This window comes from Arachis hypogaea, chromosome 7, assembly GCF_003086295.3.
Source record: "Arachis hypogaea cultivar Tifrunner chromosome 7, arahy.Tifrunner.gnm2.J5K5, whole genome shotgun sequence".
NCBI lineage: Eukaryota > Viridiplantae > Streptophyta > Magnoliopsida > Fabales > Fabaceae > Arachis > Arachis hypogaea.
Window position 1 is genome coordinate 35,912,452 of NC_092042.1, and position 144,179 is coordinate 36,056,630.

A 144,179-nucleotide genomic window follows, 5' to 3' on the forward strand; every position below is an offset into this window, starting at 1 on the left:
CGCAGTACCCAAGTACATAATTCCTGACTATAAGAATGATTGGGAGATCGCAGGTGGTGTCACCCCGTTACAGGTGCTTAAGATTTGATACAATATCATATTGAACATAGATTTGCTACTGATATGAGCAGAATTGCCATCATAATTAGATTGTTTTAAACTCTTAAGTGGAGATGGGCTCTTATTCTGGATTTTGTACTTTCTTAGCTTGCCGATATTTATAAGCTCTTCCTTTTATCTCATCGAATTTTGTTCTTTTCTTCCTTTTTTCCCATGTAGATAGATGGCTGATCCTGATTGGCTAGATGTTGCTGCAGGTATTGAAAGTAATCCAGGAACTAGAAAGGGAAGGTAAAAAACCAGCAGCAGTTTTCATCACTTCACCTACTTATCATGGTATCTGCTGCAGCTTGAGTGAGATTTCTGAGTTGTGTCATTCTCATAAAATTCCTTTGATAGTTGATGAAGCTCACGGTGCACACCTGGGTTTTCATTCTGAGCTGCCGAACTCAGCCCTCCAGCAAGGCGCTGATCTAACTGTACAGTCCACTCACAAAGTTCTGTGCTCTCTTACTCAGTCATCTATGTTACATATGTCTGGTAGCATTGTAGATAAGGAGAAAATTTCTAGATGTCTCCAAACTCTTCAGACCACAAGCCCTAGTTATTTGCTTTTGGCATCTCTAGACGCTGCTAGAGCTCAACTTAGTGAAAGCCTGGCCAGTGTTTTCAACCAAGCAATCAAACTAGCCAATGAAACTAAGTGCCTCCTAAAACACATCCCGGGTATCTCAGTTCTTGAAAATTCAAGCTTTCCAACCTTTCCTGGTATTGATCCGTTACGGCTTACCGTTGGTTTTTGGGAGCTTGGTTTGTCAGGTTATGAGGCAGACGAGATCTTGTACAGGGATTTCAGAATTGTCTGTGAACTCGTTGGGAGTAAATCCATTACTTATGCGGTTAATCTCGGAACCTGTAGAGATCATGTCCAAAGGCTTATATTGGGCATAAAACATCTAGCTGCTACATATGCACACATTCATCAACCTGAAGAGACGGTGGTTACTGGTCATGCACCATTTGATGATATAGTCATGAGGTTGATACCAAGAGATGCCTTTTTTGCAAGCAAAAGGAAAGTATCAATAAAGGATTGTGTTGGTGAGATTTCTGGGGATCTTGTATGTCCGTACCCACCAGGCATACCGGTTTTGATCCCTGGCGAGGTCATTACTGAAAGCGCCGTTGACTATCTGATTCGAGTTAGGAGTAATGGTGGTGTTATTAGTGGAGCCTCTGATCCCTCACTTTCTTCTATAACTGTCTGCAATGTGTAACACATCCATTTTTGTCTGTTGGTGAATTTAGCATAGTCTGATGTTTGATGATTTATATACGCAAACGCTATTGGAGCTATCATGGCAGGAAAGTCACTCAAAATCTGCGAAGTTAACGCCAGGGAATCATTCCAATGTTTACACAAGAAACATTACAAATGATACTCGGATAATGCCATAATGAAACATTACAAACGATACTCGGATCATGCTACATAAATGTTGAAGATAAAAAATAATTCAGATTTTCTTGCAACATGAGATTATTAGTCGCAAAGGGATAAGAGGCCTGTTTGGTGAGTTTCTAAAAAAAGAAATTTTAGTTATTTTTTTAAAAGATTTTATAGAAAAATAAAAGTAATTTTAGGTTTGGATATCTAAATATCTAATGTAAAAAGTATAGTTATCAGAATTAGTAATTGATTTGGTGTGTTGGTTCAACTGGTGGGTCATTGATTTATTCGATTAATTTGGTTATAATTAAATAAAAATATAAAAATTATAAAAATAAAATTAAAATAAAAAGTTAAAACTTAAAGTATTTTTAGACATAACTAATGATGCAAAAAGAAAAAATATTTTAATAATTTATTTAAATTTTTTGGTGGCTCAATAAATACAATATTATTATTAAAGAAAAAAATAATATTTTACGTTATATATATATATATATATATATATATATATATATATATATATATATATATATATATATATATATATTAGCTTTATAAAAGTGTGTTTGTTAAAAGAGAAAAATTTATGGCTTATGAAATTTATACTATCTATATTATTATTGGCGCATCATACGTTAAAAGCGTATTGTAGTTCAAGTGTTAACTGGTGATATGGTGGTTCTTTTTTTTCTTTACCAAAGGTCCCACGTTCCAGATGGCACGCGAGTCATGCCGGTTCCATGCAGATCTCCCAGTTTTCAATGAGTTTGATATCTGTTAATCGGATTTGATCGATTTTATTATAAGTGCGGTCTGATTTTTTTCTTTACCAAAGGTCCCACGTTCGAGATGGCACGCGAGTCATGCCTTCAGACCGCAGTACCGCACCGGTTCCATGCAAATCTCCCAGTTTTCAATGAGTTTGATATCTGTTAATCGGTTAGATTATCTGTTTATTATTTTTTCAGTCGAACTGGTCGATCCGGTTTGATTCTTATAACTACAGTAAAAAAATTTTTATCTATTAATTATGCTTGTATATAATTAAAGTTCTGAAAATTTGACAAATTATTAAACTGTTTTTTTTTTATTGATTCACTAATTTAGTGATTTTTTGGTTCAATTATAGTTCGACCATAAACACCATTTTATAATAAAATAATATATAAAATTATAAATAAACATAAAAAATACAGATACTAATATTTAAGTTATGTTTTTATTATATTAATTAGTGTTTTAAATTATGTTATCGATGTATTATAACGATAATTATTTGATTGAAATTTTTTGACAGTTTATAAGTTTTTAATTCATAATAAATTTATTAAAAATTTAAAAATTTTAATCATTTTTTGAAGTTTTTTTTCAATTAAATACAATATAATTTGTAGCATATATTTATTTTAAGTTATAATATCATAATTTATCTATATTAATATTTTAAATTCATGTGTTTCCTTTCTTGTGAGAAAAATAGAAAATAAATTAAATTAAAATATTAAATAAATGATTTGGTACATATTTTGGATGGAGATATAAACTAGGGTTTTTTTTTTTATCGTTCTTCACTTCCTGAGGTTTTGGGTTTTGACTTTCTTTTCTTAGTTTACTTAAAAAAAATTAGAAAAAAAAAGTCCAATGACTAGCCCATCTCCAAGTGACACTAATCCTACAACCCTAGTATCTCCCCTTCCTTCTTTGTTACAGTGCACGGATTTAAAGTTTTTTTAACATTTTAAAAGATAAAATTATTCAATATATTCAAAATATCTTTTGGACAAAAAAATGATATCTAATATTAATATTATAATTTTTAAAACAAATACTATATTAATTTGATTGTCAATACCAGAAAAAAAAATAACTAAATATTTTACATTTGTTTATAGCAACTATTCATATCATATAGCAAAAATTACATAAATTAACTGATAAGTTCAAACACTGTATATATTTTAAATTTTAGAGCATGAAAAATTAAGATTTCAAAATGTAATACATATTCAAAAGTAACATCAGAAAGTTTCAAACCACCTAACAGAAAGATAGAAGATAGCAAAAAAGGTTCAAGGTCAATGTTGCTGCGTGCGTCGTTGTGTTCAAAGTCACTGTCACTGCATTGTCGCCGTCCAAATCCGTCATCCCAGCATCCTTCCAGAATCTAGATTTGCTATTCTTGGGCGTCATTTCGGATTTGCTTCTCCCTTGTTTTGATGACTCTTCTCCTTTTTTCTCATGCTTGATGATTTCTTCATCTTCTGGTCATTACTATTTTTTAAAATATCAAAGAACTGTAGAGAAGGAGAAGCTGCATAAGGGATTGTATGTTTAATTTTTGTTTTTTTATGAAAACCCAAAACAATGTCGTTTAGTGAAAATTTGCCGGGTTTTGGTTCGGTCTGATATACCGATTTTCGACTGGTTTAGCAATTTTTAAACGATTTTTCATCAGTAGTTTCTTCTATAAAACCCAACCAATAATGTCATTGGTTTTCAGTTTGATCAGTTTGACCGGTCAGTTCGGTCTGATTTTTAGAACTATGCGTATAATAATATAAAAGTATTTTTTGTTTATCTATTATATAAAAAATATATTTTTTTAAGGAAAAATATTTAAAAAAGATATAAATTGTAGTTTTTCAAAAAAGATATTTTTTCTTTTTCTAGTATTTTTACTTTACTATTAGAAATTTACCAAACACACTAAAAAATATATATTTTTTCATTAAGAAAAGAATTTTTTTATCAACTTAACAGCACCCAAACCAAGGTTGTGAGAACTGAATCGGTCATTGAACTGGTCAAGTGATTGGTTCAATAGTCTAACTGAAGTCGAACTATGGTTAAACCGATTTAATTAAATATATAATAAAATTATAAAAAATATCAATAAATAATTTCAAATATTTAAATTCAATGATTTCTAAGCTAATAAAATTCAAAATTTCACAATTTCACACAATAAATTATCCATAATTTATCATTAAAAAGTTGTGAACAACGTCAAACATCAAAGTTTATAACTAAAGAAAATCAAAATGCACATAAATGACAAACACAAAATGTTTTACCACCAAAAGAAACAACATTGAACAAACAAGTTTTCAACTAAATAAAGACACTACTTATCAAAAATCATAATCATCATTAAGTGTTTCAATGTCTCCATCATAAATAGGTCATCCAAAGACACCATCTTCGAAAGTACCACCAAAAGTAGCCGTATTTGAGGATTCAATTACAAGATCGGGCATATCCACTTCAACTTTTATATCTCCTCCATCTAATAAAACAGAATAAAAAGTCAATAAGAACTCAAAGTTAACAACATATATCTTTATGGAATGAAACAAATTTTGCTATTTCACTCACCATTGGGATATGAAGGCATATCATTATCCGTGTATATTAAACTTTCAATGCCTTTAATGTTTCAATTAGTAAACTCAGGATCATCATCATCTGCCATTACCCAAAAATCTACCGTGTTAATGTATAAAGTTTATAAGATGTGATTATGTCAAGAAAAAAAAATATATATATAGCGCAAGTGGGAGATTGTTAGAAAATTATTTAATTTTCTAATTTGTTTGTGGGTAATACATATATTAATTATAATTACAAATTATGCTATTTTAAATTAAATTACTTATATAATGGTGATCTCATTTATTGTTATAAATGCTAAATTGAATAAGTCATAATTACTTTTGATTTGAAATTAAATGAGAATAAAACTAGATATTATCTTTTGTTACCTAGATTATCTTTTAGATTTTAGATATATTATCTTTTGGCCTTTAGATACTATTTTATTTGGATTTTAGGGTTTAATGGGTGCCATGCTCAAATATAAATAGTGCCTTCAAGATTTCAGTCCCCAAAGATACCAAAGCCGCCTTTGTCGCTCTTTCCCCATTAGAAGAGTTACAATTCAGCCCTAGGAATACAGAAGGCTTTGGTTGAGGAAGATCGAAAGAACCACAAGACTGAGACAATCCTTCCATCAATTTCTGATTTCATGAGTAAAGGTACGCTTCCGCATTATGATATATTTTGGTGATTCAATATGGATGATTTGGGTTAATAAAATTAATTTATTCTAACATAGGTTTCAACAAGCAACTGACACTCTTTATTAAAATTAGCTAGTGAATGAACTCTTATTTTATCATATGACGGTTCCTTGAAACCAGGTCCAATTGTAGCATTACCATCCAAGGTAGGTTAAAAGTAAGGTGATTGAATTGCATTAAAAGGAATACATGCATTAACGATCCATTTTGCAAGCCCAACTTAGCCTTGTGCACAATTTTTTTATTGGCCAAAATACTTTTTAAAGTCGATTGAAACCTTGGAGTAGTCCATTCCTTAAAATAACTTCCAATTTATGTAGCAACAATAGCTCTTCTCTTTTCTTTGTCTCCTGTTGTTGTAGGAACAGCAGGTTGTACAGGGTTATGTGATTCAGACTCTTGTGCTTGTGTTTCCACACCATAAGAATCCTCTTCAAATTTTTTTCATCTTATTTTTCTTTTATTTTCCACCAAAAGCCTTTTGAATTGAAGTTCAACCTCTTCAGTGACTTTGTTACATACTTTAATTTCTCTCCATTATAAGTATTCAAACAAAAGATACATGTATATTGCACTTTGTGATTTTTGTTATACTTCAAAGTGAAATATTCTCAAGTTGGATAAGATTTTCCTCAAGAGGAACCCGTTTGGGATTCTTAAATAGCATTGTCTTGTGGCTATCGATCATATTGTGGTTGTTCCATCTAAAATATATATAATATACAAATTACATATTACATATAACAAAATAAAACCTCAGCCATCAAAATCCAGAATCCAAAATTGAACTTATCACTATTTTGGCAATTATATCAAAATTTTATTAAACATTATAACAATTCAGAATGATTAATCCATATAATTAACAAAATAAAAAATAAATTGAATAACTTAAGAACTCACGATTTCAGAGAGAGGCAAAGAGTCCACGGTGGTAGAGATAGATGCTCGATGAAGAGGATAGAGACGACAACAAAGACAGAGGTGGCCACCGCCGACTACAACAGAAGCTTTGAAACAACCTTCCAACAACGACAGAGACTTTAAGTGGTGAGGATGACAACTACTGGTGGTTACTGTTGAGTTAAGAAATTAACTAATATAATTGATGATGACAAACATTATATTTTTAAGCAAAGTAAATAATTAGTGTTGATTGTTTATGATTATATAAAGCTAATTATTTATTGTTGCAGGCCAAAACTCAGCTTTGAAGTAGCCCAAGAGGAAGGAAAACAACAAACAAGACCAGTGGGCTAAAATACAAATGAAGCCCAAAAGAATCAAGAAAAGAAGGCAACGGGCTGAACGAAAAAGATCCGATCCAAGCCTAGTTACCTCTCTCAGTTCAAACTTTTTCTATGTGCTTCAACCAAAAGCAACGTACACTTTACTGTCTCCATCAGAATGCACAGAAGTGAGAGAGAGAGAGCTTAGTTCCCTAAGCTAATCACCAAAGAAGCAAGAAAGAGAAAGACTAAGCTTGAAAGGCAAAAGTCTAATCAACCATTTTAAACCAAATCAAGCTTAGAAAAAGGTTAAAGGTAACCCATTTTCATATACATGCATCAGATCTTCTTCTCTTCATCTTCAACATTCTGCCTATCCATTATGAGATATATGGGAAAGATGTTGTCTGTTCTTCACTGCTGTAATCCATGGTCTTAAACATATCTTGGGGACCAAGTTGGTTTTCAAGGGATGAGATAAAGTTTTACCATTGGAAACTTTTGTTCATGATGACTTGTGGCTTTCGGTCAATGACAAATCCCATTTTGAGGGTTTATCTTGTGCTTAATTTAGGGGATTTTATAACCTTTTACCCACATTTATTCAATGAAATAGCATGGTTTTATAACTTCTCCCTTAATTGTGCTTAAGAGTGAAAACATGCTTTTTAGGACTTAAAATAGCTAAATCTAATTCTCCTTGATTCCATTAGATGCCTTGATATGTTTGTTAAGTGATTTAAGGTTTAGGAGGCAAAGATTGGATCAAGGGAATGAAGAAAGAAGCATGAAGAGTTGGAGAACTCATGAAGAAATGAAAGAACCGGAAAGCTGTCAAGCCGACCTCTTCGCACTTAAACGACCATAACTTGAGCTACAGAGGTCCAAATGATGCGGTTCCAGTTGGGTTGGAAAGCTAACATCCGGGGCTTCGAAATGATATAAATTTTGCCATATGTTGCTTCGCGTTCAGGGGCGCGCACGCGCACTTTGCGCGCGCGCGCTGATTCTGTCCGTGGCCCACTTTAATGAAATCGTCCCCAGCGGTTTTAGGAGCCTTGTGGGCCCAATCCAACTCATTTCTGATGCTATTTAAGTCAAGGATTGAAGAGGGATGGGATATCTAGTTACCATTAGCTTAGTTTAGTTTAGAAGTAGTTTCTAGAGAGAGAAGCTCTCACTTCTCTCTAGGATTAGGATTAGGATTAGGTTTAGTTCTTAGATCTAGATTTTAATTCATCTTCTTCTACTTCTATCTTCTCAATTCCTTGTTGTTACATTCATTCTTCTTCCATTCCCTTATTGTAATTTCCTTTATGTTGTTCTTATATTTTGTTGTAGATCTACTATTGTTCCTTCCATTTTCTTTCAATTCAATAAGAGGTAATTCACAATAATTGTTCTTCTTTACTTTTCTATTGTTGATCTCTTGTTTTTGTAGTTGTAGATTCCTTTAATTCTTGCATTTAATAATGTTCACTTCTATTGCACTTTATGTGTTTGTTGAAATGTCTCTTTTAGTTTTAGCGTAGAATTTGTTCCTCTTGGTCTAGGTAGAGTAATTAGTGACACTTGAGTTATCTAACTCCTTTGTTGATTGATAATTGGAGAGATTGCTAATTGGTTTGGAGTGCACTAAAGCTAGTCTTTCCTTGGGAGTTGGCTAGGACTTGTGGCTCAAGTCAATTCATCTACTTGACTTTCCTTTCTTTAGTAAGGGTTAACTAAGTGGTAGCAATGAACAATACTCATCACAATTAAGAAGGATAACTAGGATAGAACTTCTAGTTCTCATATCTTGCCAAGAGCTTTGTTAGTTGTTAGTTTATTTTCATTGCCATTTACTTTTCATGCTTCTTATCCAAAACCCCAAAACACATCACAACCAATAACAAGACACTTTATTGTAATTCTTAGGGAGAACGACCCGAGGTTTGAATACTTCGGTTTATAAAATTAGGGGTTTGTTACTTGTGACAAACAATCTTTTGTATGAAAGGATTTTTGATTGGTTTAGAAACTATACTTGCAACGAGACTTCAATAGTGAAATTCTATACCGTCAAAAATCCAATCATCAGTCAACCAAAGAGGTCAGAAGCAAAGTCCCAAATTTAAGTAAAAATGGGAGAAAGTGAACGGCTGGGGTTGGTGAAGCACAGTGCTCAAGAATTTGACCTAGGGAGAACAGCTCAGCAACATGCAAGGAGATAAAAGAGGTTTGTTGTTCATTCAGAAGCCAAGGAGAGATAACCCAGTGTATTGAGATCTTGTTCTGTGAAGAAGTTCTCTAAAGAAGGTCTTCTACTTGGACAGTTCTCTCTTTCAAAGAAGCATTCTGCCAAAAATGAAGAATTGAATCAAAGACACAATTAACTGGTTTATCACATAACAAAGAGGCTGTTGATGAAGTTAATCTTCTTCATGTTATTACAGATTATAATTTATTTTTCAATATTTATCTTTCTGTAATTTCTTGAGTAAAAAGGCATAATGAGAAATCTCAAGTAAAAAGTCATGAGTGGAAAAAGACTGAGTGATACACTTGGGAGAAAAGCCTAGAGTTATTTTAGATTTCTTTAGGTATGTCTGTGTCTTATATCTTGTACCTGTGAGGTATCCATTTCTTAGTTGGGTTAGCACTAAGAGTGAAGAGTTAGGTATTAGCATAGCCAATGTCAAGTTAGGTTAGAACTTGAGTGTGAAAGGATTGGGTCAATCCTGCGGAATTGGTGTGTATAATACTTTTAACTATATTGGAAATTCTTCCATTGTTGTGGAGGAGATTGGACGTAGGTTACATAGTACAAGGCAACCGAACCAGGATACATACCGGTGTTAGCTTTTCTCTTCTCTGTTGTGTTCTGTTTTCTGATATTCATGAGACAAAAATAAATTATCTCATAAATTTCCGCTGCTGAGTACAAACAGAATCAGAATTGAAAGTTTGTATTAAAGGGTCTTTTCAGTAACTTAAAAGGAAGGCATAGATTCAACCCCCTTCTCTAAGCCTACCACAACCTTCAATTGGTATCTAGAGCTAAGGTCTCAAGAATCAAGCGTAACCGCTTGGAGCAAAGATCCAATGGCAAATAACTTGGGCACAACCACAGTTGCCTACACCCTCACTGAAGGCCAATCAAACAACTGGCCACCTTTCTTCAACGGGAAGAACTATGTCTAATGGAAAGAAAGGATGAGGATCTTCATTCAATCCATCGACTACAACATATGGAAGATTGTTGTGAGCAGTTCCAAGATCCCAACAAAAATAAGTGCTAATGGAGTGGTGACTCCAAAAGAAGAAGCTGAATGGAATGAAGATGATAAGAAGAAGATGGAGCTAAATGCTAAAGCAATCAACCTTCTTCACTGTGCTATCAGCTTTGAAGAGTACCAAAAGGTGTCTAGATGCAAGACAGCCAAAGAAATCTGGGAAAAACTCCAAGTTACACACGAAGGCACTTAACAAGTCAAGGAAACGAGGATTGATATGCTGCGAAAAGAGTACGAGATGTTTAACATGAAGGATGGAGAAAGCATTGATGAAGTATTTGAGAGATTCTCAATCATAATCAACAACCTTGATGCTATGGGTACAAATTACTCAGAACAAACCCTAGTGAGAAAACTCCTTAGAAGCCTCACAAAAGAATCAGAAACCACTACCACTGTCCTAACCGAGAGCAATAACCTAAGTCCCATAACCTATGATGAGCTGAGAGGAAAAATCCTTGCCTATGAAACCACACACACAAACCCAAACTCAAAGAAAAAGGGAATAGCCCTCAAGTCAAAAATAAAACCAAAAGAAAGTGAGTCTAGTGATGGTATTTCAGATGATGAGCTTATGTTTTTTGCTATGAGATTTAGAAGGATGATGAAGAACAATGGCAAATACAAGGGTTCAAGCTCAAAGGAACACAAGATGGACTTGAGCAAGGTGACATGTCATCATTGCAAGGAGGTTGGACACTTCAAGCTAAACTGTCCAAAGCTCAAGAAAGAAGACAAAGGAAAGAAGGAAAAGAAGAGAGTGCTCATGGCAGCTTGGGAGGATCTCGAGAACGACTCCAATGAGGAAGAAGACTCTGAAGGTGAAGACAAAGACTGTTTCATGGCTGGAAACAATAATTTTGATGAGGTAAATTACTTTGATTTGTCTATGAATGATTTACATGCTATTATTGATGATCTCACTTTAAACACCTCAAAACTGCTTGACAAGTACAATGAGTGCAGATCTGAAAGAGATGTGTTAAGAGTTGAAAATGAATTTTTAAAAGAAAAAGTGAAGGAAACTGAATGTGCTTTGGACATTATTAAAGAAAACAAATTTCTAAAATCTGAACTTAAAAAATTAAAAGAAAAGCACATTGTGGATCCTTCTCATGAGTTAATTGCTGAAAATGAAAGATTAAATGATATGATTAAAAGACTGAATGGTGATTTAGCAAAATTTTCTCAAAGTTCTAGTAACTTGGACAGATTACTTGCAAGCCAAAGACCATTATTTGAAAAATCTGGTTTAGGTTATATAGCCAAGGAAAGTGTAGTTTTCAATGTTTTCCCTATGAAATTTGTGGCGTCTTCATCAAATACTAAATCCACACCAAACAAATCTGGTATTGGATATGTTCCAACATTTGAAGAAAAATTTGATGAAGTATATACAAGTGAAACTGAGCCTTCACCAAGAACCAAACCTAGTTCAAATAGGCCAGGTTTGGGGTACATTTCGAAAAATGAGGTTTCTTTCAAGAAACCACCATTTTACAACAAAACCTCATATTCGAAAAATCCAAAAGTTCAAAAAAATTCTGGTGAAAATGCTTTTGCAAAGAGGAAGAATTTTAATAAAAATCAATTTGTCAAAAAAAATGCACCTCCTCCAAAAACTAGAAAATTTCAACCCTTTAATTATTTCCAGCAAAATAACTCACCTCAATTTTAGCGATACACATCAGAAAATCATTGTGTAAATTGCAAGAAATTTGGTCACTCAAATGAACAATGTTTCATTGAAAAGAGAGTTGTGGGAAACAAAATTTACAATGTTGTTTGTGACTTCAATGTACTTGGGCAACCAAGATGGATTAACTTCAAAGGATCCAAATTAATTTGGATACCTAAAGTCACTTGAAGTTTTTCATGTAGATTTGCCTAGCATCCAAGAACAAGAAGGATATATGGTACTTGGATAGTGGATGCTCAAAGCACATGACTGGAAGGTCAACTTACTTCATCAAACTAAACAAGTATGATGGAGGTTTTGTGACCTTTGGAGATGATGGAAAAGGTAAAATAATTGCTGTTGGAAAAGTAGGTAATGAACAATCTACTTTCATTGTTGATGTATTGTTGGTATGTGGTTTAAAGCACAATCTTTTGAGTATAAGTCAGCTGTGTGACTTAGGATATTTAGTGACTTTCAAAAGGTTTGAATGTTGTGTTATAAATGAAAAGACAAATGAAGTGCTTTGTGTTGCCAAGTGTTGTAATAATGTGTATGGACTTACCCTTGATGAACTAAAGGATCAAAATGTAGCTTGTTTTTATTCTAAAGAATCTGAAAAGTGGCTATGGTACAAGAGATTGGGCCATGCAAAACAAACTTGTAAAGAAAGAGTTAGTAAGAGGTCTTCCTTTGATAAAGTTTGACAAAGACATCACTTGTGATGCTTGCCAAATGGGAAAACAAACAAAAAATTATTTTAAACCAAAGGAAGATATCTCTACTAAAAGGCCACTTGAGTTGCTATACATTGATTTATTTGGTCCAACAAGAACTCAAAGCCTAGGTGGTAAACATTATGGTTTAGTGATTGTGGATGACTACACTAGATTTGGTTGGATTTTATTTCTTGCTCACAAAAATGAAGCCTTTTTGGCCTTTGAATCTTTTTGCAAGAAAATTCAAAATGAAAAGGATTTAAAAAATCTCTTCTATAAGAAGTGATCATAGAACTGAATTTGAAAATAATTTATTTGAATCCTTTTGTGAGGAATTTGGAATATTTTACAACTTCTCTTGTCCAAGGACACCACAACAAAATGGTGTGGTGGAAAGAAGAAATAGAAGCATACAAGAAATGACAAGAGCTATGCTTTGTGAGAGCAATGTTCCAAAATTCCTTTGGGCTGAAGCCGTTAACACAGCTTGCCACATTTTGAATAGAACAATCATAAGGAAATTTTTGAAGAAAACCCCTTATGAACTTTGGAAAGGTTACCCCCAAACTTGGACTACTTGCACATCTTTGGATGCAAATATTTTGTTTTAAATAACAAGGATAATTTGAGAAAATTTGATCCAAAGGCGTATGAGTGTTTATTTATAGGATATTCCACAACTAGTAAAGCATATAGAGTTTATCATCAAGATGCTAGGATTATTGAGGAGTCCATACATGTTACATTTTGTGAAACCAACTTGGTTCAAAGTATTGTGGAAGACTATGATGCAGGGAATCAAGCTCAAAAAGACAATGAGACTGCACAAAATCATGAAAATGAAAATTCTGGACAAGCTGAACCAGAAACCGCAACTGCTGAAAATTCGAGAGACAATTCCATTTTGTCTCATGAATCTGAAGGAGATCTTGAAACCAACAGTACCCAAAATCCCTTGGTGACTGATTCTGCCTCCAGGTCAACCAGACCTTTTGAATGGATATTCTTGAAGAATTATCCTGAGGAATTTGTTATTGGAGACGTCTCTCATGGGGTTAGAACTCAGTCCTAAACTAAAAAGGCCAATGAAGAGTCAAACATTGTCCTTCTCTCTCAAATGGAACATCAGAATGTTAAAGAAGCCCTTAGTGACCCCTCTTGGGTTAAAGCAATGGAGGATGAGCTTCTTGAGTTTGAGAAGAACCAAGTGTATGTGGACTTTAGTTCCAAGGCCAAGTGGAAAGAAAGTGACCGGTACCAAGTGGATTTTTCGAAACAAGCTAGGAGAGGATGGTAGCATTGCAAGAAACAAGGCAAGGCTCGGGGCACAAGAATATGACCAAGAAGAAGGAATAGACTTTGATGAATCCTTTGCCCCTGTTGCCCGAATGGAAGCCATAAGACTTCTCTTAGCTTATGCTGCATTTTGTGGTTTTAAATTATATCAAATGGATGTGAAATGTGCATTTTTGAATGGTGTGATAGATAGAGAAGTGTATGTGGAGCAGCCACCCGATTTTGAAAATAAAGAGCATTCTAACTATGTTTTCAAATTATCAAAAGCTCTTTATGGTTTAAGACAAGCTCCTAGAGCTTGGTATGAGAAGCTTAGCTCTTTTCTTTTGAAAAATGGTTTTCAAAGAGGCACCACAGACACAACCCTATTTATCAAGAATTCTAATGATTCTTTCATTTTAGTCCAAATATATGTTGATGACATCATTTTTGGATCAGAAAATGAATCTCTTTGTTCTGAATTTGGAAAACTCATGACAAGTGAATTTGACATGAGTATGATGGGTGAACTTAATTTTTTCCTTGGGCTGCAAATTAAACAAACTGAAAATGGTATTTTCATTCATCAAGAGAAGTATGCCAAGGAATTAGTTAAGAAATTTGGTATGAAAAATGCCAAACCTATGGGAACTCCCATGCACCCTAATTCAAAATTAGATAAGAGAGAAACTGAGAAAGATGTACATAAGACTAGGTATAGAGGAATGATTGGTTTTCTTATGTACTTAACTTCTTCTAGACCTGATATTGTGCAAAGTGTTGGAATGTGTTCAAGATTCCAATCTAAACCTAAAGAGTATCATCTTTCTACAGTTAAGAGGATCATTAGATATGTTCATGGCACATCCAATTTTGGTCTTTGGTATTCTAAGATTGATGATTTTTCTGCAGTTGGTTATTGTGATATAGATTTTGCCGGTGATAGAGTTGATAGAAGGAGCACTTCAGGCTTATGTTGCTTCCTTGGAAAGTCTTTAAATGTTTGGTCAAGTAAGAAGCAACCAACAGTGGCTTTATCCATTACAAAGGCTGAGTATATAACTGCTTCTTCTTGTTGTTCTTAGCTTATGTGGTTAAAAATACAGCTTGTTGATTACAAGTTAAATGCTAAAAATATTCCTTTGCTGTGTGATAATATGAGTGCCATTAATATTTCTAAAAATACAGTTTTGCACTTTCAGCTAAACATATTGAAGTGAAATTTCACTCAATAAGAGAACATGTTCAAAAGGGGGATATCAGCATTCAATTTGTTAAATCAGAAGAGCAATTAGCAGATATCTTCACAAAACCACTAGCTGAGGACAGATTCTGTATGCTTCAGACTAGTCTAGAGATTTTAAGCTCTGATTCTTTGTTTAATAGTTGCTGATGTGTTTGTTGGAGTTTTTGTCTCATAAACAGGTATGAGACAATTCTGGGCATGTGAAGAACGTTCCCTTCAATCAGTGTGTTTTGGGCTTGTTGCAAGTGAAAGTTAATCATATCTAGAGTGGTCCAATGTGTTTCCTTAAATCCAACCATCTCTGAGCCCAATATGAATGTTACATGTTTATTTTTGTTAGCTTTTGTGTTTCAGTTTGTGTCCAAAAATTCTTTTTTAATTTAAGTCCAATAAAGATTTTTTTTATTCTGAACTGATTTCCTTTTATTTTGAAATAAAATCAAATCTTTCTCTTTTGTGATGTCAAGTCTTTTCAAGTCATAGCAAAAGGTGATGCAGTTGCATGGTTTGAGAAACTTTCTTTTGGGTATGGTTACCAACACTCCTTCTCTTCCCTCCATAACTCCTCCTCAAACCTTTCGGTTTCTTCCCACTCTCTTTACTGCTTCTCTTCCCTAAAAAATCTGAAACCAACCAAATAAGGAAGAAAACTGTAGCACACAAGCCTCCTTGTGAAAAAGTCTACAAGCTACCTACTAAACCCTCAACTCACTCCCAAGATAGAACATTCACTCCATCTCCATCTCCTCCTACCTCACCTCCTCGGTGTAACCCTATGGCTCGCACAAAGAATCCCTCCAGGGTTCCATCTTCAGCCAAGCCAACGCCTATTCCGAAGGAACCACCATCCAAACCTGGGTCATTGAAGCCTAGCACGTTGAAAGGGAAGTGACTAGCATCGCTTGAACCTTCCTCTGAGCACACACAACCAAAGTTTAGGTCTGTTCCATTACGTTCTCAGTGAGGTAAAACTTGAATTCTTCTTAAAACTATTAAAGAACTAGGCATTGGCCCTTTTGATCACAAATCTCACTTCATGACCTCTCATTCAAACTATAACCCTTATAGATTCAAATCTTCCATGAATAACAACTTTTATGATGGAGTTGTTAAGTACCGTACCCTGTGTCTCTCTTTTCTTGCTGATTTGTCAACTTTGAAAAGAAAAGGTTTTCCTTTTGTTGAAAATCTGGAATTTTTTTATTGGAATCATCTCTTTAAAATAAAAAAGCCTGTTTATCCTCTGTTGGTTCAAGAGTTTTATGCAAATCTGACATATCATGAAGGGACTATTCATTCTTATGTTAAAGGTCGAGACATTGTCTTGAACAATGAAACAATCAGTGATGCATTGAAGTATAATGATGTTGGGCCTTGTGCTTACACTTCAGTTAAGTGGGATGAAGGTGTTGGTATTTCTTACAATGATGCATTGGCTCACATTTGTGAACATGTTTCTTTAATTGATGGCATCACACCCACTCACAAAGCCCTAGGATATGAACGTGCTCAGTTGCACCGAATTGTCAACCACATCATTCTTCTTCAAAGTGGTTCATATGAAAGGGTTTCTTATATAGACACACTTGTTTTATATGCCATTCTCACCAAAACAAAAATTTCATTTGCATATCTGATGGTTAGATACATGTTTGACACTGTTCGGAGTGAAAAAGACAAAGCACTTCCTTACGGCATGTTTCTAACTTGCATATTTGAATATTTTGGTGTTGACTTGACCAATGAAGATTATCAAAATAAACATTCATATCTAAAGGGAGGTGGTGCAGTGAAACAGCAAAAAGGACCTATTCGATCTGAAAGAGTGGTTCTAGATGATGATGCTGATGATGAAGAGTTTATTCCCGATGAATCTCCTCTTCCTTCCACCGAGGGTACTTCCATCTTTACAGGCCAAAAATATACTCTGCTGAATGTTGTGAAGGATGTTGTTCAGGAGTTTGTCTTCCAATCTAATCACATGATTGCAATGAGCAAGGAGCAAAGAAAGCTAGCTAGCAAACATGAGAATTTCCTCCAGAAATCAAGGGATAGAGTGGCTGTGTTTATGACATTTATTGACAACCTACAGAAAGATGAAGACCCTGCCACTGACACTGATGAAGAAGTTGACTCCGAGAGGAACAGTTCTGATGCTTAGGATTGTCTCATCCAGATGTTGCTATCTATCTTTTTGTCTCATGAATTTTGTTCTTTTCGCTACTTTTGAACTTTTTTTTGGTCTTGGATGACTGTAATAACTTTAACAACTGTTACACTTGTGATAATTTCTCTAGTACTTTGAACTGTGATCTAACATCTTTTTGTAGGTTTTAAGGTGCTAATTCATTGATCTTGCTTATTTTCCGCCCTTGATGACAAAAGGGAGAGTATATATAGCATGAGCAATGCATGCAGTGAATTTAGTGAATGTTTTGATTTCTTTTAATTTCAAAGAATTGCTGCTTTCTTTTGATTGATGATGCCATAATAGTTTTTCACTGCTATTAATTTTTCTCACATGATATTTTTTTTGAAACTTGCTTTTATGATATGTTGTTGTTTTGTCCCTGTTCCTAATGTCTCAATGCTCTGTTTGCTAAGATTGTAAAAATACTTAAACCTATCACTGTTTGCTGCATCTTTGGCAAAGTATTTAGCATTTATTTGGTTCCAAATAAGTATATGCAAACAGGAAAGAAAAGAAGAGCATAAATCCAGGGGGAGCCACTCTTGAAAAGAAAATGGGGAGCAACATAAAAGCAAATGACAAAAATCAAAGGGAGTTCCTAAACCTTACTCAAAATTCATTTCCTTTTGATTATTGTTTAAATTATGTTTGTCATCAAGGGGGAGATTTTTGAGTTAAGAAATTAACTAATATAATTGATGACAAACTGGTACACAAAATTGTGATCTCTAACAATGGCATTCAACTTGGTATGCGCATCTACTAACTCAGCACTTTCTTCACAACTCCGCACAACTAACCAGCAAGTGCACTGGGTCGTCCAAGTAATAAACCTTACGTGAGTAAGGGTCGATCCCATGGAGATTGTTGGTATGAAGCAAGCTATGGTCATCTTGTATATCTCAGTTAGGCTGATTCAAATGGTTATGGAGTTTTCGAATATAAAGATAAATAAAACATAAAATAAAGATAGAAATACTTATGTAAATCATTGGTGGGAATTTCAGATAAGTGTATGGAGATGCTTTATCCCTGTTGAATCTCTGCAACATACTGCTTTCTTACTTTCAATCCTTCATACTCCTTTCCATGCAAGCTGTATGTAGGGCATCACCGTTGTCAATGGCTACTTCCCATCCTCTCAGTGAAAAAGGTCCAAATGCTCTTGTCACAGCACGGCTAATCATCTGTCGGTTCTCGATCATGTCGGAATAGAATCCATTGATTCTTTTGCGTTTGTCATCACGCCCAACAATCGCGAGTTTGAAGCTCGTCATAGTCATTCAATACCTGAATCCTACTCGGAATACCACAGACAAGGTTTAGACTTTCCGGATTCTCAAGAATGACCGCCAAAGGGTTCTAGCTTATACCACGAAGATTCTAATTAAGGAATCCAAGAGACACATGCTCGGTCTAAGGTAGAACGGAAGTGGTTGTCAGTCACACGTTCATAAGGATAGATGATGATGAGTGTCACAGATCATCACATCCATCAGGTTGAAGTGCAACGAATATCTTAGAACAAGAATAAGCTGAATTGAAGAGAAAATAGTATTAATTGCATTAAAACTCGAGGTACAGTAGAGCTCCACACCCTTAGTCTATAGTGTGTAGAAACTCCACCATTGAAAATACATAAGTGATCAAGGTTCAGGCATGGCCGAATGGTTAGCCCCCATAAACGTGATCAAAGGATCATAGGGTAATCCAAAAATAATCCAAAGATGTCTAATACAATAGAAAAATGTCCTATTTATACTAGACTAGTTACTAGGGTTTACAAAAATAGGTCTAAATGCAAAAATCCACTTCCGGGGCCCACTTTGGTGTGTGCTTGGGATGAGCTTGAGCTTTATACATGCAGAGGCTTTATTTGGAGTTAAACGCAAATTTGTAACGTGTTTTTGGCGTTTAACTCTGGTTCGTGACATGTTTCTGGCATTTGACTCCAGAATACAGCATGGAACTAGCATTGAACGACATTTTACATCGTCTAATATCGAATAAAGTATAGACTATTATATATTGATGGAAAGCTATGGATGTCTACTTTCCAACGCCGTTGAGATCGTGCCATTTGGAGTTCTGTAGCTCCAGAAAATCCATTTTGAGTGCAGGGAGGTCAGAATCCAACAACATCAGTAGTCCTTTGTCAGCCTTCTATCAGACTTTTGCTCAGGTCTCTCAATTTCAGCCAGAAAATACCTGAAATCACAGAAAAACACACAAACTCATAGTAAAGTCCAGAAATATGAATTTTACATAAAAACTAATAAAAACATCCCTAAAAGTAGCTAGATCCTACTAAAAACTACCTAAAAACAATGCCAAAAAGCGTATAAACTATCCGCTCATCACAAACATTATATTATTAAGCAAAGTAAATAATTAGTGTTGATTTTTTATGATTATATAAAGCTAATTATTTATTGTTGCAGGCCAAAACTCAGCTTTGAAGTAGCCCAAGAGGAAGGAAAACAACAAACAAGACTGGTGGGCTAAAATACAAATGAAACCCAAAAGAAACAAGAAAAGAAGGCAATGGGCTGAACGAAAAAGATCGGATCCAAGCCTAGTTACCTCTCTCAGTTCAAACTCTTTCCATGTGCTTCAACCAAAAGCAACGTACACTTTACTGTCTCCATCAGAATGCACAGAAGTGAGAGAAAGTGCTTAGTTCCTTAAGCTGATCACCAAAGAAGCAAGAAAGAGAAAGACTAAGCTTGAAAGGCAGAAGTCTAATCAACCATTTCAAACCAAATCAAGCTTAGAAAAAGGTTAAAGGTAACCTATTTCCATATACATGCATCAGATCTTCTTCTCTTCATCTTCAACATTCTTCCTATCCATTATGAGATATATGGGAAAGATGTTGTCTGTTCTTCACTGCTGTAAATCCATGGTCTTAAACATATCTTGGGGACCAAGTTAGTTTTCAAGGGCTGAGATAAGGTTTTACCATTGAAAACTTTTGTTCATGATGACTTGTGGCTTTCGGTCAACCAAAGAGGTCAGAAGCAAAGTCCCAAATTTAAGTAAAAATGGGAGAAAGTGAACGGCTGGGGTTGGTGAAGCACAGTGCTCAAGAAGTTGACCTAGGGAGAGCAGCCCAGCAACATGCAAGGAGATAAAAGAGGTTTGCTGTTCATTCAGAAGCCAAGGAGAAATAACCCAGTGTATTGAGATTTTGTTCTGTGAAGAAGTTCTCTGAAAAAGGTTTTCTACTTGGAAAGTTCTCTCTTTCAAAGAAGCATTCCGCCAAAAATGAAGAACTGAATCAGAGACACAATTAACTGGTTTATCACATAACAAAGAGGCTGTTGATGAAGTTAATCTTCTTCATGTTATTACAGATTGTAATTTACTTTTCAATATTTATCTTTCTGTAATTTCTTGAGTAAAAAGGCATAATGAGAGATCTCAAGTAAAAAGCCATGAGTGGAAAAAGACTGAGTGATACACTTGGGAGAAAAGTCTAGAGTTATTTTATATTTCTTTAGGTATGTCTGTGTCTTGTATCTTGTACCTGTGAGGTATCCATTTCTTAGTTGGGTTAGCACTAAGAGTGAAGAGTTAGGTATTAGCATAGCCAATGTCAAGTTAGGTTAGAACTTGAGTGTGAAAGGATTGGGTCAATCCTGTGGAATTGGTGTGTGTAATACTTTTAATTATATTGGAAATTCTTCTATTGTTGTGGAGGAGATTGGACATAGGTTACATAGTACAAGGCAACCGAACCAGGATACATGCCGGTGTTAGCCTTTTTCTTCTCTGTTGTGTTCTGTTTTCTGATATTCATGAGACAAAAATAAATTTTCTCATAAATTTTTGCTGCTGAGTACAAACAGAATCAGAATTGAAAGTTTGTATTAAAAGATCTTTTCAGTAACTTAAAATGAAGGCATAGATTCAACACTCTCCCCCTTCTCTAAGCCTACCACAACCTTCAGTTACTGACGGCACCAATAGTGATAGGGATGGTGGAGGCGTTCCATCTGCTCGTTGGAGAAAATTAGGGTTGGAAGGGAGACAGAGGCATTGTTTTGCTCGTTTGGGAATTAAGACACTAGATTTTCTCTCTTTTTTTTTAGCATCAAAACAACAACGTTTCTGAGGTTGATTATAGAACCAAGCCTTCAAAAAATCCAGCCAATTTATTAGTTAGCTATCGGTTCAACCGATTTTTTAATTAATTTTTTACAGTATAATTTTAGGAGTCAATTGAATTGACCAAATAACCGATTTTTAGTTTCCATTTAATCCAGTCAAACTAATCAGTTTAATCAAATTTTTCAAACTTTGATCCAAACAAGCACACAACATTTTTTCAATTTCACGTTGGTGTAAGATTGTGTTGTTTACATCTAGGAGTATTGATAGATATTGGTATATTACACCATTCAATGTAAAATTAAAACCAAATCTTAGTGGTAAATTTGAAATAAAATATAAATGTTAAAAACAAAAATAATATTTATTGTTCAATAACTAAATAAAATTATATTAATAATATTTTTAAAATATATTATTTTTATTAATACTTTAATGCAATACCATTTTTTAATGAAAAACATATATTATAATAAGTTTTACATTTTTTTGGTAAATTATATAACTTTTTTTTAAATGTATTACTTTTTATTATATAAAAATAACTCTGTTACTTTTAAAAATATTTCATATAATTTACCAATAAGAATATATTTCACTTAGTTACTTACCATAATCACATATTTTCTAAATAAAAATATTACTATACTAAATAATTTTTAATAAAGATAATGAGTTTAAAATATATTTGTAATACGATTTATTTAAAAAAAATATCCGCTATTATAAATATACATTTTTCTTAAAGTTTATTTTTTAGTTTTAATTTTATTCTTAATGTTTGGTTTTAGTTATACGATCAATATGTTTCAATTATGAATAATGCTATGATGTATGGTATATTTTAATAAGAGTGAAAATTATTCTTTTTTATTATAATAAAAAAACACACGAAAAATCACGTGAAATGTCCATATTCTCTAGAGAAACTTTTGTGAAAATATCACTCTTTACTCAATTTTATTTTTCACCTGATTTTTTTTTTAAATTATGCTTTTAGATGTGAACAACATAAAACAGACCAAACATGTATTATAATTATTAAGTCTAACCTTGACTTATTACCTGTTAAAGTCTTTATTTTTGACATAGTTTATCTTATTTGAAATGGTTGACTTAGCCTGATGGCTATTTAAAAACCCATTAAAAACAAAAATAATGATTTAGGTATTTTAGTTTTCTTTCTTATTTAGCAAGTGTTACCATTGTTTAAAAATAGCAATACTTATGTTATAACCTTTATAAATATATTTATATTTATATTTATTATATAAGTATTTGGCATAGTGAATAAACAATAGTTTAATATGTTTAAAGCATTACGTCTGGATGGATTTTAGGCTTTCTTTTTAAGAATTATGGGAGTATACTGCAAAAGATGTTCACCATATTGTGAACATAGCGTTATTTAGAGGACAATTGGATATGTCCGTTTTTAAAATTCTCATTGTGTTTATTCCCAAAGTTGAGAGTGCTACGACTTTTAAAGATCTCCATTCCATCAGCTTATGTAATATAATGTCTAAGATTGTTACTAAAGTGCTGATGAATTGTCTGAGGTCTTATCTTTTTGACATTATTGACCTCTTTAGAGATGATATATTCTAGGCGGATGCAACTGAAAATATTGTTATAGCTCAAAGAGATTCTCTATTTTATAAGAAAGATAAAATCTAAAAAAGACACTTTAACTTTTAAAATTGACTTAGAAAAGTCATATGACACGATGAATTGGAGATTTTTAGAGAATTTCCTTTGCAATTTTGATTTTTCTAACAATATAACTAGGTTAATTATGAATTGTGTGACTTCTTTCTTTCTTTCGATTCTTTGAAATGGTAAAAAATTTGAGAGTTTTAATCCAGAGAGAGGTCTCAAACAAGAAGATTCAATGTCACCTTATCTATTTTTTGTATGGAGCAATTGGCTTATTATATTTCTCATAAGGTGTTTGAATGAGTGTAGGAGCTAATAGCTGTGTTTAGAAAGGGGCCCAAAATATCACATTTAATATTTGCAGATGATCGTTTACTATTATGCAAAGCTAAGAAGTTATAGGTCACTATAGTCATAGAAGTCCTAAACATGTTCTGCAAAGTTTATAGGTTAAAAGTTAACTTCAAGAAATCCAAAGCTATTTGTTCAAAACACGTTTTTAATGCCAAAAAAGAGATGTTTACTAGGGTCTCATCTATTCGCTTTACTCAAATGTTGAAAATAAAACTTAATTGTCAATTTGGGACACTCAAGAGTGACTCGGGTCTATGCTACAGAGATTACTGAAAAGATTTAGAAGCGTTTGGCGCCCTAAAAAGGGAGACTTCTAAACAGTGCTGAGAGACTGTGTCTAGTTGAATTTGTCATCTTATTTATCCCTATTTATTAGATGAATTGCTTTCTTCTTTTAGATTATGCTTGTGATAAGATTAATTTTCTCCTCTACCAATTCTTTTGGAAGGGTAACGATGATGGAAGGTATCTTTCTCTTTTTTATTGGAAGTTATTAATTACTCTAAAAAGTTTTGGTAGTTTGGGTATTCGTAATTTTTCTTTAGTTAATATTGCTATGATTGAAAGGTTAGAGCGATAAATGTTAAATTGCCAAGACAAGATATGGGTTCAAATTATACTTAATAAATATATCAAACAATATTTTAACCTTAATTTATCTCTTCCAAAAATGCATCATGTTGTTGAAGGAGCATTGTGACATCAATTCAGTATCTTCAAGAAGGATTGACTTGGAACCTTGGTAATATAGATCAATCGATATGGTATGATCCTTGGTACTCAAATGAAAAAGTTTGTGATTACCTCCCCTTTGTGCACATCTCTCATAGTAATTTGAAAATTAGATATGTTTGGAATAATAATGCCTGGTTGTTGGAACGAGGTGCTAAATATATCAAACAATATTTCAACCTTAATTTATCTCTTCCAAAAATACATCATGTTGTTGGAGGAGCATTGTGACATCAATTCAGTATCTTCAAGAAGGATTGACTTGGAACCTTGGTAATATAGATCAATTGATATGGTATGATCCTTGATACTCAAATGAAAAAGTTTGTGATTACCTCCCCTTTGTGCACATCTCCGATAGTAATTTAAAAATTAGAGATGTTTGGAATAATAATGTCTGGTTGTTGGAACGAGGTGCAATGCCTTTGCCAGAACCAGGCTTCATATGTTTTAAAGTATCGTCTTCTCTGGCCAACTCATAGCGGAACTCGAATGGGTCTAGAAGAAAAGCTCCAGCAAAGCTTATTCAACCAGAGATGGGTATTTGTGGCTGCTGAGAAGAAGGGTTCACTAGGATGAGGTGCGGAACTAGAAGTGGTTGTGGTGAGTGAATAGTTTAGAGAAATCTAAGTTGCTGACTTGGTCAGTCATTCATGATGCTTTATCGACAGAGATTTTTTGTCACTGTCGTGGTCTATTAGAATCACACATGTATCCTCGGTGTGGTGAAGAGGTAGAAATCGTGGTGCACTATTTACTGCAGTGCTGAAAGGTGCAAGAGATTTGAGAGAAATTCGAAGAGAATATATTTTCACGGGTAAGGGCTGCTATTCTGGAAAAAAAATCATCTCTTACCTGAATTTTGGTGGATTTGAAGGCATAGTAATCAGGAAGTATTCAACCCAAATGATGAGTGGACGCAAAACAAGGTGGTGGTTTTGACTCAGAGATGGAAGAACGAGTCTGAACAAGGCCTCTCTTGTCCTCGACAGCTTTCTTGAGTCTATAATGTGATATGAAAACCTTCTCAGGTAAATTGTGATTCTAATATATTCGAGGAAGCTTAGGTAGTAGGATTTGGTTGTGTGCTAAGAAATCATGGCAGTGATTGGAAGAAGAGTTGCTCTAGGAACATTCCAATGTAGAGTGTAATGACCAAACTTCTAGCACCTCATATCTCATGAGCGTACTAAAAGCAATGTGTTACTACCTATGTCCTTATAACTCTAACTCTTTATTATATAATATATGAGTCTGATTCGTCATTAGAAATCAAAAGCATAATTTCAGAGTAAAATTTTTTTGAAAACATTTATTAATTAACAAGCCATACACGAATTAATCAACAACAAAGATATAAATAAGACTAATAGAATATCCACTACATATAGCATATTACATAATAAAACATACTTTAATATATTATATTACATAATAAAATATACTCTTGTAATCAAGCGACTACTTGAGTCCTGGCCCATCCAAAAAGTCCCTAGTTTGGAACCCAGGCTAACTAAGACTTAGCCCCGATAAAAATACCAACAGAGAGGAAAAAATTGACAACACTCTAATCTCCATAACTCTGCATCACATTAGGCATCTCGAACTATACATATATGCTTCAAATCTAGGATGTAGCAAAAGGTTAGCGCCATCACTTCTTCAATGAGCATTAGCGTTCACTCCGCCTTTAAGAACAATGAAGAAAGGGGGTGAGACCCTATGGTTCCCAGCAGGGTATTAATGGAGGAAACGTTTAACTCATCGTATGCGGAATCTTTTCAATCCTAGATTATAGAATCTTAATATTTTTCCTTCGCAAGCAATTTAGTCTTGTTCCTTTTTTACATTATTACTTACAATTTTACTTCCATTGTTAACTTTAGGTCAATCTCGCAATAGTCAAACAGTAACAGTAGACAACTACAGATAAGTCACACAATCACAATGCAAACAAGCCACATAGCACACAGTAGAAAATTCAAGCACAACACAAGATGACAGGAAATATGTTACAAACAAGTATAATGTATATCTGTTTTATACAGGCCATGAGTTCATGTGTCATTTACACCCTGTAACCTAACATTGCCTAAGAACCATTCTCAGATATGGTTTTTCATTGTGTTTGTTCGTGCATACGTATTGGTGTTTTAAAAATACCACCAGTTCGTGACCACTGGCAATTGTCACAGAGGTTGACGCTATAATATACGCACAAGGAAAAATAGTCATCCTCATGTTTGTGCGCATCCCTGATATCAATACACAACAGTTTGTGGCATTTAATGATTAAACAGTTTGTGGATTTTTTCTGCCTTTTTAACATTTTATATTCCGTGCACTGAGCAAGTGGAATGGAACCCTAGTCCTTACCAAGCCAACATTTAATCTTCTAATTCTCTTTTACTATTTTCCATGTTTTTCACTGTATCTAATCATCAGTTTTCTGTCTTCAATTCTCCATTCTTTTTCTCATGCAATCTTTTATTTTCTTGTTTTCTGTTTTTTATTTTCTGTTTTTATAAGACAATTATTCTTTCTTTGATCTTTTTTAATATCTTAATCAATCATAGTATTCTCCTCATACCTTTTCTTAGGTGTTTTATGAAAAGAATTATGAGATTCTAGACTTTAAAATTGTCTTTCTAAGACTTTTAAAAAATTATTATTTTATCCCTGGTGCTTATGTGAAATTACTATTTTGCCTCTCTATTATTATATTATTAAAATTCATTTAATACTATTTTATCCCTAAACTTTTAGAAATTACAATGTGACCCCCAAACTTTTATCTATTTATAGGTTAACCTCCAAACTTTTTCATATTTATATTTTTGTCCCAATATTTTTATATAATTACCAAAATACTCCTACCATCTTTCATAATAATCAAAATATTCCTATATTTTTTCATAAAATTCCTATTTTGCCCTTGATCTTTTTACTTAATACCCAAAATCTCTAAATTTTGAAATTACTCTTTTATACTTAATCTTTTAATTATTTACCATTGTATCCTTAATGATTCATCACCATGCCATCTTTGCATGCATGGAACCAAAGTCATGAACAATGTTTTATCATCATTTTAATATTGATTTCAACAAATTTTTCAAATTTTTTGGTAATCGATTTTTATCATTTTTTTAACACAACATCCAGCCATCAAACTTTCATCAAAATCACACTAAAGAAGCTTGGAATCAGCCCCATGAAATCACGGTTTTCCAATATCCATGAAACTTTGAGTCCATTGATTTCTAAGCTTGTTTCCAACAAGAAAATATGATTAAATCATCATACAAATACTCAATTTCAAATACCAAACAATAATTTAACAATCAAATATCAATAACACAATTAATTCATAATTAATTTATCAAATTCTTACCTCTTGAATCAACTCCAAAAACCGGTTTATTTAAGTGGTTTCTAGCTCACTTTTTTACTTAGTTTTCAATCAAAAATAACTTTTAACTCAAGGAACACATGAAGGCCGAACCTTCATCATAGGTTTTGAAAGGATTTCCTCACATTCCTTGAACTGAAAATGGAGGTTTATTGGTCCACAAGACAAGAGATCCTATGAAAAAATATAAAAAATATCAAGTTTAACCATGGTTAGCCATGGCCGAACCATTCAAGGAGGAAGATCAACCATCATACCTCACCTTGTCTTGTGAAATTTGGTATGGATATACAAAGGAGGAAGAGGAGAACACTTTAATCGGTTTAAATTATTGATTGGAGTTTTAGGGAAGAAGAAACTAAACTTGGAAGCTCTAGTGTTCATGGAAGTTTTCTCTAACTTTTTCTTTAAGAAACAAGGCTGAAGGAAGAAGAAAGAGGGTACTGGATGCTTCCTTAGTGAAGCCGTGGCAATTAGGTGCTTAGTCACCTAGTTGCTTAATGAAAATATTTAACTTGTTAAAATAAATATATGAGCTATTATTATAAATGATACTAATAATTTAATTATCTTAAAATTAAAAGATTTATGATAAAGCATTAACATAACTAAATTTATTGGAGAGTGCTGGCATTAGGTTATATCAATAGATTTTGAATTCGATTAAAATAATATTATCATAAAATATCATCATAATAAAATATTAGTATAACAAAATAATAATATAATGTTAATATAATAAAATATAATTATAATAAAATATTATTTTTTATATTTCTGCATATCGAAATCAGCTCGTTAAACGAAGTCTAACTATGTACTCGAATGTTTGAAATTTTTAGCCAAAATAGCTAAAAAATGTAGTTTTTCACTGGCTTAGTAACCGATGACGTGAAGAGGTGCTTGATGGTGCAGTAGATTCCTGCTTCGCTGAACTTTCAGAAAAATTCTTGTTTAGCTGAAAACAAAGTCATTTCATAGAGTATCACATGAGCAAAACTTTTTACAGTATGGAGAGGCATGGTCTTTGTTAATGTGGCATAGCCACTGCCACGCTGTCAATTATAATAGCTAGTTGACATCGCTAGTAGTGCATAATTCTCAAATTTAGTTCATGTCACCATTTATAAATCCTAAAGCTTCTTCTTTTTTGTCTTCTACTTCTTAGTATCCATAACTAATTATTACCCATTTTTGTTGCTCATTGGTGGTGGTGACCATTCAAGTTGCGTAAGGGGAAAAAGAAGAGCTAAAAATGCAAAGCAACTCACTTGGATTCTTCTACTCCTTAAACCAAACAAAGCAGGCAGTTGTTTAGCCTATGTAGCCTTCACATTGTACGGTCTGGCCTTTGTTGTAAAGCGGCATGTGGCCTCTAGAAGAATAGACGAGGACGCAGACACCGGTGACAGGGATAACGAGAACCCAATGGTGAAGAGCAGATTCTACTCTTGCATCAAGGTTTTTCTATGGCTTTCGGTGGCACTGTTGCGTTTTGAAATTGCTGCATATTTGAAAGGGTAGTATTTGGGCTCTCCAAGTCTTCAGTTGAAATGTTATTTGCTTTGGGCAACTTCTTTTGGGTTGAAGGATTTCTTCGGTTGAGTTTATTCCCAGTGGGTTTTAGTTCATGTGGAGACCTTGCTCCATTTCTTCAGTTTTTCGCCAATGCATATATTATTCTTTGAGGAATGCTGGGGACAGCAATTTTGGTATTTTGTAACCATCAATTGGCCATCAATAGTGTTTTTAATGGTGTGAGACGATAGGAGATCACTCACTTTTGTTTTTATCGTTCAGAGTTTGGATCAACTTCTCTTCTGCTTGAATTGTTTCTGAGTCTGATTTAAGAGAATCAAATCCATCCCTATAAATGTACCCCTGGATCTTGAATCTGGAGAGAGATTACTTCTTCATGGTGTTCGTTTAGATCCCCATGTGCAATGAAAAAGAGGTAATACTCTTAACACACGCACCATATGTTTGACCATTTGTCTCGTAAAGAAGTACTTAGTGTTAAACGTGTGCTTTCTCTTTTACTAGTGCATGACCCGTGCTAAGCATGGGAAATGATGAACTAAATCACTGCTTTAATTTATTACATTATAGAACAAATTTTAATCACAAAAACGCATAGGATTTTGCTGAATTTTTTTTCAATATGTGCTATATATAATTGCACACTCAACACATAGACGACAAATTAAACAAACCATAATCTCCACTTGAAATTGGCAATAAACATTAAATTAACTCTAATAAAAATTATTAAAAAAATAACATAATGCAAGCGAACACTCAAAAATAAAATATCTATGTAGTTACTGACTATAAAAAAAATTCCTACAACCTAAAAAAAGAAAGAAAAGTCGCAAAAAAATATGCAATAACATCCGAATTGTACAAAAGCATAAAAACTTTAAAGCACATCGTTAGAGATTCTGAAAATTTTTCTTATACACAACATTTAAGGTAGAATCATCACTTAGTGATCCATTATTCTTTATCAAAACTCTCAAACCCTCTCTAGACTTCACCCTAGACAACGCAACATATAATTGTCCGTGTGTAAAAACAGGTCTAGGTAAGTATAAACCAACTTTGCTCAAAGTTTGACCTTGAGATTTATTTATGGTCATTGCAAAAGAGACTACCAAAGGAAATTGTCTACGTTGAAACCTGAAAGGTAGAGTTTCATTATTCGGAGCCATATTCATGCATGGAATGAGAACTACTTCACCACACTTGTCTCCCGTCAAGATGTTGCATTCAATTACATGATTTCCAAGTCTACGAACCTGTAATCAAGTACCATTGCAAAGTCCATTGCTTTGGTCTATATTCCTTAGAAGCATCACAGGTACACCAATTTTGAGTTTCAACTGATGGTTGGGCAAACCTGAGCAATTTATCGAATTTAGAACATCAGTTGTAATAGCATCCAACTCGTATTCCATGTTGCCCTTTTCAGCACATAATGAGTCTGAACTAAGATAAACTTTTTCATCACTATTAATAAATTCCATAATTGTGTTATTGACCTCATGGACAACTTCAAGAGTGGGTGCCAGAATCGTGCGCTCCTTGAAATAATTAATGTTATCCAAGTTCATCAATAACCCTGTGTAGACAAATGTAACCAAATTCTGAAACCCATCATCAGTATCATCAATAAGTATGTCTTTAGGGATGACTACTTCTAACTCACCATCTGTTGAATCACCTGCCAATCCATTCCCAATTTGAATTAACCAATCTGCAAAAGCTTTGATATCATTATCAACTTCAACCATACCACCAACAGTAAGCCTCATATTCTTTGAAAGCTTTAAGACTGTGCAAAAATCCCATAGATAAGATGAACTAATGCATGCTTGCACAATATCTTGCCGTGAACCCATAGGTATTACTGGAAGAATTTGCCTGAAGTCTCCGCCAAGTACAACAACTTTGCCACCAAATGGAAGGTTTGGATTAAACGATGGCTGAAAGCAAAGAATGTCTTTTAGAGACTTGTCAAGAGCTTCGTAACAATACTTACTTAACATTGGTGCCTCATCCCATATAATAAGCTTTGCTTTACAAATAAGTTTACAAAGAGGTGTTCCCGGCTTTATGTTGCATATAGAGTCCTCATTGATGCTTAACGGTATTTTAAATCTTGAGTGAGCAGTACGACCATTAGGAAGTAGTAAAGAAGCAATGCCACTTGAAGCAACATTAAGAACAATGTTCCCACCACATCTAAGATAAGCAGAAAGAGTATTCCAGATGAACGTCTTGCCAGTACCACCATAACCATATAAAAAGAAAAATCCGCCGCGATCATTGTTTACGGAATCAACAATGGTGTCAAATGCAGATCGTTGCTCATCTGTCATGGTCTTTAGAGATTGCATATATTGCTGCTTAAGCAAAAAACGATCAAAATTAACCTCGTCCAACAATAAGCGATCTTCTAAACCATGAAAAAGATCTAATGATGGGTAGGGCATCGCTGGAAACTCTTTAAGAGACCTTCCATTAGCTTGCATTTTGTCTTCAATTTTTGCAAGGGTCAAGTTCATGATATGCTCGTCAGACAAATGAAGATCTATACAAAAATATAATTTTTATATTAATACATGTAGCAACTTCAAGATAATAACATATCAATAAATAATTTAAAACCATAAATTGTACAATTTTTAACTAAATACCTTTAACATGATGAATTCTTCTTTGCTCAAATAAAATATCCTCAGATAATTCTTTGTAGCATCTTTCTAAGACAAAATCTGGACATGCTATGTTGTTTGATATCAGAAGCATGACAAAAAGGTCACGAACATAGTTGGCTGAAGCCCAAGTACTTGCTTCAAGAATAGCATCAATAAATTCTTTGTTGTCTTGCAAGAGACCTAGTGCATAGCATGCTTCTTTGAAAGTGTTGTGTGTAACACCATCAACAGTGCGTATTTCCTCAAAACTGGTGCAACCTTTCTGAATGTTGAGAAGAAGTCTAAGATAATAATCCTCGCCATTACCTCTAGGAACATGTGTCAACCTACCAATAGAATAACCTTGTTTCCTTGGAATCCACATTGAAATATCGTCCTTCCATACAAATTTCTGTGAAAACTCACAATAGGTCAATGACCTAGCCAATGGAAAATATTTATTCACAACAAACCATGCTTGTAATTTAGTGAACTTTGCATCAACACGACTAAGGACATCCTGAATACCCTCGTATTCCTTGAAACTAACAGGATTCTCATCTGGTAGGTGAAATGGAAGTCTGATAATAGCAGGCTCCTTAACTTGAATATCATAACCATATAATCTCCAAGCAGCTTCACATGCAGAAATGTATCTACAATCATAATAGTTGTTAATCTCATCCACAATAGGAGGAGCATTACCATTAACTGATGTCTGGTAGAATGAAGCAGTAACACGATCATTTCCTTTGTGAACATACTTGAATAAATATTTGATGGCAGAAGTTTGGCAAGTATGCTCAACATTAATGTGACAACCATACCTTAATAACAAAGTTGGGTTGTACGGGACAATAAAAGAGTTATCAAGAGTTGCACCCTTTTTTATTATGGTGCGACCATTTTTTGGCCTACAATACTTTGGGAACCCAGCTTCATCAACAACAGTACGTTGTCTAAATTGTTTGGGAAAATATTTGGAGCACAAACCATTTACCATGCAAGGACTATTCTTGTTATACTTGCCACATGGACCATGAACCATGAATTTCTCAACAGCAGCATATAACTTAGGCCTTCGACGTTTATCGGGTATTTGTGCCGATATTAAGTTATATATATCATCAGGAGACCTAGGTTTTGAAAGAGGATGCATGAACAACAAAATATGAGCATGAGGAAGTCCCCTCTTCTGAAATTCAATAGTGCATACATCTGAAAATAAAACCAAAACAGCAAAAGTTACTATAATGAAATGTAAATTAAAAAATTTGCAGTAAAACTTCACATTTTTTTAAAAAAAGAAGACTTACATCCAGAAATCTTTCCAAAAATATCACCATACTTAAAATCTCTGATTAAGTTGTTTAGCTTAATCTTAAAGACTCTTGATGTAATATCAGGACGATCTTCTGCTTTAAGTCCAGTACCAATTAATAAGCGCTTTATCTCATCCCATTCAGGATTGCATGTGATGGTGACAAAAAATCTTGGATAACCAAAATGCTTGCAAAGAGAAAATGCATCCTTGCAATTATTAAACATGTATCTAGGTCCACCCGTAAAAGTGCTTGGGAGAATTATCCTTTGACCACTTGAAACAACATCTGCTTCACCTCTAACTAAAGACTCATGCAATAACTTGTACTTTTCAACCCTCAACTTTGGTTGGTTGAAACGAAGAAAACTAAAATGCTCAGACTCTACCATAGTATATGCATCAACCAAGAACTGTTGGAACAACCTACGGGAGTTAAGCAGAATTGGTGACTCAGATGACCTCATTTACAGTTGAAATGCAAAGAATTCTCTCATGCTTATTGTATTCCTCTTCTTTGAACTGTCAACATTGTATCGAGAAGCTGCTAAGATGCCTGTTCTATATCCATCCTCACCATATGGAAAAATAAGAGGATACTGCAAAGCCAAATACAATGGATGGATAACATCAATCTTCTTTAGTTGTTTTGATTTGGTTTCCAATATGATATCTCTGTCCAATAAAGAATCATCAATGTCACCAACTACCAATGCTGCAACTTCTGATGCAGTAGGCAAGTTGTATCGCCGACCATCTTTTTCCCTACGCCTAATCAGTTTTAACTTCATATCAAGAGAATGTGACTCGGTGAATCTATCCCGAGCATAACGGAACGACTGTGGCAAAGGATTATGGTCATCTAGCATATTTTTCAGCATACAAACTATATCATGTTCAAGATTACCCACCGAACTTACTGGGCTGAAAAAAAAAAGAGAAAAGAAAATATGACAAACACAACATATTGATGGACCTTAAATGAGTAAGTGAATAAAGTTGATATTATAAAGAGTATGCTTTGTGTATACAAAAAAAAACTTACAGAACTGCACTAATTCTATTATGAATCTCGTTGTCCGTATCATAAATGTAGAGCTGTGCAAATCTTGGTTTTTCATTTGCTTGTGGAATAAGACTTCCGATTGAGTGATAGTTCTGGCCACTCAAAATAAATGACGGCGGACCGGAACCATTGTTAATTTTATGGTTAATCTTGCCAGCCATTGATGTGAATGAAAACATTGCATTAAATGCCCTTATATTTTTTCGAAAGTATCGGCCCATTTCATCGTCCAAAAAATACAATGCTTTTAGATTATCTGGGGCCTGTTTCATTAGGGGCAACTCAACTTTGCCATCCATACAGCACAAACCAAAATGAGGAGTGACACTATTGATACTCTTTGAAAGTCTCTCATGATCCCACATCAAAGCTTTGCAATATATACATATATGAGAAGGATCACCCGCATCCCAAAAAGCTTTAAAATAAAATTTTAATTTCATTAGCTAATACAATGTAAATTATATTTTGAATCATTTAATATATCTATATTGTGTAACGAATTTTCAATCTAATGAAAACATACCTTCTTCATCAATAACTAAGCTGTCAATCTCATATGCAGTCGCACTTTCATCTAAATAAAATATTAAAAAAATAATATATCTTGTTATGCTCTAGTCATAAATATTACTCCATTAAAATATAACTTAATAATGTTATAAATATTGATGAATTTAAATTTTACCAATGACATTGTCGTCTTGAAAATCAATAGAGTAATCACTTTCTAAATTAATGTCATCGAATACATCAACAACTGTAAAAAAATTGAAATAGAATAGTCATTTGTAATGCTGTTGCTAAATAAATTGTTGGGTTTGGATGGGCTTTTGGAATTATAAAAAATATTTTTTTTGTTAAAAATGAATTACTTTCATATAATTTTAAATCTATTTAGATAAATCTTTTTAAAAAATTACTATTATCTAAAAAAACAAATTATTTACTTTTCCTAAAATTAACAATATATTGCTTTAAAAAAAACTTAAGCAAAAGACATTTCTAATACTTATAATTCTTTTTAAAAATTATTCAAATGTGCAATAACTTCTATCTATTTAACAATTTTTTTTAAAAAGGTAAAAAAAAAGTACTTTTTTCAAAAATCAATCCAAACCTTCCTAAAGTGAAATTTGAACAATTACTAAATTAGTCAAGTAAAAGTTGGAATACCTTCATGATGATATAAATCTGATACATTGGAATCATAAATTACATTATTTGCATTTTTAGAAGACTGTCCATGGTCATGAACAGAAGATGTAAATAGCTCGTTGTTACTTCTGCATACTTCTCTGATAATTGCATCTGTTTGCTTGGTGAATCTCTTGTGATTATGTATAATACAACTGAAAAAAGACATAAAAAACTCAAACAAATAACTACAATGAATTTTCATTAAGCTAATTATTGGTTAGAGTGATAACAACATAAAAAAAATTAACATATAAAAAAATTATAAATTCACACCTCTCCAAATTATTATTCATGCTTGAAGAGGTTATTATTTTATTGTTGCAAAACAGATAATCAGCACCATCAACGTAGGTGGGTTTATGACTTTTATCCTTTTGTAAATTTGCATTAGTGTTACTAAGGGTACATGATTTATATCTGCTGCTATTATTCCAACCTACTGTAACAAAATTAAAAAAAAAATCCTTATTAACCAAAAGAATGATAAAAAAAACCTCAAAGAAAAACAGAATGGTTAATCAAAAAATTATTAATTACTCTTTTATATTATGAGAAGTACAAACCATTTGTAACATCTAACAAAGGAGTTCTGATGCTGGTAGGATCAACGAATGTTGCTTTAGCAGACAGCATATTATCAGAGGGATTAACGATAGCTTTTGTTGAGGAACATGTTCCCTTTAATGTAACTTTTTTCTTATCTCGGCTGTTGGAGATATTAGAACTCAAATTCACAGGATCATGAAAATTCACTTTAAACATTTGGTGACCTATATACACATAGTAAAAGGAATTAACAATACATTTGTAAAAGTAAATTAATATAATTAAAAGATATTTTACAACTGATTAACATGATCATTTTAAGCAACATGCTTTTCTTCTAAAGAGACACATGTATTATAAAATGTAACCAAATTTTATTATTATCTGTACAACTTGAATGACCTTTCTCAGTTGATATGAAGCGACTAATACTGTCATTTGAAACAGCTGAAGAAGTTCTCTTGAGAGGAAGCACGACTTGAGGTGAATGATCTTTTGGAGATGTATCAAGAAAATCAGAAACTACTTAAATAATGTGAATATGGGCATGAACATGTATAGTTGATGAAAAAATAACTTCAAACTTACAACTATATCTAAGAACATCATTGACATTCAAAGTATGGTTCAACCTCTTGCTTCTTAAAATGCTCATTCGCCTGGCTCTTGCAAGTTTGGGAGTCAATCGATAGTCTTCTAGTACCATGACTAATGAAACTAATGATAACAAATAAAATATGCAGATTATGATGATATTTTCCCAAGCAGTGCATAATACAATATACTAAGTAACTCTACAGGGGATGACTATTTATAATAATGTGAAAGAAAACATGAAAGATAAATTCACAGAAAGAAACTGAGGAAGAAATTTGCAGCTTTTACAAAAAATGTGTATCAATTGGTTGTAGTTGGAAATGAACTCAAATAAAAGAAACATGAAGGCATGGTATAGTCTTTCCAAACCAAAACATTAAATGATTTAGAGTAAATAAGTATTATTGCCTGAATGTAATAAATGTAACTGATTCACATCTGACAATAATTAATACAGAATATAATACAACAATTTATATAACATGTGATCTGATGATATATATGTGTAAATTACCAGTAAGTACGCCAAAGAGAGTTGATGGTACTCTCAGCAGTCTTTGTAGACTATAGAGATATCTCTTCATCCTTTTCGTTAAAAGAGTCTTGAATAAAGGGAACCTTAGAGAAAACCTGCATCATAGTGACAGTGGCTATATATATATATGTGTGTGTGTGTGTGTGTGTGTGTGTGTGTGTGTGTGTGTGTGTGTGTGTGTGTGTGAATTAGAATAAAGCTGTGACAAATTAAAATAAATTGAGCTAAAAAAAAATATTATTATTATATATATGTGTGTGTGTGTGTGTGTGTGTGTGTGTGTGTGTGTGTGTGTGTGTGTGTGTGTGAATTAGAATAAAGTTGTGACAAATTAAAATAAATTGAGTTAAATAAAAAAGAATCATTATTCTTAAAATTTACTGCAAAAAATTGGATAAACTAAATTAATGATTGTATTAGGAAGTTTTTATGAGAAAAGATGAAAAAAAGGAAACAACAGCAATATAACAATATTAACAGGTCATGGATAAGATGAAATATAGTATTAAATAAGTCATAGATCAAAAGTAAAACTTTGCATATTGATACATAAATGTTTAATATGATTACTAATAACATAGAAATAAAAGCTACACGAAAACAGAAAGCAAAACTAAATATTATATAGATTTATATCTCATTTAGTGATTACATCAGCATACATGGTTCTCTCATCTAATGAAGAGACATTAAAAATAACTAAACTTCCTTGCCTAAGAGTATTGTCACTAATAAAAGCCTTCCAGCATCTAGTAAGATGAGCTTTGAATGATTGTTTATCCCTGTACCAACAGAGTCCTATTGTGTATCTACAACCACGCCTTTGTACAACGCAAACCTGGTGATGATGTGAAGGAAAAGCCTTTGTAACAAACTCTGTAGGAAGGCCCTGAATAATACAACAAAAATAGATCTATTTAGTTTTAAAAAAAAGGTTTAACTTTTCAATGGATATAACTATATATAGTTGTAGAAAAAAAAATCATACCAAATATGATGAATGCAAATCTTCATTTGTAATCACGCACGAATATGTAACCATATAAGGTAGATTGGATTGCTTAGAATGAATTAAATCTGAAAATTCGAAAGAGCTTTGTCGAAAAACATTAACAGGAGTACTTGGGATGTAAACCACTTGATAAGATTTATTTGGTGAAAAGAAGTCATAGAACTTTGTTGGGATACCACTTTCATTTGACACTACTGCATGAAAGTGTATATTATTATCTTCGATTGGGGAAAATTTTGATTGATCCGAACGAAAAACAATAGCAGATCCTTCTTCTACTTCAGGAGCTAAATTCAGGTCAACCGGGATATATTTTGACGAAGAGCCAAAATGCTTATAGTTATATCGTTTATCATGACTAGTTTCATCAGAAAAAACTATTTTTGATGAAGTACGGGTATTAGAATTTAGCAGAACCTTCCTAGTATAATAAGCTGATGACTTGACTTTCTTTTGAATTTCAGAGTTTCTTTCGAACAAATACACAAATGCTCCTCCTCAGTCAATGGTAGCTTACATTTATGATAAAAGTTATCAGAAAGAAGGAGCTTTATACCAGTGTAAATAGAACTCTTCTTAACCATATTATGATCCCTGATCTTGATTATACGAAAGTATTCTTTATAGGCATAACTGAGTTTTATATAACCACCTCGATAGAGACCATAAAAATTCATCAGCTTATGCAAACCCCTAATAATGTAGGCTGTGTGATTAAGTTTTTCAATCCTCAACTCAATGAGATTGTGATTTGCATCAAATGTAACAATTGTATTGCCCAATAAATCCTTGAACTTTCTATAAAATAGTGAAGGTAACGGGTGCAGACTCTACAAAGAAAATCATGGAAATATAATAAGGATGACAAATTCAGAAACACATTATAAAGTAATAACTACTAACTACTAAGAAAAAGTAAAGATTAATACCGATATAGGATCCACATCCAAGTAAAAAATTCGAAAATCTTTGTGCCTCATAGTGTGCTAATGGTAACTTGCAAACACAGAAAATATGAGGAGCAACACATGCAAGAGATGAAGAAGAAAAGGATTCAATGAAGCATATATAATAGTAGATGTTAAATAACTAAGAATATATAAACTATGCTAATGAAAAATTTGACAAATATAAAATAAGAAAACAGATGTAACGGAGGATGAAAACTTATATCATAGTTTAAGAAAAAGTGATGAGTGAACAATATATCAACTGCAAAGGTGTATATATAAAGGGGGAGAGAGAGATTAATAGAATAGTATAATTAGTGTTCTGCAGTTTATGTTAACATTACTTGTAACTTTAGATGTTTTAAATGAATGAATTAATTGTCTATGAAGTAGGATGCCTAATGCATTTAATTGAATGTGATATTCTATATGAAGTAATGATTACAATCCATAAATATGACTATCAATAGAAGTAAAGTAGTAAAACAATAAATGATACACGAAGCATGCAACTTAAAAAAGTTGGATTGAGGAAGCAAAAAAAATCCCCTTATAAAATTGAAGCAGTAACATGATGAGCTACTGTATAAATACGTCCAAAGTCTGACAAACACAATGTACATTTGTTGATAGGAAAAATAATGTAAGGAAACCATGAGATTTCTAGTATTTATGATGGATTATTAAAAGTAGTTCACTATAGGTGTAAAAGAAGCATGGTTTTCAACATTTGTTAGTTTCTGCATAAAAACCACGAAAACCAGTCTCATTAGAAATATTATATTAATTTTTTTCCTTCTAAGATAAGCATGATTATTGTCATACTTAATATTCTATAAGACTTGAAAATTGAAGGTTTAATTTGGTTGAACCTAAATGAAATAAGTATCGTGAATTAGCCATCATAACTTATTTAAAAGTCAATAATTTTATTTAAAAGTAAATAATTTGAATGTAACTAAAAGATCTATTATTAAGAATATGGCAGGGTTGATTAAAATAAAGATTTAGTTGAGATCTATGTATAAACTCCTGAACCACAAAGACACGTAACATACAAAGTTTGAATATATGGAGTACAAAAAACAGGTCACTTTTTTAAAACATATAGAAAAGATAGATACTTATACTTACATTTAATGCATATTTGCTATATTATATTATAGTTAGGTATGAATAATAATAATAATAATAATAATAATAATAATAATAATAATAATAATAATAATAATAATAATAATAATAAAATTGAAATCAATCCAATAAATTAACATGTAAAAGTTAAATATAGTATGGCATCATTGAAACTAAAGTGTTGAACTAAGATAATAAGTTGCAGATTTATAACTAAAATGAATCTGAAAAATATAAAAACAATGCTAATTGAATTTTTGAAATAATTAATAAAGATAAATTTAATGCTTAATTTGGTTTTACATTGATTGATGCATAATAACATACCAGGCATAGTGCATCAAAGCACAATTACATAACATTGACAGTCATAAATTAAAATATAATTAAAACACACTAAAATGAACATTCCATTAAACATGAACTAAAAAGGGTCTTTCAAACACACTAAGGCACTAAACAGGCACTTAACAGTATCTACAACTAAAGCTACTTAAAGCTTAATCACTTTAACATACATCACACTCTCATCTCCAATTGCAACAGAAAACTTTAGCAATGTTACTTCCTTGAACCTATGCATCTTTGCAAATTGCTTCCAACCCTTAGTCAAAAATAGTTGCAGTTTTCTGGAATCATTCCATCGCAGCCCCATCCTCAGTGGACTGAATTTGCCAAATCTAACCTCTATGATTTTAGGCCTGCTTGGAAAGGCATTCATAGCAAATATATTGGGAAGTATCTGAGTTGACAAATGAAAAAATAGAACTAATTAAAAATAGAACATATATAAAGAAAGTATAACAACAAAAAGGAAAATAATTAAAGATAAATTAGTGAGAAAAAGGTTTGATAAATAGAACTTACTATGTAGCAGTTAGTAACCTGGCTATCAGACAAAAGCTTTTGGCATGAAATAAACTCTGGGGTAAACTGAACGCCACTTCTTGAACCAAGTTGCATAGGGGTGGATAAGGGGATAGGATAGTAAGAATTATTAGCAGTAACAGGAATATATTCATTAGTGCTTGAAATATCACCATGTCCACCAATTTTTCTTGCAATCGGATTAGTGCATTCAAATGAGACAGTTAATGGAGAGTTAACATTAATATTGGATACTGAATAAGGAAGACAATTATGGTGGATAGGGGCATTACTACTAAGGATAATCTGATCAGTACCAATGTTTGGGATTGTATGTGGCAAAATAGTGCTAGAGTCAGTGAACAAAACATCATTATTTTGTGAATGGAAACCAAGATGAGCAAAGTTAGAAGTAAGTGAATCAAATGACACAGGATTGACAACCGAATTATAATTTTCTCTCAACACTGAATCAGGAAGTTTTGGTAGCACATCTGATTGAGAATGAATATCAACGTATTTAGCAACAGAATTAATCTGGTTTGTGGAGAGAGAAAAACCATTGACATTAAGAGTTGAAAGCTTAACATCAAGAAGAAACTTAACAAGAGGAGAAGGAAGGGTCTTAGAAATCATTGCTGAATCTTTCACCTTGGTAATTAAGAAAAGATCCTCCCCAATAAACATAACCTTCATCCATCCTCCTTCTTTCAGTTCATAGAACTTAACCAGTGTATCAAAACCAGCCAAAATGTAGGCACATGAGTGACCTTTTCCAATCATTACCTCTACTTGGTTTTGATTAAGGTCAATGAAAAACATCCTTTGGTTCAATTGATCCTTATACTTTCTATAGAAAATTGATGGTATTTCAGGCAATATCTATCATATAAATAAAGTGAAACTACCTTTAGAATAATGAATCATTTTTTTAAATAGATAAAAATGAAAACTATAACCTAATAAAAATATTTGATATTGAGATGAACTAACCGAAACAAGATCAATCTGCAGGTAAAAAGTTCGGTCTTCATCAAAATCTTCGGGAATGTAGGAGATCTTACTTAAATCTGTGCAAGAGAATTTAACTACTTGATATGATAGATTAAAAAGAACACAACAAATTTACATATCATGATAAGGAAGCTATAACAATTAAACTAAAACTAAACTAAAAACTCACTTTGTTCGCACCCTATTTCTGACATCCTGGTTTGCTTATACTACTTCTGGTAAAACTATAAAGGCCACTATAATGATCTATTTATAAATGAAAAGAAGTTTAATATCAAGCACACCTAACATGAGGAATGAGGCAAATAATAAATAAGCTAACACATACAAATAGGTAGTGTGATAATAAGTTCAACTCACATAAAAGGCAATCAGAATACATGCAAAAAGAACCTCAGACAGTTAATGAAAAATGGAAGCATAATAACTCCTATAATTAATGCAGGTATTTGAAGAAAAGGTAACTTGCCGTTACACAGTATTGAATAAAACAATAATAAATGAAGGTTGTTACTGATAAATGCTGAGATAAATGATCAAGGCTATCTAGTCTGATAACTATATAAAGTACACCTTAATGAAAATAAGGGTGAGCTATAATTAGAAACAATAAAAAGGATACAACTTCTGTTCTTGTATAAATAAGAGGGAATGACAGCTAAATTTTTGGTATAAGTAATATCACATATTATAGATAAACTACTATTGATATAAATAGATATTAAAACTAAAAGCCACCAATCTTCTAATAAAAAAATTCATGATATAGATAAAAAGAGGTATAAAACCATACTATCAGGTGAATTAGATAAGTGCAATATAAGAACCAATTACTTGTGTGACTACAGTATAAAATCAAAGCAAGATTAACCAAATAGTAATGCTTGATTGATAATATTGTAAATGAATAAACTATTGCCCACATCATCAACTTTTTTCATTGGAGGCGGAAGAGTGTTCACATTTGATATACTAATATAACAAAATCCACCTATAGAACAAAATCTAAATATGAATTTAAACAGCTTCATTGCAAATTCTAACTGGATATTTGTATAGCACAATGCCAAATTAGTCTTTCCAAGTTTCTCAAAACATTACATTTCTCTAGATTGAAGAGCAATGTTCTTGTGAATAATAGTGAAAAAAACTACAAAACTAAGTCTTTAGCCAAATGATAAAACAAAATTGATTCATCTAGGTGATAGGTGAGATGATTAAGCAAATGACGAAAGTACTTAGCTTGCAAAGAGTTAGAACTGTAAAACAAAAAAAAAACTAAACTAACTAATGCACCCCAAAAGATATGCCACAAGAAAGTATATCAATGGAAGTCTAAACTAACTATAAAATCAAAATCAACTAATGTGAGAATGACTATGGTAGTATTAACAGAACATGTGCTACCTACAAAAAAAAACATAGAATAAACTACAATAAAAGCATGTAAAACACTATAAAGAATATAACTATCTAAAAATTTGATTATATGTTATAATTTATAATTTTATTTATTATCTAGAATATTTATTTTATAATTAATTTTACATGAGATTTGTAATTAAAAAATAATGAGAGAACTAAATAAACATGAAGATAAAATAATTTTTATAAAAAAATGAAATACATTATATCATTGTTTGGATATGAAAGTTAGTTAATGGTAAAATATAAAAGATTAAAAAATAAATATTATAAAATGAAAAAATAGATAATTAATGAAAATTCTAATGTGAAAATAAAAACATGATGTGTTGTAGGAATTAAAGTGGAGACTAAGAATATATTATGTTATATGTTAGCAACTTAATGTTTTGGAATTTAGAAATGTATAAATTGATTTATTCTTATAAATGAGTAAACTATAATTATATTAAGATTTGAATCAGTGACTTGATTTAAAACTTATTTTGATGTATTGTAATATTGAATTCGCAGGCAATTGATTTTAAGCTTTAAACATTTATACTTACATATAGTTATGGTTTTAACTCGAAGCCAATCTAAAATTATATCATGGAAAAGTACTCAAAATGCATCACTAATTCTTAGTTTAGACAACAATAATTCAAAATTCAGTAATAATATTTGGCTTCCAATATAACATGAAAAGTATAAAAATTCAATAAAACCTTTTTCCTATGACTCACCTAAATCAAGCCAGAAAACTATAATTTAAGTGCATTAGTTAAAAAGGTGTTCAGCTGCCCATCTATTATCTAATTCATTCATAAGAACATAAATCTGCTTATGTATGCTTAACTTAATCATGTTTGCTGCTAATTGGATTCAAATAATCTTAAAAACAGTCTAGCATCTCCAGGAAATAAGGATGACGAATCAAAAGTCTGCAGTAACTTTATCAAAGGAGAAAAGGAAAAAATTGTTAGAACTATCAATGATAAACAAAGCTAAACAATAAACAAAATAGAAACTTCATCACGATATATATTTTAAAAAAATAATAATTATAAATAATAAAAAATAAATATAGAGATGGTTACAGAACATATTTTAAAACTAAAAAAAAAGTGCAGCATAAAGTTGAAAGAAAGTACCATAAAATAATCAATCAGAAAATTTGATTTGTTCTCACTATAGAAACATTTAAATTGCAATAAAACCGGAAAAGATAAGAAAGAAGAAAACAAAACAGATCAAATCTAGAGAGTAAGTAGATGAAGGTTTGAATTATATATATATATATATATATATATATAAAAATAACAAAGCAAATTTAAGAATAACAAAATGTACATTTCTAACTGGACAATAAACTTAGAAACATTGTTACAAAAAAAACACATTGTAACAAAAATAAATATTTAATTATTTTATTTTGAGTGAGATTTTTTTCACAATATAAACACTAATTAACACCAAAATGCTAATAAAAAAATAAAAAATAACTGCAACTATCACACTTTCAATGCTAAAGGTAAATTGATAGAGAGTTTGAGTACATAGCGGAAAAGATGAACAACTAATATATTATAGAAAAATTTAAAGCTATGAAAATAAGATTATACTCATGTGCCACATAATATTCATTGTTAACATATCTTGAAATGAGTACTTTGATGATCAGGATATCTTTGAGAAGTTGTTTTTCTTTATCCAACAAATAGAAATTATGATACTGAAAATAATAATAAAAATAAAAATTTAGTTCACAGGTTATCCATTTTCTTTTTTAATGCAGTGATTGCTAAATTATTATCTCCAGTTAAAATTGTCAATGTAAATGCATGAATAGTCATAACCTCAGTTTTTAGCAAATGAAGGATCTGAAGAACAGAAATTCTGCTAAACACTAAATGTGGTATCATAACACTAATATTGGATGACTGAATAAGCAAATTCTGCTAAACACTAAAATCTTCATTTGATGGTTCAAATTTATTCTATTTATCTGTATTACATAGTTGTTTAAGCTAAAAACTAAAAGATTATTTAATGAGAACAATGATCAAAATTATCTAATTTAATAAGGGTGAGTTTTAAAGAAAAAATCAAAGTATAAAACTACTATCCATATATAAATGAGAGGGAATTACTGTGAAATTTCTGGTATAAGTAAGATTAAAATTTATAGATAAACTACTACTAATATAAATAACTATTCAAAATAAAAGCCGCCAATCTTTTAACAAAACAAAATTTAATCATAGAGATCATGCAAGGTATAAAAAATCATACCATTGAGTAAATGTGGTATCATTCAACTCACTTTAAAAGTAGGATACATAATGAAGGCATAGCCTAATTACAATCCATTTTATTGGACATAAAGACAAAGCATGACACCTACACATAAACTTTAACAAAAAAACAGAAACAACTACTGACATACATGGCACACAAACTCAGTTTATTATTAGTTCCAATTAGACTAATTCGAAACATGAGCTATCCATGGCCTTTAATTTAAATAAAAACACACAATAAAATCAATAGATTAACCCAAAATACATAGCAACAACAATAATATAGTTGGAACCCTCGTGATTAATCAACATGCTCTTTAACAAAGCTACAATCAGACTCCTTGGAGAGCTTCCGGCATTTGGATGATGAAGTAGTGGCATTATCCGGGAAAATGTCCAGCAAATTTTTTGCCGTTACACCACTATCATACCTCTCTTAGGAGTTACAAAGTCATCATTGCCATCAAGAGAAATAATTTCGCAAGACTGTGAACTAATCTCCTGAAATTATAATTGTACTAAAATATGAAACTGGTTTAGATATTGCTATTATAAAGAGGAGACCATTACTATTAGATAATACCTTAGAATTATCAGTAGAATCAGTTTGCAAACTCTGCAACTCAGTATTTTCGATTGGGGTGTTCTGTATTTTAAGTAGTAATTTAAAATAAAGATTATAAAATGAAAAATAATTACTGATTGCATAAATAAGTTATATTACTTTGCATACATCAAATGTCTTGTACTTGGAAGAAAAAGAAGTGAGCAGATTTGGATCTTCAGTCAACTTCAAAACAGTAATCTTGCATGGCTGGAAAGCATTGATATCATCAAGCTTCACAGAAATCTTGAATAGAAACTTCTTACCCCTAAATGAATTAATCTCAACGGGAAATTCATCCTTGCTGCAACCCTATAATTTAGAATGGAATACATAGTGATAACAAACTAAATATATAAAGAGAATAACAATACTATAAGAATTTATTATACCTTTGATATCTGTCTCAAACGAAGCTCAGAAGTAGATATCTCAAGAAATTTGGAGGCTTCCTTGTCATAAACAATAAATGAAGCAGAGTCTGTCTCATCTGATACTCTCATTTGAATGCAGAAACTAATATTTGTAAAAATGGTAACATGTTAGCATGGTATCTTGTTGATAAAATTAGTCTAAAACAATGGAATTGAATTAAAACAAAAATATTACCGAGGAACATGAGTATTAGGATAAATATCACATTCATGGCAATAATATGAATTCTCATCTTCTTTAAGTGAATGAAAACACATCTTGCACCCTTTGTACCACTAACTTAGTCTAGTGTCAATAGAAATCACAGTTCCAATGGTAACAAATATTCCACCCTGATAATAAAAAATGGACCACAACAAATTATTAAAGAATATTAAAGATTTAGAGTTCATAAAGATGAATGATAGAATACTTATTACAACCTCAGTGCTCTCCTTAAGTTCGCTTATAGACTTGTAAGGAGTATGGTTAATAAGATCTTGCTCAAGGGAAATCAATGAATCAGATGCAATTTGAGAAAGCTGGTTAGATGGCTTGTCATTACCCATGATAAACCTAATGAAAAAAAAAGGTATGTGAAATTGGGAAAATGAGCATATCCATTACCATTTGCAACGAAAGTAACAAAAAGGTAAAAAGTAAAATCGACACCTTTGTCTAAATTCCTTAACTTCTTTAAGATCAGCGTTAATGTATAAAGTAGAGTTGTAGTTTGTATTAGATATGCCCATGGTTCCTGAAGCACAGCATGACACGATTAGAAATTAAATGAAACAGAATAGGAAAGAAGTAATAAAAACACGTTAATAAATAAAGATAACACTTAATAAAAAAGACAATGATGTAACATGTATACCCTTGAACAGGTTAAATTTGGCAAACTGCACAATAATAATGAACTCAGTATTAGGGTACTGCTCCATGTGCTTCACCAGTTGAGTAGCAAACTCCTCCCACAACGTACACCTTATCTTACCCTTAGATCTATAAATCCAATCATGTAATGACAAAAAAAATATATATGAAAATTTTCAAATCAAAAACAAAAGCAGGAAAATTGATGTAGAAAGAAAAAAAAAAGAAAATATAAAATACATACTGCATGTCATCAAGCTCAATAACCATGTATATGGACTTCTTTCCATTCTTACAGAACTCTATTATATCACCCTTTCCAGTCAACAACCCAATAACATCTACATTAAACAAAAATAAATGAAAAACTCATATTCCTACTGATTGATTTTATACGAACATTAGTAAAAAATACAAACAATTATCACATTTTGTATGTACCTATCAAGTGAGACTGAGGATTATCATGATTAAGTATCATTTCATTAGGCACAAAGTGAAAAATATTGTTTGGGAAATTAATATCGACTAACACACGAATTTGAGATTCCCTTTTAAAGAACACACGCAGAGTATGATTGGTTGGCTTGTACTTTTGATCATTAAGTTCAATAGAGAAGTTAGCAACAGAGTACACATTGCCCTCAACTAACTCCTGCTCAAATAATCTCCTCAAAGGATTCCTTACAGAACATTGTATCCGATCACCCTGAGAAATAAACAAAATAAATAGCAACAAATCAGCATGTAGCATAATTGGTCTATTATATACATATTTGAATGTAATAAAATCTGACAAATAAAACTTACTAATTCATCCATAACAACCATCTCTAAGTTAGGTCTCCTGAACTTCTCTTCGCCTAAATTAATAAACCATATTTTGATGACACGCACTTTGATACGCCAAACTTGATTAGCAACAGCAATATCAAGATCCTTAATCATGTTGAATGAAGTAGCCATTTGTGTATGATGAGAACAAAAGCTACTAACTATAAAATTATATATTGAGTTTGGATATTACGCAAGGTAATAGAAAGACTAATATATATAAGGATTGAGAGGTGATAAAGACTTTATATAGTGTGAGGAGGTATATGAAGACATTAATAAGAAGGTATTTCTGGTAAGATAGAAATGGTAGATGGTGAACAATACTTTAATGCACTTAATAATGAATAACACAAACTTTGTATCAGAATATTAATTACAACATTAATTCTAGCTTTCTGAAATGGTAACATAAAGTTCAATTTGACCAATGCATGTTGGCCATGAAGCTTATGAGGAGCACATCACCTAGGAACTCATCAAACACATTAAATTTTTAAACCAAAATGAGAACCATATCAATTATTATTTAAAATCTTTAAGCTGAAATGGTGAGCAATAAGAGAAACCATGTAATAAATTTCAGGTAAAAATTACCAGAAGTAAGAACAACTTGTCTGATCAGGCATCTTAAATGAGATTTTTCCATACTTGCTACATATATGATATAATTTGAGTCTTAAATTCATTAGACATTGAAAAAGTTACTTCTAATCCAGTTTTAAGAGGGTATTACATGTTACCTTCGGCATACTTATTGCATTTATATCAATTAATATGTTTCATGCATAATATTAGTGGGTCTTTGAAGACAAAATCTAATTATGTTAATTATATTACAATTATAAATCAATACTACTTGTTAATTTAGTCATATATATTGAATGCATTTATGACACCCTGAATATCCTTGAACACTTATTCTTAATAAATATATTCTGATATTCTGAATGTCTTCTAAATATGATAGTTTTTTTTTTGAAAAATAAAAACCAATATTACAGATCTAACATGATATAAACAAAAAGATTTTGCAAATTATAGTAAGATTAAATTTATAATTGGATATTACTTATTCAATTAGTAATATTAGGTGAATAGAATTATGACTTGATGCAAACAGATTACATTTGGTCCTTTGGAAAAGTTCAAAATTAGATATTGCTTGGAAAAGTTCAAAATTAGATATTGCTATCAAACTTATGATGGTCATATTAGATTAAATGTCCCTGCAAATACTTTTATTGCAAATGGAAGTCATTCATCCAACACTTATTCTTAAAATAAACTGAATGTGTTCTAAACATGAAAGCTTTTTAGACACTAATAACATATCTTAGTCTATTCTAAAGGTTCCAAATTTAATGAATTAAATTCCAACCAAAATTGAATGTCTGCACCAAACTAATTACAAAGATTAACAATGAAAAAACTTAGTAACTTTGTTTATATTTGGAAAGATAAACTGGGACAAAAGGCATGCACAAAAATAACATAAATAATTTAATAATTAACAAATATTATTAGACAAAGGCACCTAGAAAGCATTGCAAAATAAAATAGGAGTTATGATCTCCTATCTTTGTGGATTAATTTCATGGTGAAATGATAATATTCTCATATAAAATTTGATTTTGAGAGAATAACTATATGGTTTTGCAATAGAGAGGTAGAAAAAGGTATAACATTTGTGACAAAAAGCAATATATGATAATATAAACATGATATTCAGATTATACTGGAATGTAACATTTAACTTGATGAGCTGAGGTAAAAGCCAAAATTTACATAAGACTACATATTGCAAATTCATAATAGCCCAGATAGAAAGATATTTAAACTAACGACGGAGTATAGCAATACTCATTACAGTCTCATCCTTAGAAGACATACTAAACTTAAGAACACTACCACCCTTCAATTTACTTTTCTTGCAATATCTGGACCAACCCTTAGTAATAAATACCCCATTATGCCTCTCAGAATGCCATCTAAGTTTCATCACGCAAAATAAACCGCAATGCTGTTTAAGCTTGACCTTATCAAGCTTAGACGGAAAAGCCTTCATTGCAAATTTTGCTGGCAGCAGCTGAGAAATTAGAAATAAAAGAAAAGGTAAGACTTAAGGCGTTCAAAAAGAACAAAAAAAATTGTATTGGACCAAATTTTAAGCTGGTTACTTTGGTCAGAATACATACCATTGCATAGTGATTAGCCTGGTAGCGTGTTACAACCTTAACAATAAAATAAACCAAAGCATTTGGATTTGAAGGAGTCGAAGGAAATAGGTTACCTGAGTGAAGATTCGAATTATTGTCTGCAAATGTTACTTCCAACTGATCCAATGTAGCAGGCATGCCTTCTAAAGATATAGCATTATTCTCGTCTACTACTTCTACAGATGGAGTAAATTGATAAATGTTTACATTATCTTGAGTTTTGGCTACATCCTGCTTGTGGAAATCGCCTAATAAACAATTCATATCTCCTATGGAAAATCCTAAAGACTGCATGACTGACATATCACTCTGAACAGTGATAGGAAGTTCCTTGCACACTGTTGATGACATGAATAATCCATTTCCATTATTAGGATATAGAAACGATTTCATAAAGATGTCAGGAGACGGGTTTGGAAAAAAGAAGGGTTGATTATATGAAGGAACATATGGGCCAACATCACATAATGGAGAAATATGTTCACTTGCAGGAAGATTGATATCATTAAAGTTATAGTTATTTTTGTCCAATAAAGACTTCAAAGGAACTATATAATTGGAAACTACATGCATGTTGTGGTCGAATGCTTGATCAATAAGAAATTTGTCACGACCAACATATTTCACTTTCAGCCAACCACCATGATTAAGACGATATCTCTCCAAAAGTTGTTTATATCCTCGAACAATCATGGCGGTACGATTTCCTTTTTGAATAGTTATGTCTATACCATCACCATTAGCATCAATAAAAATCAAAGAGTTGGAGATAACATTTTGGAAGCTCCTACAAAAAAGTGTAAGGATTTCTCCAATTTCCTGAATGTACATGATAAAAGTTAAATATAACTTCAAGATGATGATAGAAATATCTTTAAAAAAAAAACTAAAAATGCTATTCAATAGTAAGAAGTAATTGATAGATTTATAGATTTAAAGATATGGACTAAGGAATAGTATATTACCGTATCAGGATTGATCTCAAGAAAGAAAGAAGGAGCCTCAAAGTAGTTACCATACATCGTAAGAAAGACAGAGAGAGTGAATGAACTTTTGGATAAAGAAAATGAATGATAAAATGTAATACTTTTCTGCTAGATAGTGGACATTTTAAAGGATGAAACCATGATAACAATAACTTGTTGTATTAATGACATCTGATTGCATTTAATAAAAATGTGTAGTAGTGGCCTTTGTATGAGATAATGGCCAATACCTGAAAATGGATAAGGCACGGGAGAAAAAAGAATTGATATAATCCAAGAGAAAAAAGGTGTACATTATGAATATATGCAAAATCCCTATAAAGCATACATGTGTATATTAATTGATATCAAATATGTTGTAGAGTACATGATTGGTTTGGAATGAAAAATGGAGGTTGTAAGTAACAAAAGCTGGTAGAGTCTATAGGCAATGATTATGATATACTTATTAATAGAGATTAGCAGAGTAGGTAGGCAATGATTATGAAGTGTATCATAAATGATAGTTACCAAGCGTATTTAAATGCAATTTGAAAAAGTTAGACTTCTTTTTGCTGTGAAGATAGAAATATAATTATATAAACAAAGCAATGAAGGATAGAAAATGGAATGAAACATAAAATAAGTTATTGAAAAAATTATTGTTCTAATAATAAAACAAATTAATTAGCTACCATAAAAAATTATTGCTTCGTTGAAATATTGATAATATGCATTGTAAAACACATAATGCATCATGATTTATAAAATCAATTATTTTTATAAAGGTTAAAAGAATTAGATGATAAATATGTATTATTTTTTAAAATATTAAAAAGATAAATTACAAAATATAAACAATTTTTTAAATATTACAACCATAATTATTAGAGTACTAAAATATGTATTCAATTTGTTTTATTTATTGCAATTTGATAAAAAAAAAAACTGGTAAAAAAAATTGCAATGTGAGAAGAATTAAATATGAGATTGAATTATTAGAGAACGTTTAAAAATTTACTGAAAACCGAAAAAGATTATTAGAATGATGAATTAAACCTTTTAATTTTTTAAAATAAATTAAAATATTTAAATATTCAATGTTGTCAATCAAAAAGAGATTAAATAATACAAAAACTAAAGCATTTGGAAATTAAATTGAAATTAAATATAATTCTTTGAATATAATTATCTATAACACATATGCCGTACAGTGCGCACACACATATGGACGGAGGTAGGGGTGGCAAGCGGGGAAGCCCGCCCCCGCCCAGCCCCGCCTCGCCAGAAGCCCGCCCTTTGGCGGGCTGGCCCGCCCCACCCCGCCTAGTTAGGCGGTCCTAGAATCCTAGCCCGCCCCGCCTAACTGCGGGCTGGCGGGCTAAGCCCGCCAAAGCTCCTCTTTTTTTTTTTTACTATTGACTACTAAGTAATATATATAATTTCACAACCATATTAATAAATTTATAATTTCTAATGGCATAAAAAATTATATTTTTTATATTCACAAACATTAAAGTCTTTGTAATTATAAATATCTAATAAATATAATTATAAACCAAATTTTCATTCAAAATATAAGTATAAATATTCTCTCCAAAGCAAAATAAATATAATCCAAAACATAATTATAAATATTGTCTCCAAAATAACATAAACATAATTCAAAACACTCAATTTTTATCTTCATACTCTTGTAAGTTAGGTTGGGGGAAGTTAGGTATTGGCAAAAAAATTGCAAAAATACCCCCTCACTAATAAAAACCTTAGCCCGGCGGGGAAGCCCGCCCCATCCCGCCAAAGCCCGCCCCGTCCCGCCAAAGCCCGCCAAAACCCGCGGTTTAAACGGTGCGAGTTAGGCGGGCTTTTACTATTTGGCGGTCCCAATTTTCCAGCCCAGCCCGCCTTTTTTGGCGGGTTATGCGGACCGGCCCGGCGGGTTTAGGCCCGTTTGCCACCTTTAGACGGAGGAGTAGAATTTATTGGGTAGATACATAGTACATGCATGAAATAATTTGTTTGGTTTAAAAAATAATGATTAGAGCTTATATAAATCATAGGTAGATTTAAATAAAATGAAATTGATCAAAATGTCACTGATTATATTAAAAATAAACACAAAAGTATAGTATTCCATTTTATTAATAAGTAGATTCAAACTAAAATATTAATTTTCGTGTAACAATTACTTAATATGACAACAATTTACTTATATATTGTATAAACTTTAGAAATAACATTAGTCTCTCATTAGATTTACAACAAAAAATGGATGATACAACAAATTTAATCTGTATACACAGACTAATTCCTAATGGATTGAAGTTGAGAAGCCTCTCAAAGTTCTTTTTTGAGATTTCATTTGTATCACTTGTATAGCAAATCGTTCAAAAGGATTGAAAATTACAACTTTCCTGCATCCAAGTCTGAAAAAGGTAAGTGCTACCAAACTAAACCTTCCAAAAAAAAAATTAGAATAAGCTTGCTACCAAACCAAACCTGTAATCCAAATAAGCAGATAGTGGATAAATTTGATTTCTATAGATTGTTATAAAGAAAATGTCTCTTGGCAAAATGTAAAATGATATGTATGGTTCAACTAAATTATCCAAAAAAAATATATATTTAAATAGTAAACACACCAAAAATAACATGAAGATAAATTATAAATTCTAAAGCAAACATAAAATCTAAGAGAGGTATGGAAAAAGGTGAAACTAAGATGATAAACAACCTGGATTAAGGTGCTAAAGATACATGTGCTAAATTCATTTTCAGTTTATCAAATCAACAAACACCATATATGCATTCCAACATCAAAATTTAAGTTTTATAGCTACTGAAAATATAGTATACACAATAATAACACAAATTGACATTCATCATATCACAGAAGACTTAAGAAGCAAACCCTGCTTCATCCACTTTACCATAAAGGATAACCATTTGTAACTTCCATTTTAATTTGAGGAGTGTCGATTACAAAATCTGCTGCATATTTTATATTTCCATGTCAATGAGCATGATTATAAAAAAAGAGTGTATAGATCCATCATTAGTTGTGAGAAATTAACAATTATCATTTAAAGTATAAAATAAATCAATTAGTGAGAAAGTAAAGAAATGATATGTGAGAGATAGTTTATGCATTTTTTTTAATCCAGAATCATGAAAAATTATGGTGTAAATGTTTCTGTAATAAGCATTGAAGCTAATTAAATAATATGATAATCAAAATGCTATAAAGCCAAAATTAGATACCTTAAATGGAAAAAAAAATCAAAACACAATGTATAGACAAACCAGAATTAGCACACAACTCTTCAAAAACATATAAGAAACAAAAGGCAGATATATAGAATCTTCTTACCCACTTAATTGCTCAAAGATTCTATCATATCAGATTTATCAATCACATGAACAAATCTTTTAAGAACTTCTTAATCTTATTTCATTTTAGAAACATAAATGGTTACTTTTTTAGAAAGCTGCATGCACAATGGCAGCCTAAATTCTTTACCTAAGATCACTATAACATATAAAATACAGAAAAATCAGAGTTATATCTTATAAATAATAATCCAACACAATATTTTTCTATCAACCGATCCACTAAATCTCCAAAATTCACAACATTCCCTAATTATCCAGTTTATGAATATAGATATAGTCAAGCGCACACAGAAGCACCAAAAAAGGGGGAAAAAATAAAAAAGCACAACTAATTACCAATTACATGTTCACAAACATGTAATGTGAAAAATCTATCTTCAAATTGCACCATCTTTAAAAAAAATTTGCTCCAATAATTTTTTTTGTACTAATTCCTGAACTTCTTATTCACATCTCTAAAGTATATTTATTAGGGAAAAATAATGTTCCAAAATTTAGAAAAAAAATGCTATTTCAGCAACTGAAAGAAGGAATAGTAGAATAATCATGAAAGAGATAAAATTAAAAGTCAGAAAGAAAATGAGAGAATTTTGTTAAACCATTAAAATTCATATAGCAAACAAAATATCTCAACCAAAAATTTCTAAATCTATAAAAAAAGAAAAAGAAAAACAAAAACATTGAATCAATAAGTCAATCAAATTGCAAAACAAAAAGATTCTAAATGATTAATTTTTCAAATCCCAAATCTAACAAAACGAATGGCAGATTTGTCAACAGTAATACTTATCTCACAGACCTTGGGGTCAGTCGGTTACAAAATGTCCAGAAACTCCTATAGTTTTAGCATGCACGACAAACATTGCATCCTCCACTTTGTTCATCACCAACATTGCATCCTTCTACTGTGACGACTTTTCTGAAGGTTAAAGCCATTAGGTACTAATATGAACCACCTTATTGCTAAAAAATATACCCTATAATCTCCACTTTCAAGTCAGAATATGAAGGTAAAAAAATTAGAAAAAATAGAATCAGAGAATTGAGAGGGTAATTAAAGAAGATGAGAAAAATATACCTTTTTTGCTGTGATTCAAATTTTACATTTTAAATTTTATCTTTTTAGTATTTGTTAGGTGACAAAAATAAATGTTGATGTAAAGAATCAAAATAAAAATAAATGAGAGAATGAGGAAACAGGCACAGAAGAAGAAAATTAATTAAAAGAATGAAAGATAATAAATCTTTAATAACTGAGAGAATGAAAGAATAGTGATGCAGAATAAATGAAAAAATAAGAGATTATAGATGAACCTCTGTAAAGAGAACACTATAATTAATCCAACTTTAAAGGTCTCTCTTTTAAAACACGTTGGATTTTCACTACCTAACAACCTTGTATTAATGGTTTAGTATTAGATTTATTTATGTTTACCAGTAATCTATTGCCACCATGTACAATAATTTGGATTGGTCAAAGTCTAACTTATTAATTCAGATGCTTGATGATGATTCTGATGATCCAACAACATAATTGCTAATCAAGGAGGAGGTGCAAAAATAGCAATATGAGGAAGCCAATACTTTATACTACTATCGCATTATTAAGAACGATTGCATATAGAAGACGAAGAAAAAGAGTAGAAAGAAAGGAAGAAGCAGCTTTAGGACTTATAAATAGGGATAAAGACTAAATTAAAAAATTATACACTACTAGCTACGTCAGCCTGCTATTATAATTGACAATGTGACAGTAGTTGTGGTACATCAATAATATGTTCACTTACTTACGCTGAAATGGACTAAAGGATTTGTATGTAATTAGAATCCCTAAAAAAAAATACAAAAGTCCTATTCAAAGAATCATTTTAAAAATTTAGTCTCTAAAATATGTTTAAAATATTAAAAAATAAATAAAAAAATTTTAAAATTTAGCGTACTTAAGAAAAGAGAAGGGAAGAAAAGAAAAAAAAAAACACCGAGTGTTGCCTGTGTTAGCAAGACCGCAATGTATAATAAAAGTGATAAGGTATCTGACATCATCGTTCTTCAACCATTTCCCCTCAGTCATAGGAACAGGTACGAGGGTTTCAACACCAAGTCACCAACATGAACATGATGATGATATCATCTAAGTACTACACAAATTCCATTATAGTTGGAGTTGGAAGAACTTGGTGCTGTCCAAATGCAAAACCCGAAGGCAGCTTTTCATTCAGTCTCAGATTCTCCAATAGGAGGAGGAAGAGAAGGAGGTAACTACCATGTCAACTGTATCTGTATTCTCTATGTTGTTGCAAAAACCAGTTTATTTTGCTTTCACAAATCTCTATGTTGTTGCAGAAACTAATTTATTTTGCTTTCACATTTCCCCTTTGCAGCTTCAGCATACACTCTGAATCAATTTTCAGAGGTCACAATAATACAGTTTCAGCTCTTAATTCAGGTGATTCATTCTTTACACCCTTGTTGCATTTGTTACTGTGGAATTGAATTATGTCATGGAGTCAGCTATATCTTTGCCTTGCATACCCATTTGGTTTAATTAATCTATTAGTCTTATGATTTTACCAATTTTTTAATTAGGTTCTTACTGTTTAAAAATTTGTAATTAGATTCTTATTAGATAAGACTTTATAATTAGATCCTAAATGGTTGTTATTTTTCAAAAGTACACACTAATCCTAAAACCTTTTGCTTTTAGAATATTTCACAATTCATCTTACATCTAACACAAAATCAAATATTTCAAAAAGATTTATATTTTTAACAAAAATAGTTAGAAAAGACTTAATTGAAAGTTTTTATCTAATATAAGGACCAAATTAAAACTTTTAAATTATAAGAACTAATTGAAAATTTGATAAAAACTATGAGGACGAACATACTAATTAAACCTACCCACTTTGAAGTGTGTATTAGTTATATTATGGGTGCCAAACTGATATTATATTCTGTCTGTGTTCTTACTTTCTAGGTTTAGAAGCTTCAATTACAGATGCCACTGAAAGTTCAAATACCTTAAAAAAAGCCAGTATTGTTCTAGAGTCTGGAGATGAAAATAAGATACAGGTGGGAGCGCAATGCAAAATCTGATTCCAACTTAGAATTGTTGTTCTGTATCATTCGGAAAATTATGCGAATATGTGATAGATGCTTTTGCTTGTTCTCATCCCCTTTGAAATGATCTTTGGTCAAGAGGCTGTGAATTAATATATATAAAAAGGGTCATATGTTGAATATTAAGCTAAAGTTATGAACAGCACATGTTAATTGTTATTTGCACCAAGCAAGGAAGCATTCACTATAAATAGTCTTTTTCTTTCCCTTCAAATCACTCCCTTTTCATGATATATTGTTCTTACTGCGGCATGCTTCGATAAGTTACTGAATAATGTTAATTTATGATTTTTGTTGTTTGTGCTCTCATGAGTTTGGGCTTAGTATTGTGATACTATCATTTATGTGGCATAAATGGCAGCTAAGAGTGGACTTAACTGGTGATCAAACAGAAAGGGTATTTGGTAAGACCCTTCGAGATTTGGGTCGAACTGCTCCGCCTGTTCCCGGATTCCGCATGCAAAAAGGAGGTAAGGAAGATTCAGTATATAGATTAAGATTGACTCCGTGCACTTTCTTATATTGAGGATACGTGATATGTCTTAGTTATTACATTTTTCAATTTCATGCTCAATTTTTGATTCATGTGTTTGTAACAGAGTTGGAAAGGAAAATATATTTGGCTTTTATAGATTGAGGTTTGCTGGATATTTAATTGTATACCTGTTTCTTCATACTGATGTGATTTTGCATGTTTTCTGTTTTTGAGTTCATGAATGTTCAGTATTTTAGCAATAACTTGCGTTCAGAAATTTTAACCATATCATATTCCATTGTGCATGTGATGCGCGGACTGCTCTAGGAAAATCATCACAGGTGCATGATTTCTAATAACTATTTGTATCTTCCTTTGGTCTATATAATATAAATATTCACTCATTGAGGATGACTTGATTTGAAAATGCATGCAGATCCCCAACGACTTCCTTTTACAGATGCTTGGGGAAGAACGCGTCATCAAGTTTGTAATACAAGAAATACTCAATTCTACCATGGCTGACTATGTAGAAAAGGCAAGTGATATTTTACCACTTTATAATGTGGCTACTGTTATAGCAACTTATTTCTATGTTCGATGAACTGATACAGGAAAATTTGGACGTGAAGGACAGGAAGATAAGCACAATTCAAACCGCAGAAGAACTCAAACAATCGTTCAAACCCGGAAAAGAATTTGGCTTTAATGTTATAATTGAGCCCAAAAGTTCAGAAGATACTGGTTAACTTTAACCAAGTCGAAGTTTAAAGGAGCATCAAGATTGATCCCACTCAATGGTATTTAGCTCAAGAAACAGTTATTTAGAGAGCCAATTTGGTTTTTAGTTTTTACTCATAACAATGGACTGAATCTTCTGAATTTTGATGAGACTTCTAGGAAAAATTGTAAGTGTGATTACATGTTTTGTTACAAGAAAATCCTCAACCAACTTCAAACTATGTAAAAGGACAGTTCGGTATACAAACATTCTGCGGCAACGCAGGATCCGGGAAGGGGCTGCATCCAAAGGCTGTAATATATGCAATCTAACTTGATAATTACATCAGTGACTGTTTTCATGATTTGAATTCATGACCTTGAGATCACACGAAGACAACTCAACGGTTGTTTCAAGACTCCCCTTCAACTTTAAACTATATAGAAACGACAAATTGTTTGTAATTTTCTGCTTTTGTAGAAGAATAACAGCTAAACGAGTACAATCTCCATTTTTGTATAAAAATTTAGAAAAGCTTCTCAAGGCGCAATGATAGTATCGCGAAGATTGGAATATAGACTGCAAAAAGAGTATTGTAGCTTCTTAAATTCATATCAAGATTCTTATTTGACTGTGCATATGTTGCAGCCAGTACCACCATTGTGTTGACACTGGCGTTGCACAATCTGTATTGTTCAGGCAAAAGTTTCCTCTGGAGCACGAATTGCAGCTGCAACTCTTCCAGGACAAGTTTTGAAGGGTTGACCAACAATTTCAAGAACTTCTGAATCAATCAACATGCAAATTTAGAATTGCATTCCTAGAAATGATCCAAGAGATTGTTACTATGTTTGGTTCATAATAACTGTCGTTTTTTCGATATAATGGTATCCATTTACATTCCAATAGAAGCACAACGAGTTGGGCATGTCAAATGTATTTACCAAGGTGAAGCTAGTAATTGTGCGAGTATTGTCAGCAAATATGATTGGCAGTGACCTTGCTACATATTTTTGGAAGTCTCATGAGTCCGCAGGTTTGAAGTCTTAACAAAGCAGAACAGCAAGATGCACACAAAAACCTTTAGTTACTAAGATTCAATTTTACTTAACAAAGGTAACAATGAAGAGAGAAGTATACAGCCTAAGACATATGTCAAAAACCAAAACAAATACCAAACGCATAATTCCATATGCACAAGCATCGATTAGATGGTTCTAACGAGTTTGAAACTTTCGTTAGTGTTGCAACCTCCCTGCCCGGGACAGTGCAACTCGAAAGTGACCGAGAGATGAAAAGGATAATCGTTATTTTTGTGAGTTGTAGTCATCAATTAACCATCAATAATGTATTTAATGGTATGGGATTTTATCTAATGGTTGATAATCACTTATTTTGTTTTACTGGCTAAGTATTGGCCAGATTTTAACAAATCTGCTGGTCCTTAGACTTTTTCTATCTATTATTATTTGTGAATTTAATTTTATTGGTCTTCTTATAAGAAATATATATATATATATATATATATATATATATATATATATATATATATATATATATTATTTTGACAACTAAATCTCCTCAATACAATTGGCGAGAAGAACTATGTTATATTCTAATAATTTTTCAAAAAAATATTTATTTTATATTATTTTATATTATTGTCATCTTTTCAATAAAAATCAAATTTAATCAATGCTAATGATTAAACCTAGAATTTAACCTTAAGAATATTATTAAAAAGAAGTAATTTTAATTGGTAGCCCAATCTTCTTCTAATTTCTATTATAGATTAATTTAAAGATTTATAAAATATATTAAATTATAGTAATATATGTTTATAATTATGATAATATTATATTATTTATAAAAATATTAGTTAAGTAGTATGAAAACATAAATATTAATTAAGTATATTCTTTCTAATATGACATCAAATTATAAGTAGCGGAGTGGTTGAATGTATTATATATTATGAGAAGAGTTGAGTTTGATTCTCATCTCCTCCATTTTTAACATAAATCTTTAAATTATTAAAATAATAAATAAATAAATAAATTCAAAAACCCTTTCGGAGAGAATCTTAGCTTTTAATTATAATAATAATAAACAAATAAATTAAAAAAAGAAAATAAAGTAAAAAGAAAAGGAAGAAGAGTAGAAGACACGTTAAATAACAAAAATAAAGTAATGCAGAAAAAAAAGAGAAAAAGACAGTATTAGATAATAATAATAATAATAATAATAATAATAATAATAATAATAATAATAATAATAATAATAATAATAATAAATGAAATAAAGAACGGGAATTTTTTTAAAATAAATAATTTAATTATTTTAATTACCAAAATATATATTTTGTAGCATATTTATTAATTTACATCGTATTAAGATATGTGTATTTATAAATATAAAAATATAATTTTTAAAAATAATAAAAAATATTAATAATTTAAATTAGACTAAACTTTTAGAAATGAAATATTTTAAAATAACAGGAAAAATAAACTATTTCAAATAATAAAAAAGATGAACGATTTTAACTTTTAACTTACTGATTAATTGACAATTAAATGTATCACGTAATTTAAAATTATCTATTTAAAATTAACACATTATTTTTTTAGAAAGCAACCCATTTAAATTAGTATTCAAAAAGAATAATTATGCTTAAGAAAATTAAAAAATATGAGATATCAAAGTTACTGACGAGTATATAATTTGATATTCATTGTATAATTCGATGGATTAATCTTTACATACAAATGATTTTGTTATATAAGTCTTACAAGTTTTCTAATTGATATTATGCTCAAACGCGCTTGTTATGCACATATGTTTCACGTGCCTCTAACATATTTTTAATTTTTGAAAGGATTTCGTTTTCTTTTTCGAATTTCTTGCCTTCTCTTTCTCCTTCTTCATTTATGTTCTTTTCTCTCTCTGTTCTCTTTCTTCGTTATTCTCAATTTCTATTATTTTTTGACATCAAGTTCTGAAATCGTTTTTGAAGATAATGGATAATTCAACTTCAGATTGTCAGATGAACCAGTGCGTGAACCTTGCCTGTAAAATTTGCTGTTAATTCTTCCTTGTTTAAATTGAATCTAACGTACTAGTTCTTATTAGAACTAATATAATCTTATCCATTTTATATCAGACGTTTGGATGTAGATCATGAATATTTGGATGTATTTTTATAAAAGTTTGAGTGTATTTACAGTTTATAACTTTTTATCTGACGGAAGGTGAATTGTCTTATTCTTTTAGTTGAATTGTTTTAGTTTCTGGTTAGTTATGATTCATGAATCTGGTTTTTGTTTTTTTTTATAATGGTTTTATAGTTGTATTTGTATTCTATAGTTTATGTTTGTTTTAATATGATGTATTTTTTGTATATTTTGCAGGCCTTCTGTGGTGTATTTTGGGTGTGTTTTGCAGCTCTTGTTGACTTTGGTGGCTGATTTTAGTGTACACGTAACATAACTCATTTCTGTATCTGCAGCAAATTTGGGTGTAAAAACGAAGATATTTGAGTGTATTTTTATTCTGATGAGTTCTGCATAATTCAGAACTCTTCCTCTTCCTCTTCATCTTCTGCTGCTTCTTCTTCTTCATCTTCTTATTTCATATTCTCATAATTCTTTTTGGGAGGAAAAAAACAAACAAAGAAGAAAAAAATACATAATGTTGCAAAATCAAAAGAAGAACGAGGAGAAACACGATGATAAAGATAAAACACGTGAAGAAAAAGAAGGAAAAACACAAATAAGGAGGAGAAGAAGAAGGAAGAAGAGGAGGAAGAGGAGAAACGCAACAGTTGTGATTTTCATCAAGGAAGAAGAAGAAGAGTCGTTCATAATGGTAAATAACGCGCTTTGCAAATAGGAAATGGTTGTGTAACGTGCATATATTTACTCTTGAATGTAGGAGTCTAATGCGCGTGTGTTTTATTAAACTTGTGCCAACTTGTAAGACTTGTAAAGCAAAAAAATTTGTATGTTTAGTATACCTGTTTTAAGGGCAATTTTAAATTACAAGTTGCTCATTAATCAATGAATTAAAACTGTTATAAATTACATATTTCGTCATTAAAATAATTAAATTATTTATTTTAAGAAAATTTCCGTGTTTCCATATATATGGATATTTTTTAGTTGTTTACCGATTTAACTGTACAAACACGAAGAAAAAATATGTTTACCTTTCGTAATTGAATAACTTGACTTGAAAAGTAGATGATCTAAATTTTCTAAAAAGAATATTTCGATAGCAAACAAGTCTATATATATAGATATTATAAACAAAATTACGCAAGCAACTGTACATGAACTTTCTAAAAGAATAAGGCTTGTTTGATTTGGAAAAAAAAAAATTATTTTCATTCTCAATATTTTTATTTTCAAGATTTAATGAAAAAGATAAAAATTTAATTTCTATTTTTATTTTCTGTATTCAATTTTTTTCATAAAGTCTTAAAAATAAAAATATTAAAATAAAAATGGAAAACGTTTTCTGTATCGCTTGTTTCTTTTCCAATAATGAATGCCAGAAATTAATTTCCCTATCCCAGTTATACAGATCTTAAACAAAATACAAAAATCTCAAACGTATTCCCGGAAGCATAATTGATCTAACAATTACATGCACCTTACATAATGGAGCAGCTATCATTATTCCTACAAAGAAAAACTCATATGATCATAAGATTATCCGAAGTTCAAATTTCAAAAATAAGATAACTTTTTCATAAAAAAGAAAAAAAAAGAAAAGCTATTCTAAATATAAAACAAAACATTTGCCACAATTTTTTTTTGGTGACTCAACATTTGCCACAATCAGGGACGGATGCAGAAAGTTTAGTATGGAGGGGCCGAATTTTAGATATTTTTTTTTTTCATTCCATAAAAATAATTACAAATAGTTATTATTAGAGTTAGTTTTTCAAAAAATTTATCATATATATATATATATATAATTTTTTTTCACAATTTTATTTTTAATATGATAGTTACATAAAAAAAATATAACAATATCAATAGTATATTATAAAATTCTAAAGTACCAATAATTTATAGCGTGTTTAGTTAAAAATAATCACATATCTTATTAATTAAAATTAATTCTTTCAAAATTTTATAAAAATTTAAAAATAAATGATAAATTACACTAAAATAATATAGATTATTTTTTAGGGTTATAATGTGTAAAAGAAAATTAAAATTTGTCAAAAAAAAAACAAATTTTGACACTATTTTAACTATGAAAATATGTTAATAAAAGTTTTGTCAAAAATAGTATTTTTAACGTATAAGCGATTGTGAAAAAAATTTAAATCTTATTTTGATAAATATTGGCTGCCAAAAATAATTTGTTAGAAAATTTTGAGAACATATTTTCTGTGATACTTATTAATTGTCAAAAATACTATTTATTTTGACACTTATTGACTATAAAATATTCTCAACAAAAAATTTTAACAAAGAATGAGATGTGATCTTGAAACTAAAGAATAAATTGAGATTTTGAAGATAAAGAATGAGTAATATAATCTTAAACTGAGAGCAATGTGATATCAAAATTAACAGAGTCCAAAGAAGAAAAAAATAGTAGAGTAAATTGAAAACAAATGAGTGTCAAAATTGAGGAGTAATTTTCTACGGTCAAATTTTTCGTCAAGAAAATATAGAAAATTTGACATTTGTGATATTTGTCAAAAATATATATTAATTTTGACATTTAATTACGGTGTTAAAAAATAAAGTGTCAAAATAACTCTATTTTCTTGTAGTGTTATTAATTATTTAAAAAACACAATACCTTTATAGAATATAAGATATAAGATATTTTTATAAAAGTTTTTCTTTCAACAACGTAAATTTAGAAGAAAAATAAGTATTTTTTATAAGAAAAGAATATCTAAAGTATATAATGTGATTACCAAAATATAATTACGTAAGTTATTATTAATATAATAATATAAATTTTAATATGTTAATATAAAATAAACAATTGATTTTTTTAAAATAAATATAGAGATTATTATATAAAAATTAATTTAAAAGTTACAAAGACTTGAGAATATGATATTAAATTAGTTAAGTGAAAAATATTAGTGAATTAAACAATCAAGACATAAATCTATCATATAATAAAAAATAATACATATAAAAATACTAAATTATATAATATTTTTTATTTTTTTTTAAATATATATTTCATATATAAATATAGTTTTTAAAAATTTTGGGAGGCGGGGCCCTCTAAATCCGTCCCTGGCCACAATTGAAATAGCTTATCATATCTTTATTTGGTTTTATTTATTCAGATAAATTTAACATTTTATAATAAGCAAAAAGATTTGTAATTTTTTTTTACAATTTTACTAAACTAATCTTAAGGCACAAAACACGACATTTTCGCACCTTTTAATTTGCAAAAGAATAACAATAAATAAAAAAGTGAAAAAAAAGGCCCTACTTTTTAATATAATCCAAATAACGCGCTACTTCCACGTCATTTGATAAGTTACCTTTGGTTAAGTAAAAGTAGGCGATTTTAGACAATATTTTTTAAAAAAAATATAAAAACCAATTTTTATTAGTCAATTTTAGTCTATTTTTTATTTTAAAAGTTCTTATTTTTTTGCAAGTTTTGAGATTTAGAAAATTTAAGATTCAAGATTAAAATTTTATAATTTAAAATCTAAAATTTAAAGTAAGTAAAAATTGATTTCATAGAATTACTCTATTTTTTGTCCATCCATCTAAATTCGTACCCTTTCCTGTCTTGGTAACTGCTCAGAGCTTCCTCAAATTTGAGCCAAAGGGTATTTGTATCCTGAGGATTCACATTTTGAGGCCCTACACAATATGCTTGAACTACGAACTCTGGAGTTCTTTCCCTAAATTTAAAATAGTAGAGTTGAATTGACTTGGTTATACAAATGAAAATAAAACAAACAATTAAAATAGTGATTATCAACATTCAATCATTTTTCTTTTTCCTTTAAAAAAAATACTTTTAAGCATGCATTTTTGTTTAGGGAAGTTATTACTATTGTCAGCTTAATATTTTTATAATACTTACATAATACACCGAAGTTATCTGTTACCGTGAACATTTAACATATCAAGGTGATTCTTATGTGTCAATTTTTTTATGTCAAATATAAATCCCCAAAAGAACCAAATTGATCAATTTTATATTAAAGGACTTTCTTTTTACCTACTATAAACTAACAAAAATCACAAGAATATAATGGAATGTTTAGATATGTAAAGAATTGTTTTGAATATTATTTAAATTTAATTTTCAAGAATAATTTAAAAAGTTATTTCCCAAGTCCAATTTTTTAGAAGTGTATTCTTGCAACCTTGTGAGTTGTGTCTCTATCCATAAGATTTTGGGGTTATTGAGAGTGAGAAAGCTATAAAAGTGAGATAGAAGAGGAAAACGAAATTTTTGTTTTTATGCAAAAAAAAAAAGTAAATTTCAAATAGCAATTTCACATTCGTTCACCGTTGGATCGGCTTGAAATGTGAACGGTGTGTTTTTCTTATCTTGTTCTACATTCTGGACGGTGAAGATGTTGATTGGAAGTCTGAAGTGGACAAAACTAACTTCTCAAGAGAGAAAATAGGTTTTTCGGTTTCACACAGAGCAGCAATCTTTGAATAGCATTTTCTCATTTTTCACCGTTGGATCGACGTGAAATTTGGATTCCAAATTCTTCTCATCTTTTTCTTCATTCTGAACGGTGAAGATGTTGATTGAAAATTTGTAGAGGGAGAAATAGGCTTCGAATAGCAGCTCTGTTTATTGGGTATTTTTCATCTTCTTGTTTCTCATTTGTAAGCTTTGGTGCTTTGATGTTTTGACTAGTTATATGCACGATTTGTGCTTTATTTGAGACTCTCTTATACTTTATTTGATTATAATGGTGTTATTTCATTGGTATGGATGACTCGTGGTTTTTACCTCTCACATTGAGGGGATTTTTCACGTTAAAATCTCGGTGTGTTTTTTATTATTGTTTTACTTGCTATATTTGCTTGTTCATAGTTACTGCCATATTATATTGTGAGTGTTTCTATATTGTTCTTGTGTTGGATATTTGTGTTATTTTTGCTATTGGGCTCTTTTATACTGGCATCAGAGCTTGTTGCTATTTTTCTAGGCTTGTGATTCTGTGAACAATGGAAGCTAATACTAATACTAGTAGGATGATCACTCTTAATGGTTCTAATGATCATTTGTGGAAGTCAAAGATAAAAGATTTTCTTTATGTCAAGAATTTTCATCAACCAGTTTTTGGTACAGAGAAGTCTAATGATAAATCTGATGACGATTAGACTTTGTTGCATAGACAAACTTGTGGATATATTAGGCAGTGGGTTGACGATAATGTGTTGAACCATATTATTGGAAATACACATGCTCGGACCCTTTGAATTAAACTTGAACAGTTGTATGCTCAGAAAATTGGAAATAACAAGATATTTTTTATCAAGCAGTTGTTGGCTTTGAAATATACAGATAAGACATCAATGACAGATCACTTGAATAACTTCCAAGGAATAATGAATCAATTATCTTCCATGGGTATCAAGTTTGATGAAGAGGTTCAAGGATTGTTACTTCTTGACTCCTTACTAGACTCATGGAAAATTCTCAAAATGTCATTGTCCAATTCTGCTCCTGATGGTGTAATCTCTATGGATCTTGCCAAGAGTAGTTTTTTTGAACGAAGAAATGAGAAGAAAGTCATAAGGTACATCGACTACCCATTTGGATGTTCTTGTTTCTGAGTCTAGGGGAAGAAATAAAAGTCGAGATCCTAAAATTAGAGATCAAAGCAGAAGCAAGTCTCGAAGTAAGTATAAAAATATTGAGTGTCATCATTACGGTCAAAAGGGACATGTAAAAAAATTTTGTTGGCAGCTAAAGAAGGAAAAAGCCAAGGCAAGTAAAGACAAGAGCAAAAATGAAGATGATGGTAGCAATGAAGACAAGGTCAATGTAACTCATGATGATTTTCTTCTTGTTGAGGAGTGGTTTGAATCTGTTAACCTTGTTGATAATATCACTAGTTGGGTGATTGATAGTGGTGCTTCTATTGATGTTACATCTAGGAGAAGTTTGCTTACGTCTTATACTCTTGGTGATTTTGGTGATGTGAAAATGGCTCATCAAGGTGTTGCAAAATGTGCCGGTGTTGGATAGGTTTGCTTAGAAACATCCAATGGTACTAAGTTGACTTTGAAGTGTGTGAAGCATGTTCTAGATATTTGGTTGAACTTACTTTCTGTTGGTAAGTTGTGTGATGAAGACTTGGATAGCTCATTTTCTCGTGATAGTTGGAAGCTCACCAAGGGTTCCATGGTTGTTGCTAGAGGTATATAACACTCTACTATTTATGTCATATGAGTGAAAAAGGCATGGATATGTTATCCAAGAGGAATCTTTTATCTGGTTGTAAGTTTGCTTTGTTGGGAAACAAAATAGGGTTTCTTTCAAGAGGCATCCACCTTCAAGAAAGCTGGAGATACTTGACTTGGTGCATTCTGATGTATATGGACCGATGAAGACAAGAACACTTGGAGGGTCAATCTATTTTGTAACCTTTATTGATGACCATTCTAGAAAATTATGAGTTTACACTTTGAAGACCAAAGATCAAGTTTTTAATGTGTTCAAATAATTTCAAGCTTCTATTGAAAGAGAAACTGGGAAGAAGTTGAAATGCATTTGTACTGACAATGGTGGTGAGTACTCAGGTCTATTTGATGCTTATTATAAAGAACATGGTATAAGACATCCAAAGACTCCTTCGAAGACTCTTCAGTTGAATGGCTTGGCTGAAAGGATGAACAGAACATTGGTTGAAAGAGTTAGGTGCTTATTGTCATAGTCTGGATTGGCAAAATCCTTTTGGGGTGATGTTTTGAGCACTGTCGTTCATGTCTTGAACCGGACACCATGTTTTCCCTTACAATTTGAAGTGCCAGAGAAAGTATGGTCAAGTAAAGATGTTTCTTATGATCATCTAAGAGTCTTTGGATGTAAAGTTTTTGTTCATATTCTCAAAAATGAGAGATCTAAGCTTGATGTAAAGACCAGGTATGTAGTGTATCTTTATTGGCTATGCCATGGATGAGTTTGGTTATAGGTTTTATGATCCTGTTAACAAGAAGGTGATTCGGAGTAGAGATGTTATCTTTATTGAGGACCAAATATTGAAGGATGTTGATAATGCGAAAAAGCCAATGGTTCAACCTAGTGATGATTTTTTTGACTTGGATATTAATTTCTTTATGCCTATGGTGGAAGATGGTAGAGTTGAAGGTCAAAATAATGAGCATGATACAAGTGCAGGTGAAGATGGAACAGTTGAAACGATACTTGATGAAGTTGGTGATGATGATCAAGATGAACAACCAGCTTTAGAAATTTCTGCAAATGCAGTTAGAAGGTCTACAAGAGAGAGGAAGCCTTTGTCAAAGTAATCTCCACATGAGTTTGTTTCATTGATTGATGGGAGAGAACCTGAATGTTTCGGAGAGGCTGTTGAAGATGAAAGCAAAGCTCAATGGCTTGAAGCTATGCAAGAAGAAATGAAGTCCTTGCTTGAAAATGATACCTATGAGTTGGTGAAGCTACCTAAGGGTATGAGCATTTTAAAGAACAAATGGATATTCAGAATCAAGAATGAAGAACACAATTCTAAGTCTCAGAATAAGGCTAGATTAGTTGTTAGAGGCTTTAGCCAAAGAAAAGGTGTTGATTATAAAGAGATTTTTTCTCCTGTTATGAGGATGTCATCCGTTCGTACTGTGCTTGAATTAGCAGCTTCTCTTGATATGGAGATTGAGCACATGGATGTGAAGACAACTTTTCTTCACGGTGATTTAGACAAAGAAATCTACATGGAGCAATCGGAGTACTTTGTTGTCAAAGGAAAGGAAGATTTTGTGTGCAAGCTTAAGAAGAGTCTTTATGGGTTGAAGCAAGCTCCAAGACAGTGGTACAAGAAGTTTGAATCCATTATGGGGAGTATGGTTATCATAAGACAACTTTAGATCATTGTGTATTTGTGCAAAAATTTTTTGATGGTAATTTTATCATTCTTTTGCTTTATGTGGATGATATTTTGATTGTAGGTAAGAATGCTTTGAGGATTAATGAGTTGAAAAAACAGTTGAGCAAGTTCTTTGCTATGAAGGACTTGGGTCCTGCCAAACAGATTTTGGACATGATTATTACTCGTTGTAGAGATTCTAAAAAGCTTTATTTGTCACAGGAGAAGTACATAAAGAAGGTGCTTCAAAGGTTTGGCATGAATGATAACAAATGTGTTGCTAGTTCTTTTGCTCCTCATTTTAAGTTGAGCACCAAGTAGTGTCCAACCACTGATGAGGAGAAACAAGCAATGGATGAAATTCTTTATGCCTTAGTTGTTAGAAGCTTTATGTATGCTATGATGTATACTAGACTAGACATTGCTCATGCGGTTGGTATTGTGAGTCATTTTTTCACTAGTTCAGGTAAAGAACATTGGAATGTTGGGTTATGAGATATCTCAAAGGTACAAGTAACTTGAGTTTGAATTTTGGTAGTGAGCAACCTTTTCTAGTTGGCTTCACTGATGTAGACATGGCAGGATATATTAATTCTCTAAAGTCTACTTCAGGTTATTTGGTCAAGTTTGCAGGGAGAGATATTTCATGGCAGTCAACGCTATAGAAGTGTGTTGCACTTTCTACCACAGTGACAAAGTTTATTGTAGCAAGTGAAGCATGTAAAAAGAGTTGTTGTGGATGAAAAAGTTTCTTGTAGCACTTGGTCTTAAGCAAGACTGTTATGTGTTGTTGTATAATAGTCAGAGTGTTATTCATCTTGTCAAGAATTTTACTTTTCATGCAAGATCTAAACATATTGATGTTAGGTATCACTGGATACAGGATGTGTTAGATTCCAAGTGATTAGAGCTTGAGAAAGTTCACACTGATGATAATGGTGCTGATATGATGACAAAAGCATTGTCAAGAGATAAGCTTGAAACATGTTGTTTGATCGCCAAAATGACGAGGGCCTCCACCTAGTCGAGAAGGGGGAGATTTGTTGGGCCTTTTTCTCTCCTTTGTGAGAGTCAAGTCCAATTTTTGGAGGTGTATTCTTGAACCCTTGTGTCTCTACACTAATAAGATTTTTGGGGTTATTGAGAGTGAGAAAGTGTAGCCATAAAAGTGAGATTGAAGAGGAAAAATAGAATTCTCGTTTTTATTTAAAGCAGTAAATTTCAAATAGTAATTTCTCAATCGTTCACCGTTGGATCGGCTTGATATTAAATTGTATGTTTCTATCATCTTGTTCTTCATTTTGGATGGTGAATATATTGATTGGAAGTCCGCATTGGGAGAAACTGGCTTCGCAAGAGAGGAAATAGGTTTTCCAGTTTTACACAGAGCAGCAATTTTTGAACAGCAGTTTCTCATTCTTTTACCATTGGATCGATGTGAAATTTGGACCGTAGATTTTTCTCATCTTTTTCTTCATTCTGAACAGTGAAGATTTTGATTGGAGGTTTGCAGAGAGAAAAATAGGCTTCGAATAGCATCTCTGTTTATTGGCTCTTTTTTTATCTTCTTGCTTCTCATTTGTAAGCTTTGGTGCTTTGATATTTTGACTGGTTATATGCACGATTTGTGCTTTGTTTGAAACTCTCTTGTACCTCATTTGATTATAGAGGAACTATTCCATTGGTCTAGATGACTCGTGATTTTTACCTCTCACATTGAGGGGGTTTTCCACATTAAAATCTCGGTGTGTTCTTATTATTGTTTTACTTGCTATATTTGCTTGTTCATAGTTGCTGCCATATTGTATTGTTATTGCTTTCATATTGTTCTTGTGTTGGATATTTGTGTTATTTCCACTATTGGGCTCTTTCATACAATGTATATTATATAAATCATTATATTTTGCAATAATTTATTAGGAATAGCTGTTAGACAAGTAAATTACTGCATGCTCCAATGATTTAGTTGGGAGAATAGTGTTCAGTTAATTTAACTATACCCTCCAGTAATTTAGTAGGGGCTACAAAATAAATTGTTGCATCTTTCAACGATTTATTAGGGCATACAAGGTTTTAATTCGTTGCTCTTGCAGTGATTTAGTTGCCGAGTGTTGTAAATTGTTGCCCCCTCCCACACTACTAGTAAGAAAGGCCCTAAAATTATTGTTCTCTCAAGATTTATAATTATTTTCCTTTCTTTCCTCCATTCTTGCAATATTGATGGAAGAAAAACAAAGAGAAAAAAGTGATCGTAATGGATGAAATAGAATGTCTGCACTGATTAAACGACATTACTCAAATTATAGGTTATATAAACGAAGAGGTTAGTGCAAATATTCTTGATAGATTTGGTAGATTTTGAATTAGATTAAAAGTAGGTTAATTTTGAAATAGTTTTAGAATAGTAGTGATAATTTTGATTAGATTAAGTTACAACAGATAAGGCTAAATTGGAGTATGTGGTATGTTGGAAAGATTAAAAATTGTATGCACATATCAAACTGTAACCAAGTTGTTTGTGAGGGTTAAGTATGATTTTGATCTCTATGGTTTAGGCTGAATTTTTTTTGTTTTTGTTTTTAACCTTCTTTTACATACAAAATCGTCCTTAAGATTCAACATAGTTTTAAAATCATCCTTTTAGATAGATTAACTTTTCAAATGAAAAAAATACCGATTCTCTCGCATCTCACCACCACCCCACCCACTACCACGCCATCACCATCTGCACCAAGAAATAACCTTCAACAATAACCTCAAATAATCAAAATCAAAACAGCAATTCATCACTAAAACAAACATGAACAAGAAACAAGAAAATCATCATCATTGTCAAAACAAACATTAACAAGAAAGGGAGGGAAAGGGTGGTGGAGGGCAAGGAAGGCAGGGAGGGAATAGGAAGGGAGGCACAGGGCAAGGAACACAACCACCACCACCAGCTCCCCAACAACGATGAGGAACACAAGGGCATCGGCCAGGTGCGTTGCAACGAGACTAGGGTGCGAGTCTTTGTGTTGCGAAGGCGAGGGTGAGGGCCAAGCAGCGGCGAGGGTGAGGTGCTGTGAGGCAGGGGTGAATCACGGCGAGGTTAGGGCGCGAGTCGTGGCACCACGAGGGCGAGGGCCAAGCGATGGCGAGGGCCAAGCGATGGCGAGGGCGAGGTGTTGTGAGGCTAGGAGCTCGATGTTGGAGGGAGTGACGGAGAGGGAGGAGTCATGGAGAGATTGCTCAATGGAGTGAGAGGCAGTAGTGGAGACAATGTTGCAGAGGGTTTTGAAGGTGGGGAAGGGAAGAGGGGGAGTCCAAGTAGGAAGGGAAGGGTTGGGTGCTGATTTTGCTTCTGGTGAAGAAGAGGAAGAGATTATATGATTAATAAGAAGAAGAGAAGGGTATTTTGGTCTAAAGAACATTTTTAAAATTTGGTTAAACTTTAAGGACGATTTTGTATGCAGAAAAATATTGGGGATGAAAAAAATTTTCGTCCTATACCTTAGAGAAGAAAATCGTACTTAACCCTGTTTGTGATCACTAGAAACTTGAGTTGCCTAACACATGTAAGGTCCACTATAACTTCTAACTTTCCAGATACCCTTTTCTCTTTCGAAAGCTGATTCTTTGATCATAAAAATGAAATATAAGTAGCTAGTAATTCATGATGAACAAGAATCTTGTTCTCATATGGGACAAAATATCATACAAATTGTTGCGCCTAAATCCTAATTGTACATCTAGAAATTCTTGTTGTATCTTGACCCTCTAGATTCAAAGTTGAAAGTGTGGCAAGTATTACTATTTTTCGGATCTTGAGGGATGTTCCTTCTAGCTAGATGCAATGCAACTTGTGCCCTCTTGCTGTTATAACCTATCATGGAAGACACCTCGTCCTGGTTATCCTCTTAAAGTGCCTCTTCTATTAGATTTGGTTCTATGGAATCCACAGAAGCTCTCATCATAGGAGGAGGAAGGAGATGTCATTGCAACCGCAAACTCACTAAATGTACAACTAAATCTACTGCAAAATAAGGAGATGCACTAACGCTACATTCGACGCAACCATAGACATTGAACTAGAAGCTCTTCCAATAGCCATATTGAGGATTTGAGGCAGATCCTCCAGTGTTGGGCTACCATATCCTCAATCTTGGCATACAATTTTGTGACTTTTACTTCTAGAAAACTTTTATGGAATAATGAAATTTAACTTGCAAATCATTATTACTCTCTATCACAAAAGAATCATATTTCACAAAATCTTGCATGAGAGCATTTTAAATCTTGTAAAATAAGTTGGCTACATTTAGATTCCACATACTACAATTTTTTGTAGCATACTATTTTTCAGTTCTGTAAACCTAGTTAATGGACGAATAAAGATACCAGTTGGATCCTTATCATCAGTAAAATTATATCCTCTCCATATTTTTTCTAAAACTTTCGGTTATGGTGTACAAGGGCTAAAAATTAGCTTTCAACCATTTTATTTGCAACTAAATAACTCACATTCATGTTGAACAAACTTAAGTGTGTCATATATAAGTCCATATTGTCTGCTAACACGTTGCAATAAATTGTGTTTTATGAGTATCCCACTAAATTGTTAGAGGGTGCAATAATTTAGAGTGATAAAGCCAGCTCTGATCCTTGATAAATAGCAAGAGTTTCAACAATTTAGTGTGAGCAAGCCACCTTCCTAGTAAATCGTGAGAGGCTACAATAAATTTGGTTATATTTTTCTCTCAGTTTACTTTCATGTAAATCATTGTAGGGTAACATGATTTACAACTTACATATACATCGTTGCATCGTCCTACAACAATTTGGTAGGTGATAGGCCCATTATACTAAATTTACTTAGTAACAATTTACTAACGTGGAGTTTATGTATAGTAAATTGTTGCAGCTTTTCAGAATTTATCCTGGCAAAATAGGTCGAACTTGTCGGGCCAGCTTGCCAAATCCACCAAAATGACGGGCTAGGATGAGATTTTAAACTTGCCAAAAAAAAATCGCCTAAATGCACTGTTGAACCCGTGGGCTCGGGCAGGACAGAGCAAGTTGGGCCAGCTGGCTGAGGTTTTAATTTTTTAAAAACAAAAGGTATTTTGGTAATATGTCAAATCGTAGTGGTTGGAGGCTTGGTTGAGTGGCATATTATATGCCTCCTTAACAACCAGACTTGGGTTCAAATCCCACAGGAGAAAAAATGAACTTAAAAAAAATAAATTTATGTAGTGTGTGTGAATGTGTTGTGTGGGTGTGTGTGTGACGCATGGATAATGCCTAAAATTAAGACTGTCTAATCCACTTGACAAAAAAAAAACCCTAAAATTAAAACACCCTTCTCTCTTTTCTTTCACCCATCAAACATTCAGAATCATAATCACACTGCTTGCCCCTTTTCTCTTATTCTCTCTTCATCAACTTCATCATCGAAGCTCCATGCACTAACGCTTTCATTATCTTCATCATCTTCGAAGCTTCTAAAATGAGCGTATTCATCATCATGCGATGTCAAACAAGCACCAGCTGCGGTGTTAGCACCAACTGCAGTCTAGCAGCACTAGCGGCAGCGAGCCTCCTCTGCCCTAAACCCCCAGCAACCAACCTCCTCTTCTGTTGTAAATCGAAGCAGTTAGCTCTCTCCTCCGTCATCTACACGTACCAACAACCTTTTTGTGTCTCAGATAAGCTGTCAATCACGGCCTAGCCAACCAATCCTTCACTCTGGTAGTTTTTTCAGATTCGTACAGTTGATGCTTTGTTTCTTTTATTATTAAAATTTTACCAAACTAATTCGTTGTTGCTATGCTAGTTTTGTTGTGGAGCTTTTGATTCTATTATAGGTATTGATTGTCCCTAAATTTTTGGATTATGATTACTTATCTATTCCTAATTATCCGCTTTCTTATTTTGCTTCCCTCTGATCTACTGTTTTAATTTTGAATGTGGGACTATATTGATTGTTGAACCCGTTTTTAATCATTACTATTGGTATATATTTATTATATTAATATAGATTATTTAAAAAAAATAGAGAGAGAATGTGGGCCAGTTTGCTAGCCCATTAAGCTAGTTTACTTTTCGACAGGATAGGATAACAAACTCAGTTTATATCACTTTGGCAGAGTGGACTAATCTACTCCGCTTTGTGACGAACTTTGACGGAGTGGGGTAAAACAGGTTGACCCACTTTACTACTCCTAATTGCATGACAATCAATTTATTTATTTATTTGATTTGATTTATCCTAAAAACAAATAAAATAATACATAGTAGGTTACTAAGTTTAAAGTATGTCAAGTAAAAATTATTTAATTATTTATGAATTTTATTACTGAAGGTATTTGTTTTCAATCTTCTATTTCCAAAATTACTAATCATAATTATAGATTTATTGCAAAAGTTCAGATTTATTCGTATCAGTTTATAAAAACCCAAAATAGTAAGAATTGAAATTCTAGGTAATTAATAATATAAACAAATTAATTAGGTAAGTAAATAAATAAATAAGAAATAAAAAAAGTATTAATTATTTCAGGTTTTATTTTAAGGTAAAAGATGATAAATAAAAAAATAACATCTCACTATAAATAATTTGGAATAAGATATACTTTTAATATATTAAGGAGATAAGGAGATATGTTATATGTATATATACTTTAATTTATTTAAACTAAAAATATTATGCATAGTTGATACAACTGAAAGAGAATATGTAAGTATATAGCTGAATTTAACATACCTCTCTTCATATTCGGATAACCATGTCACATAGGCAGCTCCGAAGTACATGGAAACAAATGGATTGTATAAATCTTCAGGGGATTCAAGTTTATAAGCCCTATAACCCAATTGCCTAAGAAAGCAAGATAATTGTATTAGTATTAAGGCTAAAATAATATCTAGCAACAATCGAGAATATATTTTTTTAAACATACATGTAAATCCAGTAGGCTGTGGAATAGCTAATTCCCATTATTCCTGGTCGCTCTCCAACTCCATGTAGAAAACGCATGCTTACAACTTCTGAAATGGCACAAAGTATTGTCTTTGAACCAAAGAATATTTAGAGACAGTGAGAGGGAATCAACATTTCACATGTTAACAGTAATTGACAATTTGAAAGAACAAGATTGAAAATTGTGTTGTCATTTACACCAAATCAACGCACATACATGAAGAACACTACAAATCTTGTACCACAAGAAAAATATAAATTCCTTCCTAGTTTTGTCAAAACATGCAATATTGGCCAAGAGGCAAGAACATATTTAAGCCCATGAAAAAAACATATATAATAACCATTGTAGCAAATGGATTCTTGTTTTCGTTCGTAACTTCAAGATATATATCTCAAATTAAGTTTTGATAAATAGCAAACTTAAATATTATTTAATAATTTTATTAAAATATTATTTAGCGTTTGCTCTAGTGTTATATGTACTAAGATTTATTTTCATAAGTAATACAAGTAAATTAGGTGTCTTCTCAAACTCAAAAAGTTTAAATATCTAAGAATATAAGAATATAATTTCAGAATTTAAGTTGAGTAAATAAGACTACCTCAAAAGCAAGATTCAGAAAATTAAACTAGTCATAAAATTGGTGAAACTAAAGATTTAAAAATTTAAGGAATGCAAATTGAATAGTATATAATAAAATTAAAAATATGAAATTTTAGTATTTTATTATTTTAAAGATAAACCACTAAAAAAATTGAATTATTTTGATGCCAACAAAAATACTCTCGAATTTTGTTATCGACAAAATTACTCTCAAATAATTTAAAAAATACCAAAAATGTCCAATCTTGATCAAATACCTTTTCTGTTAACAGAAAAGCGTGATGTGACTCACTTACTAGTGTCAGAGTTTCACTGGCCACATCAAAAACTTCGTTTGCCACATTATTTTTTTCCATTAATATATGACGTCTCAGTTCATAGATATACATTTGTGTCATGTTTTTAAATAATTTGAATACATTTTAGTCAACAACAAAATTTGAGAGCATTTTCGTCAACAATAAAATAATCTGAATATATTTTTAATAGTTTATCTAAACTAATTAATCGTTGAAAATAAAATCCATTTAACTATTTTTTTTTAATTGGTTCACTAACAACCAATTTTTACCCCAAACCAATGCAAACTGATCTGGTGGTTAGTTCCCAATTAACCCGATTAAGTTAATTGGCCACTTCAGTCCGGTTCTTAGATTATTTAATTTCTAGAAGTAGTCAACCTATTTTAGAAGCAACAGTTCAGTATACCTCAAAATTTCGGATTTAGATCCTTTAAAGTTTGAATTTCACTTTAGAGAATAAAGTGTGATATCTCACCATTTATTTCATAAGTAGGATCAAAAATAAATATGAAAGAGAAATTATTCAAGAATAAAAAATCACACTTTACTCTCTAAAATAAAATTCAAACTTTAGATTCAAATCCCAAAACTTCATATATCTTATTCCCGTCTGTAAAACTAATAAGAGTGCCAAATTGCTAACCTCAAAAAAGTCATATTAATAAAACACACGTTTTGGCAGTCACCAAAAAAAAAAAAAAAAAAACACGATTTTGGCTCCAACCTTTAAATTGTGACTGCTAAATAAGACAAACTATTTAGAGATCAAATGCTTTCTCTATCATGTGCAAAACACTCAGTGAAAAACCTTTATATATGGCCAAAGGATCACCGTTTATTTATTGTTAGGAAAATATAAGGACAACAGGTGGAAAAGGTTTCCAAAATATACTTTGTGACTTGAAGACTATTTTAATAAAAAAGTCATGGAATCTCTTTAGGTTGACAAAGATTTTGAGAAGATCAAGATTTCGAAGAATCTGCTCTCAAAACTTCCTCTCCGTATCCTCACCTCATAAGTTACATCTCCAAGTAGATTACATTCCTGTATTGGAAAGCATCTTTAGACTATATCTCAGAAATAGGATAGGTTCTTAATCTATTTCTGGACCCAATAAATTCTCTTATATATCTGAGATATGTTTGGTTTCTCAACTAAGTTGTTAAACTTGAGAATTTCTAAACACCCTGGATAATACGGAGTATTTGAACTCAACGGTTTTTCATTGTAACCTGATCCAGTAGTGATCTCTACCCTGAGAAATTTTAAGAAAAGGATATTTAATGTTCTTAGATTAAATTGCGATCTAATCTAAGTCTTGCCTAAGAAAGTAAGAAAAATATCCAAAGTTTTTAAATGGGTAAAATATCCAATTTGAGTCATCAAGACTTGGCTTGAGAAAGTTTGAAGAAATAATATCTAACATTCTTAAGTTAGATTCTGGTCTAATTTGAGTCTTGTATAAGATAGGTTGCTGAAGTATTTAATTTAAGTCACTTCCTAGTCTAAGAAGACTTAAGGCAATAATATCTAAAATTTTTAAATTGGTGGAGGGTTAGTCTAAATCTGAAGTCTTTTTTAAAGACCTTAATTAGTAACTGTCTTGTAATCCAAAGTGTCTTAGAAGTTATTTTGATGATTGTAGTTAAGTTTGTTATTTAACTCTAATTCAGATCATTATATTTTAGTCCATAACTTCAGAAGTTATTTTAAACTAGCAAAAGGATTTTGTGCATGTTTGGGCGCCATTATTTTGTTAAAAAAAGATTTTTTTTCAATGAAAAAATATCTTTTTTAATTTTTTAACGTGTTTGACAAATTTCTAGTAGTAAAAGTAAAAGCACTAGTAAAATAAAAAAAAGATCTTTTTTGAGAAGCTGTAATTTACATCTTTTTTTAAAAGATCTTTTTTTCTTAAAAAAAGATGTTTTTCATGTAATAAATAAACAAAAAAGTACTTTTATATTGTTATACCCAAATATAATTGATAGATAAAAATACCTTTTTACATGAGATATCCAAACATAAAATTACTTTTACTTCTGTATAAGATCTTTTAAAAAAAGATAACTCGAAAAAAGATATTTTCTTAAAAGCCCACCCAAACAAACCCTTTTTGAACTATATGCTAATATATTGTGATGCATACAAGTTCAAAGACTTGGTAAACATTCATAATTTACTTGTTTGAGCAAAAATATTCTAGCACGATCTCCTTCTCATATTACATCTTTACTACATTAATTCATTTGATCATGTCTATGCCATTATTCTAATGTTATTTGTCATGATCAGGAAACAATCACTGTTATAATGATAAAAGAAGATAGCTCCCCAAATAAAAGTTTTCAATATAGTTATAATGGTTGTCAACTTTTTCAACAGGTTATATATATATCCTAATAATAATTTTCTATTATTCTTATGCACGAATCAAAATCGTTCTGTAAGATTGTCTACTCACAGATTTCATTTTCTTTGTTTGAAGGTATTTGAATAGAATTATATCTGCAACTGCCTGCAAGGAAAAATAAAAGAATAGTATGATAAAGAACCAATTCATATTCAAATTTATTTTATGTCAAAGATACATTTTCTTATGAAAAAAGGAGTTGTTCCATGTTTAATTATATGAAAAATAAGAGAGAAAATATTTTGGCTTTAGTTTATAAAATTAAAGAAAATTCTATTCAATGATTAACAGATTTGGTACCCATTATGTGTGACCATGTCACTAGGGCAATTTTTCTTTAATTTTATAAGCCTCTTTCTCCGCAAATATTAACATTTGGTTGTTTTTTATTAAGAAGGACAAAACCATCATTTTTATGAGAAATTAAAAAAGATACAGAGACTCATGAATTTACTCTGTTTGCTCATAAAAATAAGTAGAATCATGCTAATAAAAGTATGACTCGTTTATAAACGGATTATTTTAGCTCGACTTGAATAACTTCTAAATTAAGAGAAACAAAGTTGAGCGGACATGAGTGTGTTCGTTTGGTCTTTTTTCTTTTCTTAAAAACAAATATATAAGTTTTTTATTATTATAATATTAATTTCTTAACTAAATTTTTAGACTTTACTGTGTGTAGTATGAAAATATATAAATAATAAAATTATTTGACATGCATGGTTATTAGCCAAAAATTGCTAAAATAATTATCTAGTAATTTTTTCATAATTTAGTTTTTTTATAAAACAAATAAAAATAAAAAAACTAGTAAAATGAGTCAATTCGTCATTTTAAAAGAGGTGCGTTCTATGGTACCTTTATTATAGTGGCTAAACTGTCTAATTTACCTTTTAAAATAAAAAATAAAATATTTAAAATAAAAAATAAATTATGTAAAATTTATTAAATATTATTTATTTACTCTTTTTAGTAACTTAGGTACAATCGAATAGACACCATAGCATTTACCTTCAAAACTCAAAAGAAGTTAAATTTGACTCGGCATTTTCTTACTTTGTTTGAAAAAAATAACATTTTTTTTTAATTTGGCCTTACTGCTTTTGTGAATCCGTCTTGGTTTGTTTAACATCTCCCTCGCTATATATATAATTATGATAGGTATATTTTAAAATTAGTCACTAATATAAAATATATATTAGAATATAAATACATATTAAAAATAAATTAAACAATATATATTTATATATAAATATATTTGTGGTTGAATTTGATATATAAATAATATTTTTGATATATATATATTTATTGAAAAGTTATGTCATTAAATAAAAACTATATATTCAAACCTTCAATTCGGCTCGAGAAAGATATGGCCTATTCTTTTCATCACGAGCCATAAGCACTTTCCCTGGTTCCTGTTTCGATTTAATCCACTCTTTTCGGACAACAGGATGATTCCACATATCTTCCATATTTTCTGCAGATACTCTAGAGTCCCAGTATGTGTCACCACTTGTTTCTATATTTGAAGGGGAACAAAATTATAAGAGTATGAAAGAGGAAACAAGATTGTAACCAAACAATAAACTTATCAATCCATTTGTAAATTACGCAGCTTAAAACCACCAGGGTAGAAGAGAGATGAATCTAACACCCCACATAACATTTCGTTTTTCCACAATTTCATCTACTCAGTATACAGAAGGGGGACAAGGAGTAAAAAAAATAACTAAATTATTAGTGTGATAAATCACTCTGAGAAAAAGATAAATTGTTTCTAACAAGATATCTACTAAATAAACTACACTATTATTATTGCTTTCATATATAACTATAAGTAATTGCTACCCCAAATAAAATCGCCAATCTTTTATGAGAGATATCAAATTATTTAATAAGAGATATCTTATAATGTCACAAAAATAAATTGCATTATTTTTTACGATGAATAAATTAGTAATCATTATTTAGTTGATTCAAATAATTATTATAATAATCATACACAATATATATTTATTATTAACATAAAGTTTTATTTATTTTTAATATTTTATTATTAATCATGAAATAAATAAAAAATTCAAGTTTAAGATTTTTTTATCAAAATTTAAAATATTTTATATTATGACATAAAATATTAAAAATAAATATGATTTATTATATTAATAATAAATATATATTTCATGTTTTTATCATTTGTATAATTTGAATCAACCAAATAATTGTCACTGCTAAAATATTTATACAATGATTTGATGGATATTTTGGTCGAATAAACTAAAATGTATATTTTTTAATTTTGATTTTATAGAAGAGAAGAATGTATATTTTTTTACTAACGGAAGAGAAGACTAGTGCCATTTAAATATTTAATTATATTGCAGGAAAGAGAGTACCATTTTCTTTAATCTCATATCTTTTGATTTTGTAAGTTATTATGTTAAAATAATTTTTCCTCTGATGATGATCCTATATTTTTGGCTATTCAAGTTAATTTCATCGACTTTAAATGGATTCCTACTGAGTGTTATTTTTGGGTCAGCCATTAAATTTATATTTTGGACAGATAGTTTATCCTAAAGTTATTAATACTATATTTTTATATTTTACTTAATATTTTTATACTATATAATAATATTATTTTTGTTTTCAAATTATTTATTTTAATATAAATATTATAATATTTATTAAGTTTAATGTTCACTTTCAAGATTTTACTTTGTTATATATAATTTTAAAAATTATATATACCCCTAATTAAAAATATATGATTCGTGAAAAGGAAATCCAAAATTATTGTTAGTTGAGTTGAATTTTACGACATATTAATAATATATGAAACTTTTTAGATATTTCATAAATACTAATTTTACTATAATTTTAGCTATTAATTTTAATTATAAAATTTATATATAATTAAAATTAACGGCTAAAAAGATTGAAACATTGGTATTTCTGGAATAACCGAATTTCATCCGACAATATATATTCCATTAAGAATGACACTTTACAAAGTTATATTAAAAAATTGTTATTGTCTGCTAAGATCAATACAATAATAGAATAAACGAAGTGAAATTCAAATAATTAAAGAGCAATTACGGTATATATATGGTGCACTTGGATGAATCGATCACTCACCTTTTGAAATATCTGATAAAAGTACAAAAGATCCAACAGATCCAGTACGAGAATGAGCTTGAGATAGACCACTCCTGAACTCAGATCTTCTTTCATCAAAAGAGTTTCTGCACAAATTTAAAAAAATGGCAATAAGATATTCTAATCCACTCCTATTATGTTCAATCCTTCCCTAAATTACAACCTAAAAAAGAAATAATATATATGGTAAATATCATCTAGGATATTTCCCTTATTCTTTACTGTTTAAAGTTTATTAAAGACCATTGCGTTTGTGTGAAACTATTTGGGAAAGAAATTTTGTATATGCCTTTTCTTATCTTACATACTGGATTTTTTTAATAATAAAAATCGAATTTTAGATACTTTTGTCATAAAAACTAATAGACTATGAGATGAATTGCATGATAAGAATATGTGCACCGCAGAGCAGATGAGTCTAAGCCGTTGCAAATTAGTTAGAAGAGAGAGTGCATCTGTTAGTTAGTTATGGTAAGAAATTACTATATATAGCTAAGAGCTTAACTAACAGTGTAATTAAGATTCATTTCACAAATTTAGCAATAACATATGCCGTGGCAAATTGATGTAACTGGAGCAAGAAATCTAGAGTTTCACAGGTGAAAAAGATAAGATGCATTGTTATGGTCTTGGTTATTAGCCTCCATGTCAAAACCTTTCACTACTCGCATGGTAGGTGTATGTATATGCGTATCAAGTGTGAAACAGGTTAGAAGATTATTTATAATCTCAAATCAGAGCCAGAATAATGCAATTGAAGAATAAGTTAAGTAATATAAGGATTGGAAGTGCAATAAGTGAGTATGTGTTAGCAATCAATAGGTGAACCGATTCGAAAAAGTAATCAGATTAATGCATTGATAGAGATCACAGTTGTGGTGTAAATAAAGACCAACCAGTCTCTCAGTTGGAGAGTTAGAAGCATTGCTAGTTGCACATGAAAGTATGCTTGAAAGGTTCAAACAACCAGATTCATTAATTCAGGCTAATTTAGCTCAACACTCCAATAATTTATAATGGTAGAGGAGGTTTTAGGAGAAGCTTTAGAAGTATAGAGGTGGCTTTTGAGGAGGCAGATCAGTGACGGGTGGACAATTCTTCTCAAATGGAGGAAGGTATGACAATATTGATTCAAGATTCAAAAATAGTGATGGTGCAAGATTCACTAATGGTGAGTGGCAACAGTAATATCAGTTTAATGATGGTGGAGGCAGGCCAATTTCTCAAGTCTGTGGAAAGATTGGTCATATAGCTCTGATGCACCACTATTTCGTGGTATATTTTGTGCTTAATTTAAGTGGATTTTATCCACTTTTTTCATATTTATTTAATGAAATAGCATGGTTTCATGATTTTTTCTTAAATTGTGCTAAGTGTAAAAACATGTTTTTTAGGCCTTTAATTGGTTAGTTTTAATTCACTTTTGATTCCACTAGATACCTTGATGTGTTTGTTAATGAATTCAGGTTGAAAAGGTTAGGAATGGATCAAAGAAATGAAGAGAAAAGCATGCAAAATGGAGATATCATGGAAAATCAAGGATTTGGGATGCACTCATCGACGCGCACGCGTGAAGTTGAAGTCGCACGGTGACGCGTACGCATACATGACGCGTACGCGTGGATGAAAAATCGCCAAGCGACATGTATGTGTGACCCACGCATACACGTCGACGCTCGCACGTGACTTCATTAAAGTGAAAACAATAGAGGCAAATTCTGGATTTCCCAGGCCCAAATCCAACTCACTTTTGAGCCTATTTCATGCAGAAATCAAGAGGAGTCAAGGGGGAAGTCATAATTGAATTTTGGAGGGAATGCTTTAGTTAGTTTCTAGAGAGAGAAACTCTCTCTTCTCTCTAGAATTAGGTTAGATGTAGATTAGGAATACTTAGATCTAGGTTTAATTCATGCTTTGATTTACTTTTCTTTTATCAATTCTTGTTTTTCTACCTTTGCTTTCTTAGATTAGTGATTTACTTCTTGTAATTCTTTACTTTTATATTGATGCACTCTTCCTCCTTCTATTTTTCTTTTAATGCAATTCATGTTTTATGTTCCTTTATTGTTTAATTATTTTGTTCTTATTATTTCCTTGCACTTGGTAGTGTTAGATTTTATATTTCTTGTCATTTTACTACGCTTTTCTTTTATGCCTTCCAAGTATTTGACAAAATGCTTGGAAGGATGCTAGAGTAGATTTTTCTCTTCTTGGCTTTTGTTGAGTAATTAGAGACTCTTGAGTTATCAAACTCTTTTGTTAATTAATAATTGAAAGTTGCTAGTTGATTTGAATTCCACTAAAGCTAGTCTTTCCTTAGGAGTTGACTAGGACTTGAGGAATCAAATTGATTATTTTCACTTGACTTTCCTTCATAGTTAGAGGTTAACTAAGTGGAGCAATGGACAATTCTTGTCACAATTGGGGAGGATAATAAGGATAGGACTTCTAGTTCTCATTCCTTACCAAGAGCTTTCTTAGCTATTAGTTTAATTCTTGCAATTTACTCTTCATGTTCCTTATTCAAAACCCCAAAATACTTGTCCCATAACCAATAATAAGAACACTTCCCTGCAATTCCTTTGAGAGACGATCCGATATTTGAATACTTCGATTTATATTTTTAGGGTTTGTTACTTATGACAACCAAATTTTTGTATGAAAGGATTGTTTGTTGATTTAGAAACTATACTTGCAACGAGATTTTATTGTGAAATTCTAAACCATCAATTTTCCCTTCATCAAAAATGGCACCGTTGCCGCAAAAATTGAAATTCTAAACCATCGATTCTACCTCTCAGGTGTTGGTACAGATTTAACGTAAATTTGTTTTGATTTAGAAGAGTCAAGCCAGAGATCACAATATGGTCATTTAGGATCACAAGCCATTCCTCAGGCAAATCTCAGCAATGTGGTGGCCACACCAGCAACAATGTACGATCAGAATTGGTACCCGGATAGTGGAGCCACACATCATATGACTCTAGATCCTCAGAACTTGACAGAAGGAGAAAGCTATGCAGGATCAGAGCAAGTTGCTTACAAATCAACTCTGTTAGAAACTCATATTTCAAAACTGATTTAAGTTCTAGGCAATTCTTGTTGGCTAACTTACTGTATGTACTTAAAATTACCAACAACTTTCTTATCATGAATAAATTATGTTGTGATAATGGTGTGTTTTTTGAGTTTCATGTTGACCAATGCTATGTGAAATCTCAAAAAACTAAAGAGTTGATTCTTCAAGAAGATGTAGAGAAAGGACTATATAAGTTTTTTAATTTTACTCCTTTGAAAATAAACCCAGGTGCTTATAGCATTGTACTCATGACAATTGATAAGTTTCTTTTTTGGCATGCAAGGCTGGGTCATGCATCAAACAGAGTAGTAAATGTAGTGTTGAAGTCTTGTACTTTGTCTTCTGTTAAGAATAAATTAGTTTATACAACATGTAATTCGGGAAAAACTCATTAACTCCCATTTTCAATTTCAAAATTTGTATATACTACTCCCTTAAAATCAGTGTACTTAGATATTTGGGAACCTGCTCCAGTCTCATATCAATTTGATAATTTTTACTTTGTTAATTTCATTGATGCAAATTCAAAATTTACTTGGCATACTTGTTGAGGTCTAAAACACAACGTAAATTAATATTCCAAAATTTCAAAAAGATGGTTAAATTACAGTTGAATTCCAAATTAAAGATGTTTCAATCTGACAATGCTGTTGAGTATGATAGATTGTTAAAGTTTTCACATCCCTCAACAAAATGGCATTGCAGAGAGGAAGCATAGACATGTAGTAGAAATAGGGTTGACTCTTCTTGTTGGGGATGAAATGCCTGCTAAACTGAAGAGAGATGCTTTCTTAACAGCAACTCAACCTATTAATACTCATCCAACACCAACACCAACACTTTAGAATCTGTCACCAAGTGAGAAATTATTTGTCTAAAAGTCAGATTACATAAGTCAGCTCAAGCAATGCAATCACAACCTCATCTTCACCTCCCTCAAGACTAAATCAACTCTTGATCTCAACACAAACTGATCAACAGATAGCATTTGTCGCCGAACCACTTACATTACCTCAATCAATCCTCATCATCTATTGCTATTCACAGTCCTCATCAATTCACTTCTCACACTTTCTCACCTCAGCTAAATACTATTCAGAACTCGATTGTTCATCTTAGATCTTGAGATTGTACTATAACCAACACTCATCCTATGGTGACAGGAAGCAAGTCAGGTGTGTTGCAACCTAGAATTTTTTAAGTTGCTATGGGGCCAAAGTCTATGAAAAATACGTTATTGCATCCTAAGCGGAAAGATGTTATGAATGCTGAATATGATGCTTTGCTCAAGAGTAATATTTGGCAGCTAGTACCATTATCCCAGATGAAGAAGAAATTGATAGCAAATGAGTGTTTAGAATTAAGTATAATTCAAATAATAACTCAACAAGTACAAAGCCCGATTGGTAGCATAAGAGTTTTTTTAGAAACCTCCAGTGATAAAACCAACCTTAATCAGGGTGGTTGTCCTTACACTTGCACTAGCTAATGAAACCTTTTATTATAAAAATCATAGATGATTATATATTAAATAGATTGACACCATTATTGTCAAAACCATAATTATCTCAAACAACGGTTTTTATATTAAATTTATTGACATTTTTCTTTTCCAATCTATCAACAATTTGGCTTGATAGGCTAAAGTTTTTAGTTTATTAAAATTGTCTTTTAAAAAAAAATTAGCTTTTCAAACGTGACTTCTAAAATAAAAGTGACTTTTAAAATATACAAACAATAACAATTGTGTTTAGTATAATTAAATAGCTTTAAAAATTTTAAAAATTATAACAGACACAAAAAAAATGAAAATTTTCATCATAAATGAAATTTGGCATTAATGATTAATTAAAGATAAATTTAGATATTTATTAATATATGGAGTTATATTAAATTTTTTAATTTTAATAAATATAAGCTAATTATGATAAAAGTATTTTTATATGCTTTCAAAAAATTTCTAATTTTTTAAAATTATAAACACAAATACATTATTTTTTTATTTACTAAATATAAAATAAAATACTTATATTATTAAAAAGTAAAGCACTTCTTGAAAAATTTTTATCAAATCATGTCAAACTAAAATTCGATGAGGTTATCAACTATCTCAGTTACATTAATTTTAACTCTTAGACCAACGGTTCAATAAAATAAAGAGTAAATTATTAAAATGATATTCAAAAGTTTAAATTACTGACAAAAATAATTTTAAAAAATCCAAATCATAAATGAGCTTTCAAAAGATTTAAAAATACAAAAAAACAAAAGATATTAAATATATATTTTAAAAAAGGATTTAATTTATATATATATATATATATATATATATATATATATATATATCAGATTTTGATATAAATTTTTATAAATAATATTAAAAAAAAGATATTTTCATACTTAAAATTTAATAATTTTATGATAAGTGAAATGTTTTCAAAAAAAAATTTCAAATGACTAACTTTTATTGAAAAAAGAATCTAGAGATTAAATTTTGTTTTGATTTTTTGTATGCACCTTCTATTAAAATGTCTTACAAAAATTTAAATCAAATGGATAAATTATTTGTTAAATACAAAAGATTTTTGTTATTTAATAAAAAGTATAATATTTATGAGATCATTTTTGTTATATTTTTAAATTATTCAAAGGTTTATTATTTGTTATTTATATTTTTAAGAATTATTTTTGTTAACGGTATAAATTTTTCGATATTATTTTAGTAGTTTATCCTAAATTAAATGTAACAAATATTAACGGATATAGTTTATAAATCTCATTTGCAATTGATAATATCTTTTCTACAATTGATTATTATTAATTACGTTGCATTTGTTAAGTGTTTTCAATAGAAATATGAACATATTGAGATATATAACGATTTTTATATTTTTTCTGTATAGTATTTATTTATATTTTAAAACATATTTATGTTTTTTAATATTTATGTATTCTGCTTTGAAACAATTAACAAATGAAACGATAATATTATTATCTTAGAAAAATATGCATATGATTGTAATATATTGTTTTTATGAAAAATTACTAAGCTTCTTTTTCTCTATTAGAAGAGTTTTTTTTGGTCAAGTGAGCTTTTTTCTTTTTAAGTAAAAATAATTATAGGAGGCTCAATAAAAATTTGGATAAGAGTTTAATAGGCCAAGACCAAAAAACACATGCTGGGAAGGTAATGGATAGAGCTCCATGGCCATAAGATGCCCCTGCTATCCAAGGAGATAAAGACTGTATCAGGTTGCACGCTGGTAGGTTAGGGAGGCAGTGAGGTCATGTGGCCTTCTGCTGAGGCAGGTCAGGTCGGTGATGGTGGCGTCCGAGCACACCAGTGGTGGCCGAACCGATCGGTGGTATTGGTCGGGTTGGAGAGTGAACAACGCTCGAGATTGCTGCGATGAAGGCTGGAAAACGTGAGGAGGTGAGCAGATTAGCCATAGGTGGTATGGCACATGTAGGTTGTCCTGTGGCGGCCAATGAAAGCGATGCAGCTGTGATCGATAGAGTATATGTTGTGAATGTTAGGGGTTTGAGAGGTGTTAGAAAAGTAAGTATGGTAAGAAGTTTTAGGAGAAAATATAATTTGAACACGTTGGAATTAATAGAAACAAAAAAAAATGTGGTAACAAAGTTTGATATGATGCAACTTTGGGGGAGTAATACGGTTTGTTGGGAATTTGTGGGGTTAGAGGGGGCTTCTGGTGGTTTGTTATTATTGTGGGATGATATCGTTTTTAGGATGAGTAATTGTTATAAACAGGTGAGATGGTTGTACATTGAGGGAGTGTTATTAAAAAATAATTTTAGATGTGCTGTCTGTCTGGTATATGGTGCACATACAAAGGAAGACAAACTTGAGGTATGGGAAGAATTGAGTTTTTTGTCAGGATTGTGCCAGGTTCCGTTCTGCTATATGGGTGACTTTAATGAGATTGTCAACATAGATGAGAGGAAAGGAGCTACCACTTTGAATGCTTCAGCGGAATACTTTTGAATCTGGAACCAGGATATGGAGTTGGTGGACCTTGCTCTAAATGACCATGTGTTTACATGGTTTTGGGGTCATGTAGTCACATTGACCGCATTCTAGTCAGAATGGAGTGGTTGGAAGAGCTTCCGGAGTTGCGCCTCAAAAGTGAGTCGAGAGGGTTATCAGATCACTGCCCACTAGTTGTGGAAGACATAAGAATGGCAAGGGTATCGAGACCTTTTCGGAGTCTTGATTCTTGGTTCATACATGAAGGTTTTTTGAGAATGGTTAGGAGAGAATGGAGAGGTTTAGGGGATGTGCAGTTTAGTGATAAGTTGAAGGCTTTGACTGTTCCGTTAGGAAAATGGCACAAGAAGAATTTTAGTGTTATGGATGTGAGGATAAAGAAGTTTGAAGATGAGATCAAGAAGATAGATGATATGGTTAATAAGGAGCAGTATGACGGGATTGTGGAAGCACAACGAAAGGCGTTGGTGTGTTCCTGTGAGAAGTAGTATGTCAGGAAAGAGAGTCATTGGAAACAAAGGTCACGATCTCAGCATGTGAAGGATATGGATAAGAATACCAGGTATTTTAACAGTGTAGCCTTGATGAGATAGAGGAACAATTGGGTTGAAGCATTGATGATCAATGGGAGATTGGTGAGGAATCAGGCAAGAATTAAGGTTGCAATCATGAACTTTTATAAGGATTTATACCATTAGGAAGTTTCTCCACTTATAGGTTTTCGTGACGGACTGGTGAATAGAATAACTGAGGATGAATCTGTAGATCCAGAACGAATGCCTTCCTGTGTAGAAATCAAAGAGGAAGTTTGAGATTGTGAGTCGACTACACCAGGGAGTGATGGTACAATATGAATTTCATCAAAAAGTGCTGGGACGAGATTGGAGTGGAGTTTACTGCTGCCGTCTTGAGTTTCTTTCAGTCAGGCAAGCTATCTAAAGACTCTAATGTTACCTAGGTGGCTTTAGCACCCAGATTTGTTGAAGCTACGGAGATAAAGGACCTTCGACTGATAAGTATGGTAGGGTGTGTGTATAAAATTGTTTCTACGGTGTTTTCTTAGAAGATGCGGAGAGTGCTGCCAGGTCTTGTAGGGAAGACTCAAAGTGCATTTGTAAAGGGGAGAAAAATACATGACGGGACACTAATAGCGTGTGAGACTGTCCAGTGGCTAAAAGTCTGGAAGATGTGCGCGGCTATAATTAAGTTGGATTTTCAGAAAGCATGTGACAGGGTCAAGTGGCATTTTGTGGATGTTGTTTTACATAAGATGGGGTTCGGTCTTAGGTGGAGAGAATGGGTCAGCGAATAGTTGGTACAATATCTATGTCGATTCTCATAAATGGGTCCCCGTCTAAGCCTTTTCGGATGGAATGTGATCTGAGGTAGGGTGATCCTATCTCTCCTTTTCTTTTTGTATTGGTTGTTGGTGTTTTATATCGAATGGTTGGGGAGGCAGTATGGAATGGGCAAATTACGCTTCTTTTGGTAGGAAGGGATAGTATTGAACTGTCTCATCTTTAATTTGCAGATGATACTATCCTATTCTGCCCTCAGGAGGAAGACACTATCAGAAACTATAAGAGGCTGTTGAGGTGCTTTGAGATTATGTTTGAGTTGAGCATCAACTTTGAAAAGTCAAGTTTGATTCCTGTCAATTGTGAGCCAGGTTGGACACGAAGGATGTGCAGTTTGTTGGGGTGCAAGGAGAATTCGCTACCAGTAAAGTATCTTGGAATATCTCTAGGTTCAAATCCAAGACTTGTCAAGACTTAGAAACCAGTGATAGACAAAGTGGAAGCAAAACTCAGTATGTGAAAAGCAAGAACACTCAATAAGGCTGGTAAGCTAGTTCTTGTTAAGTCTGTCCTTAATAGTCTGCCTGTGTATTATCTTAGCTTATATTAAGATGCCAAAGTCTAGGCAGAAAAGTTGATTTCACTGCAAAGGAGATTTTTGTAGAGTAAGGAGGATGAGAAAGCTGGGGTTCCATTAGTAAAATGGGAACTGGTGCAAGCTCCGAAAAAATTAAGCGGTCTGGGAGTAGAAGATGCAATGATTCGCAAAACAACCCTCTTGTTTAAGTGGTGATGATGATTTTCAAAAGAAGATTGTTTGTTATGGAAGAAGATTATGTGTTTGTGTAATAACTTGAATCCATCAAAGATGCTTAGTAGTCAACCTGTGCCTAAATAGGGTGGTCCTTGGAAGGATATTTGTCGGTTATAGATTATTAATCTACATGTAAGGGAGAAGTTGATTCGGGACTTGAGTTGGGAGATAGGGGATGGAAGGAGAGTTCGATTCTGGGAGGACATCTGGCTACAAAGTGGTGCATTGAAAGATATTTTTTCAAGACTTTTTCTCAGTTTCAAACCAATGAGGTTCTATTATAAGGGTTTGTGGTTTCAGGGATGGGTTAGAATGGATATGAAATTTTCAATGGATAAAGGAGTTGTTCCAATGGAAGATGGAATTACTTAATCAGCTCCATAAAACCTTATAGTTGGTCAAGCTAACTACTGTGCGAGAGGATCGAGTCATATAGAACTTTGATAAAAAAAATGAATTTATTCTACTAACTCTTTGTGCAGGTTATGCAGGCAGAAATAATCCCGGAGGATATCATCAGTTACAGTTTTACTAGAACTATATAGAGAGGTTATGTTCCACCAAGAGTTGAATTATTTGTTTGGTTTGTTTTGGTAGGAAGAGTAAACACTAAAGAAAGATTGTGTCAACTAGGTGTTATTGGTTAGAAATATATTTTTTGTGTATTGTGTAAAAAAGAGGTAGAGCACATTTTTCACTTGTTTATTAGTTGTGAATATTTTTGGTAAGTGTGGTGTGTTTGGTTGTTTGTGTCAAATAAACTGTGGACGGTCCCAGGTAAATTAAGTAACACTTTGAGAGTTAGATTGAAGCTCCTAAAGGAAAAAAAGAACACAAACGATGGTTGCTTAGTTACTTTGCTGTTATCTAGAATATTTGGCTTGAAAAGAATTATATAATTTTTAAAAACAAACACTTGGGTGTAGAGAAAATCATCAATAAAATAGTACAGTGAACAACTATCAAGACTCCTATAGTTATTAATGGCTATGTCAGAGATGACTATAGTTTCTAACTTTATTTTGTTTATTCTTTGTTCTGACTTGCTCCACTTTATTGTGTCAGAAATGACTATAGTTTCTAACTTTATTTTGTTTATTCTTTGTTCTACTTGCTCCATTTTATTGTGTAGAGTTTTTTATTTCTAAAAAAAATAAACAAGCACAACATATTTTCTATTGGTTACACTACACCTGGAGGGAAAAAAAAAAGGAGTATCTTAGCTTCTACATATCACACGGCAAACAATTTTGAGATTACCTTCTATATATAACAAACAGATCCTAACATTTATATAAGTTCACATAAGAATAAAGGATAAATACGGAAAAATAAAAAAAAATAGTCAATAATAATTAACTATCAGTCTATCAAAAATTTTGTACATTGTGTTATTTAAATTTTTGATATACAATTTTTCAATTTTTGAATCTACGTACAAAAGTTTTATTGACTAATTATGAATCAATTTTAATTGTATTATTCTTTTCTTATTAGAACTGAATAATAAGAGTAAAACGTTTCTAAATTACCATATTAAAGTTTGAGAACTTTGAAGGAACAACACATTTTCAATAATCTATCACGATGAGGGTTCACCTTGATGGAAAACTTTCTTTGGCTAAGAGATAGCTTTTCCAAAATTGCAAAGTTGATTTGTGAGTTACTCTCTTTGTGCCACCTTTATATGCTCTCACAATAAACTCTTCACTTCTTGCTCTGCAAGATAACAATTATTTTAGAGGAAAAATTTATTATAAGAGAAAACGGTTAAATATATAATTATTTATGTGCCTCTTTTTATTGGTTTAAATTTTTAAAAAGAATAGTTTTATAATATATCAGAATTTTTATAATTTAAAAGTCTAAAATTTAATTTTTATTGACTCTAAAATTTTTTTTTTAGTATAAAACAAATAACATATATATATATATATATATTATTTAAGCAGACTTAAAAAAATTGATATATGAGGGAACATGATAAAAATATAACTAATTAACTATATATTTATGTATCTCTTTTTACCCGTTTAAATTTTTGAAAGAAATAATTTTCATGACAAACTCTTTAATGACACACAACATATACATGCATGCAGGGGTGTTAAAAATCCGATCGACTCGGATTCTAGACATATTTTGCTAGATTTAAGTTTGTCATTTTTATCCAGAGTTATTTTTTAGTGGAATTTGAGTTATGTTTCAGGTCATCCGAACTGACCTAAAATTATGTTTTACAATAAAAACATATATTTTAGAGTAAAATTAGTGATATTATATTATACTTTTATACTTTAATTAATATTTTTTATATTATGCGATATTATTTTTGTTTTAGAATAATTTATTTTGGTACAAAAATATATAATATTTGTTAAATTTAATTTTTAAAAATAAAACATTATTTTAATATATAAAATTTATAAATTTATATATACTAATTTTATATCAAATTAATTAATTTATTTTTAAATCGGCCCTGAACACCCCTTCATACATGAATTAGGTAACATGCAAAGTGCAAAGCACGTTTTGAATGAAAAGCAAGTTGAAGTCTATATGTATATATATATAGAACTTACATATCTTCGAAATTTGATAACCATCTAATATAAGCAGCCCCAAAATATACATTTGTAAATGGTTGAAAAAGGAGAGCTTGACTCCCTTCTATTCCATAAGCGCCATAACCTAAGTCACTGTAAGCTAAGGTACATTAATTAACCTTAATGATCATAGAAAATCATAAAATTATTAAATGAATGAAGAACTTTAATTTTGGCAATATATATATATATATATATATACCTCATCAACCAATGAGCAGTTTTTGGTAAGATTTGCATAAGGCCTACAGTAAGCTCTTTAGAGTTGGGGGTAGTTCGCATAACAAGTAATTGTCTATCACTTTCAAGTTCAGCAATAGCACAAACCATTCTCTGCAAAAAATAATTAGGGATATAACAATAATGAGACCCTTTAAATGATAATGTCTAAGTATAATGCTCTTTAATAATTATAGTTGCCATTAACTATGATTTTGGTTTTTAAGATACGGGTGGAAAATTTTTTTGTTCTTATCATTTTTTCATACAAAATTATCTTTAAGATTTAAAACTAAATTTTAAAATCGTCTTTTTTACTTAAATATTAAAATTTTAAATTAAATTGTCCATAATGAAAAGTTATAGAATAAAAAAATAAGAGAAAAAAAAGTGTTTCTGTTCCTGCAAAAGGAAAGAAAAAAAAGGAAGCTGTCCATGATCCACCTCTACCTCCATGTTTGTCGTCATTTCGGTACGATTTTGGTCCCTAAGGTAAGGACAATTTTAAAATCAAGTTAAACATTAGAAACGATTTTCTGTAAAAAAAAAAAAAGATTGTGGATAAAAATTTTTTTTGACTTATCTCTTAAGGACCAAAATCGTACTTAACTTTTAGAATTAGTATTAATTTCTTTCATGAAAGTAACGGAAATCAATAAAATTTAAAGCCGTTACAATAGAAAAATGATACTTATTGTACCACTATTTTTTTTTATACATCTCAAGTGTACATTTTTTTGTATTTAAAACATTTTTTGCATTACTCCCTTTTAATTGTCGCTTTTGAAGAAAAATAGATCCTCAAATTAAATAAAACATTGGTAACTATAATTTAATAGATCATTTTATTTATAGCTATCAAAATGGACTATATTTACTGAGCCATTTTATTTATCCAATTTTATCTTTAAAATTAAGGCTATTTAAATTTTTGGTTAAATTCGATTAATCTAAAAAAATAACGGATTAAACGAATTAATTTATAGATTAAATAGATGATCCATTTAAATTTCATTTTATATTTTTAAAAAATTGTATATTTTTTGCTATTTTTTTTATTCGATCCAAAAATCCAATTCATCAACTGAAAAAATATTGTTTGTTTAAGATTTTTAGTCTAAAAATAAACTTTTTTGTTAAAATATTTTTTAAAAAATAAAATAAAAAAGTAAACAGGCCATTCCATTTAATCCGTCAAGCAAACCATAAACAGTTTGGGTTGAAAATTATAGCCTATGACTAAAGCAAACTTGAGTGGTCTGAGGCTAATTGAGCTAAGCTAGTATGTTTGATAGCCATAATTTCATTCAATATTAGAGAGTTATGTTTTTTCTTCTTTTTCCTATTTTAGAAAGGATTTAATTACTTTATTGGTCTTATAGTTTTACTAAATTTATAATTAGGTTCTGATATTTTTTTTTAATTGAGTCCTTATATTATTTTTAATTTTATAATTAAATTTTTGTTAGTATAAAAGTTGTTAGAATATTTTTTCACAAATTGAAGTTACCCATAATTAAGAACTTAATTAGATCTTTGATCACATATTTTTTGAAAAGAATATTTTGTTAATTTTAATATTTTTGTTATGAAAAGGACCTAACTACAAAATTAAAAGTAGAGTAGAAGTTCAATTAAAAAAAATACAAAAATCTAATTGTAAATTTGATAAAATTATAACTTTTAAAAAATACTTATTTTTTTCATCTTTTTCAAAAAAGATTTTTTTTCAATAGACAAATTATTTTACATTTGGATAGACTTTTTAAAAAGAATTTTCGTGTTTGTTTGGGTGCCATTAAGTTGATAAAATTTCTTTTTCAATAAAAAATCTTTTTCTATTTTTTAGCATGTTTAATACATTTCTAGTAGTAAAAATAAAAACACTAGAAAAATGAAAAATATCTTATTTGAAAAACTACAATTTACATCTTTTTTTAAAATTTTTTTTTTTAATTTTTTTTCACATAATAAATAAAAAAATATTTTTATATTTTGTTATATCGAAATGTAATTGATAAGATTTTTTTTTTACAAGATATCCAAATATAAAATTAATTTTATTTTTCTATAAGATATTTTTAAAAAAAAATAACTCGAAAAAAGATATTTTCTTAGAAATAAACATAAACAAGTCCTTCAAGTATTGAAAACGTCTTTTATTTCTACTTTTTTTTTTAAAAGTAATATATTGTTAGTTTTCAGAGAGATAAAGTTACTGTATTACTTAGTCAATAGAATGAGAGAGATAAACTATAAGTACATCATTCAACAAATATAATTAGTCATATTTTAAAAGGAAGAAGAACTCAGATACTTAGTAAAAATATATATAGAAAAAAATACAAAGTAGAGAATGTCTTTGATGGAAAAAGTATTTTCTGAACCTTAGTGAATCAAATAGAAAAATACTATTTTAATAGCCAAAATGGCTCCCGTACAGCAATAATTAAAAATTCTATATTTCACCTAAAATTTAATAAATTTGCAGACTGATTCAACGTAATTTGGTTCAATTTGAGTTATAAAATTCGGTTTATTTATTTTTTGGACTAAATGAATTATTTTTTTAATTTTGGTTCAATGCTATTACTTTTTTTTTTTGAAGATCCGCCATGAGTACAAGCTTAGTGTGTCACAGAGTAGCAGATGCTGAGTTGCAGGGAGATAGATCGGATTGATTATGATGTGCTGTTTTTTAGATTAAATGAGTTATTTTTTTTGTTCTAGTTCAACGCTATTACTTTTTTTTGAAGGTCCGCCATGGATGAAAAGTGCAAGTTTGGTGTGTCACAGGATAGCAGATGCTGAGTTGCAGGGAGATAGATCGGGTTGGCTATTGTGTGCTATTCTTTGGTTTGGACCTCTTTTGGTCCTAATCCTGACAAAAAAACAGCGTAAATTTTAGCAGCAAATGGAACTTTTTAGAAGACGATGATTCAACTGCAGCGACAATAGAAAGTCACCAGAATATTTAGTGGTATCAGGGAAAAGTAGTGGAGGATCGTTACATGGTGGTGTTGGAGGAACACAGTTGGATGTTCGTGGGGATCTATGATAAATTCAACGACCCAGATGCGCCTGATTACTTGCTTTCGAATTTGTACAACGTAGTGCACAAGGAGCTCAAGGATTTGCTTTGGGATGATGGGGTTGATGGAAATTCTAATTTAGAAGTTAAAAATTCGATCTTGACAACTGGAAATGATGATAGCGATACTTGTGTTGGCTGGATTGATCAACATAATAATAATAATATGAATGATGAAGATGGGTCATCTTGTGCTGCAAGTGGTGGTAGAAATTCTAATTTTGAATAATTTTTTATGATCATGATTTGAAGAGAAAAAAGCGTGGTGAAAGTGGAAGTGAAAACGGAAGTAGTTCTAAGAACAAGTACAGAGGCGTGGTGAAAATGATGAATGTTAAAAATAGTAAAGCTGTTCAAAAGGCTGATTATTAGAGATTCACAATTAATATTCATCCCCAACTACTATTATTATCTATTTGTGAACTCATTCCAATATTTTTTATTAATTTATTTTATTACCTAGTCCATGAAGGACCAGAAAATACTTTTCCCATTAAAAAAAGCTCCATACAAAATATATTCATTGTAGAAAAGAAAAAAAAAAAGAGATCTACTCTTATTTTCTCTCACTTTATATCTTTGCACTATTGAAATATGTATGGGAGCAACTGCCATTTTAAATGAATTATTCTAGAATATATATGCTATGATGGCATGGTGAATATGGTATTTTAAAAAATATTATTAAAATTAAAATAATATTTTTTATTATTTAATAATATTTTTTAAAAAATATTACATTATTTTATTGGTTCTTATAATTTTGTAAAATTTTTAGTTAGATTTTTATACTTTTTTTTAATTAAGTTCTTGCATCAATTTTTTTTAATTGGATCTCTATACTTTTTTTTTATTTAATTTAGTCCTTGCATTAATATTTTTTTTAATTGGGTTCTTATACAATTAAGTCAATTACTATCAAGAAGGACCTAATTGAAAAAAAAATTAGTGCAAAGACCCAATTAAAAGAAAAAATATAAAAGTATAAGGACCTAATTAAAAATTTTACGAAACTATAGAAACTAATAAAGTAATTAAACAAAAAAAAATATTATTAAATATAAAAAATATATAAATTTCATTTTAACAACACTTATATAATTATTGTTGTCACCGTAAACTATAAAAATAGGCATACTAGATTTCAACTTTTAAAATAAGACAAAGTATGTTTTTTATTCTTAAAATTTATTAAAAAATTTAAAAATAATCTTAAATTTTATTTTATTTTAATTTTATCGGTAACAATTTTACAAGAATAAAATTCAATACAAGCTAATTGGATATAATGTTATGTATTATTACTGAATTAGTTTTATTTTTTTTTTAAAATTTGGCTATCAAAAATATATTTGATACAAATTAAAATTTTTTAAAATAAAACCTAAACAAAATAAAAATTTAAAAATATTTTTAAAATATTTAATAAATTTTAAAGACAAAAAATATATTTTATTCTTTAAAATATAAGGGCTCTCTGACTACACTTACCCCTAAAAATGCCTAACAGTCTTAACTAACACGTAACAACTCATACACGCTTAACATCTAAAGATAATATCTATAGTTCTATTCAACATTCTTCAATATATTAGTCAAAGTTGAGAAAATAAAGAATAAAGACAGATAAAATACTGAAATTAAATAAAGACATACAGGGTCTATCTGTGAAGGAAAGTTTCTTCTAATAATAATGTCTGTGACAGCCTGAAAATATTCAACATGAAACAAAGTAAAAAATAACAAAGTGATTATCTAAATATATATTTTTATTATTTTCACCATTTTATATTTTTTTCCACAAACCAATAAAAAATTTAAAAGAAGCTCATAAATAAACGGGCCTTTCAAATTCTGAATTAAATTATTTTATTAGCCTTTATAATTTCATTATATTTATAATTAAATTTATAATTATATATTTATTGTTCTAAAAATATTTAATTTAATAAAATATGTTTAGACATATTTGCTAATAAGAATCTAGTTAGTATGTAGTTACAGATTTAAAAATTTAAGTACAAACTTGAAAATGTAAAAACTTATAAATTAAAAAAAAAATTTAATCAAATTCTAATAACGACAACTTCCTTTTATGTTTCCATGAACGCCATCATAACATCTTATATACATTTTATAATTAGTATCAAATAACAAGAAATTTCAAACTCAATGAAATTAATTTAGGTAGAATTCTTATATTTAATTACCCTCATTTCAGTTTGTGTTAGATAAGGTTGGCCATCAGGATCACGTGAGAGGTGAACCTTTTGACCTTTGACTTCTCCAGCTTTTAACCATTCGGCTTTGACTTCAGGTACCCTCCACATTGCTTCTAAGTCACGATGGTTAACGCAATCATCCCAATAGCTAAAACTTGTGGCCATCCTAACATATAGACCAATTCGATGAATAAAAATTCTAAATTTGCACTTATAACTATAATTATCAAAACCGTGAAAAAAAAAATAGCAAATAGGTTCCTTACTTTTTTTTTTATCTCAAAAATAAATAAATTGTTCACTAAATTTAATTACAAATAAGTTCTTCATCTTTATAAATAGAAAACACATAGATTTCTTCCAATCAGATTTAAACCATTGCGAAGAGATTTTATGTGTCTCCCGTTTATAAATGTTAGGGATTTGTTTGTATTTTAACTTGATGAGAGATTTATTTTATTTGATAAAATATTTAGAAATTTATTTGTCTATTTCTCTATAAATTATACGTTATTGACTATTTTTGAGATGTGTAATATTAAGAAGTCAATTTCTTTTCACTCAAATAAGCCAATTTGTTATTTTATTTATTTTAAATTTTAAATCATAAATTATAAATTTTTAATTCTAAATTATAAAAAAATATAGGAGAATCAAGTTTTAGTTAGCTAACATTAGTCAACTTAAAATTTAGGATTTATAATTTAAGATGTAGGGTTAAGGCCTTAAAAATTTATGAATTAAGGTCTAGAATTTAAAGTAAATAAAATAATTTAAAAATAGCTAATATTAATTTAGAAAAATTGATACCTAAAATTACTCAATATCATAAATTCTAATTTTTTCAAAAACTAAAATTTTTTAAAATTTAAAAAATGAATTAATATTAACTAATCAAAAATTAACTTTTTATACTTTTTTTAGAATATCAAGAATTATCAAAAATAAATAAACAGATAAAATTAGTACTTTCTTAACTTCCTAAAATGGTAAATACATTTTATCTTTTTTTTATCACAAAAATTTTAAAAAAACCAAAATTTTGAAAGTTATATTCCGTAGGTGATTTTAGTCATTAAAATCATATTTTGTACGTTTAATTTTAGGATTCTATTGACCTACAAAATGTAATTAGAAGATTCAGTTCTACTGAATTTTATGGACTAAAAAAAACGAACAATTTTTTTTCAAAAGTGATCTTGAGTTTTATTTTTTATTGTACTTAGAAACAAACAAATTGAAAGTCAAAGATTCAAAACAATTTTTAAACAAGATTGTCAAAGACAAAGCAGATAAAGTCATAGCTACGCCCAATTAATTATTATAATCAAATTACATAGCCTAATTCTGCATAATAACTTATATATATATGTGCGGGAAATTATTTATAATAATTTAGAGTTTAGATCTAAAAAATTTGTAAAGTGATAATGTAATAGAGTAAGATTTATTGGTTCAATAGGTTATTTATTGCAAATGACTCTTCTCAAACAATGTAATAGTGAATATGTCCAAAGTAGGAGAGAGATACCAACTATCAAATAAAAGTACTAACAATTTCAAATATGATGAGCCGAGAATTATAAAAAAAATAGGTACAAATTTGACATACTATGAAGTACGACAATTTAACCAGTATATATTTACAAGGATCACGAAAAAAAAAAACTACAAGGCAACAACAACAATCATATATATTTAAAAAGAGAAATGATAAGAAATGCTAAATGATTATCATAATTTATTGATTTTTATTTATTAATTAGTTATTAATATTTAAAAATATAGATTAAAATATATTATTAAATTATTAAATAAATTTTAATAATTTTCTAACATTTTTCATTTAAAAATGTAAGTAACGAGAATAATCACAAAAAGAAGAAATAATTATTCATTTAAAGATAGACCATAAAGACATGGTAATTTCAATACAAAAGATGAAAACAAATTGATTTTTTATATATTACACATGATGAAGCCTATACCAGTTAATGAATCATGACTATCCATGTACGTTGCAACAAAATTCTACTGACCTAAGATCGATGCACCTGAAATTAAAGATAATAATAATAATAGTAATAAGTGCTAAAAAAATAGATGCATACTTACAAGAAAAAGATGAGATGATTCAGGGCTAGCAAGAAGGATTTGCAAAGGGATAATGGGATGCGATCTCCTCTTTTCGGTGACAACAAAAGAATATGAATGAATAACAACTATTGTTGCCAGGAATGAGATTTGGAGTCGATCTTGTTTTGGCCATTACCAATTTACGGTTGCCATCAAATAAGGGTTACAAAAGATAACACACATTTTTGTGGTGACAAGGATCATTTCAACAATGACACCTTAACATGCCACGGTGTTTAGTCAACGCCTCTTGGCTTGGCATAATAAGTTCCTTAATTTTGAGATCCACGTAAAGATAACATTATATATAATAAAAAATTGAATAATTCTCCACATACAAGCGTTTTTTTATACAAGTATTTACAAGTCATAACACACTTTAAACTGTACTGTACGTTTTCACTGCACCTTCCTCTTCCTCTTCTTCTTCTTTCTCTTCTTTTTCTTCTTTTTCTTTTCTTTTCTTTCTTGCCTTCTCTTTCTCCTTCTTCATTTACGTGTTTTTCTCTCTGTTTTCTTTCTTCGTTATTCTCGATTTCCATTGTTTTTTTACTGCACATTCTTCTTCTTCTTGCTGCACGTTCTTCTTCCTCTTCCTTTTCTTCTTCTTCTTTTCTTTCGTTTCTTGTCTTCTCTTTCTCCTTCTTCATTTACGTGCTTTTCTCTCTATTTCTTTCTTCGTTATTCTTGATTTCTATTGTTTTTTGACATCAAGCTCTGAAATCGTTTTTGAAGAAGAAGAAGTAGCAGAAGATGAGGAAGAGAAAGAGAAAGAGTTTTGAATTATGCATAAGGTGTACTTCAACGAATTTTGGTTGTATTTTTTTAAATCCTTTGGATGTAGTTTTGTAATCCTTTGGGTGTATTTCTGTAATCCTTTGGGTGTATTTCTATAATCGTTTGGGTGAATTCCTGTAACCGTTTGGGTGTATTTCTGTAATCGTTTGGGTGTATTTCTGAAGTTTCATTATCTTCAAATTTGGCAAAAAACTCGTTTTCATGGAGGAAGAAGAAGAAGAAGAGTCGTTCATAATGCATGGTGAGTAGTGCGCTTCAAAAACAGAAAGTGGTTGAATAACGTGCGTTTTTTTACTCTTGAATGTGGAGTGTAATGCGTGTGTTTTGTTGAACTTGTGCCAACTTGTAAAACTTGTAAGCCAAAAAAACTTGTATGTGTAGCAGCCCTCTAAAAAATTATATTTAATAAAGATTTTTTATTATAAATAAAAAAATAATTATTTTCTTAATAAAAATATGATTTATTTTTATGAATTTTTGTGTACTCCTAATAAAAAGAACAAATAAATCTCTGTTACCTTGTCCACATAAGAGTTATGCCTGCAGACAATGTTTGCAGTTCCAATATCACCTTTTGTGGAAAACTTTACACCTTCCTTAGTCACAACTAGAAAATGGATTAATACAAATAGATTTACAGATAGATTTAATCTTTATTACAGACAGATTTTTGGTTACCGACGAAATTACCGATGGATTTTGTCCCTCTGTAAAAGCCCTGTCGGAAATTATTTACCGACGGATTTTTTTCCGTCAAAAATTACCAACGGAATTTCATCAGTTACCGACGGATTTTTCCTCTGTAAATTCTCCATTCATTTCCCGAAGACGACGAACTTTTCGACAGATTTTCCATTTGTAATTACAGACGAATTTTCCGTCTATAATTACAGACGGATTTTCTGAAAGATTTTTTGTCTGTAATTACAAACAAATTTTTCGATGGATTTTTCGTCTGTAATTACAGACGGATTTTCCGACAGATTTTCTGTCTGTAATTGCAGACAAATTTCTGACGGATTTTTCGTCTGTAATTACAGACGGATTTTCCGATAGATTTTTCGTCTGTAATTTGAACCTTGAAAAATCTTCCCACACTTTGAATACAGACAGAAAATTCGTCTGTAAATTCGTCAGTAAGGTAAAATAGATTTTTTTTTTAGATTTTTTCACTGCAAAATAAACTTATTTTCATACAAAATAAATATAAATTTAATGAATACAAATTTTCATCTAACTTATATTCGAATATTTATAATATTTCAAAAAATAAACAAGTTTATCGTATTATCAAACTAAGAGAAAGGTACTATAATAAACAAACAAGTCAATATAATTCAAAGCATAAAGAAAATGTATTGATACATCAACTATAATCCTCAACATATTTTTGGAATCCTTGTCTTCTTTTTGAGGCATCATGTGAGATGGAGGGTTCTGTTTGAGCTTTAAGATCATTTGGCGCTTTCTTGAAAGATCAGTAGGCTTCCCTGGCTTTCGACCCTGAATTACATGCACTGCAGGCTGCTTATTCTCAGCTTCCTTCTTCCCTCTCCTCTTCTCGATGTTCGGAACCTCCCGAGGGATGATCTCAGCTATTGCTTTCCAGTAATGTTTGTCAGCTTCTTTGTGGAATTTCTCTTGGTTAGCCAAGAACAGCTGCACATATTCATACATACATATTCATTCCCTTCATATGCATACAAGTTAAAAGGCATGTCATGTATATGTATATATATATATCTTTGACTGAAATCTGTCTCCCATCTTGAAGTTTACCTAAATCGCAAAGTTAATAAAAATAAAATGAAATAAAATACAATCACCACCAGAGAGACAAGACAATCAGAATTTTTATTATTATTATTATTTGAAACCCTCTTACCATGATATACTATGCCAAAACTTCCTTTTTCGAGTATCCCAAAGGAAGCAAAATGCTTGGTGGCTATTAAAAGTTCTTCATAGGAGAATGTGTGCAATTGGAATCCAAAATCTGAAGAAAATTGTTGAGGATAGTTTGAAATCTATTGAGGTTGGTTCTTCCTTGTAGTGTAGGGTGTATCACTGAAACTAGCTAAACGGGACACACCTTATCAGGGGTAGAAAGAGTTATGCTGCAAGCAGTGCAAATGCATTTGAGGGAAAAAATGAAAGAAAGAAAAAACCATAGATTTCTAAACAAATAGAGATTCTAATTAATGGTTATATTGACATGAGCTTAAGTTTTGTTAAGTAAACAAAATTAAAGTCCATGAAATGATCAGATATCCTTCAAAGAATACATCTATAATTACTAAGCTTGGAAATAGCTACTATAAGATTAGCTGATATTTCAAACTAATTATTAATCAAATTCCAGGCAACATATCAGGTTATTCAGAGTAGATCAAGGGGATCATTAGTTCCCAACTAGATGTGTAAAATAATTGATTTGGAAGAATCAAAAGTTTTTGCTGCATAAGATAACCAGCAAAGAATTTGGGCAATGACAGCAGTACTATGCCCAATAACAGCACCATTTTAAACCATTAAATACTTCAATTTGCATCCAGATCAGTGTAGGGTCATTTAGAAGCTTTTCTATATTACACGCTACAGTGCATATTTGATCTATAGTAGGGTTAGCCTGGCGTTTTTCCAATATTTCCAATAATGAAAGACGACCATAAACTGTACCTTCTTTGCAGCAGCTTCAGCTTTAGTCCACACTCCATCCACCTTTTTGTACAGCTGATCAATTTTCTGCTTTGTTTTGCGTTCACCATTTCATCATCCCAGGCCCTCTATTGAAGTTCCGAGCAAGCCTTGACATACAAGGGTATGTCTCAACCTATTAATAACTAAATTCGAAGCTTATTATTACATTATGGCGACCACAATGCTAAACTTACCTTTCTTTCAACTCTTCTTTTACCCCTTTCAGCTCGCCCGCTTTTTGCTTCAACTCCTTAACAGACTGCTGGAATTCTGGGTTTCTAGAATTGTCAAACAAACAAAACATATGCAGCAGGCAGTAAGACTCGTGAGTGCAATGAAAGGCAATCTCAGAAAAATCAAGAGAACATGATATACATGCACGGCAATGAGCCCATGAAATGCAGAAACAGGCATTTCAAACTCAAGCTATGTTGTCTCCAACTATGAACAATCTTGCTATTCTTTCCGTTTGTTTTAGGAAGATGATTTATATGCCTAGTCTATTAGTCTTCATATTCACACCATATGCATATCAGCAGCAGCAACTAGTAAAAGTAATAACACTCAAGAGTTAACTTAATCATAAGTTATTAATCTCACACTATAGCTCTAAATTTATTTATCTCAAACCTTTCTTGTTTTACCTTTGGATATGATTCTTATTAATTCATGCATGATTATAAGTGGACTTATTGTAGTGAAGTTTTATCCATATTGAAGAATTACTAATGAGATTGTAGCATTGCACTTCTGACGTTTTATCCATATTGAAGAACTACTAAACTAAACAATCAAGAGATTTTTCTTGGTCTCGTTAAGTACCTGAGCAAAAGAGTCGCTTAAGGAGTGAGCAGGGTCAGTTGAAACCACCATAGTGGGGTGCCCATGATTTGCAAATCCCACTGCAAGGGAGGCAGCACAGCTTGTTTTTTCCACACCCCCTTTCCCACTAAGCATGTAATACTTCCTCTCCTTCCTTGCCACCATCTCGTCAAATCCACAAACACCTTCTGTGCAAGATCCTAGTAACCTCACTACATTACTAAATATAAGAGCAGATTAAAATATATTCTATGACAAATTGTATGGTATATATTCTCTTAACATTTTCCATTGAAACACTGACAATTTTCAAATTAAAAAAAAGGGAAAAAATAAAAAGAAAGCTATTTCAAACCTGAAGATGCGGCAATCGTCCTAATCTGAGAGGTTCCACATCTCTCCAGAATTCATCACTTTCTACTGAAAGCAAAGCTATATCACAATCAACACCTCTGGCTAAAACCTATATAGTTCATTCACTGAGAGTAAAGTAACTATATGAACATGTCATGAGTTAGAAGCTATATATCCTTCTATGCAAACATGCAAAACTTGCACTTTACAATAAATTCACTCCAAGTTTAAAAGCAAGGTATAGCTTATAAGTAAACCTCAGATATATCAAATTTTACCTGCAATAATACAATTTTAGTGACTTATTCACTAATACTTCTTAATGTCCTTACTCACTACTATATGAGATATTTAAGCAAATTGCTCTTCACATAATACTCATTTTTTTAATGAAAAAAGGACAAGTCCTTCATAAAGATACACTTAGCCACGCGAAGAGAGGGACTTTTGCGTGGTCTAAAATTCAGAATAAATTTTCGTTGCAAGTATAGCTTCTAAACCAATAAAAGTCCTTTCTTACAAACGTTTTGGTTGTCACAAGTAACAAACCCCTAAATAAATTGATAACCGAAGTATTTAAACCTCGGGTTGTCTTCTCAAGAAATTGCAGGGAGGTATGTTCTTATTAGTGGTTATGAGTTTTGTAGATTGGGGGTTTTGAAAGTAAAGAAGAAGTATGTTAAATGACAAGTAAAATAAATAAATAACTGTAAAATAAACTCTTGGCAAGATACGAGAAATTGGAAGTCCTATCCTAGTTATCCTTATCGATGGTGTGAGAATTGAGTTTTAATCCCACTTAGTTAACCTTTACTAAAGCAAAGGAAAGTCAAGTGGACTAATTAGTTTGATCCTCAGGTCCTAGTCAATTCCTAAGAAAGGACTAGAGTTATTGGAATTCAAATCAATTAGCAAAAATAGCAATTATCAATCACGATGAGTTTGATAACTCAAGAGTCTCTAAATAATCAATTAAAGCCAATAGTAAATAATCTAAATTAAAAATAGGAAAAAGTAATCATGAATCTAAAATATCTCAAATTATATTAAATAAAGAAAATCCTAACATGAATGGCTCATAAGCCAAATAGGCAACATAAGTAATACAAGCATTAAATTATTTGAGAGTAAAAGAGAAAATAAAAAAAATGAACATTGAACCTGAGATTTGAAGAAGATGAAAATATTCCTATGTTCTAAAAATCCTAATCCTAAATCCTAAGAGAGAGGAGAGAGCCTCTCTCTCTAAAAACTACATCTAAAATTATGAAAAGTGTGTTATGAGTCCTCCCCTTTATTCCTCCACTTTGCAGCCTTTAATCTATGTTTTTTGGACTTGAAACTGGGCTGGAAATAGCCCAGAATTCGCTGGTTATGAAATCTGCCACGCTGATTTTCGCAGATACAACGCGTCCGCGTGGAGCGCGTGTTCGCGTCTCCTACCTGTACGGTCACTATGCTAAATTTTATATCAAATCGTAGCCCCGGACGTTAGCTTTCCAACGCAACTGAAATCGCATCGTTTGGACCTCTATAGCTCAAGTTATGACCGTTTGAGTGCGAAGAGGTCAGGCTGACAGCTTAGCAATTTCTTCAATTTCTTGTATTCCTTCAACTTTTGCATGCTTCCTTTCCATCCTCTAAGCCATTCCTGCCCTGTAATCTCTGAAATCACTTAACACACATATCAATGCATCTAATGGTAGTAAGAGAAGATTAAATAAAAGGAAATAAAAGTCAAAGAAGCATGTTTTTAATCATAGCACAAAATCAGGAAGGAGAATGTAAAACTATGCAAATCATATGAATAAGTGGGCAAAGGCTTGATAAAAACCACTCAATTGAGCACAAGATGAACCATAAAATAGTGATTTATCAACCTCCCCACACTTAAATATTAGCATGTCCTCATGCTAAACTCAAGAGAAGCTATAAAGAAGTGAAGAGGAATGATAGAGAGTATGCAATGCAACCTATCTATGCGGATGCAACTACATGCAAAATGTTTCTATCTACTTAGTTAAAAACAAATAAATTCTCCAAGATATAAATAATTCAAATTCCACTAATTCAAATCACACAATAAAAGACAAGTAAACTTGTAAGAAGATAGCTCATGAGAGCAGGGAACATAGAATCAAGCACTAAACCCTTACTGGTAGTGTATATCATTCTAACTCTCTCAAGTGTCTAGGGTTAATTCACTCACATCTTCCCTAGTCATGCTTTCTCAACCTTGTTCTTCATCTAACCAATCAACAATTATTTAGCATACCAATGCAAACATCATGAGGTCTTTTCGAGGTTGTAATGGGGCTAAGGTAAAGGTGAGGATATATGTATAGCCAAGTGAGCTATAAATTGAATCTTTGATTAGTCTAAGATCTCACCTAACATATACATACTTTATATAATTTAAAATACTTTACCTAGCTACCCAAATTTTTTCCACTTTTATATTGCATGCTCATATATCAAACTTATTTTTGAATTTTATCCCATGTGCATTGATTCTTTTTGTTTTGCATTAGGGGTAATATCTTTTTTGTTTTTTTTGTATCCCCTTATTTAATTACTTATTTTTTATATTATTATTATCAATACACATGGTAATTTAATTATTTTGATTTCACATGAGCATGCTTCCCAAATTTTTAAATAACTTATTCAATTTAATTTCCTACTTTTTTTTTCTATCATCCCATGTTCCCATAAGATTCTCCACACTTAAATTATACACAATATATATCTTAAGCTAACCAAGGATTCAACTTGGGATTTTTATTTTGTTTTTCTACTTAAGGCTAGTAATGTGGTTATAAAACAGAAGGGAGTTAAAAGGCTCAACGGGGCTAACAAGGATGGCATAAAAGGGTAGGCTTATTTGGGATAAGTGAGCAAAAATAAGTAATGGCCTCAATCATATGCAAGCATGTAAATACACTAAATAATGGATATATAGAATGTAACAAAATATAGATTACAATTATAGAGAAGAAAACACACAAGAATAAAATATTTATGGTTAAATAATGTAACCATGTAAATAAGCTCAAATCTCACAGGTTGTGTGTTCTAGCTTTTAACTATGTTCCAAATACAACTTCCAAACAAATTTAACATTTAGAAAATTTTAATTTAAATTTTTTTATTTTAAACTTAAATTAGTGAAATTTTTTTAAAAATAGGGCCTTAAAAAGAAACTTATTATTTTTCAACCAAGTAGTATTTAAATGCAAACATTCAACTACACATGCAATTTATTATACAATGCAACAATGAACAAACAAAGAAAACAGAATATTAGTGTTGAGAAGAGAATAACTAACCCGTGGAGATTGGTATCGACCTCTGATGAGCGGATAATTTATACGCTTTTTAGCATTGTTTTTAGTATGTTTTTAGTATGTTTTAGTTAGTTTTTAGTATATTTTTATTAGTTTTTAGTTAAAATTCACTTTTCTGGACTTTACTATGAGTTTGTGTGTTTTTTTGTGATTTCAGGTATTTTCTGGCTGAAATTGAGGGACTTGAGCAAAAATCTTATTCAGAGACTAAAAAGAACTGCAGATGCTGTTGGATTCTGACCTCCCTGCACTTGAAGTAGATTTTTTTCTGGAGCTACAGAAGCCTAATTGGCGCGCTCTCAATGGCGTTGGAAAGTAGACATCCTGGGCTTTCCAGCAATGTATAATAGTTCATACTTTTCCCGCGATTTGATGGCCCAAACCGGCGTTCCAAATCAGCTCAAAACTGCCCGGCGTTAAACACCGGAACTGGCACAAGAATGGGAGTTAAACGCCCAAACTGGCACAAAAGCTGGCGTTTAACTCCAAGAGAAGTCTCTACACGAAAATGCTTCAATGCTCAGCCCAAGCACACAACAAGTGGGCCCGGAAGTGGATTTTTATGTCATTTACTCATCTTTGTAAACCTTAGGCTACTAGTTCTTTATAAATAAGACCTTTTGCTATTGTATTTTAATCCGGGTAGCTATCTTTATTCTTATGCTATCTTAGATCATTTGGAGGCTGGACTCACGGCCATGCCTAGACCTTGTTCTTGTGTATTTTCAACGGTGGAGTTTCTACACACCATAGATTAAGGTGTGGCGCTCTGCTGTACCTCGAGTATTAATGCAATTACTATTGTTCTTCTATTCAATTTGGCTTATTCTTGTTCTAAGATATCACTTGTTCCTCAACTTGATGAATGTGATGATCCATGACACTCATCATCATTCTCACCTATGAACGTGTGCCTGACAACCACCTCCGTTCTACCTTAGATTGAGTGGATATCTCTTGGATCCCTTAATCGGAATCTTCGTGGTATAAGCTAGAACTGATGGCGGCATTCAAGAGAATCCGGAAGGTCTAAACCTTGTCTATGGTTTTGTGAGTAGGATTCAATGATTGAATGACTGTGACGAGCTTCAAACTCGCGATTGTAGGGCGTTAGTGACAGACGCAAAAGAATCACTGGATTCTATTCCGACATGATCGAGAACCGACAGCTGAATAGCCGTGCCGTGACAGGGTGCGTTGAACATTTTCACTGAGAGGATGGGAGGTAGCCACTGACAACGGTGAAACCCTACATACAGCTTGCCATGGAAAGGAGTAAGAAGAATTGTATGAAGACAGTAGGAAAGCAGAGAGACGGAAGGGACAAAGCATCTTCATACGCTTATCTGAAATTCCTACCAATGAATTACATAAGTATCTCTATCTTTATCTTCATGTTTTATTCATCATTCATAACCATTTGAGTTTGCCTGACTAAGATTTACAAGGTGACCATAGCTTGCTTCATACTAACAATCTCTGTGGGATCGACCCTTACTCGCGTAAGGTTTATTACTTGGACGACCCAGTACACTTGGTGGTTACTAGTGCGAAGTTGTGATAAAGAGTTGAGAGTACAATTGAGCGTACCATGTTGATGGCGCCATTGATGATCACAATTTCGTGCACCAAGTTTTTGGCACCGTTGCCGGGGATTGTTCGAGTTTTCGGCAAGCTTTTGGTCCGGTAACATCAGTGCCAAATTTCTGATCCGGCAACAGCACCAAGTTTTTGGCGCCGTTGCCGGGGATTGTTGAGTTTGGACAACTGACGGTTCATCTTGTTGCTTAGATTAGGTATTTTTCTTCAGAGTTCTTAAGAATGAATTCTAGTGTTTCAAGGTGATGTTCTTATCATCACCAAAGCTGATTGATTCTCATCAATTTAGCTCTTGAATGCAATGTCCTGCTGAAGCTTGACTAGCCATGCCTAATTTCTTTAGACTGAAGCTTTAGACTAACATTGCATAATTCCTGGAATTCTCATTAAGAATTTTGATATTTTTATTTTTCCTCTTCACTTAATTTTCGAAAAATCCAAAAAAATTTACAAAATCATAAAAATAAAAAAATATTGTATGTTTCTTGTTGAGTCTAGAGTCTCATTTTAAGTTTGGTGTCAATTGCATGCATTTTTCATGTGTTTTCAGTGATCTTCAAGTTGTTCTTGATGATTTACTTGCTCTGATCTTTAAATTCTCTTGTCTTGAGTGTTTTGTTGTTTCTCATATGCATTCTCATTTTGTTAGTGTCAGTAGTATACAAACTGCTAAGTTTGGTGTCTTGCATGCATTGTTATTTGATTTTAGTTGCATCTTGATTATTCTTCATCATTAAAAATCCAAAAATATTTTTTATTTGTGTCTTTTCAAGTCAATAATACAGAAAATTGAAGATTTAGAACATACTGCAGAGGAATTATACAGAAAAAGCTGGACGTTCAAAACGCCCAGTGAAAAAGGCAAACTGGCATTTAAACGCCAGCCAGGGTGCCTGGCTGGGCGTTTAACCCCCAAAAGGGTAGTGTTTTGGGCGTTAAACGCCAGAATGTGCACCATTCTGGGCGTTTAACGCCAGGATGGCACAAGAGGGAAGATTTTGTTTTCAAATCAATTTTTTTTGTAGTTTTCAAAATATTTTCAAAATCAAATCTTTTTCAAATCAAATCTTTTTCAAAATCAATTTCTTTCCATTTTCAAGGATACTTGCTATCAATTAATGATTTGATTCAACATTTCAAGTATGTTGCCTTTTCTGTTGAGAAAGGCTTAATGTTTGAATCATATCTTTTCTTGTTAGCCAAGTTATTAATTTTTAAAATCAAATCTTTTTAAAATGTTTTTCAAATCATATCTTCTCAATCACATCTTTTTAAAACCAATCATATCTTTTTAATAACATCTTTTTCAAAATAGTTTTCAATCATATCTTTTTTATTTTCTAATTTCAAAATCTTTTTCAAAAATCACTTGATTTCTTTTCCACTCTTATTTTCGAAAATCAATTAAAGTTTTTCAAAATCTTTTACTTAATTTTCGAAAATTTCTTCCCCTCTTCTCACATCCTTCTATTTATGAACTAACACTATTCCTTAATGCACAATTCGAACTCCATCTTCTTTGACAAGTTCGAATTTTCTACTTTTTCCTTCTATTTTTCTTTTCCTCTGACACCTCAAGGAATCTCTATACTGTGACATAGAGGATTCCATATTTCCTTATTTTCTTCTCTTTCATATGAGCAGGAGCAAAGACAAAAGCATTCTTGTTGAGGCTGACCCTGAACCTGAAAGGACCTTAAAGCGAAAGCTACGGGAAGCTAAGGCACAATTCTCTGTAGAGGACCTAACAGAAATCTTCAAAGAAGAAGAACCCATGGCAGCCGAAAACAACAACAATGCCAACAATGCAAGGAAGGTGCTGGGTGACTTTACTGCACCTACTCCCGACTTTTATGGGAGAAGCATCTCTATCCCTGCCATTGGAGCAAACAACTTTGAGCTTAAGCCTCAATTAGTTTCTCTAATGCAACAGAATTGCAAGTTCCATGGACTTCCATTGGAAGATCCTCATCATATTTTAGCTGAATTCTTGCAAATCTGTGACACTGTCAAGACTAATGGGGTTGACCCTGAGGTCTACAAACTTATGCTATTCCCTTTTGCTGTAAGAGACAGAGCTAGAATATGGTTGGACTCACAACCTAAAGAAAGCCTGAACTCTTGGGAAAAGCTAGTCAATGCCTTCTTGGCAAAGTTCTTTCCACCTCAAAAATTGAGTAAGCTTAGAGTGGAAGTCCAGACCTTCAGACAGAAGGAAGGAGAATCCCTCTATGAAGCTTGGAAAAGATACAAACAATTAATCAGAAAGTGTCCCTCTGACATGCTTTCTGAATGGAGCATCATAGGTATTTTCTATGATGGTCTGTCTGAACTATCCAAGATGTCTTTGGATAGCTCTGCTGGAGGATCTCTTCATCTGAAGAAGACGCCTACAGAAGCTCAAGAACAAATTGAAATGGTTGCAAATAACCAATTCATGTACACTTCTGAAAGGAATCCTGTGAACAATGGGGCTAATCAGAAGAAAGGTGTTCTTGAGATTGATACTCTGAATGCCATATTGGCTCAGAACAAAATATTGACTCAGCAAGTCAATATGATTTCTCAAAGTCTGTTTGGAATGCAAAACACACCAGGCAGTACTAAGGAAGCTTCATCTGAAGAAGAAGCTTATGATCCTGAGAACCCTTCAATGGAAGAGGTGAATTACATGGGAGAACCCTATGGAAACACCTATAATCCTTCATGGAGAAATCATCCAAATCTCTCATGGAAGGATCAACAGAGACCTCAACAAGGTTTCAACAACAATAATGGTGGAAGAAACAGGTTTAGCAATGGCAAGCCTTTTCCATCATCTTCTCAGCAACAGACAGAGAGTTCTAAGCAGAACAACTCTGACTTAGCAACCATGGTCTCTGATCTAATCAAAACCACTCAAAGTTTCATGACTGAAACAAGGTCCTCCATTAGAAACTTGGAGGCACAAGTGGGTCAGCTGAGCAAGAAAATTACTGAACTCCGTCCTAGTTCTCTTCCAAGCAATACAGAAGAAAATCCAAAAGGAGAGTGCAAGGCCATCAACATGGCCAAATTTGGAGGGGAGGGTGAGGCAGTGAACGCCACTGAGGAAGAACTCAATGGACGTCCACTGGCCTCCAATGAGTTCCCTAATGAGAAACCATGGGAATCTGAGGCTCCCACTGGGACCATAGAGATTCCATTGAATTTACTTCTGCCATTCATGAGCTCTGATGAGTATTCTTTCTTTGAAGAGGATGAGTATGTCACTGAAGAGCAAGTTGCTAAATACCTTGGAGCAATCATGAAGCTAAATGACAAGTTATTTGGTAATGAGACTTGGGAGGATGAACTCCCTTTGCTCACCAAAGAATTAGATGACTTGTCTAGGCAGAAACTACCTCAAAATAGACAAGATCCTGGGAAGTTCTCAATACCTTGTGTCATAGGCACCATGACCTTCAAGAAGGCCTAGTGTGACCTAGGGTCAAGTGTAAACCTCATGCCTCTCTCTGTAATGGAGAAGCTAGGGATCTTTGAGGTGTAAGCTGCAAAAATCTCACTAGAGATGGCAGACAATTCAAGAAAACAAGCTTATGGACTTGTAGAGGATGTTCTGGTAAAAGTTGAAGACCATTACATCCCTGCTGATTTCATAGTCCTAGAGACTGGGAAGTGAATGGATGAATCCATCATCCTTGGCAGACCCTTCCTAGCCACAGCAAAGGCTGTGATTGATGTTTAAGGCTCAAGGATATCCCTCTGTCACCATGGAGAGGAAGCATGAAGAGCTTCTCTCAAAACAGAGTCAAACAGAGCCCCCACACTCAAACTCTAAGTTTGGTGTTGGGAGGCCACAACCAACTTCTAAGTTTGGTGTTGAACCCCCACATTCAAACTCTAAGTTTGGTGTTGGGAGTTTCCAACATTGCTCTGAGCATCTCTGAGGCTCCATGAGAGCCCTCTGTCAAGTGACGAGCGGATAATTTATACGCTTTTTGGCATTGTTTTTAGTGTGTTTTTAGTATGATCTAGTTAGTTTTTAGTATATTTTTATTAGTTTTTAGTTAAAATTCACCTTTTTGGACTTTACTATGAGTTTGTGTGTTTTTCTGTGATTTCAGATATTTTCTGGCTGAAATTGAGGATCCTGAGCAAAAATCTGATTCAGAGGCTGAAAAGGACTGCAGATGCTGTTGGATTCTGACCTCCCTGCACTCGAAGTGGAGTTTCTGGAGCTACAGAAGCCTAATTGGCGCGCCCTCAACGGCGTTGGAAAGTAGACATCCTGGGCTTTCCAGCAATATATAATAGTCCATACTTTGCTTGAGATTTGATGGCCAAAACTGGCGTTGCAAATCAGCCTCAGAATTTCCAGCGTTTAACGGTGGAACTGGCATAAAAATTGGAGTTAAACGCCCAAACTGGCATGAAAATTGGCGTTTAACTCCAGAAAAGATCTCTACACATGAAAGCTTCAATGCTCAGCCCAAGCACACACTAAGTGGACCCAGAAGTGGATTTTTACGTCATTTACTCATTTCTGTATACCCTAGGTTACTAGTTCACTATTAATAGGATCTTTTGACATTGTATCTGTACCTCATGACACTTTACACGTTTCTTTGTGTACCTTCCACAGCATGAGTCTCTAAACCCCATGGTTGGGGGTGAGGAGCTCTGCTGTGTCTTGATGGATTAATGCAATTACTACTGTTTTTCATTCAATCATGCTTGCTTCCATTCTAAGATATTACTTGTTCTTAAATCGGATGAATGTGATGATCTGTGACACTCATCATCATTCTCAACTATGAACGTGTGCCTGACAACCACCTCCGTTCTACCTTAGATTAAGTAGATATCTCTTGGATTCTTTAATCAGAATCTTCGTGGTATAAGCTAGAACTGATGGCGGCATTCAAGAGAATCCGGAAGGTCTAAACCTTGTCTGTGGTATTCTGAGTAGGATTCAATGATTGAATGACTGTGATGAGCTTCAAACTCCTGAAGGCGGGGCGTTAGTGACAGATGCAAAAGAATCACTGGATTCTATTCCGGCCTGATTGAGAACCGACAGATGGATAGCCATGCCGTGACAGGGTGCGTTGAACATTTCCACTGAGAGGATGGGAGGTAGCCATTGACAACGGTGAAACCCTTGCATACAGCTTGCCATGGAAGGAGCCTTGCGTGTTTGAGGAAGAAGACAGTAGGAAAGCAGAGATTCAGAAGGCCGAGCATCTCCAAAGCCTCAACCTATTCTCCATTACTGCAAAATAAGTACTTATTTCATGTTCTTTTGCTTTTCACAATCAATCCTGATAATTTCTGATATCCTGACTAAGATTTACAAGATAACCATAGCTTGCTTCAAGCCGACAATCTCCGTGGGATCGACCCTTACTCACGTAAGGTATTACTTGGACAACCCAGTGCACTTGCTGGTTAGTTGTGCGGGATTGCAAAGTGTGATTGCAATTTCGTGCACCAAGTTTTTGGCGCCATTGCCGGGGATTGTTCGAGTTTGGACAACTGACGGCTTATCTTGTTGCTTAGATTAGGACTGTTTTATTTTTGTTGGTTTAGAGTCTTTTAGTCGAGTCTAGTTTCATATTTTAAGTTTGGTGTCAATTGCATGCTTTTGCTTTTCTTTTAATTTTCGATTTTGCATGTCCTTAGTCCCTTTTTGATCCATAAAAATTTTAAGTTTGGTGTCCTCTTTGTGTTTTTCCCTTAAAAATTTTCGAAATTTAGTGTTTGATTTTCTAAAAATTTTAAGTTTGGTGTCATTTTGTTGTTTTTCTCTTTCCTCTTTTCAAAAATCAAATCTTTTTCATAAAAATTTTTCAATCATATCTTTCTAATTGCTAATCTCAAAATCTTTTTAATTAACTAATTGATTCAGTTTTCAAAATTGCTTTGATCTTAATTTCTTTTAATTTTCAAATTTTTTTGTTTTATTTCCCTTTTGTTTTTTTATTTTATTTTTCGGTTAATTCAAAAAAAAAGAAAATTTATCTACTTGTAATCCATATCATTTCCCTTTATCCATCATGGACCTAAGTGGAATTGAGCAGTCCAGAAGGACTCTGGGGTCATATGCTAACCCCATTACAGCTGTATATGGGAGTAGCATCTGTACACCTCCCATCAAAGCAAGCAGCTTTGAGCTAAATCCTCAACTCATTATCATAGTGCAGCAAAATTGCCAGTATTCCGGTCTTCCACAGGAAGAACCTACTGAGTTTCTGGCACAGTTCTTACAAATTGCTGACACAGTACATGATAAAGAGGTGGATCAGGATGTCTACAGACTATTACTGTTTCCATTTGCTGTAAAAGATCAAGCTAAAAGGTGGTTGAATAACCAACCTACAGCAAGCATAAAGACATGGAAACAGTTATCAGACAAATTCCTGAATCATTTTTACCCTCCAAAGAGGATGACACAGCTAAGGCTGGACATCCAAGGCTTTAAACAAGAGGATAATGAATCCCTTTATAATGCCTGGGAGAGGTATAGAGGTATGCTAAGAAAATGCCCCTCTGAAATGTTTTCAGAGTGGGTACAGTTAGACATCTTCTACTATGGGCTTACAGAAAAAGCTCAGATGTCTTTAGACCACTCAGCTGGTGGATCTATACACATGAGGAAGACAATTGAAGAGGCTCAAGAGCTTATAGACACTGTTGCTAGAAACCAATATTTGTACTCTAGCAATGAGTTCTCTCCAAAAGAGGAAGTCATGGCAGTAGTCACTGATCCTAATCCTCAAGAACAGATGATTGAGCTTAATCACCAATTGCTCCTGATGACAGAACAGTTAGCAGAATTTAAAGAGATGCTCCATGAAACTAAAGTTGCTAACAAGAACATAGAACTGCAGTTGAATCAAGCAAAACAGCAGATATCTAAACAGATAACAGAAGAGTGTCAAGCAGTTCAACTGAGGAGTGGGAAGACACTGAACAACACCACTCAAAAGAGCAAAAAGTCAAATAAGGAACAATTGACAGAGGATAACCAAGCCACTGTCCAAAATCCCTCTGAGGACAGTAAGAGCCCAGAAAGGGAAGGAAAGCTGGCGTTAAACGCCCATTCCTTGCCCAGTTCTGGCGTTCAAACGCCAGAAAAGGGGGAGAAGTTGGCGTTAAACGCCCAATCTTCACCCATTCCTGGCGTTCAGACGCCAAGGGAGGATCAGACACCTGAGAGTGCTGACAGTAATCCCTCTAAAAAGGCTTCTTCAACCACTTCTGTAAGGAATAAGCCTGCAGCAACTAAGGTTGAAGAATATAAAGCCAAGATGCCTTATCCTCAGAAACTCCGCCAAGCGGAGCAGGATAAGCAATTTGTCCGCTTTGCAGATTATCTAAGGACTCTTGAAATAAAGATTCCGTTTGCAGAGGCACTTGAGCAAATACCTTCTTATGCTAAGTTCATGAAAGAGATCTTAAGTCACAAGAAGGATTGGAGAGAAACTGAAAAAGTATTTCTCACTGAAGAATGCAGTGCAGTCATTCTGAAAAGCTTACCAGAAAAGCTTCAAGATCCAGGAAGCTTTATGATACCATGCACATTAGAAGGTGCTTGCACCAAGACAGCCCTATGTGATCTTGGAGCAAGCATCAATCTAATACCTGCATCCACTATCAGAAAGCTTGGGTTGACTGGAGAAGTCAGACCAACCCGGATATGCCTCCAACTTGTTGATGGCTCCATTAAACATCCATCAGGCATAATAGAGGATATGATTGTCAAGGTTGGGCCATTCGCCTTTCCAACTGACTTTGTGGTGCTGGAAATGGAGGAGCACAAGAGTGCAACTCTCATTCTAGGAAGACCTTTCCTAGCAACTGGACGAACTCTCATTGATGTACAAAAAGGGGAAGTAACCCTGAGAGTCAATGAGGATGAGTTCAAGTTGAATGCTGTAAAAGCTATGCAGCATCCAGACACAACAAATGACTGCATGGGCGCTGACATTATTGACTCTCTGGTAGAAGAGATCAATATGACTGAAAGCCTAGAATCAGAGCTTGAGGACATCTTCAAAGATGCTCAACCTGATCAAGAAGAACCAGAGGAAACAAAGGAATTTTCAAAAATTCCTCAGGAGGAGGATAAGCCTCCCAAACCTGAACTCAAACCACTACCACCATCCCTGAAATATGCATTTCTGGGAGAGGGTGACACTTTTCTAGTGATTATAAGCTCTGCTTTAAATCCACAGGAAGAGGAAGCACTGATTCAAGTGCTAAGGACACACAAGACAGCTCTTGGGTGGTCCATAAGTGATCTTAAGGGCATTAGCCCAGCTAGATGCATGCACAAGATCCTGTTGGAGGACAATGCCAAACCAGTGGTCCAACCACAAAGGAGGCTAAATCCAGCCATGAAGGAGGTGGTGCAGAAAGAGGTCACTAAATTACTAGAGGCTGGGATTATTTATCCTATTTCTGATAGCCCCTGGGTGATCCCTGTCCAAGTTGTCCCCAAAAAGGGAGGCATGACAGTGGTTCATAATGAAAAAAATGAACTGGTTCCTACAAGAATAGTCACAGGGTGGCGTATGTGTATTGACTACAGAAGGCTCAATACAGCCACCAGAAAGGATCATTTTCCTTTACCATTCATAGACCAAATACTAGAAAGACTAGCTGGTCATGATTATTACTGCTTTTTGGATGGCTATTCAGGTTACAACCAAATTGAAGTAGATCCTCAGGACCAAGAGAAAATAGCATTTACTTGCCCTTCTGGCGTGTTTGCCTACAGAAGGATGCCTTTTGGTCTGTGTAATGCTCCTGCAACCTTTCAGAGATGCATGCTATCCATCTTCTCTGATATGGTGGAGAAATTTCTTGAAGTCTTCATGGATGACTTCTCAGTATATGGAGACTCATTCAGCTCCTGTCTTAACCACCTATCACTTGTCCTGAAAAGGTGCCAAGAGACTAACCTGGTTTTAAACTGGGAGAAATGTCACTTTATGGTGACTGAAGGAATTGTCCTTGGGTACAAAATTTCAAGCAGGGGAATAGAGGTGGATAAGGCAATCAGAAGCTTTCTGGGACATGCAGGATTCTACAGAAGGTTTATAAAGGATTTTTCGAAAATTGCAAAACCTTTGAGTAACCTGCTAGCTGCTGACACACCATTTGTGTTTGACACACAGTGTCTGCAGGCATTTGAGACCCTGAAAGCTAAGCTGATCACAGCACCAGTCATCTCTGCACCAGATTGGACATTGCCATTTGAACTAATGTGTGATGCCAGTGACCATGCCATTGGTGCAGTGTTGGGACAGAGGCATAACAAGCTTCTGCACGTCATTTATTATGCTAGCCGTGTTCTAAATGATGCACAGAAGAATTACACAACCACAGAAAAAGAGTTACTTGCAGTGGTCTATGCCATTGACAAGTTTAGATCCTATCTAGTGGGATCCAAAGTGGTTGTGTACACTGACCATGCTGCTCTTAAATACTTAATCACAAAGCAGGATTCAAAACCCAGGCTAATAAGATGGGTGTTGCTTCTGCAAGAGTTTGATATAGAAATAAGAGACAGAAAAGGGACAGAGAACCAGGTAGCTGATCATCTGTCCCGAATAGAACCAGTAGCTGGGGCGTCCCTCCCTTCTACTGAGATCTCTGAGACTTTCCCAGATGAGCAACTCTTTGCCATTCAGGAAGCTCCATGGTTTGCAGATATTGCAAACTATAAAGCTGTGAGGTTCATACCCCAGGAGTACAGCAGAGTGCAAAGAAAGAAATTAATTTCAGATGCCAAGTACTACCTATGGGATGAGCCATATCTCTTTAAGAGATGTGCAGATGGAATGATCCGCAGATGTGTACCCAGAGAAGAAGCACAAAGGATCCTATGGCACTGCCATGGATCACAGTATGGAGGACATTTTGGAAGTGAGCGAACAGCCACTAAAGTCCTCCAATGTGGCTTCTACTGGCCTACTCTCTATAAAGATGCCCGAGAGTTTGTGCGTAACTGTGACAGTTGCCAAAGAGCTGGTAACTTGCCTCACGGATATGCCATGCCTCAACAAGGGATATTAGAGATAGAATTGTTTGATGTATGGGGAATTGACTTCATGGGTCCATTCCCACCATCATACTCAAACACTTACATTCTGGTAGCAGTGGACTATGTATCTAAGTGGGTAGAAGCAATTGCCACACCCACTAATGATACCAAGACCGTGCTGAAATTCCTCCAGAAACACATCTTCAGCAGGTTTGGTGTTCCCAGAGTACTAATCAGTGACGGGGGCACTCATTTCTGCAATAGACAGCTATACTCTGCTATGGTCAGATATGGAATCAGCCACAAAGTGGCAACTCCGTATCATCCACAGACAAATGGGCAAGCTGAAGTCTCTAACAGAGAGCTAAAAAGAATCCTGGAACGGACTGTGATGGCCCGAAGAAAGGATTGGGCAAAGAGTTTGGATGATGCTCTGTGGGCATACAGAACAACATTCAAGACTCCTATAGGAACCTCTCCATACCAACTGGTGTATGGGAAGGCCTGTCATCTGCCCGTGGAACTGGAACATAAAGCATACTGGGCAACCAGATTCCTAAACATGGATGCTCAGTTAGCTGGTGAAAAAAGATTGCTCCAGCTAAATGAGCTAGAGGAGTTCAGACTCAATGCCTTTGAAAATGCAAAAATTTATAAGGAAAAGGCAAAGAAGTGGCATGACAAGAAGTTGTCATCCAGAGTCTTTGAGCCAGGACAAAAAGTTCTGCTCTTCAACTCTAGGCTCAGATTGTTTCCAGGAAAACTTAAATCCCGGTGGAGGGGTCCGTATGTGATTACAGGAGTATCACCGTATGGATATGTTGAGCTTCAGGATATTGATTCTGACAAAAAGTTCATTGTTAATGGACAGAGAATCAAGCATTATCTTGAGAGCAATTTTGAGCAGGAATGCTCAAAACTGAGACTTGAGTGATTCTCAGTAAAGGTCCAGCTAAAGACAGTAAAGAAGCGCTTGCTGGGAGGCAACCCAGTCATTAGCAGGTTATATGTTTTGTTTTTTCAAAGGCAAGTATCAAAAATGAAGGAATTCACAAAGTTACAGAAGGATTCAGTGCAAAAAGCAGAGAAAAAGAGCTTACTGGCGAAAAAATGCCAGTAAGGGGTACTTTGGGCGTTAAACGCCAGAATGGGCACCATTCTGGGCGTTTAACGCCAGTAAAGGTGCCATTTTGGGTGTTAAACGCCAGAATGGGCACCATTCTGGGCGTTTAACGCCAGGTGTGCAGCGTCCTGGGCGTTTAGCAAAACGCCCAGTGATAAAGGGAATTCTGGCGTTTAACGCCAGCCAGGGCACCTGGCTGGGCGTTAAACGCCCACAATGGGCAGCAAATGGGCGTTAAACGCCAGAATGGATGCCATTCTGGGTGTTTAACGCCAGAAAGGTGGGGGACCAAGATTTTGCTTTCCAATCAAATTTTTTTTTTCAAACTTTCCTTTTCTTACCCATACTTTTCTACATAAACACATCTCAACCTTTCATCATTCACTTTCAAATCCTCAAAAATCAAAATCATTCTTCAAATCTCTCTCAAATCAATCCCAAATCTTATTCAAAAACTCACCCTTTTCTCAAATTCTCTCCATGTCTTCTCATATCTCCTTTCAATTTTTTTCGAAATCTCCTTCCCCCCTTATAAAAACACGTTCGGCCTCCTCATTCCCTCACACCATTCGAATTTGCTCTTCTCCTCTCTCTCTTCTTTCCTTTCTTTTGCTTGAGGACAAGCAAACCTCTAAGTTTGGTGTGCTTTTCCGTGATCACTAAGCCAAGATTCATCAAGATCATGGCTCCTAAGGGAAAAAAAACCAATTTAAGAGGAAAGAAAGAGAATAATCCAAAGAATCTTTGGAATCAAGAGAAGTTCTTAACCAAAGAACATGAAGACCATTATCACAAAATAATGGGTCTGAGGTCAGTGATCCCGGAAGTTAAATTTGATCTGAAAGAAGATGAATATCCGGGGATCCAAGAGCAAATTCGAAACAGAGGATGGGAAGTTCTAACCAATCCTGAGATAAAGGTTGGAAGGAACATGGTTCAGGAATTCTACTCAAATCTGTGGCTAACAGATAAGCAGAGAATGACTGGAACCGCTTACCATATTTACAGAACCATGGTCAGAGGGAAAGTTATGTACTTCCATCTGGACAAAATAAGAGAAATCTTCAAATTACCTCAACTGCAAGATGATCCTGAATCCTTTAATAGGAGAATGGTGAGAGCAGATAAAGGGTTGGATCAAGTTCTAGAGGACATATGCCTCCCTGGAACTAAGTGGATAACCAATTCAAAGGGTGTCCCAAAACAACTCAAGAGGGGAGACCTCAAACCAATTGCAAGAGGTTGGCTAGACTTTATTGGGCGTTCCATACTGCCCACTAGCAACCGTTCTGAGGTCACTATCAAGAGAGCAGTGATGATTCATTGCATTATGCTTGGAAAAGAAGTGGAGGTTCATCATGTGATTGCTTGTGAGATCTACACAATTGCAAATAAGAATTCCACTGAAGCCAAATTGACTTACCCAAGCTTGATCTCCATGCTCTGTAAAGAGGCTGGGGTAAAGATGGGAGTGGATGAATTCATACCCATTGAACATCCAATCACCAAGAAGTCAATGGAAGGACAAATGCAAGACAACTCTATCAAAAGGAGGGCGCAGGAGTTCCTCCCTGAATTTCCTGAAATTGGCTACTGGGCCAGCCTAGAAGCATCTATCACCAAGTTGCAAGAGACTATGGAGCAACTTAAGGAAGAACAGCAGAATCAGAACTGCATGCTCTGCAAATTGCTGAAGGAACAAGAGAAGCAGGGGCGTGAACTTCAAGAACTGAAACGCCAAAAGTTCTCCCCTCAATTTGAGGGAGCATCCACTTCTCAAAATCAAGGTTGTTAAGTCCTAACTCTGTGAAAAACCTCTATCATTAGAAGCCTATTTAAATTTTTGTTTTCTATTTTTAGTCTCATCTTATATCTATTTTTGAGTCTTGTTCTTAATTCATAATTAATAAAATTTAAAATTCATGTCTTAAAGCTATGAATGTCCTATGAATCCATCACCTCTCTTAAATGAAAAATGCTTTAATCACAAAAGAACAAGAAGTACAGGATTTTAAATTTATCCTTGAAACTAGTTGAATTAGTTTGATGTGGTGACAATACTTTTTGTTTTCTGAATGAATGCTTGAACAGTGCATATGTCTTTTGAATTTGTTGTTTTGAGAATGTTAAAAGTGTTGGCTCTTGAAAGAATGAGGGAAAAAGAGAACTGTTATTGAGGATCTAAAAAATCATCAGATTGATTCTTGAAGCAAGAAAAAGCAGTGAAAAAAATTTTTCGAAAAAAAAATTTTCGAAAAAAAAATTTTCGAAAAAAAAATTTTCGAAAAAAAAATTTTCGAAAAAAAAAGGGAGAAAGAAAGAAAAAGAAAAAGAAAGAAAAAAAGTTGTGAACCAAGGCAAAAAGAGTGTGCTTAAGAACCCTGGACACCTCTAATTGGGGACTCTAGCAAAGCTGAGTCACAATCTAAAAAGGTTCACCCAATTATGTGTCTGTGGCATGTATGTATCCGGTGGTAATACTGGAAGACAGAGTGCTTTGGGCCACAGCCAAGACTCATACACTAGCTATGTTCAAGAATCATTATACTCAACTAGGAGAATCAATAACACTATCTGAGTTCTGAGTTCCTATAGATGCCAATCATTCTGAACTTCAAAGGATAAAGTGAGATGCCAAAACTGTTCAGAAGCAAAAAGCCACTAGTCCCGCTCATCTAATTGGAGCTAAGTTTCCTTGATATTTTGGAGTCTATAGTATATTCTCTTCTTTTCATCCTACTTTGATTTTCAGTTGCTTGGGGACAAGCAACAATTTAAGTTTGGTGTTATGATGAGCGGATAATTTATACGCTTTTTGGCATTGTTTTTAGTGTGTTTTTAGTATGATCTAGTTAGTTTTTAGTATATTTTTATTAGTTTTTAGTTAAAATTCACCTTTCTGGACTTTACTATGAGTTTGTGTATTTTTCTGTGATTTCAGGTATTTTCTGGCTGAAATTGAGGGTCCTGAGCAAAAATCTGATTCAGAGGCTGAAAATGACTGCAGATGCTGTTGGATTCTGACCTCCCTGCACTCGAAGTGGATTTTCTGAAGCTACAGATACCCAATTGGCGCGCTCTCAACGGAGTTGGAAAGTAGACATCCTGGGCTTTCCAGCAATGTATAATAGTCCATACTTTGCCTGAGATTTGATGGCCCAAACCGGCATTGCAAATCAGCCTCAGAATTTCCAGCGTTTAACGCTGGAACTGGCATAAAAATTGGAGTTAAACGCCCAAACTAGCATGAAAATTGGCGTTTAACTCCAGAAAAGATCTCTACACATGAAAGCTTCAATGCTCAGCCCAAGCACACACTAAGTGGACCCAGAAGTGGATTTTTACGTCATTTACTCATTTCTGTATACCCTAGGTTACTAGTTCACTATTAATAGGATCTTTTGACATTGTATCTGTACCTCATGACACTTTACACGTTTCTTTGTGTACCTTCCACAGCATGAGTCTCTAAACCCTATGGTTGGGGGTGAGGAGCTCTGCTGTGTCTTGATGGATTAATGCAATTACTACTGTTTTTCATTCAATCATGCTTGCTTCCATTCTAAGATATTACTTGTTCTTAAATCGGATGAATGTGATGATCCGTGACACTCATCATCATTCTCAACTATGAACGTGTGCCTGACAACCACCTCCGTTCTACCTTAGATTAAGTAGATATCTCTTGGATTCTTTAATCAGAATCTTCGTGGTATAAGCTAGAACTGATGGCGGCATTCAAGAGAATCCGGAAGGTCTAAACCTTGTCTGTGGTATTCTGAGTAGGATTCAATGATTGAATGACTGTGACGAGCTTCAAACTCCTAAAGGCGGGGCGTTAGTGACAGACGCAAAAGAACCACTGGATTCTATTCCGGCCTGATTGAGAACCGACAGATGGATAGCCCGTGCCGTGACAGGGTGCGTTGAACATTTCCACTGAGAGGATGGGAGGTAGCCATTGACAACGGTGAAACCCTTGCATACAGCTTGCCATGGAAGGAGCCTTGCGTGTTTCAGAAGGCCGAGCATCTCCAAAGCCTCAACCTATTCTCCATTACTGCAAAACAAGTACTTATTTCATGTTCTTTTGCTTTTCACAATCAATCCTGATAATTTCTGATATCCTGACTAAGATTTACAAGATAACCATAGCTTGCTTCAAGCTGACAATCTCCGTGGGATCGACCCTTACTCACATAAGGTATTACTTGGACGACCCAGTGCACTTGCTGGTTAGTTGTGCGGGATTGCAAAGTGTGATTGCAATTTCGTGCACCATATTTTTGGCGCCGTTGCCGGGGATTGTTCGAGTTTGGACAACTGACGGCTTATCTTGTTGCTTAGATTAGGACTGTTCTATTTTTGTTGGTTTAGAGTCTTTTAGTCGAGTCTAGTTTCATATTTTAAGTTTGGTGTCAATTGCATGCTTTTGCTTTTCTTTGCCTGAGATTTGATGGCCCAAACCGGCGTTCTAAATCAGCTCAAAACTGCCCGGTGTTAAACGCCGGAACTGGCACAAGAATGGGAGTTAAACGCCCAAACTGGCACAAAAGCTGGCGTTTAACTCCAAGAGAAATCTCTACACGAAAATGCTTCAATGCTCAGCCCAAGCACACACCAAGTGGGCCCGGAAGTGAATTTTTATGTCATTTACTCATCTTTGTAAACCTTAGGCTACTAGTTCTTTATAAATAAGACCTTTTGCTATTGTATTTTAATCCGGGTAGCTATCTTTATTCTTATGCTATCTTAGATCATTGGGAGGCTGGCCTCACGGCCATGCCTAGACCTTGTTCTTGTGTATTTTCAACGGTGGAGTTTCTACAAACCATAGATTAAGGTGTGGAGCTCTACTGTACCTCGAGTATTAATGCAATTACTATTGTTCTTCTATTCAATTTGGCTTATTCTTGTTCTAAGATATCACTTGTTCCTCAACTTGATGAATGTGATGATCCGTGACACTCATCATCATTCTCACCTATGAACGTGTGCCTGACAACCACCTCCGTTCTACCTTAGATTGGGTGAATATCTCTTGGATTTCTGATACACGATGCATGGTTGATCGCCTGACAACCGAGCCAGCCATTCCGTGAGATCAGAGTCTTCGTGGTATAGGCTAGAACTGATGGCGGCATTCAAGAGAATCCGGAAGGTCTAACCTTGTCTGTGGTATTCTGAGTAAGATTCAATGATTGAATGACTGTGACGTGCTTCAAACTCCTGAAGGCGGGGCGTTAGTGACAGACGCAAAAGAATCACTGGATTCTATTCCGGCCTGATTGAGAATCGACAGATGGATAGCCGTGCCGTGATAGGGTGCGTTGAACATTTCCACTGAGAGGATGGAAGGTAGCCACTGACAACGGTGAAACCCTTGCATAAGCTTGCCATGGAAAGGAGTAAGAAGGATTGGATGAAGACAGTAGGAAAGCAGAGAGACGGAAGGGACACAGCATCTTCATGCGCTTATCTGAAATTCCCACCAATGAATTACATAAGTATCTCTATCTTTACCTTTATGTTTTATTCGTATATCACCATATCCATTTGAGTTTGCCTGACTAAGATTTACAAGATGACCATAGCTTGCTTCATACCAACAATCTCCGTGGGATCGACCCTTACTCGCGTAAGGTTTATTACTTGGACGACCCAGTGCACTTGCTGGTTAGTTGTGCGAAGTTGTGTTTATGCCATGGTATTGAACACCAAGTTTTTGGGGTTCATTACCGGGGATTATGAGATTTGTGAAAAGTAGTGATCACAATTTTGCGCACTAAGTTTTTGGCGCCGTTGCCGGGGATTGTTCAAGTTTTCGGCAAGCTTTTGGTCCGATAACATCAGTGCCAAATTTCTGATCCGGCAACAGCACCAAGTTTTTGGCGCTGTTGCCGGAAATTGTTGAGTTTGGACAACTGACGGTTCATCTTGTTGCTTAGATTATGTATTTTTTTTTTCTTCAGAGTTCTTAAGAATGAATTCTAGTGTTTCATGATGGTCTGTTGAAGTCTGGCTGGCTGTGAAGCCATGTCTAATTTTATTGGACCGAGGTTTCAACTTATCATCACAAGAGCTTGTTGATTTCTATCAATCTTGCTGTTGGAGCAGTGATCTGCTAAGGCTTGGCTGGCCATTGGCCATGTCTAGTGTTTTGGACCGAAGCTTTCTTTGAAAGCTTGGCTGGCTGTGAAGCCATGTCTAATTCCTGGACCGGAGTCTTAGACTAAACATTGCATGATTCCTGGAATTCTCACTAAGAATTTTGATATCTTTATTTTCTTAATTTTCGAAAAAAAACACAAAAAAATTTACAAAATCATAAAATCCAAAAATTTCTTGTTTGAGTTTAGAGTCTCATTTTAAGTTTGGTGTCAATTGTACGTTTCTGTTCTTATTGCAGTCATGCATGTGTCTTCGTTGATCTTCAAGTTGTTCTTGATGATTTCATTGCTCTGATCTTTGAATTCTATTGACTTGAGTGTTTTGTTGTTTGTCATATGCATTCTCATGTTGTTAGTAGTATACAAACTGCTAAGTTTGGTGTCTTGCATGCATTGTTATTTGATTTTAGTTGCATTTTGATTATTCCTTATTATTAAAAATCCAAAAATATTTTTTATTTGTGTCTTTTCAAGTCAATAATACAGAGAATTGAAGATTCAGAACATACAGCAGAGGAATTACACAGAAAAAGCTGGGCGTTCAAAACGCCCAGTGAGGAAGGCAAACTGGCGTTTAAACGCCAGCCAGGGTGCCTGGCTGGGCGTTTAACGCCCAAAAAGGTAGTGGATTGGGCGTTAAACGCCAGAATGTGCACCATTCTGTGCGTTTAACGCCAGGATGGCACAAGAGGGAAGATTTTGTTTTCAAATCAAAGTTTTTTTCAAGTTTTCAAAGTTTTTCAAAATCAAATCTTTTTCAAATCATATCTTTTCAATCAAATCGTTTTCAACATCAACCTCTTTCTATTTTCAAAGATACTTGCTATCAATTAATGATTTGATTCAACATCTCAAGTATGTTACCTTTTCTGTTGAGAAAGGTTTAATGTTTGAATCATATCTTTTCTTGTTAGCCAAGTTATTAATTTCAAAATCAAATTTTTTTTAAAAATGTTTTTCAAATCATATCTTCTCAATCACATTTTCTTAAAATCAATCATATCTTCTTAACCACATCTTTTTCAAAATAGTTTTCAATCAAATCCTTTTGATTTCTAGTTTCAAAATCTTTTTCAAAAATCACTTGATTTCTTTTCTATTCATGGTTTTCGAAAATCAATTAGTGTTTTTCAAAATGTTTTCAAAATATTTTACTTAATTTTCGAAAATTACTTCCCCTCTTCTCACATCCTTCTATTTATGGACTAACACTATTCCTTAATGCACAATTCGAACTCCGTCTTTCTTGATAAGTTCGAATTTTCTACCTCTGCCTTCTAATTTTCTTTTCCTTTGACACCTCAAGGAATCTCTATACTGTGACATAGAGGATTCCATATTTCCTTGTTTTCTTCTCCTTCATATGAGCAGGAGCAAAGACAAAAGCATTCTTGTTGAGGTTGATCCTGAACCTGAAAGGACCTTGAAGCGAAAGCTAAGAGAAGCCAAGGCACAATTCTCTGTAGAGGACCTAACAGAAATCTTCAAAGAAGAAGAACCCATGGCAGCCGAAAACAACAACAATGCCAACAATGCAAGGAAGGTGCTGGGTGACTTTACTGCACCTACTCCCGACTTCTATGGGAGAAGCATCTCTATCCCTGCCATTGGAGCAAACAATTTTGAGCTTAAGCCTCAATTAGTTTCTCTAATGCAACAGAATTGCAAGTTCCATGGACTTCCATTGGAAGATCCTCATCAGTTCTTAGCTGAGTTCTTGCAAATCTGTGACACTGTCAAGACTAATGGGGTTGACCCTGAGGTCTACAGACTTATGCTATTCCCGTTTGCTGTAAGAGATAGAGCTAGGACATGGTTAGATTCTCAACCTAAAGAAAGCCTGAACTCTTGGGAAAAGCTGGTCAATGCCTTCTTGGCAAAGTTCTTTCCACCTCAAAAATTGAGTAAGCTTAAAGTGGAAGTCCAAACCTTCAGACAGAAGGAAGGAGAATCCCTCTATGAAGCTTGGGAAAGATACAAACAATTAATCAGAAAGTGCCCCTCTGATATGCTTTCTGAATGGAGCATCATAGGTATTTTCTATGATGGTCTGTCTGAACTGTCCAAGATGTCTTTGGATAGCTCTGCTGGAGGATCTCTTCATTTGAAGAAGATGCCTACAGAAGCTCAAGAACTAATTGAAATGGTTGCAAATAACCAATTCATGTACACTTCTGAAAGAAATCCTGTGAACAATGGGACTAATCAGAAGAAAGGAGTTCTTGAGATTGACACTCTAAATGCCATATTGGCTCAGAACAAAATATTGACTCAATAAGTCAATATGATTTCTCAAAGTCTGTCTGGAATGCAAAATGCACCAGGTAGTACTAAGGAAGCTTCATCTGAAGAAGAAGCTTATGATCCTGAGAACCCTTCAATGGAAGAGGTGAATTACATGGGAGAACCCTATGGAAACACCTATAATCCTTCATGGAGGAATCATCCAAATCTTTCATGGAAGGATCAACAGAGACCTCAACAAGGTTTCAACAATAATAATGGTGGAAGAAATAGGTTTGGCAATAGCAAGCCTTTTCCATCATCTTCTCAGCAACAGACAGAGAGTTCTAAGCAGAATACCTCTGACTTAGCAACCATGGTCTCTGATCGAATCAAAACCACTCAAAGTTTCATGACTGAAACAAGGTCCTCCATTAGAAATTTGGAGGCACAAGTGGGTCAGCTGAGCAAGAAAGTTACTGAACTCCCTCATAGTACTCTTCCAAGCAATACAGAAGAAAATCCAAAGGGAGAGTGCAAAGCCATCAACATGGCCGAACTTGGAGAGGAGGAAGAGGTAGTGAACGCCACTGAGGAAGACCTCAATGGACGTCCACTAACCTCCAATGAGTTCCCCAATGAGGAACCATGGGAATCTGAGGTTCAAAATGAGACCATAGAGATTCCATTGGACTTACTTCTGCCATTCATGAGCTCTGATGAGTATTCTTCTTCTGAAGAGGAAGAGTATGTCACTGAAGAGCAAGTTGCTAAATACCTTGGAGCAATCATGAAGCTAAATGACAAGTTATTTGGAAATGAGACTTGGGAGGATGAACCCCCTTGCTCACCAAAGAACTGGATGACTTGTCTAGGCAGAAATTACCTCAAAAGAGACAGGATCCTGGGAAGTTTTCAATACCTTGTACCATAGGCACCATGACCTTCAAGAAGGCCTTGTGTGACCTAGGGTCAAGTGTAAACCTCATGCCTCTCTCTGTAATGGAGAAGCTAAGGATCTTTGAGGTACAAGCTGCAAAAATCTCACTAGAGATGGCAGACAATTCAAGAAAACAAGCTTATGGACTTGTAGAGGATGTTCTGGTGAAAGTTGAAGACCGTTACATCCCTGCTGATTTCATAGTCCTAGAGACTGGGAAGTGCATGGATGAATCCATCATCCTTGGCAGGCCCTTCCTAGCCACAGCAAAGGCTGTGATTGATATTGATAGAGAAAAATTGATCATTCAAGTGAATGAAGAATCCTTTGTGTTTAAGGCTCAAGGATATCCCTCTGTCACCATGGAGAGGAAGCATGAAGAGCTTCTCTCAAAACAGAGCCAAACAGAGCCCCCACAGTCAAACTCTAAGTTTGGTGTTGGGAGGCCACAACCAACTTCTAAGTTTGGTGTTGAACCCCCACACTCAAACTCTAAGTTTGGTGTTGGGAGGTTCCAACATTGCTCTGAGCATCTGTGAGGCTCCATGAGAGCCCACTGTCAAGCTATTGACATTAAAGAAGCGCTTGTTGGGAGGCAACCCAGTGTTATATTTTATATATTTTTCTTTGTTATTTTATGTTTTTTGTAGGTTGATGATCATGAGAAGTCACAAAAACAATTGAAAAAGCAAAAACAGAATGAAAAACAGAAAGAAAAATAGCACACCCTGGAGGAAGAACCTGCTGGCATTTAAACGCCAGTAAGGCTAGCAGATGGGTGTTTAACGCCCAGTCTGGCACCATTCTGGGCGTTTAACGCCAGAAAGGGGCACCAGACTGGCGTTAAATGCCAGAAAAGGGCAAGAACTTGGCGTTATACGCCAGAAATGGGCACCAGCCCGGCGTTTAACGCCAGAATTGGCTCAAAACGCAATTTTGCATGCCATTTGGTGCAGGGATGACTTTTCCTTGACACCTCAGGATCTGTGGACCCCACAGGATCCCCACCTACCTCACCCTTCAAATTCAAACCACTCTCCCTCCCAAACTCACCCTCCCATAGCCGAACCATAACCCTTCCCCCATTCCTATTTATACCCATCTTCACTCATTCATTTTCCCACAACCTAAACACCACTTCTTCCCCTTTTTGGCCGAACACTAAGCCATTCCCTTCTTTCTCATTTCTTCTTCTTCTACTCTCTTCTTTCTTCTTTTGCTCGAGGACGAGCAACCCTTTTAAGTTTGGTGTGGTAAAAGCATTGCTTTTTGTTTTTCCATAACTATTTATGGCATCCAAGGCCGGAGAAACCTCTAGAAAGAGGAAAGGGAAGGCAAAAGCTTCCACCTCCGAGTCATGGGAGATGGAGAGATTCATCTCAAGGGTGCATCAAGACCACTTCTATGAAGTTGTGGCCTTGAAGAAGGTGATCCCCGAGGTCCCTTTCAAACTCAAAAAGGGTGAATATCCGGAGATCCGACATGAGATCCGAAGGAGAGGTTGGGAAGTTCTTACCAACCCCATTCAACAAGTCGGAATCTTAATGGTTCAAGAGTTCTATGCCAATGCATGGATCACCAAGAACCATGATCAAAGTGTGAACCCGGATCCAAAGAATTGGCTTACTATGGTTCGGGGGAAATACTTGGATTTTAGTCCAGAAAATGTAAGGTTGGCATTCAACTTGCCCATGATGCAAGGAGATGAACACCTTTACACTAGAATTTCACTAATAAAGTCTCGTTGTAAAGTATAGTTCCTTAACCAAACAATAATCCTTTCGTACAAAAAGTTGTTTGTCACTAGTACAAACCCCTAAATTTATAAACCGAAGTATTTGGACCTCGGGTCGTTCTCCCTAGGATTACAATGAAGTGTCTTGTTATTGGTTGTGAGTTATTTTGGGGTTTTTGGATAAGAAGCATGAAAAGTAAATGGCAAGAAAGTAAACTAACAACTATAAAAGCTCTTGGCAAGATATGAGAACTAGTAGTCCTATCCTAGTTATCCTTCTCAATTGTGATGAGAATTGTTCATTGCTACCACTTAGTTAACCTTTGCTAAGTAAGGAAAGTCAAGTGGATGAATCAATTTGATTCCTCAAGTCCTAATCAACTCCTAAAGGAAAGACTAGCTTTAGAGATATCAAATCAATTAGCAACTTCTAATTATCAATCAACAAAGGAATTAGACAACTCAAGAGTCACTAATTACTCTACCTAGGCCAAGAGGGACAAAACCTACACTAAAATCCAACCAAGCATTTCATCAAACACTTGGAAGGCATAAAAGGAAAGCATAGTAAATCAACAACAAAAATAGAATCTAACAACAATTATTGCAAAGAATTAACAAAACAACAATCAAGGAAATCACAATTATCATGAATTACCTCAAATTGCATTATTGAAATGAAACTAAAGAACAACAATCTATCCAAAACAAAATGAAGAATTACAATTATAGAAACACAAAACTAGAAAGAGAGAGATGAGAGGATTGAGAATTGATAAAGGACAATTGAATCAAAGCATGAATTAAACCTAGATCTAAGAAGAGAGATTAACCTAAACCTAATCCTAATTCTAGAGAGAAGTGAGAGCTTCTCTCTCTAGAAAACTAAGCCAAAACTACTCCTAATGTGTGTGTATGTGTGTCTAATTGCCTTCCCCTTAATCCTTCATCCTTTTATTCTTCTTCCTTAGTATTTGGCGCCAAAATGGGTTCAGAAACCCTCTCAAATCGCCAGGCACGTGTTGCATTAGTGAGGTCATGTGCCATCATCGGCGCGTGCGCGCATGGTACGCGTGCGCGTCCCTGGCCAATTCTACGATGTGCGCGCGAGCGCCTTGTGCGCGTACGCGTGCATGGCCTGGATCAGGTCTTTGTCTTTTTGTGCTTCTCTCCACTTGTATGCTTCCTTCCTTGCTTCCTTTGATCCATGTCTAGCCTATTTCATCCTGAGATTACTAACAAACACATCAAGGCATCTTATGGAATCAAAGAGAAATTAGAATTTATTAAAATAAGGCTTAAAAAGCATGTTTTTACACTTTAAGCACAATTATGGGAGAGATAACAAAACCATGCTAATTCATAGGTTAAATGTGACAAAAGGTTATCAAAATACTCTAAATTCAATACAAGATAAACCCTCAAATTGGGGTTTGTCACCGGCCTTAGGTGCCATAAATGATTATAGAGAAACAAAAAGCAATGCTTTTACCACACCAAACTTAGAAGGTTTGCTCGTCCTCGAGCAAAAGAAGAAACAAGAGAGAGTGTGGTGGGGTAGGTGGGGATCCTGTGGGGTCCACAGATCCTGAGGTGGCAAGGATAATTCATCCCTGCACCAAGTGGTGAGCAAAAATGCTCCTTCTGCCAATCCTGGCGTTTAACGCCAGTCTGGTGCCCCTTTTGGCGTTAAACGCCCAGAATGGTGCCAGACTGGGCGTTAAACGCCCAACTGCTAGCCTTACTGGCGTTTAAACGCCAGCAAGATCTTCCTCCAGGGTGTGCTATTTTTCTTTCTGTTTTTGCTTTTTCAATTGATTTTGTGACTTCTCATGATCATCAACCTACAGAAGACATAAAATAACAAAGGAAAAATAATAAATATAACATTGGGTTGCCTCCCAACAAGCGCTTCTTTAATGTCAGTAGCTTGACAGTGGGCTCTCATGGGGCCTCACAGATACTCAGAGCCATGTTGGAACTTCCCGACACCAAACTTAGAGTTTGACTGTGGGGGCTCTGTTTGACTCTGTTTTGAGAGAAGCTCTTCATGCTTCCTTTCCATGGTTACAGAAGGGGAACCTTGAGTCTTATAGTTTGCACTGTCTGTAAGCCACGGAGCTTCCTGAATAGCAAATAATTGCTCATCCGGAAAGGTTTCAGAGATCTCAATAGGAGGGAGGGATGCTCCTGCTACTGGTTCTATCCGGGACAGGTGATCAGCTACTTGATTTTCTGTCCCTTTTCTGTCTCTTATTTCTATATCAAACTCTTGCAGAAGCAACACCCATCTTATGAGCCTGGGTTTTGAATCCTGCTTTGTGAGTAGATATTTAAGAGCAGCATGGTCAGTGTACACAATCACTTTTGATCCTACTAAATAAGATCTGAACTTGTCAATGGCATAAACCACTGCAAGTAACTCTTTTTCTGTGGTTGTGTAGTTCTTCTGTGCATCATTTAGAATACGGCTGCCATAATGAATGACGTGCAGAAGCTTACCATGCCTTTGTCCCAATACTGCACCAATGGCAAGATCACTGGCATCACACATTAGTTCAAATGGTAATGTCCAGTCTGGTGCAGAGATGACTGGTGCTGTGACCAGCTTAGCTTTCAGGGTCTCAAACGCCTGCAGACACTCCTTATCAAAGATAAATGGCGTGTCAGCAGCTAGCAGATTACTCAGAGGTTTGGCAATTTTTGAAAAGTCCTTTATAAACCTTCTGTAGAATCCTGCATGCCCCAGAAAGCTTCTGATTGCCTTAACATTGGTAGGTGGTGGTAATTTTTCAATTACTTCAACCTTAGCTTGATCCACCTCTATTCCTTTGTTTGAAATTTTATGCCCAAGGACAATTCCATCAGTCACCATAAAGTGACATTTTTCCCAGTTTAAAACTAGGTTGGTCTCTTGGCATCTTTTCAAAACAAGTGCTAGATGGTTAAGGCAGGAGCTGAATGAGTCTCCAAATACTGAAAAGTCATCCATGAAGACTTCTAGAAATTTCTCTACCATATCTAAGAAGATAGAAAGCATGCACCTCTGAAAGGTTGCAGGTGCATTACACAGACCAAAAGGCATCCTTCTGTAGGCAAATACTCCAGAAGGACATGTAAATGCTGTTTTCTCTTGGTCCTGAGGATCTACTGCAATTTAGTTGTAACCTGAGTAGCCGTCCAAAAAGCAGTAGTATTCATGACCTGCTAGTCTCTCTAGCATCTGGTCTATGAATGGTAAAGGAAAATGATCCTTTCTGGTTACTGTATTGAGCCTTCTGTAGTCAATACACATGCGCCACCCTGTAACTGTTCTTGTAGGAACTATTTCATTCTTTTCATTATGAACCACTGTCATGCCTCCCTTCTTAGGGACAACGTGGACGGGGCTCACCCAGGGGCTATCAGAAATAGGATAAATAATCCCAGCCTCTAGTAACTTAGTGACTTCTTTCTGCACCACCTCCTTCATGGCTGGATTTAGCCGCCTTTGTGGTTGAACCACTGGCTTAGCATCATCCTCCAGTAGGATCTTGTGCATGCATCTTGCTGGGTTAATGCTCTTAAGATCACTTATGGACCATCCAAGAGCTGTCTTGTGTGTCCTTAGCACTTGAATTAGTGCTTCCTCTTCCTGTGGATTTAGAGCAGAGCTTATGATCACTGGAAAAGTGTCACCTTCTCCCAGAAATGCATATTTCAGGGATGGTGGTAGTGGCTTGAGCTCTGGTTTAGGAGGCTTATCTTCCTCCTGAGGAATTTTCAGAATTTCTTTTATTTCCTTTAGTTCCCCCAGATTAGGCTGAACATCTTTAAAGATGTCATCTAGCTCTGATTCAAGACTTTCAGTCATATTGACCTCCTCCACCAAAGAGTCAATAATATCAATGCTCATGCAGTCATTTGATGTGTCTGGATGCTGCATAGCTTTGACAACATTCAACTTGAACTCATCCTCATTGACTCTCAGGGTTAATTCCCCTTTTTGGACGTCAATGAGGGTCCGTCCAGTTGCTAGGAAAGGTCTTCCTAGAATGAGAGTTGCACTCTTGTGCTCCTCCATTTCCAGCACTACAAAGTCAGTGGGAAAGGCAAATGGCCCAACCTTGACAATCATGTCCTCAATTATGCCTGATGGGTATTTAATGGAGCCATCAGCAAGTTGGAGACATATCCTGGTTTGTTTGACTTCTTCAGTCAAGCCAAGCTTTCTGATAGTGGATGCAGGTATTAGGTTGATACTTGCCCCAAGATCACATAGAGCTTTCTTGGTACAAGTCCCCTCTAATGTGCATGGTATCATAAAGCTTCCAGGATCTTTAAGCTTCTCTCGTAAGCTCTTTAATATGACTGCACTGCATTCTTCAGTGAGAAAAACTTTTTTAGTTTCTCTCCAATCCTTCTTATGACTTAAGATCTCTTTCATGAACTTAGCATAAGAAGGTATTTGCTCAAGTGCCTCTGCAAACGGAATCTTTATTTCAAGAGTCCTTAGATAGTCTGCAAAGCGGGCAAATTGCTTATCCTGTTTCGCTTGGCGGAGTTTCTGAGAATAAGGCATCTTGGCTTTATATTCTTCAACCTTAGTTGTTGCAGGTTTATTTCCTACAGAAGTGGTTGGAGAAGCCTGCTTAAGGGGGTTGTTATCAGCACTTGCAAGTGTCTGACCCCTTTGTGGCGTTTGAACGCCAGAATTGGGTGCTCTTTGGGCGTTTAACGCCAGATTGCAACCCTTTTCTGGCGTTTGAACGCCAGAAGTGGCTACCCATTGGGCGTTTAACGCCACTTTCTTACGCTTTTCTGGCGTTTGAACGCCAGAATCATTCCTCTCTGGGCTGTTACTGTCCTCAGAGGGATTTTGGGTAGTTGGTTCATCATCCTCTGTCAGTTGTTCCTTTCTTAGCTTTCTGCTGCTTTGATTTGATACATTCAATGTCTTCCCACTCCTTAATTTAACAGCTTAGCATTCTTCTGTTATCTGTCTAGATAGTTGCTGTCTTGTCTGATTCAATTGTGCTTCCATATTCTTGTTAGCAATTTTAGTTTCTTGGAGCATCTCTTTAAATTCTGCTAACTATTTTGTCATCAAGTGTAATTGCTGATTTAGCTCAACCATCTGTTCTTGAGAATTAGGATCAGTGGCTACTGCCATAACTTCTTCTTTTGTAGAGAACTCATTGCTAGAGTACAAATATTGATTTCTAGCAACAGTATCTATAAGCTCTTGAGCCTCTTCAATCGTCTTCCTCATATGTATAGATCCACCAGCTGAGTGGTCTAGAGACATCTGAGCTTTTTCTGTAAGCCCATAGTAGAAGATGTCTAACTGTACCCACTCTGAAAACATTTCAGAGGGGCATTTTCTTAGCATACCTCTATACCTCACCCAGGCATTATAAAGGGATTCATTATCCTCTTGCTTAAAGCCTTGGATGTCCAGCCTTAGCTGTGTCATCCTTTTTGGAGGGTAAAATTGATTCAGGAATTTGTCTGATAACTGTTTCCATGTCTTTATGCTTGCTGTAGGTTGGTTATTCAACCACCTCTTAGCTTGATCTTTTACAGCAAATGGAAACAGTAATAGTCTGTAGACATCCTGATCTACATCTTTATCACGTACTGTGTCAGCAATTTGTAAGAATTGTGCCAGAAACTCAGTAGGTTCTTCTTGTGGAAGACCGGAATACTAGCAATTTTGCTGCACTATGATAATGAGTTGAGGATTTAGCTCAAAGCTGCTTGCTTTAATGGGAGGTATACAGATGCTACTCCCGTATGCAGCTGTAATGGGGTTAGCATATGACCCCAGAGTCCTTCTGGACTGTTTAATTCCACTTAGGTCCATGATGGAGAAAGGGAAATGATATGGATTGCAAGTAGAAAAAAAAAATTTTTTTTACTATGACCGAAAATAATAAAATAAAACAAAAGGAAAATAAAATAAAATGTCGAAAACTAAAAGAAAAATAAAATCAAAGCAAATTGAATACTAAATCAATCAACTAATTAAAAAGATTTTGGAATTGGCAATTAAAAAGATATGATTGAAAATTATTTTGAAAAAGATTTGATTTTTTTTTTTTTGAAATGAGGAAAGAGAAAAACACAAAATGACACCAAACTTAAAATTTTTAGAAATTCAAACACTAATTTTCGAAAATTTTAAAGGAAAAAAACACAAAGAGGACACCAAACTTAGAATTTTTAAGGATCAAAAAGGGATTTAGGACATGGAAATTCGAAAATTAAAAGAAAAACAAAAGCATGCAATTGACACCAAACTTAAAATATGAAACTAAACTCAAAATAAAAGACTCTGAACCAACAAAAATAAAAAAGTCCTAATCTAAGCAACAAGATAAGCCGTCAGTTGTCCAAACTCGAACAATCCCCGGCAACGGCGCCAAAAACTTGGTGCACGAAATTGCGATCACACTTTGCAATCCCGCACAACTAACCAGCAAGTGCACTGGGTCGTTGATGAGCGGATAATTTGTATGCTTTTTGGCATTATTTTTAGTATGTTTTTAGTATGATTTAGTTAGTTTTTAGTATATTTTTATTAGTTTTTAGCTAAAATTCACTTTTCTGGACTTTACTATGAGTTTGTGTGTTTTTCTGTGATTTCAGGTATTTTCTGGCTGAAATTGAGGGCCCGGAGCAAAAACCTGATTCTGAGACTGAAATGGACTGCAGATGCTGTTAGATTCTGACCTCCCTGCACTCGAAGTGGATTTTCTGGAGCTACAAAAGCCCAATTGGCGCGCTCTCAACGGCGTTGGAAAGTAGACATCCTAGGCTTTCCAGAAATATATGATAGTCCATACTTTGCCCAAGATTTGATGGCCCAAACCGGCGTGGCAAAACAGCCTCAGAAATTCCAGCGTTAAACGCCGGAACTGGCATAAAACTTGGAGTTAAACGCCCAAACTGGCATGAAAGCTGGCGTTTAACTCCAGAAAAGGTCTCTACACGAAAATGCTTCATTGCTCAGCCCAAGCACACACCAAGTGGACCCAGAAGTGGATTTTTACGTCATTTACTCATTTCTGTACACCCTAGGTTACTAGTTTACTATTAATAGGATCTTTTGACATTGTATCAGTACCTGATGACCTCATGACACTTTACACGTTTTCTTTGTGTACTTTCCACGGCATGAGTCTCTAAACCCCATGGTTGGGGGTGAGGAGCTCTGCTGTGTCTTGATGGATTAATGCAATTACTACTGTTTCTCATTCAATCATGCTTGCTTCCATTCTAAGATAATACTTGTTCTTAATCCAGATGAATGTGATGATCTGTGACAATCATCATCATTCTCAACTATGAACGTGTGCCTGACAACCACCTCCGTTCTACCTTAGATTAAGTAGTTATCTCTTGGGTTCTTTAACCGGAATCTTTGTGGTATAAGCTAGAACTGATGGCGGCATTCAAGAGAATCCGGAAGGTCTAAACCTTGTCTGTGGTATTCTGAGTAGGATTCAATGATTGAATGACTGTGATGTGCTTCAGACTCCTGAAGGCGGGGCGTTAGTGACAGACGCAAAAGAATCACTGGATTCTATTCCGGCCTGATTGAGAACCGACAGATGAATTCCGCTATGCTGTGACAGAGCATATGCAATCGCTTTCACTGAGAGGATGGGAGGTAGCCATTGACAACGGTGAAACCCTACACACAGCTTGCCATGGAAGGAGACTTGCGTGTTTGAAGAAGAAGACAGTAGGAAGGCAGAGATTCAGAAGATGGAGCATCTCCAAACCTCAACCTGTTCTCCATTACTGAAAAACAAGTAACCATTTCATGTTCTTTTACTTTTTACAATCAATCCTGATAATTTCTGATATCCTGACTAAGATTTACAAGATAACCATAGCTTGCTTCAAGCCGACAATCTCCGTGGGATCGACCCTTGCTCACGCAAGGTATTACTTGGACGACCCAGTGCACTTGCTGGTTAGTTGTGCGGGATTGCAAAAGTGTGATTGCAATTTCGTGCACCAAGTTTTTGGCGCCGTTGCCGGGGATTGTTGAATTTGGACAACTGACGGCTTGTCTTGTTGCTTAGATTAGGACTGTTTTATTTTTGTTGGTTTAGAGTCTTTTAGTTGAGTCTAGTTTCATATTTTAAGTTTGGTGTCAATTGCATGCTTTTGTTTTTCCTTTAAATTTCGATTTTGCATGTTCTTAGTCCCTTTTTGATTCATAAAAATTCTAAGTTTGGTGTCCTCTTTGTGTTTTTCCCTTAAAAAATTTTTCGAAAATTAGTGTTTGATTTTCTAAAAATTTTAAGTTTGGTGTCTTTTTGTGTTTTTCTCTTTCCTCTTTTCAAAAATCAAATCTTTTTCATAAAAATTTTTCAATCATATCTTTTTAATTGCTGTTTTCAAAATCTTTTTAATTAACTAATTGATTCAGTTCTCAATTTACTTAGATCTTATTTTCTTTTTGATTTTCGAATTTTTATTTTTTTTTCTTTTGTTTTATTTTATTTTTTTTCGGTTAATTCAAAAAAAAAACAAAATTTATCTCTTTGCAATCATTATCATTTCCCTTTTGTCCATTATGGACTTAAGTGGGATTAATCAGTCCAAAAGGACTCTGGGGTCATATGCTAACCCCATTACAGCTGCATATGGGAGTAGCATCTGTACACCTCCCATCAAAGCAAGCAGCTTTGAACTAAATCCTCAACTCATTATCATAGTGCAGCAAAATTGCCAGTATTCTGGTCTTCCACAGGAAGAACCTACTGAGTTTCTGGCACAGTTTTTACAAATTGCTGACACAGTACATGATAAAGAGGTAGATCAGGATGTCTACAGACTATTACTGTTTCCATTTGCTGTAAAAGATCAAGCAAAAAGGTGGTTGAATAACCAACCTACAGCAAGCATAAAGACATGGAAACAGTTGTCAGACAAATTTTTGAATCATTTTTACCCTCCAAAGAGGATGACACAGTTAAGGCTGGACATCCAAGGCTTTAAACAAGAGGATAATGAATCCCTTTATAATGCCTGGGAGAGGTATAGAGGTATGCTAAGGAAATGTCCCTCTGAAATGTTTTCAGAGTGG

General features: G+C 33.1%; 4 protein-coding genes and 1 non-coding gene across 6 annotated transcripts in view; 2 read left to right on the forward strand and 3 right to left on the reverse strand.

The window, feature by feature from the left end:
• The window catches only part of LOC112702934 (uncharacterized), a 2,927-nt gene extending 1,511 nt beyond the window's left edge, over nt 1-1,416 (forward strand). For both annotated transcript variants that reach the window (XM_025754181.3, XM_025754180.3), the window contains exons 3-4: nt 1-73; nt 318-1,416. The exon at nt 1-73 is cut by the window's left edge and continues 485 nt beyond it. In XM_025754181.3, coding sequence (XP_025609966.1) covers nt 1-73; nt 318-1,337 — 1,093 coding nt within the window. In that variant the 3' untranslated portion in view covers nt 1,338-1,416. The remainder of the gene's footprint in view (nt 74-317) is intronic.
• A 28,860-nt stretch (nt 1,417-30,276) lies between these two features.
• Nucleotides 30,277-33,459, reverse strand: LOC112701376 (uncharacterized). The gene is made up of 3 exons (XM_025752142.1): nt 32,988-33,459; nt 31,672-32,889; nt 30,277-31,565 (listed from the first exon to the last, which is right to left on the reverse strand). Exons 1-3 carry the CDS (start codon nt 33,457-33,459, stop codon nt 30,277-30,279), a joined length of 2,979 nt encoding a protein of 992 aa, XP_025607927.1.
• A 23,429-nt stretch (nt 33,460-56,888) lies between these two features.
• On the forward strand, nt 56,889-59,657 carry LOC112702935 (uncharacterized). The gene is made up of 7 exons (XM_025754182.2): nt 56,889-57,180; nt 57,307-57,371; nt 57,903-57,997; nt 58,407-58,515; nt 58,848-58,861; nt 58,957-59,058; nt 59,135-59,657. The coding sequence occupies exons 1-7, from the start codon at nt 57,035-57,037 to the stop codon at nt 59,267-59,269; spliced, it is 666 nt and encodes a 221-aa protein (XP_025609967.1). The 5' UTR covers nt 56,889-57,034; the 3' UTR covers nt 59,270-59,657.
• A 4,062-nt stretch (nt 59,658-63,719) lies between these two features.
• LOC112704057 (uncharacterized) lies at nt 63,720-103,392 on the reverse strand. The gene is made up of 13 exons (XM_072198625.1): nt 103,230-103,392; nt 101,103-101,280; nt 100,549-100,599; nt 95,785-95,915; nt 95,559-95,675; nt 94,573-94,692; nt 83,753-83,859; nt 81,958-82,130; nt 80,660-80,713; nt 77,266-77,375; nt 77,070-77,183; nt 66,023-66,148; nt 63,720-63,923 (listed from the first exon to the last, which is right to left on the reverse strand). The coding sequence occupies exons 2-13, from the start codon at nt 101,277-101,279 to the stop codon at nt 63,896-63,898; spliced, it is 1,308 nt and encodes a 435-aa protein (XP_072054726.1). The 5' UTR covers nt 101,280; nt 103,230-103,392; the 3' UTR covers nt 63,720-63,895.
• Nucleotides 103,393-132,102: 28,710 nt separating this feature from the next.
• Nucleotides 132,103-132,210, reverse strand: LOC112704255 (small nucleolar RNA R71). Its single transcript, XR_003154890.1, has one exon. It is a non-coding gene; the product is annotated as a small nucleolar RNA R71 (small nucleolar RNA).
• Between the last annotated feature and the right edge of the window lie 11,969 nt (nt 132,211-144,179).

Excerpts from the sequence above, each read along its gene's own strand:
- LOC112701376 (XM_025752142.1), bottom strand. The coding sequence starts at position 33,459 with ATGAGGTCATCTGAGTCACCAATTCTGCTTAACTCCCGTAGGTTGTTC. Across the intron at positions 32,890-32,987 it reads TTTTGGAAAGATTTCTGGAT|ATGTATGCACTATTGAATTT; the intron begins GTAAGTCTTCTT and ends TTTTATTTTCAG. Across the intron at positions 31,566-31,671 it reads AAGAATTCATCATGTTAAAG|ATCTTCATTTGTCTGACGAG; the intron begins GTATTTAGTTAA and ends ATTTTTGTATAG.
- LOC112702935 (XM_025754182.2), top strand. The coding sequence starts at position 57,035 with ATGAACATGATGATGATATCATCTAAGTACTACACAAATTCCATTATA. Across the intron at positions 57,181-57,306 it reads AGGAGGAGGAAGAGAAGGAG|CTTCAGCATACACTCTGAAT; the intron begins GTAACTACCATG and ends TCCCCTTTGCAG. Across the intron at positions 57,998-58,406 it reads GAGATGAAAATAAGATACAG|CTAAGAGTGGACTTAACTGG; the intron begins GTGGGAGCGCAA and ends CATAAATGGCAG.
- LOC112704057 (XM_072198625.1), bottom strand. The coding sequence starts at position 101,279 with ATGGCCACAAGTTTTAGCTATTGGGATGATTGCGTTAACCATCGTGAC. Across the intron at positions 94,693-95,558 it reads TTATCAAATTTCGAAGATAT|AGCAAGAAGTGAAGAGTTTA; the intron begins GTAAGTTCTATA and ends GTTATCTTGCAG. Across the intron at positions 83,860-94,572 it reads AAAGAAAGTTTTCCATCAAG|AAACTCTTTTGATGAAAGAA; the intron begins GTGAACCCTCAT and ends AAATTTGTGCAG.